The sequence below is a fragment of the Triturus cristatus genome, chromosome 7 (genome assembly GCF_964204655.1).
Source record: "Triturus cristatus chromosome 7, aTriCri1.1, whole genome shotgun sequence".
NCBI lineage: Eukaryota > Metazoa > Chordata > Amphibia > Caudata > Salamandridae > Triturus > Triturus cristatus.
In genome coordinates, this window is record NC_140590.1 from 275,622,921 (window position 1) to 275,767,099 (window position 144,179).

General features: G+C 46.5%; 1 protein-coding gene across 2 annotated transcripts; it reads right to left on the reverse strand.

Annotated features, from left to right (window-relative positions):
• Window positions 1-17,646: 17,646 nt before the first annotated feature.
• LOC146809403 (bifunctional polynucleotide phosphatase/kinase-like) lies at window positions 17,647-102,652 on the reverse strand. 2 transcript variants are annotated; one of them, XM_085616244.1, is made up of 17 exons: window positions 102,531-102,652; window positions 102,015-102,161; window positions 76,971-77,017; window positions 75,180-75,716; window positions 72,909-72,988; window positions 72,320-72,377; window positions 72,099-72,206; window positions 64,328-64,399; window positions 61,748-61,796; window positions 53,654-53,724; window positions 50,778-50,870; window positions 45,388-45,484; window positions 43,914-43,975; window positions 32,771-32,880; window positions 20,002-20,089; window positions 18,867-18,934; window positions 17,647-18,783 (listed from the first exon to the last, which is right to left on the reverse strand). In XM_085616244.1, exons 2-17 carry the CDS (start codon window positions 102,139-102,141, stop codon window positions 18,663-18,665), a joined length of 1,788 nt encoding a protein of 595 aa, XP_085472370.1. In that variant the 5' UTR covers window positions 102,142-102,161; window positions 102,531-102,652; the 3' UTR covers window positions 17,647-18,662. The 2 variants fall into 2 exon arrangements, with proteins under 2 accessions (XP_085472370.1, XP_085472371.1); XM_085616245.1 differs by having other exon boundaries at window positions 102,550-102,644.
• Window positions 102,653-144,179: the final 41,527 nt, after the last annotated feature.

Genomic DNA, 144,179 nt, shown 5'->3' on the forward strand with positions numbered 1-144,179 from the left:
CCTGACCACATCCATTACGATGGATGGAGTTGTGTGCTCTCGGTGGCCCCCTACGCGGGTGCTCCCCAATTTCAGCTGAGTTATGTTTCTGTTTTCTTATGGGATATGGCTTTGGCATGGTTGGGATGCTGAAGTGGGTGGTGGGTGGGTGGGTTGGTGTTGGGGACTGTTATACAGGCTAAGGTACTTGAGAAACATGGCTGAATCCCAGAACCACATTTGGATATATAAAACCGTGGTGCTGCTTTTATATAGGAGTTGTAGCGCAGACTGTGAACTATCTAATACCATGGATTTAACCTGCTGTTGATGAATGATGTGAAATCATGACCCAAACACTTAAACCTGGAATATCAGAGGTCTCAATAACCCTAAAAAAATCAGGTAGGTCTTTGCATATCTCGACAGACACCAGATTGATATCGCCCTCCTGCAGGAAACACACCTTAAACCTACCTCTAAAGTACATCTAGGGAACAGATGGGCGGAGATAACACGCTGTTCGTCATATTCATCATATTCTAGAGGGGTTATTATACTGGTTAAAAAGGGATTGCAATTCAATATAGACGCTACCATTGCAGGCGAAATTGGGCGTTCTGTTCTAATAACAGGAACGATACGGGGGCAGAGAATTGCTATACTTAATACATATGGTCCAAATATTGATGACCCTGACTTCTACCACAAGATATGGCGCACACTTAGTGAACTACCAGACATCCCGGTAATTTGGGGGGGCGACTTCAATATTGCGATGCATGACTAACTGGACAGGTCAGGTACGTCGGCTGAACCTCATAAAAGGGCCTTGAGTAAAGTGCGAGATATTATGGCTGATAGGCGTCTTACGGATATCTAGAGAACCCAACACCCTACATGTATGGAAGCCACACATGTATCAGCTGCACATGGTAGCTGGTCTCGTATTGACTATTGGTTGGGCTCGGACGAGATACTGCTATGGACGGAATCCATAAAACATCTCCCCAGAAATATTGTCGGACCACAACCCAGTTTTCCTATCCTTAGCTCTGCCATATTACACGCCACCTCCGTATAGCTGGAGGTTTAATGCCAAAGCTTTGCTGGATACTGTATATATGGATACTATAAGCAAAGCCATTAAGGAGTACTTTGACCTTAATGCACCCTCTATGGATGACCCTGGCTTACTATGGGAAGCCTTTAAGGCCACGATTCGGGGTATCTGCATAAGCACTACTGCGGGCATCCTCAAAGATATAAGACAGCAGCTTAGTATCCGAGAGAGCAAGCTACGGGCTCTGGAAAATGATTATGAGCGTACACATGATACGAAACTACTGGGAGACATTAGGACTGTACTGTCAGAATATCAAACCTATGCAGAGGATGAACTCAAATACATAGGTAAGCGCCAAGAAGCGAGAAAGTATGGTGAGAGTGGTAGGCCCGGCAGAAGCTTGGCAGCTAAAATATGTTCCGGCCGCACGCTTCAGACAGTCCAAGCGGTCAGGGATGCTACAGGGGAGCTGAAATATGATACGCAAGGTATACTAAAAGAATTCATGTGCACATATGAAGCACTATATGCTTCGCAACCTACGGCATCGCCTGAAGCGATAATGGATTATCTAGCTGATATCTCAATAGCATGGTTGTCGGATGCGCAGAGAGACTACTTGTCCATGCCTATTACAGAGGAAGAGGTTACGGAGGTCATTAAATCCCTGCCAAACAGGAAAGCACCGGGCCCAGATGGGTTCACGTGTGAATTTTATAAGGCATTTGTGGATCAGTTGGCACCTCACTTGGTAGAGATGTATGGAGATGCCCACAAAAAGCAGAGACTGCCGCCGACACTATGAGAGGCCATGATTATTGCTCTATTGAAACCGAACAAAGATCCTGTACACTGTGATTCGTATCAGCCACTGTCCCTAATTAACGTTGACACCAAGATATTGGTCAAGCTCATTGCCACTCGGTTGCAACCGCTAATGACCAATTTGATATTGCCGGACCAATCAGGGTTTTATCCCTTCCAGGTCTACAGCTCATAACACTAGGACACTTTTTGCGTTATCGCACTATCTAACTCCCACTACTAAAGCAGCTGCAGTACTTCTAGATGCTGCTAAAGCATTTGATTCTATTGAATGGCCCTATCTACAAACGACTCTACAGCGAATGGGGTTTCCTCCTATTTTTCTCCAAGGGATACAACTACTATACACGGCGCCAACGGCGCGTATAAGGGTTAACAAATACATATCTGAACCTATACGTATTACGAGAGGGATGAGGCAGGGATGCCCGCTATCGCCCCTGCTGTTTGCGATAGCGCTAGAGCCATTGGCTTGTAAAATTAGACAGAAACACCACTACTCGGCGCTTCAATTCCCGCAAAGACCCTTGCATATTTCGTTATATGCAGACGACATGATGTTATATGTGCGTGACCCAGAGAACCATTTGAATCCTTTACTGAGGGAATATATCAAGTTTGGGCAGCAATCAGGCCTCAAAATAAACTGGTCTAAGTCCCTGATCATACCGCTAACAGACACCACCAGCCCGTGCGCTCTGGAATACCCATTAGAGTGGCAATTGGAGCCTGTAAAATATTTGGGCGTCTGGTATCACCATGACCCAGACATTGTAATTCGTACAAATTATGGAAGAGCGGTTGGGGCATTGGAAGAAAAGATAGGGCGATGGATTCAATTGCCATTATCCTTGGCAGACCGACTAGCCATTATGAAGATGGTTATCCTACCTAAATTATTGTACCTATTTAATAATATTCTGATCCAGCCTCCGCCAGAAGTTTTTCGTAGGATTTCCACTATGGTCCTTCACTTGATCTGGGCGGGTAAACAAGCCCGGATCGAACTGCGCGCTCTCACACTGCCTTACTCGCAGGGAGGGTTTAGGGTTCCGGACTTTTTACTTTACTATCTATGTGCACAAGCGCAATATGCACATGTTTGGTATCATCCAATCCCATATCTCACGCATGCGGCGATTGAAGAAGGAGACGCACACCCGACTCCACTAAGGGCTATCATAACCCATCAGAGCCCCCCGCTGCACAACCGCGATATAAATACTATTGATACGACGAATAATGCTTGGCGAGCTATGGGTAGAAAGGCGTGTAAATTGCCATTGTATGCTGCGGCGCTGTCAATACACCATCACCCTGAGATATCTGTTACCCAGGAAGAAGTGGCCATGGGACTGCTCAGACAGGTCGGCTTTGATACCATGGGGGATTTATACGGAAATGGGTCCTTTAAACCACTTGCAGAGCTGTCATTTATAAGTAATCAAACGTTATTATTTCAATTTACATATCACCGGCCACAGGGAGCACTGAAGGCATAATATCCGACTCACCCTGCGGAGCCACCGCAACTGACCACTCTACAGTTACTGATCCCGACCCCCACTGCTAAGCGACTGGTATCCAGACTATATGCAACACTACAGGAAGACATAGCAGACAATACACATAAAGCGATGGGGAAATGGAGTAGTGACCTAGATGATCCGCTGACAGTGGAGGAATGGGCCATGGCTTGCTCTCTTACTGGTTTGTTGACACCGAATGGAAATTTGCATATGTTACACTATAAATACCTCCACCAGTCCTATTACACTCCAGCAAGGCTTCATAGGTATGGTCTTCGGGCAGACTCCAAATGTTGTCGCTGTAATGCGGAAGTTGCAGATTTCATACATCTGGCATGGTATTGTGACGCAGTGGCTGAGTACTGGGCAAGAGTGACACAGATGGTGGGGACAATGGTGGGCGCAAACATTGCATGCACTGTTCGTACATGTCTGCTGGGCCTGCTGCCTGAAATACGGGCAAATAAGCGTAAGTTCTGTGTGGTTGCGTTGCTCCTGGCTAAGCGGAGAATATCGTTATGCTGGGGCAGCAAGAGAGCTCCAAAGGTTAAGCAATGGATTCAAGACTTGACGTATTGCAAAGACACCTTGCAAACATATGAGGAAGAATTACCAATGGGTTCTAAACCTAGAGACTACTGGCAATATTTGGTTCAATACTTACAAACGTACCAGGTAGACTAACTATGATTAGCAGTTGCACTATACATGATGAGATTCCCAGTAACATGGTTAAATTATCAACAATGGATGACGGATGTTGTTGTACCATGGCCTGTCAGTTACTTACATGTTGATTCTGTATGTTTTCTATTGTTAAAACATGCCAATAAAAAATAAAAAAAAATCAAATTCTCAAATTCGCGCCACCTGGACTTCTGGCCAATTTGTTGACACCTTATGTGCCTGGTCGCCATCTTCGCTCCCTGGGGCAACACTTAGTGGTGATTCCCCGCGTGAAGCGTCTCCGGATTGGGTGGCGGTCTTTTCGCTGCCTTTTTACATACGCAGTATGGATAGCCTGCTGACCTTTCGCAAAGCCATCAAGACCTTCCTTTTTCCTGTGGTGTAATCCTGTCTTCTCCTGTTTTTCGTTTTCCTTTTTTTCTGCTTGAGCCCCTTTTTTGTTTCTTCCTCTACTGTTAGTGCCGGGACGCCTTTTTGCTGAGGCAGATGTGCGCTTTATAAATCCAGCTAACATAACATAACATAACATAACATAACATAAATCAGTTCTATGATCTGGTGTATCTCACCTCATTTTTTGTTTATGTACACAGTATCTTCCTTGTTACATTATAAGGAAATGCTGATAGATTCCAACTTGGTTTCTATAAACATAAATCAACTTTTTAAATCCCACAAGGCTCTGACATCTACCTAAATAAAAGGATCACATTTTATGCATACTATTGTCTGACCAGGCTATCCATAGTCGGTACCACCTTCTTTTGAAGAGGCTATGAGGCACTCCAATTAAGACCAGGTCCTTGTGCCAGAAGGCTGTGTCAGGTTAGATGCATGAGGTTCAAAGATGTGCTTCAAACGTGGGCTGCCAGCAGGATGCTAGGAGTTAAGCACATGTTGTATAGAAGCAGCCATGTATACTGGTACCTACTGTATTCCTGGCAATTTGTATCTGTCATGTGATTATGCCACTGAGAAGTGCCAGATTTATAGCATCTCTGATTTTCAGAACACTTGATGGACACTCCTGACTTGCAGTAATAAGATTAGAAGACAAGTTCCAGAGTTTAGCTTCCGGTACACAGTAGGCGTATCTGCCTAATCTCACTTTTGTTTGGGGAATCAGTCAGACAAGGTGCCACTATACATGGTACATGTCTTACTGCAGTAGAAATTGGAAGTTTTGGGAACAGAAAGATTGGTCCACTTCCATGTATTGCCTGGTATGATATTCACAGTGTTTTGATGGAGAATCATCTAGCTACTGGCCACCAGTATAGTGATTTTACTCCTGGTGAGTCCGAATGAGGAGCTCAAGAGCAGGTCACGCAAGCACCGTTTTGAACTCGTTGTAAGTTGCAAAGTAAGAAAAAAGGTTCTCCAAGGTGTAGGTTATTGGAAAACCTGTTTAACTTGAGCTATGAAAAAGAGTCCAGAGTCCATGATTACACACAGATTATTCACTTGAACTGAGCGGTTTGGTAATTGTTAAAGCTGCATGGTTGATGGGAGGGGTTTGATCCCTTTACAACCTGCAAGAGTTTCTGTGTTTGTCATGTTTACTTTAGGGTGTCAAGATATCCTCCTTTTTTGAGCCTTTCAAAGTATTGTCCATTGTGAAAGAAAGATTTGTGTTTATCTCCTGTCTCAATTCCAAGTTTGGAAGGCATATGAGGGAACAGAGTGAGTAAGTGAGTGTGCGTTTGTAAATAAACTTTTAAGTCACATTTAAGTCATATCATGAATGAAAGTCATGGTAAACTCTGGAGCTGCAATGTGAGTTCCTAAGGTTTGCCCCTCCAAGACCTCAGCAAACAGGTTGCGTCCACAAACGTTTGTAAAGCCAGGCATGGTGCCATACTGAGATAGAAATGTCTTGGTGGCCATTCAGATGAAGGCTGTATCTGGCTTGTGAGGTTGCAGAGTTCAGCCTTTATCTGAGAAGAGGTTGGCCAGGTAGATATTGCATTGTAGTGTTGTGTAACATTTATGGCCCCAATGTGTGGTGCTGAAACGCTTGCCTACACTGGTAACATGCTACATTGTGCAGGGTGTGCTGTTGGAAGTCTGTTATCTTTGTTTAGATCATAAGTGGGAAGCATCTCCATGTCGCGCATTATGACCATAGAGGTTGTCATGTTATGGGACACAGCACTTAGCAGTGTAGAGGATGAAGAGGCGGTAGGGACGACGGTGGCAGCATCTCACGACCCTGCTTGGCGCCATTACTGATCAAAGTTTCATCGCTGTGTTTATTTTAAATTTAGAAGTCTCTTGAGCTGAAACTCTTTTAAAAAATTTCGTCACCTGTTTTTGTATCTCACTTTAATGGTAGTGACCACATGAAGTTGTAATTTTACTGGCACGCTGTAATATTACCGTATTCTCGCACTCACTGAGGGGCTAGGTGCTTTAGTATTGTTCCAGAGCTTGAACTGTGCCTGCACGCCCGTTCTGACCCAGCAGCCAATCCCGGGTGCGGAGGGCGGGGCAGAGCCAGGCCCACACAGGAAGGCGAGCGGTTAGCGCTCTAGCTCTTCTACATTCGATGGCTATTTAGGCTGCGAGGTCGCCTCTAGCGCGCAGCGTTTGCGCGCAGTGTTTTGCGCCTACTCCTGCGCCTAAGATGAGCCGAAGACCAGCCCGTCTGCGCCCGTCCGCGACAGGTCGGGGCTAGGGGCAGGGGGCTATGGAGGATTATACATCCAGCTCAGAGATACCTCCTAGAGGCAGGATAACATACACCTCTCAGGTATTAATAGAGATTGGCACACATGTTCCTAGGGTATGCACACATGAGGTGGGAACCAACCTAGAGGGCCCGTTTGCCTGTCGGGGATGTCATGTGCAGTTTAATATTCCCACTGAAGTTAGGCAACACTTAGAGCACCCCCCGGACTTGGCGCTACTAGTACAACATATTACATCGACAAACAATCCTATGTGCAATTTACCATTGGGGAGTAAGAACTTGCTGTGTAACATTCGTTCATTAGCCAAACATGCCACTGAGGTATGGGACCTTATATCATCTGAGGAACCAGATTTATGTTTCCTAACAGAAACATGGCTCAAGCCTCACTCAATCCCGGCCATTACCTTGGGTATACCGATAGGCTACAAAATAACCAGGCTGGATCGCCCAAATAAAACAGGGGGGGGGGGGGTTAGCTATCGTATACAAACAAGAAATGAACGTCATTATTATCGAGGAACTTTGCACATCTCAGATAGAATTATTGATTTTTAAAATCAATTCAGCATCTAAGGAACACAGGAAGGGAGCTTTGGTGTACCGACCCCCTGGTCCATGCGAGAACTTTTCTGTTCTTCTCATTGAGGCTTTAGCTCCTCATGTGCAAGAGAAACCTGATTTTCTTCTTGTAGGGGACTTTAATGTCCACAGTGAGTTAGGAAACTGTACGGAGGCAAAAACCTTACTTACGGACTTAGACTTACTGGGACTAAAAAAGATCAATCATGGGCCCACTCATCAAGCAGGCCATACTTTGGACTTAGTCATGTCCAATTCGCCCTTGATCAAATGTATGCCACCTACTCAAGTGGACTGGACGGACCACTTCATCCTTAAATTTTACACCTTTGCTAACTACAAGCCCCGGGCTGGACAGATTGCGCTAGCCAGCACAAGGAGACCCTGGCACAAACTCACTTCGGAGAGTTTTAGGGAAAAATATAAGGAACCCATAGCTAATAACCCTGCAGATGATATCACAATTGAATTAAATATGTTTGAGGAAGCGGTTGCCGAGGCTATAAATGCTACCATTCCTCTGAGAGTGTTTAAACCTCGTGTAGCACATAAGCAAGAGGTCTGGTTTTCCGATGAATTAAGATCCCTTAAACTAAATACAAGAAAACTAGAAAAGATATGGAGATCATCGCGGAGGACTGAAGACAAGGAACACCATAGGATCTCACTTAAGACATATCACAAGGCCATTCGTGCTGCACGGAAAAACTATATTGCAGCACAATTATCAGCAGCTGGTAAAAACTCGAAAGTGCTATATCAAATCTTACAAACTTTCATCAAGCCAGCAGCCTGTGAAACGGCAGAAATAGCATCCCAAGAACTCTGCGACGAGATCTCACTATTCTTTACAAGGAAGATAGATGGGATCTATGACAAAATAATGCATTCCAACAGAACTGCCATAGCAGATAACATCCCTCCACTGACTACAGGAGTCCATTCTCACTCCGCCCTGTGCCTCACTGAATTCCCTCACATATCTATAGAGGAGGTAATTTCATTAATCATGCAAATAAAGAGTGGTTGTCCTTTGGATACCATCCCTGCACGTAACATGCCTATGTTGGCTAACGATCTAGGTCCGGGAATTCAGCGATTAGTCAATCTGTCCCTGAGTACAGGGGAGGTTCCCCTAGACTGGAAACGGGCGCTGGTAAGACCTTTGAGGAAAAACAATGCCATTCCCTGGACAGAACTGTCTAATTTGAGACCTATCTCTCTTCTTCCCTTTTTGGGTAAACTAATTGAGAAGTTTGTAAACCGCCACCTGTCTACTCACATCGAAAAAGCAGGGGGGCTGGATTCTTCCCAGTCAGGGTTTAGGCCTAGACACAGCACCGAGACCACCTTGCTGTCTGTCGCAGACGATCTATATATGTTCCAGGATAGGGGTTATTCCGTTATACTGGTGCTGTTGGATCTGTCTGCGGCGTTTGACACTGTGTCACACAACATCCTGACCTCCAGGCTAGCTGACATTGGCCTGGAAGATAAGGCGCTGGCTTGGCTGAGGAGTTTCCTAACAGATCGTACCCAAAGTGTCACCTTGGGTACATATCGGTCAGAGGAGCTGGGGATCTCTAAAGGGGTGCCACAGGGCTCTTGTTTGAGCCCCAAGCTTTTTAACATCTATGTGGCCCCCTTGGCCAACATCATGAGATCCCATGGGTTCATCCCGGTGTCATACGCGGATGATACCCAACTCCTCTTTCCATTTAAAACCCTCACTACAGAGATTAGGAACTCTTTTGCCCAGGGAATGAAAGCAGTGGCACACTGGATGGCGTCCAACTATTTGCAATGTAATGTTGCTAAAACAGAGGTGATGTTATTCGGTGAGGCCAAACTCCTGTGGACTCCGGACTGGTGGCCTCAAGATCTTGGGCCAGTCCCTGAGCCTAAACTGGTAGTGAAGGACTTGGGTGTCAGGCTGGACCAGGAGCTTTCCTTAAAACAACATGGTAATCAAGTGGTGGGCTCATGCTTTCACATCATTGGGCTGCTTCGGAAAGTGTTTCCTTTACTTCCAGACGCCACAAGAAAGACCTTGGTGCAAGCACTAGTTTTGAACACTGCTGCTCGCCTTGTACTAAACGCACCCCCTCGAACACCTTCCAAACCCCTGTTGGTTAAACTTCACTGGTTACCAGTGAAACAGAGGGTGAAGTTTAAAATATGCTGTATCATACAGAAATGCCTGACTGGGAGAGGCCCGGCCTACCTGGCCAACAAATTTACTCCGTATGTCCCCACACGCTCTCTCAGATCTAGTGAACAGGCCTTGCTATGCGTCCCCAGAGTTAGGAAAGCAAGACAGGGGTCCAGAGTTTTATCTGTGGCAGGTCCTATGTTGTGGAACAGCCTCACCATAGCTATCAGACTGTACAGAGAACATGTTCCTTTCAGAAAACAATTAAAAACCTTCCTTTTTCAGAATTAGGATACTACTTCAATGTTATAATGGTACACGGCTAGTGTCTGTTCTTTTGTTTACTGATGGTGCTAAAGGGCGCGGAGATACTCCTTAGGGAGTCGATTCCAGCGCGGTACAAACAGGCAAATAAATAAAATAAAATAAGAAGCGTGAGACAGGAACACAGTTTATAGCTTTCAGTAAGCTGGCAGATTCAAACAGCTCTACATATCTTTTTTGGTAATTCTTATGATTATAGACCACCAAGCTGGTTCCCCCACTGGGTTGTCTATCCTGAGCTTTTTTTTGGTTCTGACCAGGCATAGATTGCAGGGACAGATGATGGGGTGATCTGCTGGGATAGACTTTGTCAATATCATCCCATATACGATTGTCATTGTGAGATGTCAAGACGCGGCCCCAGTATGTAGCTAATTGGCACACTCAGTGGTGGACTAAATTAGAGTCCCTCATTGAACAGCAGTTTGTGGCAGTTTTTTTCAGTTATTCCATGTTAGTTCTGTTCTGAATGGTGGTTTTTATTGCGGTGGACTATACAGGACTGGTGATGGACCTAAGCCATAGAGGTTCCAGCTTATGTGAGTGTAGGACGGAAAAGTAGTATAAGGGAGTTATTATGCAGCAACTGAGTTTTATGGTATTCAGATAAGTGAGGGGCAGGAGGGTTACATATGAATTACATTGTTATATAATACCCACCCTGGATATAGGTCATTCCTACATACAGATCCTTCGCTGCTTGGCTGGACTCCAACCACCAGCATTCCTAGCCTAAGGAGAGGGTGGGGGCCCGGAGGACACGCTCTTATGCGCAGCAGCTGTCCCGCTGCGTGGGACAACACAGATCCATTGCAGCTCATCTGGACTCCAATCACCAGCTTTCCTTGCCTGAGGAGAGGGCTGGGCCAGAGAAAAAAAACAATCGCGAATGGGCTGAACAAGCAATTCCGCTGGTTCGTGAAACTTTTGCGTGCTCGCGGGGATTTTTTACCGTTTTGCCGGACTTTGCGTAGCACGACTACGCAAATACCGCCCACCCCTATAAAAGGGCCTGCAATGGCCGAACATCTTAACCTTATTCAATTGTGTGGTGGGAGCCATTATCGAGGAGATCACCACAGTGGAGAATGAACAAGGCCTAGTTACCAGTCCCCCTGCTGTGGGCTCTTTTGTTTCCCCCATTGACTCTCAACTAAGGAACATTACTAATTCATCAACTGATCCTATTCCTGAAACATCAAGTGCCCTTCTCTCCTATACCAACTTACTACTGACGGGGTTGTTCACCAGCAGAGGGATATTACTATCTCAGACCCTGGTGCCTTACCAAGAAGAAAGAGTAGCTTGAAGGCCACAAACTGGGCAAGGTTCCATCAAATAAAGCTGAGGCTGATAGCGATTCTTGTGTTTCATGCAATTCTCAACTGGGCTAAATATTAAAGAACACTGAACAACTTATCACAAAATCCTTTAAGGAATGTCACAATAGACTCTAGCATCAAAAGGGTTCGCAGTGGCCTTCCAGTTGCTTACTCCACCTCCTCCGTTAGTAATTTGCGGCCTAAATTCCAGTAGTTTCTGTTGCTCCGTTGCTACATGTACTCTTGATCTATGTTCCACATTGGCCTCCAAGCCGCCTTCTATGGAACTTCTTTTTGTATAGCAGAGCGATGGCCCAAATATCAAGGCTAAAGCCCCTATGCCTGGCTTCCCTAATGTGCAATCGTCTGGTCCCCCTGGTGTGCGATCATCCTTTGTTCTCACAAACCAGTCCGGAGAGTACCTTGTCTGGTGGCGAGCATAGCTTATGCAACAGGGCCTACATGTCTGACCATGATTCTAAACGTATAGAACTCTCTCCAGCAACGACAACGTTTGTTGTAGTTTTGACCAATGTCCCTAAACTCAAGGCTGGTTCTACTAAAGATTGTCACCGACTCAGAAATAAGGTCATTCATTGACTTCATGGTCAGTTGGGCTCCACACTGTACTGATTTAATCACATCAGCATGGTCAGAGGTGTGTCTAGGTTCGACAAAGTCCTTGGCTGGAGACTGCACAGTCAATAACTTCAACAACTCAATGTGTGCAAGGAACATTTTCAGGGCATTACACTTGTAGCGTAGCACCGATACTGGCGTCACCCCAGTATCATTGGATTTTTAAAAATAATTGTCTTTATTCTTCTACCGGAGGTCATTGTACAGCTGTTGCTTCTCATAACATTAATACCTGTGTTTCCCCAGCTCAACTCTGAAGCAGACTGTTCAAAAGTACCCAGTTTGAATTCTGTTGAACCTTTGAGCACCTTGAACGTCATTGATTGACTCTACCTCGACTGCAATTCCTGGGTCTCAGGAACTATCCCCTTTAGAAATCAGGACTCGTGCTAATGCTCCACATATGCTTGGTATTTTTTCTTGGAATATTACAGGCGTTGCGGGTCTTAGGTATGACCCTTTCTGGTTTTCCTTCCTAAGGAGTTTTCAAATCATCTGTCTACAGGAGTCCTGGGAAAATAACCATAGCTTTTTTCTCAATGGTTACAGCAGTTACTTTGTGCCGGCATGCAGTGGCGTAACAAAACTTGAAGGCCCCCCCCCCCCCCCGCAAAGTACATGGTCTCACTCAGGCAAGGGTATTGTGTAGCGGTGGCCCCCTACAGCTTAGGGCCCCCCTGCACCACAGGAGCTATGGGGGCCTTTGTTATGCCACTGCCTGCATGGAGTTCTCAATCTTGGTATGATGAAAAGACTGCCATGGCGTAGTTCAAACCAGAGCAGAAGTTTGGCTTTGGAGCCCGTGGCTTCTAGGGCCCTCCAGGACTAATGGACGGGGCCCTACCCTATCCTTGAGAAAAAATGGGAGGTTACCTATCTGGTGGCCATTGGCACTTACAGGAGCCCCAAGAAGGTCATCAATATAAACCACCTTAACCTCTATAATGACAGGGCGGATGTGACCATGCTGATGGTCACAGATGAGGATCAAGAAGCAGAGAGTGATCCGCTCCCTGAACTCCTCTCAAACATCCCTAAAAATGGGTTAGTGGATGGAGTGGTCTCGTCACTCCCCCCACTGCCCAACAGCAGACTGACTGCAGGCAAGTCCTAAATCAGTTTACTAAACTCTTCTCCTTGACCCCTAGTCAGACTAACTGGTGTGCCCATGATGTAGAAACTGGCGACAGCCTACCCGTCAAAAACAAAATCTACAGGCAGTCTGTTCATGTAAAGGAGAGCATCAAAGCTGAAGTAAGCAAGATGCTGGAATTGGTAGTCATTGAGCCATCTAAGAGGCACTGGACCACCCACGTGTTTTAGTCCCTAAACCTCACACACAAAGTGGAAAGAAAGAGATGAGGTTTTGTGTGGACTATAGGGGCCTCAATGCTGTGACCAAAAGAGATGCACATCCAATTCCTATGGCTGAAGAATTAATTGACAGGTTAGGGGCAGCCAAATATCTCAGTATGTTTGATGTCTGACCCCTGGAGCAAAAGAGAAATCAGCTTTCTGAATCCCAGATGGGTATTATCGGAGTACTGTGATGCCCTTTGGATTCAAGAATGCCGCTGCCACCTTCCAAAGGTTGGTGAATAAAGTCCTGGCTGGGTTGGAATCCTTAAGTGCAGCTTATCTTGATGATATTGCCGTCATTAGCTCTACTTGGCAGGATCACCTGATCCCCCTTGACAAGGTCGTTGAGGCTATGAGAAGTGCAGGCCTCACTATCAAGGTAAGCAAGTGCTAGATAAGGGCAGGGCACAGTTGAGTACTTGGGCCACCTTGTAAATGGAGGTCAAGTTCAGCCCTTACAACCCAAGAGCCTGACAATTCTGGACTGGGTAGCTCCAACAGCCCAAACCCAAGTCAAGTCATTCCTTGACTTCACTGGGTACTACAGGAGGTTGGTAAAGGCATATGGGTCCATTGTGCCCCCCCCCCCACAGAGCTGACCTCCAAAATGATTACCAAGAAAATTAACTGGACAGTGAGCTGTCAAAAGGCTTTTGACACTCTGAAGGAGGCAATGTGCTCAGCACCCTTTCTGAAAGCGCCAGATTGTACCAAGCAGCTCATAGTGCAGACAGATGGCTCTGAACATGGGATAGGAGCGGTCCTATCCCAGACCAATGATGAAGTCCATGACTAATCTGTTGCTTACATTAGCAGGAGATTACTCCCCAGAAAGCAGCGTTGGAGTTCCATTGAGAGGGAAGCCTTTGCTGTGGTTTGGTCCCTAAAGAAGCTGAGATCATACTTGGTTGGTTCACATTTCCTAGCTCACATTGAGCACAGGCCTCTCAGATGGCTCATGCAAATGAAACCCCTATAACTGATAAGGTGGTCAACAGTAGCGGCCCGTGGAGGGAGTTCTGTGAGGCGGGGCGGGGGAGGGTCAGGGTGGGGGGTAGTAAACACCGGAATATGGGTGAACAGAGGTAAGTAAACAAATAAAACAAACTTCGTTGTGTGCGTTGCATCGAAAAATGCGAAATGGGACACCTGGGTGCCATGCCAACAGGCACTGCATAAGGTATAGGTAAGCCACCCCTACTGTAGGCGTTACAGTCCTAAGGCAGGGTGCACTATATCCTAGGTGTGGGCATATCAGCATGAGCAGATATGCCCCTACAATATCTACGTCAATTCTTGGATATTTTAAGTGCAAAGAGAAACCATAGAGAGTACATGGGCTGGACACCCATCATTATGAGTTCCCCAGCACCATGTTGGTTTACCTGTACCCAGGGATGTTTGGTACCAAATACTTCGTCTTAATAAATCCACACTGAGCCAGTGTTGGATTTATTAATAAATGCACAAGGGGACACCTTAGAGGGTCCCCAGAAAACCTACTAAACACTGGTGTGGTCTCTGTCTAGTCTTAGCCAGCATGCCATGTGTCTGACATCATTGGGTGAGAGCCTGTGCTCTAGGAGGCCTGGAACAAAGCCTGCTTTGGGCGGAGGTACTTCACAACTACTCTGGCATGGCATTCCAAGGCGGGAAGCTTCACAGGCGATAGCGCCTTTAAAATGCAACCCATGAATCTCTAGATAGTGGAGGATGACAAACCACTTAGTTAAATCAGGAAGTGGGTCCGCATTGAGCCAGCACCACCCTTAAGGCGAGGCAGATGTGGAGCCCACTTTTTAGTTCCCTCCATCTTGTTTTGAGAGGGAATTAGTCAGTTTAAATCAGTGTTGTGCCCACTCCCCAAAGTACGTGTTCACATAGAGATTGTAGACACCCTAAAGGTAGGTAGCTCATAGCTCACTTCCTCTCTCCCCTTGTAACGCCCCTCTATTTAGTATTTAGGTGGCAGCCCAGGACCATGAACTTTAGATACGACAGACCTAAGAAGACAACAGACAAAGAAGAGCTGCTGATTCGAGGACAGAGTACCTGCTGCTATATTTTCGGTGTGAAACCCTGCCTGCTGCCTCAAGGACTTGACAATCATGGTGTGCTTTCTCACCCTGCTGCTGTGAGGCCTCCAAGAACCCCAAAGCACCTCCAGCCCTTTACTAATTGCCAGAGAACTCCCTTGGAGTAAAAGAACTACTCTCCCCTGTAGTCACCAGTCAGCGCACCTGCATAATCCAGTTTCCTGACTTCTTGCTCCCCGTGACTCCGACGCAGCATCCATGACAAATTTGCCCGCATCCTGATCATCCAGAGTGGTTTGAGCCACAGAGACCTACAAGTCATCAGGGGCTGCCGGCAAGATCTTACCGGCCATGTCCAACACGGCATGAGCATATCAGCCACATAGTGAACAGGCACTGAAGGAACTCAAGGCAAGGTTGGTAGATAAGAACATCTATTTCCTGAATGTCTCAATTCTCTTTGATTCCCTGTCCTGAGGGGTCATGGGAAATTAACTTGGGTTCACCTTGCCAGTGGAAACTTGAAGCACCAGCCTGTATGGAGTAGGATGTCGGGTCAGAAAATGCAGGAAGCCTAGTACCGGTCTATGGTGCCTGCTATACTCTCTGTTCATTGGATGGCACTGGATGACCCATCAATGTGTCAGTAAGTGATTCGTTCAATAGTAGGAAAGACCAGAGGCCTGCCCAGGGTGTAACACCTCTGTGAGTATATTAGTTTTTACCTCCACAGAGGGGAGACAAAGGTCCCAATTCGAAGCTCAATGTCTAATCACCACAGCAAAGGAAGCACTTTCCTCCATTGGTGGTCCACATGGGAAAATCAGCCCAGTATCAGGGGAAGTATCCAGCCTACTGGACTTTCGTACGTCTATGTAGAGATTGTCGTCATCATTATGATGGGGCAAGTCGTCCCCATCATCTCTATTGTCATCTCAGAAGGCTGGCTGACTCTGACCTGAATCTGGCTGTGTGGGGACTGGGTGCATCAAAGTGGATTGGAATGCGGCCTCAGTCAAGGCCTGGGCAAGTTTGGCTCGGATTCAGACACCAGAATCGCAGTTGAGGGAACCTAAAGAGTGCCAAAAATGCGCAGTGTGGCTTCCCAAATGGCCTCAAATTATTATGGCATTACTGTTGACTAGGGGAACAAGGGGTGCATTGGGATTAATTGTGGTATCAGCTCCTCAAAGGGTCGGGAGCGAGACTGAGTGCCATGCTCATGCCCCTGTGATTTGTCTGGATATAGAGAGTGGCGGGATGGGAATGAGTTTTCTTGTATTTCCTCTTCGATTTCGGTTTGCAATTACCCAAAGACTTCAAATGTGACAAGAACTGTCATGGGAACGACCATAAGAGTGTGTATCAGTCTGCGCTCTTCACTCCAAGTGGCACTTGCATGTTTTTTTCCGATGTTTGGTGATGGACAGCTTTGCTTCAAGTTCCTGGATCAACTTTGGTTCAGAATGGCGCATTCTTCACACAACTTGGAGTTGTATCTCAAGCCCATACACCAAAGGCATACCTCGTGCAGGTCTGTCCCAGACATTTGTTTGCATCGGTCCTAGCATGGTTTAAATCCTGAAGTTTTTGGAGGAGACATAGTTCCTTTGCAATCTGGTTGAAAATGTTTTGAAGGGAAAAATCTCATCAAACTGACAAGGAAAAAGAAAAACAGAGCTCCGGATCTACGTTCAAAGGCACAGAAAGAAAGGAACTGAAATCAGCGTGCAGGTGTGGGGCTTATACGTCTCCCTGTTTGTCATTGCTGACCAAAACAAAACGTAGCGCCGCACAACGTCACCAACTGTGTGCAAGAGCACTGTTATGTAAAAGCTTTGGGATCCAGTCTGGCGCCTGGTGATGTCTGCATGCCATCATCTACTGGTATGCTAGAACACGGTTACGTAACATTTCCGGATCCACTGTGCTCGGGATATACTAATGGTGATGAATCTGCGGTTAGAAGTATCCATCAGAAAATCCTTGCACTCTGAGAAGACAGGATGTAATTGCGTATAATCCATGCAAACCTAGAGTGCTTCTTCTCTTTAGTAACTTCAGTTGAGAATCGGATGGTGGAAAATTGACAGCCACTGACTCCAAGACAGCGGATTGCACAAGGGATCCATCTCAGAGTGATAGGAGAACAGCAAGGCAAAAACCAATTGACAGATGTAGAATTAGTAAGGGACAAAGGAAAGAAAAGTTAGGGAAGGAGGCAAGAGGGCCACCAGAAAGAAAGCAAGGAGAGATTACCAGCAAGTACCAAATACAGTGAGGAAATGAGGTAACGCACCTGATTTAAAAGAAGGCAAGGAGAAAAGAAGAAACTTAAGACAGATAAAAAGAGAGGAACTGGATGGGGGAGAGCTTAGATCAAATCTTTACAAAGACAAATGAAGAGGCAGCATGGCTGCATAAGAATCATCAGGCTGCAGAAAGCCATACTGGTAAAATGTCAAGTATTCTTTATTACACATGGGCAAAACATCCAAGTTGGCACCGCCCTGATAAGGGAAATGCAGTCACAACAGTTGGTGCATGGGCTCTACCTTGGGTATCTGACAAGCAGGACATTACATAATTCCTGATCACATCCACATGGTTGGAGTCTTACAACAAAGTGGAGAGTCAATGACAGAAAGACAGGAACTAAGTAATTGAGGCTGTGGGTCACATGGAAAAGATGTGATCCTTGAGCAACAGACCTGGGAGTGTGTATACTTGGGAATACTAGATCTCAGCCAACTGATCCCTTGCTCTCTCTCCCACTGGTTCTTACAGAGTGCATGCATACACAAGATACTTTTACTAAAAGAAAAAAACCTCTGCACATAGACATCAGGAGAAAGGGAAATTAGGGGTACTAGACATTAAGCAAGTAAAGTGCGATAATTAAAGAACCAGCTTTGTGGTACTATCCACGCCCCCATTTATGAGCATCAGGACAATGGCGAGAGACATGAGTTAAGAATGGGGGTGTATTAACACTGCACTACTTACCTTGTGTAGTGTTACTGCCCAAAACAATCAGCATCTTCCTGATACACAACCTTCAGTAGGTCAACACTGCTATCACCGTGCAACCACATTGCGTTCTTGCACATGGCAGTCTAACCCTAAGCTATGCTCTGCTGCAGCAGCTGCCCCCCATTGAAGGACTCACTCTTCTCCGAAGGGGCACAGTGTTATATCATGAAATGATGGAAGATGGATTGTATGGGTAAGAAAGGTACAGTTGGTAGTAAAGTTAGTTTGTGGAATTCATTTGTGGGTGCATGCAGTTCTTTTGTTAATCTGAGACCCTTTGCACAAGGTCTTCAAGAATCACGACGTTGGCTGACTTATACCCAAATAAAAAATATGGCATCATCTGTCAAGTTGAGCCCTACACCCCTGCCTCAGGGTTTGCTGCACGCTGCACTCTCCTCTCCTGTAGCACTGCTGCTCCAGCAACTTCAAGGGCATCATCCCTCCAAAAATAAGCAGTACTGGGCTTCAAGCTCCGGATCCTTGAAACTAGGCACAAAATTGATTTTCACGATCTCAGTGAAGCCCTCGTTCAAGGAAGGTGCCACATACTTGCTCCTGCAACAGCAAAGACAGGTTATTACACACTCAAGAAACTGACACTCCGTACTAGTTGTCACATGCACTCCCAGCCAACTCACTTGTAGATGTTGAAGACCATGTCATTGACATGTTGGTGCCCCTGCCCTGTGTACGTCATTTCCCGGAACTAGAACAAGAAATGACAGATTAGTCCATCAGAAACCAAGGTTTGCAGGAAGGTTCTTCTTTTTGTGGCATGAGGGAGTATGGGGTACACATTCTTGGGCAATGAGTTATTTGGTCTACAGCACAGATACACAGCACACATTCCAGTCAATGCAACTTAGATGAGGCTTGAATTTTAATCCTCACCTCTCTGCCTGTGCCCTTTTTCTCTTACTTTTCCTTTCCGCCTCTCACCTCCACAGCGGTCACAATTTCCTTTACATCAACTACTACTTGCTGCATACTAGCCCATTACTTTTCTCTAGCTCAAAACCCTCATTGTCCCTTACATCCCTCTCCTCGCAGTATTGCTTCTAACAATTTACTCCTTTTTCCAACAACCTCTTGCCCATTACAACCAACCCTTTACCTTGGTTTTTTCCTGGACCTTTACTCTTCTCACCTTACACAGCTCTCTCTAGGTCGCTTACTCCTCACTTCAAGCCCCACTCTCCTAATACTTCATTCCTGTTTCGTAGCCTGACATGTTATGTTGTGCAGATTTGTACAGCGCACCCAAGAGTATCCGTGCTGAACAATTGTGAGCCTAGCCAAACCTAGGGCCTAGTGGGACTACTCTAAAAGGCAGGTCTTCAGTACCCGGTGGAATTCAAGAAGTGAGTAGGGGACTCTTATATGTGGGGAGAGGGTATTCTACGTTTAGGAGCGATGTAGAAGTCTCGACCCCCAAACCGAGTTTTCTGTATGCGTGGGACGTATGCAAGTAGGAGTCTGGAAGAGCGGAAGTGTCATTGCCTTCAGCCTCCACTTTTGAATTGTCCATGATGTAGCTCATCATAACACAAAGTAGTGACTCTTCTAGCCTCACCCCTGTAAGATCGACTAGATTTCGATGAGCCCTGTGCATTCCGCAAGTGTTTCTAAGATCTACCTTCTGATCTCTACAACTCAGAGAGCCTTCTTCATATGTGAGCTTGGCCATTTTTTAACTCTGACTCCATGTGACTTCCTGTCATCATCACCACCTACCCGCACTACACTGTTTTTTAAGCTCGCCCCAATACTCACAGTGTTGTTGTGTTTTGCCATCTCTTTAGTTGCAGTGAACAAGAAACACCTGACGGGGACTCCAGCTTTCTTCGCAACCTCAACATATCTGAGGAGAGAGGGGAAAGATGAGAAAACTCAATTTATTTAAATGACTTGTGGGAATGTTACATTAACCGGAGTTTTGAAGGAGGTATAGCAGGGGTTAAAATCAGTACAAGTTACAGACATAATTAGTATTGTACTCCTAGTACAGCTCTGTCTTCTTCTAAATTGTCTTGTGCTTTTGTATCCCAACCTGCTTTCTTTACAACAGTGACTATTGTATCGAAGCACATAGAACCGTTAACCAAAAGACAACACATTCTTAATCATGAAAATTAGAGGATACGTCTTGGCATAGCTTAACCAAGCTAGGGATATTCTCTACAGCTATTGCTTACAAAAAAGTGCGAGAAGCATATCACAAGACCATTATGAACATCACATCTACACAGCTATACAGCCACTGGTGTAAACATATAAACACTGAAAAAACACCTGCAGAACCACAAACTAAATGCTATTCGAAGAAAATAAAAGGAGAGTGAAAGAGTCATTTTTATTTCTTCCTGAAGGGGCCAACACAATGTACCTTTGTTATACAAGGTAGCAGCAAGAAAGGCTGGGCTAACATTATTCTGCTTGCGTTTTGCTTTTTATGGAGGTCACATTTGCATTTGTCAGTTTTCTGGTTGTTGGTCTAAAGTTGCAGGGTTTCGAAGCATGTTTAGGTTAAATTTGATTATTTTATAAACTGTGGAGAATCAGGAAACATCTAAATCATATTTAATATTTTGGCAATGTTTGATTCTTTCACTGAGAGATAAAATGGCTGGTTTCATGAGAATATTCCCAATATATACCATCACATTTACCCACAGACAGAGAATGGGTGCAACCCTTTGAGACATCAGCCCCCTTTTTTAGCGAGTCAGTATTGATAGTAGGTGAATTGCCAAACACCCCACGCTTTAAACATTCAATGCAAGGTGCAGTGACAGGTATATGTGAAAAGAGTGCTGTCACCAAGCATCTTTGGTAGTGTTGAAAACATGGCACAAGACGTTTGGAAAGCATTAACACAGTGTCACTTGGAATGCTGCTGCAAAATGTTCTTACCAAATTCAACAAAGATTGGAGTGATACTGTTTGTATTTGCGGTGATTCAACTATATATATGAAAAAGTTGTGCGATGACCTGTTAAAATCGGTACCTGAGCTTAAGTGCTTCCCTGTAAGAGATCCTTGCCACTTCCTATATTGTATGCTGAAAGCATATTTATAATCTTCAGAGTTAATGAAGAAGGCTATCAACTTTGTAGTTAATTCTGGTGCACTGATTCGTTATGCACGGGAACTAAAATGCAAGTATATCTCATTTTTTGCTTTGTGTGACATCAAAGAAAGATTCATCCCAACGGTGTCATTTAGCCAGTGCTTCTCAGTCCTAGAGGCTGTGAAAGCTATTGTATTCATATGGTGACCGTTTACAGAATTTTTGCTTAGTGATGGTGCCAAAGGCAAAAACTTTGAGGACTGTCGGTCACATATTGATAGTGATGTGAAAAAAAGTACACTCTATTGCATTCTTAAATTTTTACAGGAAAACATGACTGCTGTAGTGGACATAATCAAAAAACTAGAGTCTGGAAACACCCTTGTCTACCAAGTGTTCAGAGTAATTGGTGTAGATGTGAAACATCTCCTTGAGAGAAGGCTGGCTGACACTTTTAGTGACTTTGGCACTGCAACATGTTCCATGTTAGAATGATTGCCACTTGGTAAGCAAAGAAAACTTGAGGAGCAATTCAGGAAATTTATATTTACAAAGCATGAGTAATGGCTTTCAATGATGCATAGAATGTCCCATCACCAACCATAAGGGAAAGTATTTTCTAAGACAACCTGTCCTAGACAAAGCCTGCACTACCAAGAAAACTCTGTCACAAGTGTGTTTAGTATCATTTGGTGTAAGAAACAAATCTCAGAAAACTTCATCAAGTAAACAAACTCAACACTCCATGATAAACTGATACACATTCACATAAACATGAAAACAAGGTTTCAAACCAACGTAGTTCATTGCTTCTTTTATTCAAAAGCGTGTTTCGTTGATCAATGTTGAACTTCACATTGCATGCATGTAGTAAAAACTTGAAGATTATTGTTCCCAATGCATTTCGGGTGTGTCATACACCCTTCGTCAGGGGAAATCTACAACGAGCATATATACACTAAATTAGTAAAGCAAACTACTTCATTGAATTGTGTGGTGACCGGCCTCTCATTTGCTGGAAGAAACAGAAACATTGGCAATGTATACATGTAGGGCCACATGCATCAACGAGAAAACTGCTCGCAAACGGGCAGATTAGCAGAATCTGCCCCTTTGCGACCGGTATTTTTGCATTTGGGATGCATCATCCCAAATGCAAAAATCGCTATTTAAGGAATCTCTAAATAGCGATTCCTTAAATTGCAATTGCATTTAAGGAATCCCAATTTGAGATTCCTTAAATGCAATGCATGAAAGTTTAAAAATTTGCGATTTCGCTAATAGGGGGAGCAAATTACCATGAAGTTGAACTTCATGGTAATTTGCAAAAACTTTGAAAAATGCACTAAAGTGCTTTTTTCTAAGTTCTATTTGACACACACACATGCCCTTGGGGCATGTGTGTGTGCAAGATGTATTCATATGCAGATTTCAGGGGTGCAACAGGGTGTCTTTTTGACGCCCTGGCACCCTTGAAATAGCATGAGCAATTTGCGATTCTCTAATTGAGATTAGCAAATTGAGAAAGTCCTCCCTTTCATTCCTATGGGCCTCTAGGCCCATAGGAATCAATGGGGAGGTATTCCTTAATTGCGACTCGCAATTTGCGAGTAGCAATTAAGGAATGTTTAGAAATCGCTATTTTGTAAGCGATTTCTACATGCATAGCCTTTTGCTATTCCTTATTAGCGAATCCTTATTTTTCGCTATTAAGGAATCGCAAATGGCATTGTTGATGCATGTGCCAGATAGTTTCTTGCACAAAAACAACTTGATAATTGATGTCACAGTAAATGCAAAGCTGTAGCCTGACAAACATACCCAGTAGTAGCAACCAAAAATCGCAAAAGTCAAACAAAGATCAGTGAAAGGAGGATATAAAGGGAAGTGAATAAAAGAGTGACCGTTCTGCCCAGGCCAGTGAACAAGGTAACAATTAATTGAGTGGGTATAGGAGCAATGTGCACCATTCCTGTGTGAATAACACAAAAGTCCACTCTTAGTGTAGATACCTTTTATCGCTCACGAGTTCAACCGATTCTCTGTTTGCTACTGCTGCTAATCCAATAGACTTGGCGGGGTTGGCACGTGGGATATCTGTAAATTATGACACTAAGAGTCAGGATAATCCAACTGGGATTGTGTAAAAAGGACTATAGGTGGTCTACCAAAGGACTCTAGGCTTACCTATCTGTACTTAAGTCGGATATCAAGACGAGTATTATTCTATATGCAGAAAAACGCCCAAAATTGTCCTGTTAAAAAGATGTAAAAAAACCTTGCTTTAATTCTACAATGGGATTCCAAATTACCCTAGTTCTTCACCACCGGTGTGATTCACAACCATGCATCTCACCTTGTTACTTTTACAACGGCTAGGACATGGAAATGGAAATATTCGTGAGCTACATGTCCTCACTGCGCCAAAAAATACATAGGGGTAGAGATAAGTACAACCAAGATTAAAAACAGGGGTAAATACCCCCGCTATGCGAGTCTATATAGGTGGCTCTGAACTTACTTGATAAACGGATGAAGGCGGCATACAGTATAATCTTGATATGCGAACAATTATCCCTCAGATCTTTCCCGCTTATAAACTTTCCGTCGCTTTTGTGTTCACGCTAGAATTGCTAAGCACCAAGATAGGACTAATGTGTGTGTTGAGCTGAGTTCTTTGAAGTCAGGTTCTGTTGTTGTTGTTTGTTGCAACCGAATACAATTAAAAAATATAATTGCTTAACACTCATATTGGCACGAGGGGCATTCTCTACGTGAATCATTGGTTTGACAATCAGATGTATTACTCTGAACTGTTTGACATTCATAAGGGATGAAAACCAGGGATGTTTTAAGTGAGCCATTCGTTTTACGTAACCAGACGAATAGCCTCTATAAGTGTATAACCATTTGTATAATTGTTTCAACATAATTGTCATTCAGCATCAGCACTAACATATGTATATACAAAAGAATGTTTTCACTAATTGGGAAGTAGAGCAGGCTCTGACAGTATTTAAGATACACATCATTCCCGGTGTTTGTTAAGATAATATGTGTGTAATACAGCAATATTGTCCATTTAGCACAAGTTACAGTAATTACTGTCACTTGAGCTTTATGATTCATTTGTGTAATCTGATTTTCTGATTCTTGCCTTCACTTTTCTCACTTTATTCACATTCATTTACTCTGTGTGACCTTTCTGCTTACGAATGTTAAATGTACACACAAATCAATATGGCCACCGCGCATGTCAGCTCAACACACACATTAGTCCTATCTTGATGCTTAGCAATTCTAGCGTGAACACGAAAGCGACGGAAAGTTTATAAGCGGGAAAGAACTGAGGGATAATTGTTCGCATATCAAGATTACACTGTATGCCGCCTTCATCCATTTATCAAGTAAGTTCAGAGCCGCCTATATAGACTCGCATAGCGGGGGGTATTAACCCTTGTTTTTAATCTTGGTCGCACTTAACTCTACCTCTATGTATTTTTTGGCGCAGTGAGGACGTGTAGCTCACGAATATTTCCATTTCCATGTCCTAGCCGTTGTAGAAGAAACAAGGTGAGATGCATGGTTTTGAATCACACCGGTGGTGAAGAACTAGGGTAATTTGGAATCCCATTGAAGAATTAAAGCAAGGTTTTTTGTAAAATTTTTACATCTTTTTAACGGGACAATTTTGGTCGTTTTTCTGCATATAGAATAATACTTGTCTTGATATTCGACTTAAGTACAGATAGGTAAGCCTAGAGTCCTTTGGTAGACCACCTATAGTCCTTTTTACACAATCCTAGTTGGATTATCCTGACTCTTAGTGTCATAATTTACAGATATCCCACGTGCCAACCGCACTAAATCTATTGGATTAGCAGCAGTAGCAAACAGAGAATCGGTTGAACTCGTGAGCGATAAAAGGTATCTACACTAAGAGTGGACTTTTGTGTTATTCACACAGGAATGGTGCACATTGGTCCTATACCCACTCAATTAATTGTTACCTTGTTCACTGGCATGGGCAGAACGGTCACTCTTTTATTCACTTCCCTTTACATCCTCCTTTCACTGATCTTTGTTTGACTTTTGCGATTTTTGGTTGCTACAACTGGGTATGTTTGTCAGGCTACAACTTTGCATTTACTGTGACATCACTTATCAAGTTGTTTTTGTGCAAGAAACTATATGTATACATTGCCAATGCTTCTGTTTCTCCCGGCAAATGAGAGGCCGGTCACCAAACAATTCAATGAAGTAGTTTGATTTACTAATTTAGTATATATATGCTTGTTGTAGATTTTCCCTGACGAAGGGTGTATGACACACCCGAAATGCATTGGGAACAATAATCTTCGAGTTTTTACTACATGCATGCAATGTGAAGTTCAACATTGATCAACGAAACACGCTTTTGAATAAAAGAAGCAATGAACTACGTTGGATTGAAACCTTGTTTTCATGTTTAAGTGAATGTATATTAGTTTATCATCGAGTGTTGAGTTTGATTACTTGATGAAGTTTTCTGAGAGTTGTTTCTTACACCAAATTATACTAAACACACTTGTGACAGAGTTTTCTTGGCAGTGCAGGCTTTGTCTAGGACAGGTTGTCTTAGAAAATACTTTTCTTTTTGAACCAGTGGTTTGGTAGAACCACTACAAAGGCAGCACAGCCACACAGACTAACTAACACAACCTTTCTTTAAATAGGATTACTTGGATTGACAGGAGTGCATCACAGCTGAAAGATTTTTACATTTACATCACCAACCATGGCATTTGAAGTCATTGAAGCCTCACTGTGGTACTCTACACAAGTTCTAGAGCTCTTCAAAAGTACTGCTTCAGTTTTTTACCTCTTCAATAACTCTAAGTACATATGCGCCCAGTTCAATGCATTTGTTACAGAATGAGTCCCAGAGAATCACAATATTCAGTGTACCAGTATTGGTATGGAAAGCTATATAGGTGGCCAGAGTTGTGTACTGGCTGTTTTGGTGTTGCCCGTCTCAAGTGGCATGGTTGAGAGGGACTTTGCACAGATAAAAGTTTCCCTGGAAAGGAAAGAGTGATCGTGCATGACCAAAGACTCACTGAAGAAGTATTGTATGGTGTAGTACAATAAGTTTGATTTGCAAAACTGTATTTGGACCTCACATACACTGTAAGTACACGGTCTATATGCCATGCACTAACAGTGCAGAAAGCAAGCAATAATAAAAGTAAAACATTCCATAAAAACTGAAAAAAACACTGTTTCTGTTGTCTTTTATGACAAGGAAATGTGTAATCACCGATAACCACCTTTTTTTAAGGTATTGAAATCACTGGGAAAAAAACACCAGAATTTACCAAAAATAGAAACTGAAATCAGAAAAGCCTACTTATGAGCAAAGAACCCCACAAAGTAAGTAGCATTTGAAAAATACATACATACCCCAGCACGCAATCTGGGTTACAGCCACCATGTCTGAGGATCAGTAAACCTTAAAGAATCCAAGATTAAGTATAAGAGCCCAAATGGCATGGAGATAATGTTGCACCAAGTCAAAAAATAAGGGCTTGGGGGAAAACCAGGGATGAACCTTTCAAGTTTCATATCAGAACCTGAAAGGACTTTTGGTTATAAAGAGGGATGGATTTGGAAAACCGCCCACGTGGCCAGATGTAAGAAAGGGTTTGTCCCATTTTGTGTTTGCGAGGAAATGTGTTAGTACATATGGACTGTGGTTTCTTAACATAGGAGACTGGACATTGACTTCATGCTCATGTACCTGCTTACTTAAAATGTGGGAGATTGATGAAAAACAGCAGAAAGCTTCCAGGACAAAGAAAGACACACAATAGTGGTAGTGGAGTTCATAACTTTTTAATCAGTGGCTCTGCCTTGAGTGTCTGCCTGGGTGGTGAAGTCCTAAGATTAATAGGAGTCTTAGGGGTTTAATCGCCTGGGATAGGAAGACAGTATGTGAAATCAGGAAACTTGTTATGGATCAAATCTTAAGCCACTGTATATCAGGCTGTACACTGGAAGTAAAGAAAAAGACAGAATTGATGGACGGAATGTTATGTTATGTTATGTTATGTTAATGGGTTTTATAGAGCATGACAGCTGCCTCAGCTAAGAGGCGTCCCGGCGCTAAGCAACAAAAGAGCCGAACACAAATAACACTGAAGGCCTACAAGTAGGGGAACAAAAATGTCTTAATGGCTTTTCTAAAATGAAAGTAGTTGGTGAGCCCACGAATACAAGCCGGCAAAGAGTTCAACAGAATAGCAGCTCTATTGCAAAAAGAGCGCCCACCAGCTCTGACTCTTCTCACCCGGGGAACCACCACCAAACATTGTCCCATAGATCGAAGTGATCGTGTAGGAGTGTAAGGTAGAAGAAGGTCAGACAGAATTTGTGGAGATGTCAATTTCAGAATTTTAAAGGCGATACACAATGCCTTAAACTCAATTCGCCTGGCCACAGGCAGCCAGTGAAGGCTGCGAATTGCACTGGTCACTGAACAAGTTCTGCGCAGGCCCAAAAGCGATCTTACGGCCGCATTCTGGACTCTCTGTAGCCTCTGAACTTTGGATTTATTTGCTCCCAGATACAGCGCGCAGGCATAGTCCAGCCAGAACAAATCAAAACATTCACCCCCAGTCTAGAGATCTGGGTTAAATCCATCATTATTTTGCTCACCATGCCACCCCAGTTTAGACCTGCCCATATGCAAATCAGTCTTGACCCTGTGCCTTAATGGGAACAGTCCAGCCAGGTCCTCCCTGGACCGGAAACAAGCATCCTAGGACCGGTTTCAGGGTTTCACCCCTCTTCAGCCAGGATAGCTTGATTCCAGTGACACAGTAAGCCCGGGACCCACATCTGCGCATACCCGGCGCACTTAGGACAAGAAAGCAAAAGACGGACAATTGATGGACGGAATGCAGAACAAATCAAAAAATTCACCCCCAGTCAAGAGATCTGGGTTAAATCCATCATTCTTTTGCTCACCATCCCACCCCAGTTTGATCTGGCCATATGCAAATCAGTCTTGACCCTAAGCCTCATGGGAACAGTCCAGCCCGAACTGCCAAACCAGGTCCTCCCTGAACCGGAAACAAGCATCCTAGGACCGGTTTCGGGGTTTCACCCCTCTTCAGCCAGGATAGCTTGATTCCAGACGCACAGTGAGCCCGGGACTTACGTCTGGGCATACCTGGCGCACTTAGGGCGAGAAAGCAAAAGACACACAATTGATTGACGGAATGCAGAACAAATCAAAACATTCACCCCCAGTCAAGAGATCTGGGTTAAATCCATAATTCTTTTACTCACCATGCCACCCTAGTTAAGACCTGGCCATATGCAAATCAGTCTTGACCCTGTGCCTCATGGGAACAGTCCAGCCCGAGCTGCCAAGCCAGGCCCTCCCTGGACCGAAAACAAGCATCCTAGGACCAGTTTCGGGGTTTCACCCCTCTTCAGCCAGGATAGCTTGATTCCAGTGGCACAGTGAGCCCGGGACCCACGTCTGGGCATACCCGACGCACTTAGGGCGAGAAAGCAAAAAACACACAATTGATGGACGGAATGCAGAACAAATCAAAACATTCACCCCCAGTCAAGAGATCTCGGTTAAATCCATAATTTGTTTGCTCACCATGCCACCCTAGTTAAGACCTGGCCATATGCAAATCAGTCTTGACCCTGTGCCTCATGGGAACAGTCCAGCCCGAGCTGACAAGCCAGGTCCTCCCTGGACCGAAAACAAGCATCCTAGGACCGGTTTCGGGGTTTCACCCCTCTTCTGCCAGGATAGCTTGATTCCAGTGGCACAGTGAGCCCGGGACCCACGTCTGGGCATACCCGGCGCACTTAGGGCGAGAAAGCAAAAGACACACAATTGATGGACGGAATGCAGAACAAATCAAAACATTCACCCCCAGTCAAGAGATCTGGGTTAAATCCATAATTCTTTTGCTCACCATGCCACCCCAGTTTAGACCTGGCCATATGCAAATCAGTCTTGTCCCTGTGCCTCATGGGAACAGTCCAGCCCGAACTGCCAAGCCAGGTCCTCCCTGGACCAGAAACAAGCATCCTAGGACCGGAACTAAAGACACATTGCCATGACTTTAATGAACTTTAGCAAATCTTTTTCCAACCTTCTGAGAGAAGCAGAGCATTCCAAATAGTAGGACAATTCTAGATGGAGAGATCTGCTACCCAATCTTATACATTTTATAAGGCAGATAGCCAGTAGGTTAGCAGGCAGAGACATATGAAATCGATCCTTTGCTGGACTGCAAGACAACTTAGATTCCTTCAAGCCTTAGATATGAGATCAAATTTGCTAATCTGCCAAACCAGTCACACTGCTGCATTGTGCATTCACTGCAATGTAACCATACTTGATACAGATAAGCCTAAATCTATAGGGTCACAGACAGGCCTAGAAAAATCTACTAGCCCACTTGCTATGGCTAGTCAGATTGTATCAGACTGAGCTATTTTAGTGCCTACTGGCCCACTCTTGAGAGAGAGCTCAAGCAGTCAAAGAACAGGTGTTCTGCTCATTCAGAAAGTGAATGAGGAGTAAAGATACCTTTGAATCTTGTTTTTATCTTTTCGCATTTGCTGCACAAAATGCGCAACGACAGAGGTCAAAAGTCAGCTTAGGTCTTCTAACAAATTGCTGCTTATTTTATGCTGAAGATTAATGTTTACCTTTTCTTTCTCTGACTGCAAAGATAGAGGATGTTGTAAGTGTCAATTGTGCTGGACACATCACTTTTTTAAATTACTTGTAAATAAACAGTACAAATATTTTGAAATATATTTCAGTACTTAGAAACATCACTTGCCTGTAATTCTGAAATGAGATGGAAACAAAGATTTTAATAGGATCAAAACAAATCAGAATACTTTACTTGTTGATGTGCAAATGATACATATTTACTGAAACCCACTTTCCAAACATTATTGTTTGTACGCTAAATAGTTTTACTAGTAAAACTGCATGTGAGTGGGAAACTTTGTAGCCATTTCAACAAAAGTGTTTGTCTGTAAATGACAGAACACCACCACATCATGCTTTAGTAATATATTTATTAAAAGTACTAGTTTTTAAACATGAACTGAGAAACATTCCTGCTCCTGCCTTGATGACAATGCTATTAGGGAACTAAGAGGCAAGTCAGGGGTCATGTGTACCCTACACGTGGGCTAGATTTTTATAATACATGGATCAAAAGTTTAGTTGGTTAAATTCAACAAAAGACTGTTTTGTATAGCAGATATGCTAAATTCGCATATTTGAAGGTGCTCTCGTATGTAATAATGAAGAAAAAGGTGACTATGAAATAAAATATTTGTCTAGGATCATACAATTTGAAACAAGTTTATGGGTAAAGTGTATTACAGTTAGGTTGAGTAGATTATTCAAGGTATTATACCTACAGGTCTGGTAATATTTGTCTGATTATTTGAGGTCCGGTGGTACTCAAGCTTTGATATCATGCACAAAGATCTCCTGGAAAAGAAGACAGAGCATGTCTTAGGATGTGGTGCTTGAGTTACAAATTGTGTTGGTTTGTGCTTTGTGTTAGCTTGCAGTCTAATGCTACTCCTAGGGATTTAGGGAGGGGTGGGAGCACACTGCTTCCCCTCCGAGGACAGTTCGCCTCGTAGCATTATGGTAAATGCAGTTCTTAATACATGCTTACTTGAGATTTTACTGGAGTGTTCCACCAAAGTTGGTGCAGGTTAGTGCTGTACACCTCTAGGGATTTAGGTTTAGTTGCAGTGGGGAAAGAGGGTCAGAGAGACTGGCCCAATCCCACTTTATTTCTTCTCAAGATTAGAATTTCTCATTTACAGGCGTCCAAGCTTTAGTAAGCTATGGACCGTCCAGTGCCAAACCTGTTTTGGTCATTCATAAAAGCAGTGCTTAGAGTCAGAGGCTTGCTGGTTGAGATGGATGATAATAAGAAAATGCTGTAGTCAAAAGATTAAGCAAGTCTTGAGAAAAGGCTCACATGAAGTCTGAAAAATAGGAGGTAACAAATTAGACTCATGTGGGACCCCCCATGATTTATTCTGACACGTCAATCAATAGGAGGGCAGAAGCTTGTGGCAGTTGTGGGCTTGGGTCAAAAGATAATGGGCATAAGGTTATGGGGAAAAAGAGTCAGGCCAGGAGGTGATAGATGGATACCAGGAAAGTCTGGAAGAAAGATCAAACATGGTGGATCGTGATAGGAGGATGTCGACAGAATGCTCCCTCCTTCGGCCTGCATACAGCTAGACCTTGGACTACTACCTCATGCACCCAGGCTCAATTGAATACCTTTTTTCTTTTTTTTTGTTTACAGAGTTTTATACAGTGCGAACTTGACCCAGTATCGGGTATCAGAGCGCTTTACATAGCATCAGTTGTGTTACATGCGGACACATTCATTTTTGTTAGGCACGGGGAGATTACGTTATTTGCCCAGAATCACAGGATGTTCAGCGTCATTGCCGAGACTCGACCCCGGTTCCCCAGATTCGAGGTCGACCGCCCTAGCCGTTAGGCCAACTCTTCTCCACCTTTAATAGTAATACTCATCTTTCATACAACTCTTTCATGCACCCTGGGTAGGTAGACTAGCTTTGCTATTCAACGCAGCATAGAGTAAGGACTTAGACTGTACATGCACCCAGACCAGACAGAAAATCCTTAATGCTCCACCCAACATTTGGTGGGGATGACCGTAGACAACTCCTAAAGCACCCAGGATCAGAACTATACCTTTATTATTGGAACTCGAAGGGCAGGAGACCATGGACAGGTGGCTCCCTTAAAGTACACAGAGTAGGTACTATACCCTTCGTAATATACACAGCATAAGGAAGAGACTATGGATAGGTCCTTCATGCACCCAGAGCAGGTATGATACTCTTACTATTTCACGCAACATATGGGGGAGACCACGGTCAGTTAAATCATGCACTAGAGTACGTGAAATACCTCTGTTAGTCCACCCAGCCCAGAGTGGAGGACTCCTTAATGCTCCCTAGCTAGGTGTAGTATCTTTTCTAGTTGACCCAGCAAAGGGCTTTACACTGCTCCTCCATTCACCTGGAATAGATTTAATGCCTATGTTAGTCCACCCAGCTTAGTGGGAGCCACTGAAAGGCTCCACATTTACTCATACTGCAGTGAATACCCTTATTAGCATATCCAGCATAAGGGAGAAGAAGGCTTTGCTATTGCACCCAGCTCAAATGGGAGGTGATTGACTGCTCTCCATCAGCACCAGTCATAGGTGGGATACCCAGAGCTGAAAGTATCACTTATTTCGAGAAGATCTGAAAACCTTCTGCCCGTGGAGAACATCCCACCAATAGCCTAAGAAGGAGAAGTGCTCAAGAAGCCCCTGGAGCTCATCTCAAAGATACATTTTCTCTCAAAGAATGAGAAAGCACGCTCACCTGCGGCGAGACTCCACATCAGGGTTGGTGTTGTCGATGAAGACGCTCTTACCACTCTTCAGGGATTGCTCACACATTGCCACACATTTTTGCCAGGATCCGACAGTGTCCTTTGAAAGAAAGAAAAGCAGATGTATAGGGATAAGGCGCAACATCTGCAAAACTGGAGAATGATCTATAATAAATGCAATTGAGGTAATAAAGAAAAGGACAGAAATAGTAAACAAGGAAAGAGAGATCGCCTGGAGTCACTGGAGTTCACAATATGTTCTCTGAACGGCGTGTCCCTGCTGCACCAGCCTGGCATACGACAGACTCTGCCCATACACCGATAGCCTTGCCATAGCAAAAGCCTCTCAGGAATAAAAACCTGTCAAAGCCATTTCTTCCACATGTGCATGTCCCAGCCCAATTTCGTCCACCCTTAACTACATGCAGTGGTAGGCATTCGTTTTCTGTGGGCTTAAAATCAGCATAATTCCTGGCTTCATAATGTATACTAAGGAGTTAAACTCAAAGTAGAAAGCCAACATTGTGTCATCGGCAGGGTCTGCAGGGCCAGACCACAAATAGCACAGCTCCAGCCATCAGAACACCTGATTTCTCCAGGGTATTCTTGGTGCATTAAGGTACACAGAGCACCTCTCCAATCCCTACTAATCAGGTCCAACAGCAAAGGTACTCTTAGTAGACGCCCCTCTGTTCCTGCAACAATCATCAACACGGCAGAGAACTGGAAGCTGCTGTTGAGGCAGCCTCCCAGAGCAGTGAGAATAGAGCCACAGGACACAGAACGAGCAGTCACTCTGATGGGGAGAAGTGGTGGATAAAGGCAGAACTGTCTGCACTGGCTTGAAACTCCCCTCTGGTTTCATACACCGATTGTAAAATAGGGGCAAATGCACACTTTGGGCCTGATTCACAAACTACACTTGGTAGTACAAAACGTACTACACAATGCAATTCACACACTACACTTGGTAGTACAAAACGTACTACACAATGCAATCAACAAACTACACTTGCTAGTACAAAACGTACTACACAATTCAATTCACAAACTACACTTGGTAGTAAAAATGTACTAAACAATGCAATCAACAAACTACACTTGGTAGTACGAAACGTACTACACAATGCAATTCACACACTACACTTGGTAGTACAAAACGTACTACACAATGCAATTCACAAACTACACTTGGTAGTACAAAACGTACTACACAATTCAATTCACACACTACACTTGGTAGTACAAAACGTACTACACAATGTAATCAACAAACTACACTTGCTAGTACAAAACGTACTACACAATGCAATTCACAAACTACACTTGGTAGTAAAAATGTACTAAACAATGCAATCAACAAACTACACTTGGTAGTACAAAACGTACTACACAATGCAATTCACAAACTACACTTGGTAGTACAAAATGTACTACACAATGCAATTCACACACTACACTTGGTAGTAGAAAATGTACTACACAATGCAATCAACAAACTACACTTGGTAGTACAAAACGTACTACACAATGCAATTCACACACTACACTTGGTAGAATAAAATGTACTACACAATGCAATTCACACACTACACTTGGTAGTACAAAACGTACTACACAATGCAATTCACACACTACACTTGGTAGTACAAAACGTACTACACAATGCAATTCACACACTACACTTGGTAGTACAAAACGTACTACACAATGTAATCAACAAACTACACTTGCTAGTACAAAACGTACTACACAATTCAATTCACAAACTACACTTGGTAGTAAAAATGTACTAAACAATGCAATCAACAAACTACACTTGGTAATACGAAACGTACTACACAATGCAATTCACACACTACACTTGGTAGTACAAAACGTACTACACAATGAAATTCACAAACTACACTTGGTAGTACAAAACGTACTACACAATTCAATTCACACACTACACTTGGTAGTACAAAACGTACTACACAATGTAATCAACAAACTACACTTGCTAGTACAAAACGTACTACACAATGCAATTCACAAACTACACTTGGTAGTAAAAATGTACTAAACAATGCAATCAACAAACTACACTTGGTAGTACAAAACGTACTACACAATGCAATTCACAAACTACACTTGGTAGAACAAAATGTACTACACAATGCAATTCACACACTACACTTGGTAGTACAAAACGTACTACACAATGCAATTCACACACTACACTTGGTAGTACAAAACATACTACAAAATGCAATTCACAAACTACACTTGGTAGTACAAAACGTACTACAAAATGCAATTCACAAACTACACTTGGTAGTACAAAATGTAATACACAATGCAATCAACAAACTACACTTGGTAGTACAAAACGTACTACACAATGCAATCAACAAACTACACTTGGTAGTACAAAACGTACTACACAATGCAATTCACACACTACACTTGGTAGTACAAAACGTACTACACAATGCAATTCACAAACTACACTTGGTAGTACAAAACGTACTACACAATGCAATTCACAAACTACACTTGGTAGTAACAAACGTACTACACAATGCAATTCACACACTACACTCGGTAGTACAAAACATACTACACAATGCAATCAACAAACTATGTGCAGAGTTTTACGACTCTGCATTCCCTAAACTTATGTGTGCAGAGTTCTCCGCCCTGACTGCTGAGTCTCAGGGTGCAGAAAACTCTGCACACATAAGTATAGGGAGTGCGTAGTCATAACATTTCAAAAGTAGTTTGTGAATTTCGAGAAGATAGTAAATTTACTACCAAGTGTAAAGTTACCTGCATGCTTCAAGCCTGCTCTAGAACTATGAACTCTGGTATGGAACATTTTAACATTTGTATTTCATTAGATCATTATACTATATTATTTGTATGTTTAATCATTTCAACAAGGGGTGATATGAGTCACTTAATCACTCTAAATATTTACTTTCTGAATAGAATTGCTGTCCTACTACAAGTATAGCAATATGTGTAAATATTTGAGGAATGATGCTTTAACACATGTGAATTTGGGTTGGAGGTGTAGTTCCCGGGCTCCTGTGGTAAAAGAATGCAATGGGAACGTGGTACCACGCACCAGCAATATCAAGTTATTTGATTGGATTTTAAAAGTGCTCATACGGTAACTGTACCTCAGCACCCACTGAAAAAGCTGATCAAATAATCAGCAAAGAGCAATCGATTAATCATACAGCACAAACTGTGCCATGAAAAGATATAGAAAAAAAATTTGGTAACGTGGAAAACTACCAGAAAAGGCTTCTGAAAGCAGGCTGATGCTAGCGAAGGAAGATGCACAGGCGAAGAAACGAAGAAAAGCAACACGTTCCAAAGACTGGTGACTAGCAGAGAAGGGGATCAACATAGCAAGGGACGTGAAAACACAGATGAGAAGCAGCAGAGTAGGGATAGGGCAGAAACAGAAGTGTATAAGAGAGAGTACAAGGGGGTGAAGGGGTGGACCATGAAGGCTAAAGACTAGACAGAGAACAGAAGCAGGTGCAGCTCTCCCACTTGGGTTATTAGCATGGAAATAGCTCAGCTGGGATATTGATTAATGTTCCATTAATGGTGAATCCACTGGAATGAAAAAAGATCCAATTGTCCCTTGAAAGTACTTCGGTGCCTGGTGATTTACTTTCAGGAGTCTCTATTTCTATGATCGCTAAGTGAGTTTTTAAAATATTTTAATCAGGATTGGAAACTTTTATGGAAGTATTACACTTAAAATGTATATAACGAAAATATTGCAAAACGCATCATGGTTGCCATTTCTACATTAAGCTTTGTAAGTGATATTTGTTAATAAAGTAAAATGTATATATTTTAAAAGCATAACATTAATATAGATAAAAATAAAAAAGCAATAAAATAAACAAGCATTTGCAAGGCAATAGGTCTTGCATTTTGAGATTTTGAGCTATTGCCATTGTAAATGACAATGTCTTTTATTTATGCGTTTTGAAAACCGGCAAGCGGTACCTAAACACACACTTTGTGCTTATAGTAGTTGCTTATCAACAGCAAGGCTGGCAGTAAAAGAGGCGCAGTTACTGCCAGCCTTGCTTCTCATAAGCAACGACTATAAGTACAAATACAATTAGTCGCTTTGAAATGTGACAAAATAATTATTATATTAATTACAGATTAGGTTGTCCTCTATGTGGAGTTGATGAATGGAAATTTATAGAAGGTCTAATATGAATGAGATGTGGTAGGTGCAGTACAGCAAGCTGCGCCTAGATGTCCCTAGTGGGCAAGGCACCAGCACTGCTTGTCTAGGTGCAGTAGCACAAGCTGTGCCTAGAGGTCCCTAGTGAGCATCATAAACTTTGAAGTTATGGTAAATCTACCCAACCCATAATGCATTGCATGCAAGACAGTACCACGAGTACATTCAAATACCTATGTTCATGTATACAATTAGTAACTTTGAAATGTGATCAAATAATTATTATATTAATTCCAGATTAGGTTGTACTCTATGTGGAGCTGATGAAGAGAAATTTATAGAAGGTCTAATATAATGTGAGATGTGCTAGTGAGTAAAGTAATCACTGCCAATATAATTCAGGACTGAGTGTCCTGTCTGAAGGCCTTTAAGAAAGAAGTGCCTTAGGGGAGGAGCCTAGCGCTTGACCAAGATGGCCGCGTGAGCTTTGAGCTCCCGAGACCCTCGTGCCCTCCGTCGTCTATCCTGTACATAATCCTGTTTGTATGCATGGCACCGTGTAGATGATTGGTCAGGGAGGCGATCGATGCCACCCGAGGTCGAATCGCCCACCGGGAACCGGAGTTATGCATGGCGGAAGATTGAGGCCCATCTCCGAGGGATGCCAGGGGCTCGTGTTGGCAGGATGCCCGACCTCTAATTGAACAACAGCGGCCAGGCGAGGTGTGAACTGCCGGACGGAGGTCCCTATCCTTTCACTTTCACTTTCTCGCCCTTTGTCTGCCCAGCCCAGGGAGTGCTCGCGTCTGCTTTATCATCATTTGGACGCTCTGCATGCCACACTGGCGACCCATCGTAAGACGGAGCACTCCTGCTCTCTCTCGCTGAGAGAGGGCAGTCCTGTTTGACCCGACTTGCTCGAGCCCACCATGTCGGGCAAAGCAGAGGTGGATCGGCCGAAGCCCAAGGCCACCAGGCGGGGAGCCTACACTCAAGCCAATAACATGGACCGCTATGCCCAGCAGAAGGGGTCACCGGGTGCACCGAGCCAGTCCCCGGATACACAGAAGACTGCTTCGCCCTTGGCCCCGGAGCTCTCACTGCAGGATGTCATGGGTGCACTTGACGGGCTGCAGACTTCGATTGGGAGACAGTTTGATGCCCTGGCGCACAAAGTGGATACCATCTTGGTGGATGTTATCTGATCCGCGCGGATTTGGGCAAAACAAATGAACGGGTCAAATCCCTGGACATCAAGACCACGGGCCTCGCCGATGATGTCTCGGACCTGCAGACCGAGGTCCGTAAGTTGCGGACCGAGCATGATCTCGCAGCCCGTCGGCTGGAGGACTTCGAGAGCCGGGCCAGGCGCAACAACGTGCGCGTTATCGGGGTCCCGGAGTCCTCGGACGAGATTTCAGTGGACCTGCTCATGGAGGACTTGGTGCTCAATCATCTGCAGCCTAAGGGTCTAGGGAAGTTCTTCGCAGTTGAGCGGGCCCATAGAGTGCCTGGTGGGCGGCCCAAGGTGGGAGCCACACCGAGGCAGATCGTCGCCCGGCTCTTTCATTTTCGAGACCGGGACGCTATCCTGCAGGCCTCGAGGGTAACGGGCCCGGTCCCCTTCCAGAACGTGTCTGTGAATTTCTATCCTGACTTCACCCAGCAGGTACAGAGGCAGTGGCAGGGCTTCCTGGGGGTGAAGAGGAGGCTTCGGGAGAGGGATCTGAAATACGCCATGCTCTTCCCTGCCAGACTACGTGTGGTGTTTGAAGACCGAACATTCTTCTTTGAGTCACCTGCCATGGCGGATGAATGGCTGGACGCTCTGCCTTGATGACGCACGGAAGAGGACACTGCCGTAGACGGGGACAGTGGCCGGGATGAACAAGGTTGATGTATTCGGAACCGGACTGACTCGGACTGACTTTAGATAATGACTTTCAGTAAACACGGAGGTTGTGGGAGGACGAGGGGAGCTCTTTCCTCCCTCAGGGTACTTTTTGTAGATTTTGGGTTTGGTAGGGCGACAGGCACACTGCAAGTTGGGGGGGCTTTGTAAGCTGCAGCAGGGGTGCAGGGTGGGGGGGGGTTTCGGGATTTTGGGGTTGTTGTTGGGGGGTTTGTTTCAGCAAGGCATAGTGATTATTTCCAGGACTGTTCCATGGGGGCTCTTCGGGTGTGGGGTGGGCCTCTTTACGCTTGGGGATGGGGGGTAGGGGTTTAAGTGTTATAAGCTGGAATGTGAATGGTTTGGGGGATCGCATTAAGCGTGGGATTGTTTTGCAATTCTTGAAACGGTCATTGCCGGATGTCGCCCTGCTGCAGGAGACGCATCTTATAGGTAATACGTGCTATGCCCTGAATAGGAAGGGTTATAAATTCATAGCTCATTCGGGATTCTCCTCTGGGTCCAGGGGTGTGGGCATCCTAGTCAGAGCCTCGCTACCATTTGAGGTGGACTCCACCATTGTTGATGATAGGGGGAGGTTTGTGGCGGTGGCGGGGCGGTGGGAAGGAAGAACTTTGGTTTTAGTTTCGGTTTATGTCCCGCCGGCCCTGCAGGCCTCCACTTTCACAGATCTGGGTAGGGCCCTGCTGGATCTCCCGGGGGGTATGCTTGTAGTGGGAGGTGATTTCAACGCTGTTGGCTCCGGCCTGCTGGATAGATACCCGCCCAGAGACACGGGGGGGGCTCAGAAGTGGCTTCCAGACTTTCTAGATACGCTTGGCCTGATAGACTGCTGGAGGCTCCGGCACCCCACACAGAGCCAATACACTTTCCACTCCGGGGCGCATGGTAGCCTTTCTAGGATTGACTACCTACTCACTCTGGCTGCGCATGCCTCATTGGTGTCTGAGGCCAGGCACATGGCGCGTGGTATATCTGACCATTCGCCGGTGTGGGTCAGGCTGGATCTGGGTCGAGAGGGAGGGGGAAGGGTGGCCCCTATCAACCCTTGGTATTTCCGAGACCCCAAGATGCGCAGCGCGCTGGTAAAGACAGTAGATAATTTTTTCAAGGACAATCAGGGATCCGTGGACTCGGCAGTGTCGCTGTGGGAAGCATTGAAGACCGTGCTGAGAGGGGAAGCCCTCTCCCTTGTAGTGGCTGCCAAGCGGCGGAGAGATGGCGAGGTTTTGCAGGTTGAGGAGGAGATCGCGGCTTTGGAGGGAGCGCTGGAGGAGGAGGTTACAGAGGCCTCACTGCATGAGCTGTGCTTGAAGCAATCCGAGTATAAGGACCTGGTGACGAATGCCGCTAAGATCCTCGGTAGGGAACAGCAGGGCCGTCTGTATGATGTTGGTGACAAGGCCGGGAAACTCCTGGCTTGGCTGGACAAAAAAGAACGGGTCAATAGAGTAGTGCCGGAGTTGACGGGAGAGGGGGGAGAGGTGATTGTGGAACCTGAGAGGATTGTGCAGTGTTTCTCGGACTATTTCCGTATGGTTTATGCCTCAGTGTCGGACAGGCCGCCCGAGGACTCGCGTGACCTCCTGCGTGATATTGCATTGCCCTGTCTCTCTGATATAGATAGGGACGATCTAGATGGTGACATAACGGTCGATGAGGTGGCGGGGGCTATCCGCGCGTTGAACTCGGGCAAGGCCTCGGGTCCGAACGGCTTGCCGGTCGACCTGTACAAGCTATTTCCGGATAGGGTTGCCCCTCACCTGCGCGCCATGTTCGTGGAGGCGCGGGGGAGTGGGGCCCCCCCGTTGGATCAGCGACTGGCGACGATTGTGGTTATACACAAAGAGGGCAAACCCCGAGATAAGTGCGCCTCATATAGGCCTATCTCACTCCTTAACGCAGAGCCGAAAATTCTGGCTAAAATCCTGGCGGCCCGGTTGATTAGGGTACTCGGTGACTTGGTCCATCCGGATCAATCCGGATCTATCCCGCACAGTAACACAGCGTTAAATCTTCGGCGCCTTCATGGTGTAATCGCCAGGGCGGGCACGCTGCGTGAACCAGCCATTGTGGCGTCTCTCGATGCCACGATGGCCTTTGACACGGTGGAATGGGCATATTTGTGGGCCGTGTTGACCAAGTTCGGCTTTGGTCACGGTTTTGTGAGCTGGGTGAGGTTGCTGTATGAGGGCCCTCTCGCGAGTGTGGTGGTAAATGGCCGGGCGTCGACTCCGTTTCAGCTTGGGAGGGGTACTCGGCAAGGTTGTCCCCTGTCGCCATTGTTGTTTGCCCTCGCCCTTGAGCCGCTGGCTGCGTGGATACGCTGGCACCCGGATATACGGGGACTTAGATGGTCGCCTGAGCACGAGGACCGTATATCGCTCTATGCTGATGACATCCTGTTGTATCTTGCTTCACCCAAGAAATCACTTATAGTGGTCTGTGACGTACTCACATCTTTCGGTAGGAACTCGGGTCTCGTTATCAACTGGAGTAAATCGTATCTATATGTTCTTAGTGGCGAGGTTCCACCGATCCCTCGAACTTGTTCGATCCAGGTTGCTCAGCAGGGCTTCGTGTATCTGGGGATCTTTATCTCCATGGATTCTGCCGTGCGATATGAGAGGAACCTGCTCCCCCCCCTAGCGCGCCTGAGGCGGGATGTGGAGGGCTGGTGGAGGCTGCCGCTCTCCCTCGTTGGGCGTGCGGCCCTGTTCAAAATGATGTCTCTTCCCCGGTTCCTTTACGCACTGCAGAATACTTTGGATTGGGTACCGGCCAACTACTTTCGGGAGGTCGAAGGCCTCCAACGAGCGTTGCTGTGGGACGGGCGGCCGCGAATAGCTATTGCAAAGTTGACGCTCCCATGGTACGACGGGGGTATTGCGCTTCCAGACATCCGACGGTACTATTGGGCCACCCAGCTGAGTGCGATTAATCATGGGTTTTATGGCCCGGCCCTCAGCCCTGGGTATGCCATGGACAGGTGGTTGCTGCGTGGTGGTAACTATTACAGGGCGTTGTATTCGCGGTCCCTGGACTCGTCCCTCACGGGGCCCACCGGTGTGGCGGTGCGTGTGTGGAAGATGGCAACTGACTCGCTGGGCTGGAAGGATAGGCTCACCCTCGCTACCCCGCTGTTTGAATCTGAGAGATTGGGTAGGCTTTGGCACACAAAAGGCTTTGACAAATGGGACTTGATCGGCATCTCCAGGGTCGGAGATGTCCTGATTAAGGGGAGGGTGAAGTCCTTTGAAGAGTTGCAGAAGGAGTATGAGCTGGGGCCATCTGAGATTTTCCGCTATATCCAGGTGCGTCACGCCCTCCGATAAGTCCTCATAGAGGGTGAGAAGGTGCCTGAGTCCTCTCCTTTGGAGGACCGGGTCCTTGATGGTCATATGCCTGAGAGCACGATCTCGCTCATCTATAAGAAACTGATCAACGTCCGAGCGGATATGCTTCTGGGGTTGAGGGACCAGTGGTCTAGGGATGGCCTCGAGCTGGATGACGAGGATTGGCAGTCTGCTGTTTCCTCTCCTAAGGAGGTTGCGATCCCGTCGCGTCTGAGGCTGGTGCAGCTTAAAATACTGCATCGAGTGTACGTGACGGGGCCAAGGCTGGTTCACATGGGATTCTCGGAGGACGGCCTATGCAGGAGGGGATGTGGTATGGTGGGTACTTTCCTGCATATCATTTGGGAATGTGGTGTCATCACGGAATTCTGGCGGAGAGTCCATGCAGTAATGGGGGAGGTGACGGGCATTGCTATGCAGCCGGAAGCGCGGTGTTGTCTCCTGAATGTCTGGGGGCCCACTGATCACAATGCGGCGCAGACCCAATGGGTGACTCTGGGTAACATGGTCGCTAAGAGAGATATAGCGCGATTGTGGGGATCCGTGGGCCCCCCCACATTGACCGCGTGGAAAGAAAATATGGACTGGAGTATGCTAAGGGAGAAGACGGTATATTGCGCTAGAGGCCGCCCTCGGAAGTGGCACGCCATCTGGGGGCGGTGGAACCAATACAGGGGGGGAATTTGTCTTGCCCCTGATCTGGATCCCCCCGAGGAACAGCTTTCCTCCTAACCTTCTTTCCAGCTCAGTATGGTTAATGGACTTCTTTGGCCTCTGCTGTCCCCCTTCTTCCTCTTTTCACGGTACTGTAAATGGTAGACGATTGGGGTCCTGCCTCCCCTGGGGGGGCTATCACCATGGGCATTCAGTGTTCTTGCCTTGCTGGGGGTTGTTGTGTGTTTTGTGTTTATTTAAAAAATGGAATCTTTGCACTCCTCCTTCACTGTACTGTGGACGCGTCACTGTTCCTCTTTACCGAAGCTGCCGAACCTCCGGGTTGTCGGCTGAATAGCTGTGTCCAGACTTTTGAAAATAAAGGTTTTTTAAAAAAAAACAAAAAAAAAAAAAAAAAAAAGAAAGAAGTGCCTTGAGGCTGTCATTAAAACCTAGGAGTAACAACACATTTAACAGGGGGCGTCCTCATGGAAGGTTACAACAGGAGACAAGGCGGTACTAACGCGGGACTACAATGGCCTAATGACCAATGAAAAGCCACCATTTACAAAGGACAGGAGCCATTTAAAAATATGAGTAGGGCGTATGTGGAGCTCTATCCACATATCCTGAATACAGCATGACTCAAGACAGCGCAAGCGCTGCCTATGCGAGACCTAAACACGTATTGGAATTTCAAGCTTTGCGCATGCATTCCAATCTATATAAGGCAAATTATACTTTGCATGCAGTTACTTCTTTGGCCCTTGGTCCTTGTCCGCAATCCGACCACTAGATGGCAGGAGCATGCAAAGCACATTTCTCCCGATGCGACAAATGTAACAAAACTCATTGCGTGTACTGGTTGTTTATTCTTTCAGTAACCTTGTCTTTTGATGTACGCCTGTCGCTTTCCACCTGTTCCCCAGCGATCGTCACCCTACGCCCCCTCCACCCCGCCCTTAAACCCCTCACCCCCCCGCCCTTAAACCCCCCGTGCATACCCGGTTGGCAGAGACGTAGCCGTTCGGCACCATATGTTCCTTAGTGAATGTGGACTTCCCGGCTGTAAAAACAAAATGGAGAAAAGTCAGAGCACTTTGTGGTAATAGGGGGTGACACTGGCGGGTGAAGAGTCGTGCGCCCTGCTACTGCACTGCAGGGGATGGGGCACCTGAGGTCGGGGTGGCACCTTGCTACTGACCTTCGAGATTGGGACGACACCCGGTTACTGCACTGTGGGAGAGGAGGTGTCGCCGCCCTGCTCCCACTGAGGCTAGAGCGTCGTGGATAGGAGTGACCCTGCGGGTGTAGTAGTGCTAGGCCTGGACTGAGGTCGATGGCACCCTGCTAAAGTACAGGGGGAATGGGGTGGCTGCCTACTACTGCACAGAGGAGGCACCGCCCTACTACACAGGAGCTGGCACCCTGCGGTGGAGTCAGGGGTGGTGAGGGAGCTGGCACACTGCTGTGGAGACGGGTGGTGAGAAGGCTGGCGCCCTGCTAAGTGTGGAGACGGGTGGTGAGGGAGTTGGCACCGTGTTTTGGAGTCTGGAGTGGTGAGGGAGCTGGCACCCTGCTGTGGAGTCAGGGGTGGTGAGGGAGCTGGCACCCTACTGTGGAGTCAGGGGTGGTGAGGGGGCTGGCACCCTGCTTTGGAGACAGGGGTGGTGAGAAGGCGGGCACCCTGCTAGCTGTGGAGACGGGGGTGGTGGGGGAGCTGGCGCCCTGCTAGCTGTGGAGACGGGGGTGGTGGGGGAGCTGGCACCCTGCTGTGGAGACGGGTGGTGAGAAGGCTGGCGCCCTGCTAAGTGTGGAGACGAGTGGTGAGGGAGTTGGCACTGTGTTTTGGAGTCTGGGGTGGTGAGGGAGCTGGCACCGTGTTTTGGAGTCTGGAGTGGTGAGGGAGCTGGCACCCTGCTGTTGAGTCAGGGGTGGTGAGGGAGCTGGCACCCTGCTGTGGAGTCAGGGGTGGTGAGGGGGCTGGCACCCTGCTGTGGAGTCAGGGGTGGTGAGGGGGCTGGCACCCTGCTGTGGAGTCAGGGGTGGTGAGGGAGCGGGCGCCCTGCAAACTGTGGAGACGGGTGGTGAGGGAACTGGCACCGTGCTGTGGAGTCTGGGGTGGTGAGGGAGCTGGCACCCTGCTGTGGAGTCAGGGGTGGTGAGGGAGCTGGTGCCCTGCTGTGAAAGCAGGGGTGGTGAGAGAGCTGGCACCCTGCTGTGAAGTCAGGGGTGGTGAGGGAGCTGGCATAGCTCCCTGCTGTGGAGTCAGGGGTGGTGAGGGAGCTGGCATCCTGCTGGTTTTGGAGACCGGGGTGGTGAGAGCCCAAATAGGCCCAGATTTCATTCAGAAGGCAGGCTGCAGAGATGCTCAGATCTGACCGCACCACAGACACTACAGGTCCCCGCGCGGTCACTGCTTGGCGCTGGCAGAGCAGAGGTAACAACACTGAGCTAATGCAGGCGGCTCCCCCTTACCTGCAGGTAAACCAACGGTGACCACCACCTCCTGGGAGCGAGAGACCAGCTGGGCAGTCGGAGGGTCGTAGAGGGGAGCTGCTGGGTCCAGCTTCCGCTAACCGTAGAGAGGGCAGAGGATACACGTTAGAAAATAGTCATCTTTCTAAAACTAATTTAACAAAGCCATTAAAGAGCAGGCAATCCTTAACCCAAGTGCGAGGCCTTCCCTTGGGGCAGTCAGTGGTTACAGGGCAGTATCCTGCCTGGGGGCTGCTGTTTACCATTGGTGTTCTAGGGCCTGAAAGCGAATGCAATCCAGTTACATAGACAAGTTACCCTTTGGGCATTATGTAGCAAGGGCGGGCAGTCAAGGGAGAGGCGGAGGAGGGTAGAAACAGCGACAACCAGAAGATGCTGCCACAGCTGGAGCCCAAAACAAACCCAAGTATTACTAATGCTTCTAGGAGCTAACATTGTCATAACACTGATCTCAAGGCCTATGTTACTTACTTAGACATTCAGAAACAATATACTCTCTAGTCTTTTGCAAAAGCTTCTCTCACAAACAGGGAGTGGGGAAATGGGTTAAGGTGGTCATCTACTACCACATTCTGGTCCAGGGTCATCCTAGGGAACAACACTGGGCAAAATATCGGAAAGGGCCAATGCAGCAGCCCACCTAAGGCATCTTCAACACAAGGGCGCACCAGATGTCCATCTACTAAAGCGCCTTGGTGGCCGCCTACAAAGCCCCACAGCGGAACCCATGCCGACAGTATTAAGAGCAAAGTGGATCCCGGCCTTCAATTACGGCCACATGGCCGTCCCTGGAGCCCTTGACAACTTCCTTAACAGATTCCCAGATCAAGGCCTACAAGACCACACTACTCGCTCCCCGGCAGGCCACCAGCTCTAGATTGCGGCTGGAACTGGGCCTCTGTAGGCCAGACCGTAGTCAAAAAGAAAGATCTCCCTTTGATCTATAAATATCAATCGTCATTCAAACATACAGATTTCACATTAACAGGATGAGATATGGCATCAATGAAGTAAACCAATTACTTGATAGCAAATTTATTTCAAATTAATCGAAAAATGTCACAAAATATAAAATGTTGTACACATACATAAAAAAGGGAAACAATTTACCAAATGTTAAAACAAGAATTAAAACTTTCTTGAAATTCATACACAGAGAATGAAATGAATCATCATCAATATACATACAAGACAAAAAATTGGGAAAAAGAAAGAGAACAGGACAAATAATCCAACTCAGACAAAGGAAATCGTTAACTCACAGATAAATCAGTTCTGACCACAATACAGTTCAATCACAATATATATGGCACAAAACCATTGTCATTACAGATTTTGAACGATTTCCTTATATTAGAGCATCAATTAATCCGTTCGAGACTTTCCCGGTTTTCAAAAAATCTCCTGTCTTATTTTTCTGAAGAATGAACGTAGATCTTTCTCTAACTGAAATCTATCTATGGTGGTGGATGGAACAAAGCTAAAACCCTTACTAAGGATACTCATCTCCATATCACTTAGAGATTTGTCTGACAGGTTGATTACTGGTGCTCGGTCTGTCGCCAGTACCGTTGACTCCTTGTGCGCATGTACTCCTGTTGCTGTGGAGGGCCCCTGTTCATTTGACCCCTCCCCGAGTTCCCATTGAAGCGCTGTGCTCTCCTCGGGCGCGAGTCTAAAAAAGGTATATAATCTCTTGTATTTACCCTATTTGTGGGCTCTTCTCTCATTCCATTGTCATCCTCACTGCTAGATCCAGAGGTCTCTGAGAAAGTAACTTGTTTTCTCCCACCTCTGTTGTAAATTTGTCTTTGTGGGGGTCTTTCCCAGTTACTTTCATTTCTGAGTTGAAAGTAATTTTCTCTCAGAAAAGGATAAATCTTTTCCTCGGAGAAACGATCCACATCTTTTCTTAGTTTATTAGTTTTTTTATTGAGCAGATAATCTCTATATCCATCTACATCTCTATTTATATCATCTAGTTTTTTCTTTGCTTCCTCAAGAGCGGGACAACTTTTTAGTTCAATCTCTAACTTGTCTATTGCCTCTTTTTCTATAACGATCAACTCTTGGGCAGTCTCAATAATGAGGAGCATCCGATCACAGCTGCATCTGTTGGATATCATGGCCCATGTTTCAAGGAATTTTTTATTCTCTATGAAAAGGCCTGGTTCATTGCGAACCTGTAACCCAATTGGGATTGTGCCCGATTTTACGTATTCGATCAGAAATTCGGCATGAGCTTCTGTTCGTATAAGCTTCTTGCAGGACAGGGGACCTTTTAAAATACTATCTTAGGGTCACACGGGCCCCCGAGTCCTCGCTCAAGTACCATCTGAGGGCAATTCTCGTAGAAGTAGGTTCCCCGTGGCAGCTACAGCTGGCAAAAGCAATAAGTTAATTGAAATTCAGGCCTGAAAGTCTGCTCATGCAAGACATCCCACTATCAGTTTGGAAAAAATCTGTGAACAAGAGAACCCTTCTAGCATCCTTTGAACAAAACATGGGGAGTCTTCGACATAACCCATTGACAGAGGCACTGGATGAATCATACAGCCCAGGAAAGGCACAGTCATATTTTCAATGACCTCTCTCTGTCCAGGCCTGCACAAAAATCCTCTATATAAGCTAATCGCCTTGACTATTGCCTACCTCAACCTGGCTTGGGTTAACCACGAGGAGGCAATACCCTGCAGGCTTTGTAAATACTGCAACGAATCCTGGCTGCCCTTACTGTGCTGCTGCCCCAAACTGGCAGGAACGGCATTGCCTGCTCCTGCCCCTGTTACGCTGAAAGGTATTAACCTCTGCAGAGAGGCATCAGATGTGCTTCAGCAAAAACTACCCTCAAACTCTGGATAGACTAGGGAAATTTACTAGCACCATCCGAAACGTACTCACTGGAGCCGCCACCATGTACGCCCCAACCGCACAGACCCGCATCCTCCAAATAGGCCATAGATACGTCCCCGCCTGGTGAAGCCATGGGAAGCGTGCCAACTGGACACAGACCCGGAGCCACCACCCTCCAAGGAAACATATAAACCTGTGAGTTGGGACCCTTCACCAGTCGAAATGTAATCATCCCACGCTGATCTGAAGGCCGTTTGGAGTATTCCAGACAGGAGGAATATTAACAAACACGCTACAAGCACTCCGCCCTTACAACGTCGCGGAGACGCGTCGTGAGTAGCCCTAGAAGTTGCATCAAGAAGCCCACAGCGGACACAGACCATCCCACGCTCCACTATCACAAGAGATCGATAGTGGCGTCAGATGCCCGCAACCACCACCTGCAGGGACCGCAACAGCAGGAGGTTCCAGGAGTCTCCTAACAAGCACCCAGCACTTTAAAACTTGAAATCCTAACACCTTTCGAACATTGTGTTCTAAAGATCATGATAATCGCAACCAGTTCGTATTTTAACTGTTTTAACACTAGGGGAACCAATTTATCAGCACTTCTGCTTAAATAATAAATACTATTTTTATGTAACGGTTCCTGGCAAGCTTCCTAGGACCGGTTTCTGGCATTTCAGCCGTCTTCAGCCAGGCTTGCTTGAATCCAGTGGCAAAGTGAGCAAGCGACTCACGTCTGAGCATACCCTGCCAACTTATGGCGAACAAAGCGGTACAAATGGGGGTGGTGATGGACGGAGCATCAGAACCAATCAAACACTCACACCCAGTCAACAGATCTGGGTTTGATCCATCACTGGCTGAAGACGGCTGAAATGCCAGAAACCGGTCCTAGGAAGCTTGTTTCCGGTCCAGGGAAGGCATGGCTTGGCAGTTCGGGCTGGACTGTTCCCATGAGGCACAGGGTCAGACTGATTTGCATATGGCCATGTCTGAACTGGGGTGACAGAGTGGGCTAAAGAACGGTGATGGATCAAACCCAGATCTGTTGACTGGATGTGAGTGTTTGATTGGTTCTGATGCTCCGTCCATCACCACCCCCTTTTGTACAGACAAGCGTAGCACATACATCCCTCTGATGGTCAAAGCAGGAAGCAGGGCCAACCAGAGGACCTGCTATGTTCACAAACTTGACAACTCCTCCAGTCGTCTAGCTGTGCATCTTCCTAGGGAAGTCCAGATTTCACAGGCTTTTGGACATTAATCCACTGACATGCCAGCTGGAACTGGTCTCCAGTGAGATGTGGTTTGGGTTCAGACATAAGTATCTGTTACTGTTGCCACAGGAGATGCCAACAGCACAGGGAAGTGAATGGGGGCAGGAGGCGGTTCACTCAAGCCTGGGCAAACCTACTCTGCATAAAGGAATGGGGCTGGTGCCTCTCCGACCCACCAGGTACAACAGGTTTTGGGGAGGAAAACAGGACCTCACCATTCAGAGCATTCCCTGAATCACACCCTTCAGACTAAGATTCACCCTTCATACATGTTCTGCACATGAGGAGGGGAGGGAAGTTCAACTAAAGAAATCTGGGAGACCTTTTATTGGGGAGAGGCGGTAGGAATTCTCCCTACAGGGATACCGTTAAAAAGTCTTTGCACCTGGACTGTAATTTGCTGCTATAATTGCCAGTCACTGCATGAGTGGAGGAGGCAGTAGCTACCCTAACTCAAAACAAAGCTACTTGTTTGGTTTTCCCCAGACTCCTGCAGTCATCAGTGCAAAGCTCTGACAAACAAAACCAAGAAAGAATCGGCACCTCCAGCAGGCTCCAGGAGCCACCAAAGGAAAATAAACAGAGTTAATGAGAAAAAGGCCACTAGACAGGATGTCCCACCTTTAACAATCTACCCAGGGGATATCCACCCTATTACCCTGTAGCAGAATGTTAGTTAGAGAAGTAGGGGACTGTGTTCTTGTTTGGAAAAGCCAGTCTCCCTCACATCTGTCACTCTCCTCCCTGTCTATCTCAATTCACAGTCTCGATTCATTCCTCCCTCCTCTAACTCTCCCTTGCTTGCTATTCTCTTTCTTGCATATGTCACTCTCTCTATCTCTCTTTAGTCTCTTTCCATCTCCAAGGTCTAACTCTCGGCCTACAGTCTCACTCTCTCTTAAAACGGTGCTCCAGTGGTCTCCATGGCAGTGGTCTCTCGATGCCCTGGCACAGCCTTAGGAGTAAGTGCCTCCATTCTTTTCTGACAGATTCTACACCGAGCAATGCCACTCTGCCCCCTGATGGCCAGTCTCAGGAAGGACATACTGGCCCTAATGGTGCAGGACACTTGTGCTCATTCTGTCTCTCTCCTTGACTTATCTCTACCTTTCCCAGTACCACCAAACTCGGTTATCACATTATTGCTTTTGTCCATCAGCCTGGATTCAGATGTCTGGTCAAACAGTTGTAGATGACTTGGTAACCTGGGACTGAGACTGATAGCTTACTTACAGGGTCAAAAGTGGGAAGATGGAACTCCGCTTTTTTCCATCCAAGGAAAAACTCCTCCGGAGTGGCGAATTTCAAGCCGATATTCAAGGCAAACTAGATGAAAGGAATGGAAGAAGGCTTAGAAAGACAGACATTGAGGTCAAGTCCGTATACAGCAAGCGGAAAAATAATCCTCCACCAACATAGGACATTTTAAAGCAACCTTCACTCACACAGCAATTTCAGGACCCCTACAAAGTAAAGTATATGAGCTCCTCCACGCACAGATGAAAATGTAAAACATCCTTCACTCACACAGGAATGTGTACAGGATGCCCCACTCACCCAGGAATTTGAAAAGGATCCCTCACTCACATAGGAATTTGTAAAGCGTGCCACACTCACACATGATTTGTAAAGCATCCTTCACTCCCACAGGAATTTGTAAGTGATCCCTCACTGACACAGGATTTGTAAAGCATTCATTCACTTGTACAGGAATTTGTAAAGCATTCCTCACTCACACAGGAAATTGTAAAGCATACTTCACTCACACAGAAAGTTGTAAAGCATCCTTCACACATACAGTAAGTTTTAAAGCATCCACTACTCACTAGGTAGCCACACGCCATCACTCCCAAGGAAAGATATAAATTATTCTCTGGTCACAAAAGGCACTGGAAACAACCCGTGGTTCGTGCAACCCGTTTTGAACTACCTTTGCTCTTAAAAGACGGTGTAATGTTTTTCTCCTCGACGTGATGATGTAAAATGGCCCAACGTACACATAAACCTGTAAACTATCCCTCGGTGACACTGGAACCTGCAAAGTGTGTGTCTCACTCATATAGGAAGCTAAAAAGTATTAACTGTGCACATTGGAAATTGCTCCTCACACATGAACCTGTAAACTATCCCTCAGTGACACTGGAACCTGCAAAGTGTGTGTCTCACTCATATAGGAAGCTAAAAAGTATTAACTGTGCACATTGGGAATTGCTCCTTACACATGAACCTGTAAACTATCCCTCGATGACACTGGAATTTGTAAAGTGTGTGTGTGTCACTCATAAAGGAAGATATAAAGTAAGTTGCAAGTTTTCGCTCGCTTACTCATAAAGCTGTAAAGTATCTCTCAGTGGCACAAGACACTGTAAAGTTCACACATGTGCTGGTGTCACTCACAAAATAAAGTGTTAGGTTCTACTACTTTCAAACAATAGCTGAAAAGGAATTGCTCACAAGAAGCTTTAAAAATTGCTTACACACACACACACATTTTAAACTTTTATCTCTCACACAGAGAAGGGTGTAAACTACTACAGTCCCACACAAGCCACTGATAAATATTTTTGACTAACAGAGGAATCTGAACAGTGCCGCTTGCTCATACATGAAGCTGTGAAATATCCCTCAATCACACAAACTACAATCTATCACCCAATCACAAAGGAAGGAGTAAAATACAGGAATCACATTAGGGGGCTAGAATTTGGTATACCCCTGCTCCATAATGTATATGTCCCTTATGTGTCTTGGACCACAGGAACACTTACAATCACCAGTGGCAACTGTACAGACACCACCACGGAAATTGATGTGGAGATCTGGATCAAGTAAGAATAATAATCATTTTGCAGCTGCAGATTCAACATGGAATGTAGGTGGGTCTACGAGCAGAAACTACACTTGGTTAAAGAAGCATTATGGAATTTATTAAGTTATCACTTTTGCGAAGGGGTACTTAAAAAACAAGTACCTCACCATAAAGGTAGGGATATCCTTTATGGAGAAATGAGAAGAACACAACATGTACTCTTGTTGCTGTAATCATGAATACATAATGGTATATTACGGCTATAAAGGGATGGGGAAGTTGAGCTGTTCAGGAAGAGGGTTGATAAGATGTAAGTCCTGGGGTCTTGCAAAAGAAGGTGAAACAGGAAGCCAGACAGATGTAACTGGGCACAGGCTGAACGTTTCACTGCTGAAGGAGATGTTCTTTTTCAGGCATAGCTTTTCATGCACGGTGGGATCTCCAAGTTGAGACAGTATTCATTCCTAGTGCTCAAGGGGCCTCCAATATTCAGGACTTTATCTTTGAGGTTTTGTTAAAATAAATGCAGTAACTGCAATGATATTACTAGAAGAGAGAATCAGTAAAACAAACTGTCTGAAGCTCGCTCGTGAATCCCACCATCCCTCCGCGAACCCTCTCCTGAACTGCGGACATTGCACCTTCATCAGATCGTAAACTTTATGGGACCCCCAAACTTAAGACCTGGAGGGCCTGTCACCACCCTGACTGTCCATCCCTGCAGTGTTAAACAGGAGATACTTACCTTGCAGCAACTGACCTGTTTACATACCTTTCGACCAATAATAAGGCCAAACATAAAGCATTAGGGCTTTGCCAAAACTGAGTGGGCACTGAACACACAGACAGGCCAATGAACACAGCACTGTATCTCTCCCTGCCCTGGGCCCAGCCGAGTATCTCTCTGTACTCTGGACACAGCCCCTATATCCGGCACCTGTATCTCACCGTACTCTGGACACAGCCCCTATATCTCTCTGTATCCGGCACCTGTATCTCACCGTTCTCCGGACATAGCCCCTGTAGTTCTCTGGACATGGCACCTCAATCTTTCTGAACTCTGGACACAGCACACGGATCTCCCCGTAACCTAAACACAAGCCCCTGTATCTCTCCTTAACTTGGACCCAAACACTGTATTCCCTTCAGAACCTGGACACAGCCCCTAAATCTCACCACATTTGGAGAAGGAACGGAATCAATCTTCATATACCCAGACTATCCATGAGCTTTCGCACGCTTCTGAAAATATCCACCAATGCAAGGTATGGTTTCTCCACACCGCTTGATTGGCTCTTACCAGTCGGTCACTGCAGGAGAAATCCTTTTTCTTCTGGCCGGGGGCCCAGTTGGCTGGGCGTCCAGCAGCATCTGGAAAACAGAAATTGAGAAAATGAAACATATTCAATGGAAATAAGTGTGGAACCACAAAGTGAAATGCATAAAGCATGAGAGCAAACATCAAAAGATCGCAAATAGGAGTGAACATGACTGTAGGAAGCTGGCTCTCTATATACTATACCAACATGATGTAAAGTGTGCAGAGAGTCCAGTGGATCCCCAGAGGTTTTGCTGAGGCTAAAGTAGATAATACTAATGCTCTCTTTTGTGGTAGTGTGGGCGAGCAGATAGGCTTATCAGAGGATAGTGTTAAGCATTTGTTGTTCACACAGTGGCAATAAATGAGAAACCACTCAATTAATAAATCCCAGACCAATTTATAGAAATAATATTTAGTTTTTTATTTTGTATAACCCCAGAATTTCATCATAGGTAAAAATGTTTTTGCAATAGAAATACATTTCACTTTAAAAAATGGACACAGTGCAATTTTCAGACTTTGCAATGTTAACCTATGGGAGGAAGAAAACATTCAGCATACATAGAGATAACATTGACTTACAAGACCAGCCTTCGGAAGTTGAGGTAAGTATTGGGAAAGGTTTGGTTCAGCGGCAACAGTGCACCACCAGCAGCACAGGGGCACCCGGTTGCATGGTGCAAGTTCAAGGTCGGGTGCCCAATACAAATCAATGGGGATTAGGGCAATCGTTCAGAGGCTGATTACAGGTGAGAAGCAGCGGCTTTGGGGGGTCAGTCTTCAGGCGTTGAAACAGCTTACCGGAGCAGGTCGCGGCGGGGGAGGGTCTCGCTGCCCAGGCTGCAGTTGATGTTGAAGAGTCCAGAAGAGGTCAGATCACAGTGGACTCAGGCTCTGGAATGCTGGGGAATCTTGATGGAACCATTGGGCCACTTGGACTCGGGCTGGAGGCTTCGGGTGCAGAGGTGGAACCAGGGGCAGGCTTTGCGGTTCTTTACGTCACAGGGTCTTTAATTTGAAGATGGTCGCTTGGTGAACAGGTCCACTTTTCTCAGTAGTCTTGATCTTTGTTGAAGTCAGTTCAGTCCTCCCAGGTTTTTGGAGGGCGCCGGGCTGCAGGATGAGTCACCTTTTGGTGCAGGATCGACGAGGGCTGAAGACAGGAAATTAGGGCTGGGGCCAAGTTAGTTGGTCTCTGCAGCCTTCTCTGCTGGTGCGACTCTGTGGTGCCTGGCTCTTCCTAGGTCATTAAGAACTGAAGTTCAGGGGGGTCACTTAAATACTACCTTTATGGGGCATTTAAAGGGAGTGCTGTGTAGTAGCCAATTGACTACTTACCTTAAGGGCAACTACGCCCTCTAAATGCTCACCCAATGTAGGGGATGGGCATATCCCTGATTAGAGGAGTCCCACCATCTTCAAAGTGGTGGGCACTGAAAAGTGTACTTCACCTCGCTTACAGCACCTGAGGGGGCAATCCTCCAATTCCTTCTATGTTTACCCACCTGTCCTTCCGACAAATAGGAGGTGAGGACAGGAAGGGGGCCCGCTTCTTTTAATAGAAGAGGCTGGGGTTGCATTAAAAAGGCGGCAAGGCCTTTGAAGCTCCCAGCAACGGATGGCTCTTACTGACCAGGGCAAGGCATGAACACCTCCACCCAGGAAAGGCATTGTTCTCGGTCTCAGAGTGCGCAGGCACTTTCCCCATGAGGTCAGAACACTGTCTGGTGGTAGCAGGCTGGCACAGGCCAGACTGTGACCACACTAAGGATTGGTGGGTTTCAGAGAACCGAACTCTCTACGGGGTCCTGTGTGTGCACTTTTTGATAAACCTGACACTGGAATCAGTGCAGGTTTATTATGCTGAGATGTTTGGTACCAACCCATATTTCAGTGAAGCCACCAAGGAGCTGGGAAACTCGTAATGACGAGTGTCCAGCCCATGTACTTACTATGGCTTCCCTGGTCACTTACACTATCCAGGAATTGACAAGTATATTGCAGGGGAATATCTGCTCATGCAGATATGCCCTCACAGGAGATCTAGTGCACCCTGCCTTAGGGCTAAGGCCTGTTAGAGGGGTGTCTTACCTATATCTCATTCAGTGTCTATGGGCATGGCACACAGGGATGTGTGCCATGTCGACTCTTCAGTTTTGTCTGCATCAAGTCACGCAGGCTGCAGTGGCAGTGTGCATGTGCTTGGTGAGGGGTCCCTTATGGTAGCACAATTTGTGCTGCAGCCCTATAAGACCCTCTTTAACCGCAAGGTATGTGAGACCAGGTATACCTTATACGTGGGACTTATATGTGAGCTAAAGGGGTGCCAATTGTGGAAATAAAAGGTACAGTTTAGGGAAGGAGATTCCTACATGACCCCACCCCTCCCCCCCCCCAAACAAAAGAGGATAAGACTCATCTTCCCCCAGAGAGTCTTCATCATCTAAGTGGAAAAAGCTGGAAAGTCCATCTGCATTGGCATGGGCAGTTCCAGGTCTGTGTTCCTCTTCAAAGTCTATTCCCTGTAGGGATATGGACTACCGTAGCAGTTTGGGATTTTCAACTTTCATTTGCATTAGCCATCTAAGAAGCCTGTGGTGAGTTTGAACAAGGAAGTGAAAGCCACACATGTGTGGCCTCAACTTCTTCAGGGACCAAACCTCAGGAAAGGCCGCCCTCTCAATGGCACTCCAATGCTGTTTCGTGAGGAGTAGCCTTCTACTAATGAATGTCACTGGCTGGTCTTCACCGTGGTCATTTATTTGGGATAGGACCGCTCCTATCCCATGTTGAGAGGCGTCAGTCTGCAGAATGAATTGCTTGGCATTATCTGGAGCTCTCAGAACAGGTGCAGAGCATGTTGCTTCCTTTCTAGTTTCAAAAGCTTTTTGACAGCTCTCTGTCCAGATCACCTTTTTGGGCATTCTTTTGGAGGTCAGTTCTCTGAGGGGTGCCACAATGGTGCTATAATCTCTCACAAACCTCCAATAGTACCTAGTCAAGCCAAGGAAGGCCAAGACTTGAGTCTGGATAGTTGGAGCCACCCAGTCTAGAATGGTCTGGATCGTGGGCTGTAAAGGTAGAACTTGGCCTCCACTAACAAGGTGACCCAAGTATACCTTTCCCTGTCCTATCTGCACTTGCTTGTCTTGGTAGTGAAGCCCGCACTTCTCAGACCCTCTAGTCTCTAGCATTTTCCCAAGGAGAATCAGGTGACCTGCAATGTGGAGGTAAAGAGAGCAATATCATCTAGATCTACAGCACGAAAGGATTCCAATCCAGCAAGGACTTTGTTCACCAACCTTTGAGAAGTGGCAGGCGTATTTTTCAAACCAAAGGGCATCACAGTGAACTGATAATGCCTATCTGGGGTTAAAAATGCAGATGTTTATTTTGCTCCTGGGGTTCAGACCTATCTGCCAGTACCCTGATGTGAGATCAAAGGTACTCAGATTCTTGGCAGCTCCCAACCTGTCAATAAGTTCATCTGTCCCTGGAATTGGGTGTGCGCTGGTTTGGTGACAGCATTGAGACCCCTATAGTTCACCCATTACCTAATGTGTTTTCCTCCCACCCTGGGTATGAGGTTTGGGTACTAAGACAACTTGGCTGGCACAGGGGCTCTCAGATGGCTCTATGACTACAGATTCCAGCATCATGCTTACTTCAGCTTTGATGCTCTCTTTCACATGATCAGACTGCCTGTACATTTTATTCTTGACAGGTAGGCTTTCACCTGTGTCCAAATCATGGTTACACCAGGTAGCCTGCACAGGGGCCAAATAGAAGCGCTCAGCAAACTGATTTAGGACTTGCCTGAAATCAGTCTGCTGGTGGGAAGTGAGGGTGTCTGATAAGACCACTTCTTTCACTGACCCATCTTTGTAGGACAGGAGGCCGGGGAGAGGTTCCCTCTCTGCTTCCTGGTGCTCATTTGTAACCATGAGCATGGTCATATCTGCCCTGTCATAGTAGGGGTTAAGGGTTGACGTGGATGACTCTCTTGGGGTTCCTTTCAGAGCCAAGGTCCACCAGATAGGTGACATCTCCTTTTCTTTCTAGGATAGGGTAGGGTCCACTCCACTTGTCTTGGAGAGCCCTAGGAGCCACTGGCTCCAAAACCCACACCTTCTGCCCTAGCTGGAACTCAACCATAGCAGCCTTTTGGTCATACCGTTGCTTATAGAGCGCTAATCTGGCCTCAAGCTTTTTACTTGCTTTCTCCATATATTCTGCGATCCTGGAGCGGAGGCCAAGCACATAGTCCACTATATCTTGCTTCGGCTCAACAAGAGGTTTCTTCCATCTCTCCTTCACAAGGCACAGTGGTCCCCAGACAGGATGACCAAATACAATGTCAAATGGGGAGGACCCCACTCCCTTCTGGGCCACTTGCCTGTAGGCAAGAAGCAGGCTTGGAAGACATACATCTCCTTTTGTGTTTTTCAGGAGTCCACCAATCATGCCTTTCATGGTCTTGTTAAATCTTTCAACAAGGCCAGTACACGGTGGGTGGTAGGGGATAGTGAACCTGTGGGTCACTCCACACACCTTCCACATGTGTTTCATGCTAATTCTGGCACCAATGTCTATCAAGGCTTTCATCATAACCCCATTAATAACAGGATGCTGTCTGTATGTTTTGCATGTTAGTGGGCCAGACAGCTAAGGTGGCTATGTCCACATTCCCTACTAGAGTCTACTCAGGCTTTTTGGCCTCTTTCTTGTGGTCTCCCTCCACCAGTGGTAGTCTTGGTCATCAGTGGTCAGCCTTCTTACCCAACTCTTGAGGAGAAAGTGGACCTAGGTCTACCAGGAATTAATGTAGCCTTTCTTGGTAACAATTACTTAAAAGATGCTACTTCATTTTCAAATTATAAAGCCCATTCAAAGTCATGCACAATATTACCTTCTAACCAACCTCCTAGTGACTTCACTGAGTAGTCTACAAAATCCATCCAGGTCTGGCTCTAGGTTTTTCAAGCCTCCCTGAATCTGATCCTTTACGCCTCAGTGGGGAATATAAAGCCCTTAATTAGGGCACCCTTCATGAGGTCACAGGAGTCAGCCTTGTTCTCATTGAGTGGCAGGAGTCTATCTCTGCACTTTCCTGAGAAGATTTCCCACAGGATAGCACTCCACAGCTTCTGTGGACCTGTCTGCCAAGACAGGCCCTCTCATAAGCAATGAAACACAAGGTGATATCATCACCCTCAAAGAGTTTCAGGACAATCCCTTTGGGGATTTTAGGGTCAAAAGAATCTACTCTCTCCCTATTTATGAATGTGCTGCCACCAGAGATGGGTCGTAGGCCAATCTCTTTTCTCTTTCTTTCTATAGCTAGGAGTCGGGCTTCTAAAGCTGCCCTCCTGGCTAGTCGTTTGTGAGCAAGTTCCTCATCTGAGCCAGCTAAATACTGCATTTAGGGGCATTTAAAGGGAGTGCCAGGCAGTAGCCAATGGGCTACCTACCTTAAGGGTGACTATGCCCTCTAAATGCTCATCCCATGTCGGGGCTGAGCACATCCCTGATCCTGATTAGAGGAGTCCCACCATCTGCAAGATGGTGGGCACGGAAAAGTGTACTTCACCTCGCCTCCAGCACCTAAGGGGTTGAGTTGGTAGAGGGGGGTACACCTCCTATTCTTTATATGTTTTCCCGCATGTCCTCCTGCAAAAAAAGGGGGTGAGGACAGGAAGGGGGGCCTGCCCCCTCTAAGAGGAGAGGCTGGGGTCACATTTCAAAGGAAGCAAGACCTTTTAAGCTCCCTGCCACGGATGGCTCTTCCTGACATGGGGAAGGGATGAAGACCTCCACCAAGGAAAGAGATTGTTCTCGGCCTCAGAGTGCGCATGCACTCTTCCCATGAGGTCAGAACACTCGTGGTAGAAGGCTGGCTCATTAATGTTTGGTAGGTTTCAGGGAGCCCTCTAAGGGGTCCTCTGTGTGCATTGTTTAATAAATCTGACACTGGAATCAGTGCAGGTTTATTATGCTGAGATGTTTGGTACAAAACATTCATATGCAGCCATCATAACGTGTGTCCAGACCATGTACTTACTATGGCTTCCCTGGTCACTTATAATATCCAAGAATTGACAAGGATAAGGCAGTGGCATATCTGCTCATGCAGATATGCCCTCACAGGAGATACACTGCACCTGTGCCTTGGGGCTAAGGCCTGCTAGAGGGGTGTTTTATCTATATCTCATGCAGTGTCTATGGGCTTGGCACACAGAGATGTGTGCCATGTTGACTCTTCAGGTTTGTCTGCACCAAGACACGCATGCTGCAGTGACAGTGTGCATGTGCTTGGTGACGGAGACCCTTAGAGTGGCACAATTAATTGCTGCAGCCCTTAGGGGCCCTCTTTAACCACAAGGTCCTTGGTATCAGGGGTACAGTTTGCGAGGGACTTATATGTGAGGTAAAGGGGTACCAATTGTGGAAACAAAAGGTACAGTTTAGGTAAGGAGAACTGGCACAAAAGACCTGGTTGGCGGGGACCCTGTGCACTTCCTTTCGAACCTACATCATTTTCCAGGCAGGAACTGGGGGCTAACAATGTCCAAAAGAGGCCCTTTCCTACAATACCCAAGAGGAAGCCTGGCTTGGACAAACTCCAGAGACCATAAACCAAAAAGTGAGTGCCATAAGCTGAGGAGGAACTACAAAGTAAATGCAACAGAGAGCAAGCCAGAAAAAAGTGACACGGAATAGACAGCAAGTGCTGCATTATGCCAGCAATGTGCAAACCCAACGAGGGAGCAACGAAGAGCTTAACAGAGTCCGTTAGCCCGAAAGTATGAGTCTTGAACACCTACAAGAGGCAGGTTACACAGGAGGTCCTAAAGTACAGAGTGCTAGTGATCTCTGAAGAGAGGAGTCTTCACTTTCTTTCTGAGTTGCAAGAGTGTAGGAGCAGTTCTTAGGTTAGTGGGAATTTGCTCGAGATCCTGAGAGCTTAGATGGAGAAGGATCAAAAAAAGGGAATTAAGAGGGAACGCAGCGTCTGTGTGGGCACTCCGCAGATATAGTCAAACAAAGCAGTATTAGCCCAGAACAGACAACCAGCAAACGTCACTGTCCACTGGTCTGGTTGACAACAACTAGCTTTTTCAAAATACTTTTGTGTAATATAGATAGTACAGACAAAATAGGAACTTGTTTCTTTATGGGTGCTGGCGTACTCTTAAAAAACGAGAACGACTTGCAGCTGTAGAAAAACTTGCTGAATACACTTGTTGAACCCGAGGGGGAGACAGAGATTGCAGTCCAGTGGTTTGGACAAGAGGCAGATTGAGGGGTGGGGGACTGTACTGATTGTCACTGTACCAAGTGTGTGTCAATGGGTTCAATGGGGTGGGGTGAGCCTGAGATTTCATGTTTCTTGGAGTCTGTTTTTCAGACACAACCAAAGTAATTCAATAAAGATATATTAAAAACACGAGAGGAAAGATCTTCTAAAAGGATAGTAGCGATCATATCTCCGGAGCAACACAAAGTCAGTAATCTGAACCAACCATGTTCTTCATCATCGGGGTTCACATGGGCAAGAAAGAGGAGCAGAAAGCAACAATACGCAACTAACCTTTAGCTTATCTGCTCTTGCCCTCATTCCTCCCGCCGGAGTCTGTCCCTGCCCGCTTAGAGACGAATGGTGTGGCCACATTATACGTATTGCCCTATGGGATGCTCATGCGTCTGCACGGTGAGGTGCACTCTCGGTCCCACCACCCTACAGGAGCATCCAGAAGAAACTGATGGTATCAGACAAATACACCACAGTCTTTACAACTGGTGTGTCTGCACTCACAACAGCACCCAAATATGCCAAAAATAAATGAAAATATAATATTAAAAATATTAACATGCTTAGATGGAGAAGCAATGGAGTGTGGTAATTACTTACATGGGCATTAGAAGATGCGAGTATTTGGTTGAGATTCTAATAAGGGGTTTGTGCGGTTGAGGTCTGGGGGTAAGTGGAAGGCAGATGAGAGAGCGGCTAACGCATGCTAGACCGTGTCCATTCATCCACTAGGGCGCTCTCAACCAACAGGGTTTGCTTACCTCCAACGTACACACTTCCCTCCACGTCCACTTTAATTCCTGCATTGGCCTGTGAAAAAGAGAAAAACAATTTTAAAAAACTTGCATACTGCCTTCTATCCACAGACATCCAAGGGCTTATCGAACACCAATCACACAGCGTGTGTTCAGAGTATGCCATGGTTGGCAGTGTTAAAAGAGGCAGAGTTTGAGAAGGATCAGGATCGGGGAGATATGGTGTGGCAGTGGATGTCAACATTTGGAGAAATGGGAAAAAGAGGATTCCTCCGTTCACTAACAAACTACAAAACTGGTTAGGTCTGGCTTATGGAGCATCAAGTAACTACTCATGAGACTTTAGGTCGAAACATAAGCTATACACCCTTAGCATGTCCACTAGAGAGTCCCTGGCTGAGGGTAGTTTCCACTTCTAGTAGTTCATCTCTTGTTGTTCAGTAAAAAGGCTGTGCAGCAACAAAGATGATCTCGAATGCCATTGCGATGTAAAAACGCCGGGCTCTGACGCACGTGCCAAAGCTGGTGTGTAATGGTGACAGAAGGTATTGAGCAGTGGCTCCCGATATCATTTAAGATGGGGGGGGGGGGGGTCCGAGGTAGCACGAGAGAGCACAAGGGGGGGGGGAGGGGGAGCGCAGCCGATTAATAAATCGAAACTTAAAACTTACCTCATGATACCTCGCCTCTTGCTGCATCTCTGCTCTGCTGTGCCCAGCAGTTCCTGGGGCCGCATCACAGACTCCCCATCCAATATCCGTGCTGCTCTCCATAATGAGAGCAGCGCCGGGATTGGCCTGAGCGGGCTGACAAGAAGCTCGCTCAGGCACAGGAAGTCTGTGCTGTTTCTCCAACCCACTGTCTATTATAGCTGGGTTTGAGAAAGCAAAGAGCCAGCAGCTAAAAAATGAAAATACAGTAAGATATTGTTTTATTTTTCAGCTGCTGGATCTGAACCAGTGGGGCGAAGCTCCTCCGCCATTGCGGATGAGCCGCCGCTGGTATTGAGTTGTTGTAGACAGTAGGGAGATCTTTTGTGTCCACCAGTGACCTCACTGGTCGTAAGCATACCAATATTTCTAAGTGCACGGGGAAATAAGCATACACTTGTCAAGTGCAGACAAAACAGTTATCTGGGCAAGCGTCAAACCCATTCCACTGACATTTTGCAACTCCAACAAGGCACAAAAACGAAACGTTAGCGGTAATCAATGGATACCGATGGCAATCTAATGAATCCTTCAAATCGGATTGCTTCAGTATTGTTTTTAGGTCTCATCTGCCAGACGGCGCAAGCTATGTGGTTACAAAGGCTTAAGGTAAACTCACTTTAGGCTTAAACCTGCCCATTGCTTACCACTGGTTGGCTTTATTGTGCATCTCATTTGCATACTTGATATTTGATGGCTTGCCGTCCTCTTCTTTTGTTTGTCACTCCCATGGTGCGCAGCCTCTTTACAAGCGTTTTGATTGGCTGTCTTTTATCATTCTGCTGCCCACATTTAGGATCTAATTTTCATTTTTATTCAGCACTCCAAGAGTCCACGTGCTGCCTAGTTCTTGCACTCATGTACTACTTCCTTCCATAAAACTACCCACACCTCCCCATCCTTTTTTGCTCCCCAACTCTGCCAGCTTCTCTGAGAAAGCACAGCAATGGGTGGATGAAGAGCAGACTTTAAGGGTTGTGTTTGTTTTATCTCCCACATGCTGTATGTAAGCACAAGGTAGCACACAAGGATTCCATGGTACTGGTGAAGTGCCATCTGCTGCACTCCCTCAGCTGGTGTCTGGTGAAGAAGGTGTACTTAGCACAAGACTTCTCCTGGAGGCCCATGAATATGTTTCCTGGGCTGCAACCGAGGGAGGGCCAATGGCTGAATCCTGTAGAACATAAATTAGGTCTTGGCAAGCTATGCCTTCACATTCTGACATTTCGTTTTTCTTTTCAAATTCTGATTAGAGTTTGATGAGTCAAAAGTATTTGAACAGAAAAACTGTGCCATTTATAAAGATTGAAAACACTGAATTCAATGTACAGTTTTGAAATACCTTAGGATATTTGCCTGAAGATATTTGTTTGCTTTTCCTCGAGTTCTTTGATTTTTGTTTTTTTTAAACTTATTTTAAAGAATATTTTAAAGACAAGCCTTGGCGAAGCCAAAAGCTCGGCCCTCGCTTTATAAAGGCCAGACCTATTTGCTTTACCTTGGTTTGTTTAAAATGAAGTACGGTTGTGCGCAACATGGGTCTTTAGCAAATACTTATATCATATTATATACGAATGCAGAAGAGTTCAAACTGTGAAAAAAAGATTCATTTGTTACTAAATGGTCAGCCTGGCTGATTCAATGATGTTTATTTCAGGCTTTCTTTATGTGGCAGTGTGTGCTGCTGAGGTACATGCGTGAGCACCGAGCCCTGAGAGGCATAGTTAGCATTTCCCTGAAATAATGGCCACACCAGTGCAGAAGGTTACATGCAGAACATGAAGGGAAGAGGAAGGCTGGTTACTTTTGTTCTGGGGATGCAGGGCTCTGTGCCTGATATCAATACAAGCTGATGTCCTGAAAGCAATCTACAAACCTTGTCGCACAAGTGATGCCACATGCCCAGCGCCGGCTTCCGGTAGATTCCCATTCCAGTGGCCACCAGCACCTGCAGGCAGAGAAGGAGTGAGAAATCACTGCCGAGTGATGGTTTGACAGAGCACAGTCAGCCATTGGTAACAGGGCTGTGCTGACCTAAGGGCAGGACAGCAGCAGCCAAGACACACACACACCAAATCAGACAAAGACACATGCCACAATGCCGCCTTTTCCCAATCCTACACCAGCCTTGCAGGCCAAGGCCACACCAACATGCATCAGTAGTACAAGAAATAGAAAAGCCAATAGGCTAATGCACATTAAGAGCATTTGTGAATGTCTGGGTTTGCATAAATTGGCACAAGGCATTAACTTACTCAAAGGCTGGACTGTACATTTAAACCTGTTCTGACACCTATATGGCAGTAGTAATTTTAGAAGTATAGATTAATAGGCATAGCATACTTTGTGAGGGTGGTGGTTTGTATTAGCGTGTGATTCTCTAAACCCCTCCTTTTTCCAGCCACTCCCCCTTCTCCCTCACACATTAAGTACAGAAATGCACACCTATGTGTGAGTGGGAAAGACACAAGACAGGACTGTCGGTTTGTGAATAGCACAATACTTCAGTAGTACAACTTACATACTACAAAATATAGTTTATGAATAGGTCTCTGTGTGAGTCCGAAGAGTGCTCAATGATGAGAGCAATGTTAGTGGTAAAGTTTGCATAAAGAGTGTGATTTGTGTGAGTGCTAACTAGCCTTGCCCAGGGCCTGGGCATACTTGTATGAAGCAGGAGACCTGGTCTGCATGCATCAGATATAACTGCAAACAAACCTCTCTAGCAGAAATAAAACCGAGTCTGATGTACTGTAATAATCACTGTTCAATGTCACAACGAAACATGTTGAGGGATGGTCGTTCGATCAGCGGGCTAGGTTAATGCATGTGAATGTCTAGGGTACAGACATATGCTGCTAGTTTAGTTTCTTGGGAAACTGGGGGGTGGTGAAGAAAGAGGAGAGAAAGGCAGGAGACAAAGTGGAAGCTTTCTAGAGAATGAGCTTCATAGGAAGAAGCCTCGAGAATACATAAAAACAAAGCAGCTCTCGAACCATCTCAGTGAAAAGGAAAATAAAAAATGAAATAATGATATGGAAAAGGGAGGGCAAAGGCAGCAGGTGTGAAACTGCACTTAAAATATTGTCATTTCGACACACTTCTATGCAGAATGTTATAAACAAAAGGAAAACAAAACGAGGTACAACACAGTTGCCAAAGTGGCCAACCTCTTAAGTGTGTTCAGTCACTTCTCACACTGAAGAGTCTAGGGTAGTGGATGGAAGCTTTCTATCCTACGCAAGTCCCACCACTACGCCTGCATTTGCTCTCAGTTCTCAGGTCAACATTCACATCATCCTTTCTACTCCCCTGCTGTCCTGGTTCATTTACACAGGTCACTGCGCCCACCTCATTGCTCACCTAAGAATATACCCGATATCACTTGAAAACTCACCCCGCTTACATCCACTGGTTCAGCTTCAGCTACAAAGATCACCACCACACCACGTGAGTTGTTACTTCTCTATTGCATATCATCTACTGCCAGCATGCTGCAAGTCCTGCCTCGTCCCCTGCTTCCTGTGTTCTGCCCCCTCGCTTCCCTGACCGGAACTGGTGTCCGGTGACCTGTCCTGCCCTCTGCCCTCCTCCGAGGTCCTAGTGCCCTAGTGCCCCATCTCTCAGGACACTACATCTCCCCCCTTTGTCACAAAGACGTTACGACAGTAGCATTAGTTAGTAATCAGAAATGGGACAGTTTCTTTGGTAGAGTCTGTTGCAAGATGTGAAGGTGTCGATGGATGTGCCTCGTGACTGAGATGCTGCCTAGAGCGGCATCTCACATTTCTTCTATTAGTCTCTTTGGTCTCACAATGTCTCTCCTCGGCCTCGTCACAAGTCCTTGGCCTTCCTTTGGCCTGGTGGCTTCTGCCGCACCTGCTCCGTTGCACTCCCTTTTTGTTGTCTCTTCGATGCCTGTCACTTGCTCTTCGTCCTTTTCTTCTTTTAGGCCTTTGAAATGTGAGCTGTTCCTTGTTATTCGTCTGCTGTCTGATTCTGCTGTTATCATTGTTCCTTTCACTTGTGTTATCGTCAACGGGTCTTGGGCGAATGGACTGTCCGACTTCCGTTGTTGTCTCTGTCATACTATTACAGTATCTCCTTCATTGAGGTGTGATTTGGTGGCATGTCTTCTTCCGTCAGCATATTCTTTCATTTTCCTCTTGGCCGCCTCATCTTTTGCTGCCATGCTCTCGTGCCCTGGCACGGTCAGTCCTTCTACCTGCGGCAGCCTCATTCTGCTTGTCCTCCCTAGTACTAGCTCCGCTGGGCATTTCCCTGTAGACCCATGAGGCGTGTTTCTGTAGTCTCTCAGTATTTGGCATAGTGCTTGGCCTAGGGAAATCTGTGACAGCTTCGCCCTCTGAACTGCCTTCTTGATATTTCCCATGAACCTTTCGACCATGCCATTTGCTTGCAGCCATAGTGGTGTTATCTTTCTGTGCTCTATTCCGAGGTAGGCCATGAACCTTCGAAATTCCTCTCCTGAGAACGGAGGACCATTATCTGTTTTCAATGTCTCTGGCGAGCCCCATGCTGCGAATATGTCGTCCAGAACAGGTAACGTTGCGGCTGCTGACGTTGAGGAGACTGATCTCACAATGGGGAATCTTGAGTATTCATTTATGATGACCAGTAGGTAAGTTCCCGCGTCTAGAGGTCCATAGAAATCGGCAGCCATTGTTGTCCATACAGCCCTTGGCAGTTCCAACATGTGTAATGGTTCTTGTCTTGCAGGCGGACCTGTCGTTTGACAGAGGTGACAGGCCGCAATCGTATCTTCGACTAGACGGTCTAACCCAGGGAACCACACTTTTTCTCTCAACAGCTTCTTTGTCGCCACAATGCCCCTGTGTGACTCGTGTGCAATGCTGACCACTTGTCGGCGTAGTGAGCTCGGAATGACAATCCTGGTGCCCCGCATTACAATTCCACTATTTGTCTCCGAGAGTTCTCCGCTTATTTTCTGTAGAGCCAGCATCTCCTCCTTGTTTACTCCTCCCTTCCATGTGCAGTTGTTGTTTACATGTCTCCACCTTTGCTGTCTCATCGTTTCTCTGGCCGCTCGGAGAGTGTCATCTTTTTCCGTTTCTCTCTCTATTTCTGTTAAAGTTACTGGTGCAGGCGTGCTTTGCTTTAACACGAAGTTTAAGTATTCTTCTACCATTGAGGCCTTGTTTTCAGCATGCGGTAGTGGATGCCGTGACATGTAGTCTGCTGGATTATGTTCTTTCCCAGGTTTGTGGACAATTTTGAAATCGTAATCCATTAGTCTGATGCCCCAGCGCTCGATGCGGGGCGGCATCTTTGTCGCTGGGTTGCCGTAAATTGTTACTAGTGCTTGGTGGTCTGTGATGATGGTGAACGGCTTCCCGTACACAAACATGTGGTAATGCTCGCATGCCCATACCACCGCCAAGCTTTCTTTCTCCGGCTGGGAGTACGCTTTCTCAATGTCTGTCAAGCTTTTGCTGGCATATGAGACAATCTTCCTTGGTGACTCCTTTCCTGGCAAGTGTTGTGCTAATATCGCTCCTAGCCCCACTGGGCTGGTATCAACCGTCAGCTCGGTGCATAGCAGAGGGTCGAAGTATGCGAGGTGCTCCACAGTCATCACGGCCTTCCTGATCTCTTCGAACGATTCATTGCATTGTTGAGACGAGACAAATTTCTGGCCTTGTTTCATTAGTTCTCTCAGCGGCGTGCTCACCGTGGCAAAGTCTTGTGTGTATTTGGCACAGTAGCTTGCCAGGCCTAGGAATGATCTTATTTCTGCCACATCTCACGGTGGCTTTGTGTTCTTCAGCGTCTCCACTTTGCTGGGATCAGGCCTCATCCCTTTTTTCGAGAATATATGCCCGAAGAATACCAGTTCTGTTCTCCCTAGCTCGCACTTTTCTCCATTCAGTGTTAGTCCGGCCTGCTTTAGTTGTTTGCACACTTGCCTTAGGCCGCTATCGTGTTCTTCGTCCGATTTCCCAAACACTAGGATGTCGTCACTGTGGTTGAAACTGTTATGCACCGGTCGTCTCACCTGTCTTATTGTCTCCTGAAATATTTCGGCTGCTGACGAGATACCAAAACTGAGCCTTTTGTATCTGAATAGTCCTAGGTGTGTGGAGAATGTCGTTATGTACCTATACTGTGGGTCCAGCTCTAGTTGGTGATACCCTTTGCACAGATCTAGCTTTGAGAATCGGCACACCCCTGTCAGTCTGCTGATCATGTCGTTCAGATGGGGTCCTGGATGACGTTCCCTCGATATTACAGTGTTCGGTATTCTCATGTCTACACAGATCCGTATTTTGGATGTGTTCTTCTTCGGGACGTCTACAATTGGTGATACCCATGGTGTTGGCCCGTCTGCAGGCTCAATTATGTCTTGCTGCAGCAGGTTGTTTATTTCTTCTTCCACCTGTGGTTGTAAATGAATCGGCACTCTCCTGTGATGCTGTGCCACTGGTCTTACAGCTTCGTTTATGTGTAGGGTAATCGGTTTGTCTTTAAGTTTTCCCAGTCCCTGCTGTATTTCTTGATATTCTTGCAGTATGTTCTCTTTTTCTGTCATGTGATATGTCATAGCCAGCAGCCCCATGACTCGTGCTGTGACGTTGCTTAGCAGGCACGGTGCTGGGATGTCCCCTTTCAGCACGTGTATCTCTTCTTGACATGTCATATCCTGATATGTCAGAGTTTCAGTGAACTTGCCCATGTTTTCGACGGGTGTCTTTGATCCCCACGTGAACACATCTACTTTTGATGGCAATAATGTTGGCTTTATTCTCATCTTCATGTATTCTGAGATGCACATTATGTTGCATGTTGCGCCACAGTCTAACACAAATTTTGTTCTGTGGCGCCCGACGTCAATGTCTACTGTGGCCGTCTTTTTTATTTGCTGTTTCTCCACCAGCTGGATGTGTTCCTGCTGTCTTACTTCTTTTGGTGTGTCGGACATGAGGTATAGCCGTGCTTCCCTCCCGGCCGTCGTCTGTTCATCCGACTCTTCGGACGAGCCTCTCTCTGCTGTCTCCATGTGTCGGGCATGTCTTGTGCCTGTCGTCCTTGGTCTGGCTGTTCGTCCCCTCTCGTTCCTGAATTGCCGGCCCATGCAGGTGCTTGCGAAATGGTTGTTCCTGTTGCATTTTCTGCATTTCTGGCCCATTGCTGGGCAGGTGCCAACGTGTGGGAAATCAAAGTCTGTAGCATGTGACCGCTTGTTTCCTGGGATGTTGTTGCTCCCTGTTGTCCTTCCTTTTGAAATTTTCCATCATCCGATGTGCCATCGCTGTTCCTTTTTCTTTGCCTATTTGTATTTGTTTGGCATGTTCCGTGGCCCGTGCTTCTGTGCGGGCCATCGTCAGTATTTTCTCAAGTGTTGTTGGCTCTTTTAGAATGCGTGCTCTGAACACTACTGACAGACATCCTACGATGAGACGCGATCGTATTGCTTCTTCATTGTCAAATTTATCGAATTCGCAGTATGTCACGAACTTCCGCAATCTTGTCGCGAAGTCATCCATGCTCTCTTCTAGTTGTTGGCATGCTGTGTGGAACGTGTACCTTTCAAAATCGATGTTGCATTGGGGGTCGAATTTCTCCGTGAGACACGCTTTCGCGTCTTGTAATCCGCCGTTTTTTCACTCGGAGTGTCATCATTAAGTCTTCTATCTCGTCTCCCGCAAGGTTGACCAGCAAATCTAGTTGTTTGGTCTCTACGACGTCCGTTGCGCGCATGTAGCGTTCAAACTGTCATAGCCATCGCTCCCATCTGATGCCTGCTTGCGGTTCCGATATATTAAATGGCAGTGGCCTGCGGAACACAGCTTGTGTGCTTCTTGCCTCTTCGTCACCCATATCCTTCCTTTATTATATTTTATTTTGTTTATTTCTTTCCTTTCCTCTTTTTCCTTGTTCCTCTAGTGCTATTTTCTTTCTTTGGCACCTTTTTCTTTTGTTTCTCCTTTAATTTGGACCTTTTCTAGTCTCTTTTCCTTTTTGCCTGACCTTAAAATGGCCTCCCGGCCTTCCTGTGCTGCTATTGGCCCAATTTGCCTGACTCCAAGATGGCCGCCGCACTCTCGCACGATTTCGCGCTGTCCGGGACTTTGCCTAACCCTTTAAAATGGCCGCCGTCTATCTTGGACGCTTATTGGCCCAATTCGCCTGACTTTAAAACGGCCGCCTCCTCTCGCGAGAGTTCGTTGAAACTCACGCGCGGGAGGGATTTCAATCTTTTCTCGGCTTCCTCGTCAATTTCAGTTTCTTGCTGCTCTTACTTGCGTTAGCAGCGCCGGGGTGGGCTCCCGCAACGATGTTTTTTTTTCTGCTGGGCACTTCGGACCAGGGTGGGCTCCTGGCTCCGACTTTACTTCCGCGACCGGGTGGGCTCCGACAGTCACCGCGACGCGTGGATTTCGATCCCGCCTCGTCGCCAGTTGTCGCGTCGCTTCAGCTACAAAGATCACCACCACACCACGTGAGTTGTTACTTCTTTATTGCATATCATCTACAGCCAGCATGCTGCACGTCCTGCCTCGTCCCCTGCTTCCTGTGTTCTGCCCCCTCGCTTCCCTGACCGGAACTGGTGTCCGGTGACCTGTCCTGCCCTCTGCCCTCCTCCGAGGTCCTAGTGCCCTAGTGCCCTATCTCTCAGGACACTACAATCCCCTCATCTCTGATCACCTTAATAGGTACCGTAGTCCCTCTGAACAGATAGGGCCTTCTTTCCTCCAGTCTCACCTGACGCCAATGTTCACCTGCACAGGTACCCCAGTGCCTCATACTCCCACCTGCACATTTACACCCCTCTTTCTTTTAGCGTCATCCGGCTCACCTCCAGAGATAATCCACGCCCCGCCAATGTTCACCTGTACAGGTACCCCGGTGTCTCATACTCCCACCTCCACAGACAATCCACGCCCCGCCAATGTTCACCTGTACAGGTACCCTGGTGCCTCATACTTCCAACTACACGAGTACACCCCTCTTTATTTCAGCCTCATCTGGCCCACCTCAAGAGGCAATCCACCCCCACCAATGTTCGCCTGTGCAGGTACCCCAATGCCTCATACTCCGACCTGCACAAGTACACCCCTGTTTATTTCAGCCTCATCTGGCCCACCTCAAGAGGCAATCCACCCTCCACCAATGTTCGCCTGTGCAGGTACCCCAATGCCTCATACTCCGACCTCCACAAGTACACCCCTCTTTATTTCAGCCTCATCTGGCCCACCTCCACAGATAATCCCCGCCCCACCAATGTTCACCTGCACAGGTACCCCGGTGCCTCCTACTCCCACCTCCACAGATAATCCACGCCCGCCAATGTTCACCTGTACAGCTACCCCGGTGTCTCATACTCCCACCTCCACAGATAATCCACGCCTGCCAATGTTCACCTGTACAGCTACCCCGGTGCCTCCTACTCACACCTCCACAGATAATCCACGCCCGCCAATGTTCACCTGTACAGCTACCCCGGTGTCTCATACTCCCACCTCCACAGATAATTCACGCCCGCCAATGTTCACCTGTACAGGTACCCCAGTGCCTCATACTTCCAACTACACGAGTACACCCCTCTTTATTTCAGCCTCATCTGGCCCACCTCCACAGATAATCCACGCCCCACCAATGTTCACCTGCACAGGTAGTGCCAGCTGTTCGATTATGGCTTCCGCCTTGGCTTTGAACACTTCCGGCTTCAGTTTGCCACGACTGATCCCCAGCTGGTTGGTGATAAAGACAATCTGCAAAGAGCAACAGAAAAAAGGATAAAATCAACTTAAAGGGCTAAAAAGAGTGAGGTGCAGGAGGAGGGAGGCATTAGAGGCTAGAAATTGCATTAGAGGATAGAAATTACCTTGTAGCCTTCACTTAAAAGCTGCTTTAATTTTTGGGGAATCTCTGGGTATAAAATTCTGTAGACAAAGACAGACATATTAGTGTAAAACACCATGAAGGTTTATTTCCAGGACCAATACGCTACCCTAACAATGGAAAGTTCTAAATGTGTAAATGCAGCACTCCCTGCTGTTCCAGTACTAAGGCCCAAACATAGCTCTGCCCGTGTGTCTCAATCCAAGCCTACAGCACCCTAGGCACTGCCAGCACAGGGTGGTGGGACACAAATCACCTACTGTACATCAATCCTGATCTGCAGCAGTGGCTGCTCTTCCAACATTGTGTCCCATGCAGAATTCACAAGGTGAACCTGTGGTGTCTATGCTGTTCCATACAGAGAACTCCATCCTGACCTGCAGAAGGCTCTATTCTCCAAGCATTGAAACACATACACAGCTCCACCAATGTACCTCAATATGGACTTCAAGCACCCTCAGCTATTCTAATACTGAAAGCTCTGGCAACAGCACCTCCAGCCCACTCTGCTTTTCTAATGGATTATTCCAAGTGACACAAAGTGAACCCGTGCCTGCGAGGAACCAACTCACCTCCAGTCATCGGGACCAACAGAAAAGACCTTTCCAGACTTCGTGGTGATGATCGTACCGTCGATGTCAAAGCCGGCGATCTGGAAGATAGGCAAGGTTCTGATCAGGGTCTCAAGAAACCCTCTGATGACCACGGATCAAATATTGCCAGCAAGAGAGAGCCCCCCAAAATAACATCTACAATTAGATTGGCCTGTCACATTTCTAAAATACTGAGTATTGAAGGAGCTTATAAAGTGCACTGACACCAGAGAAGGCTTTGTGATGCTGCAGGCTGAGCATTCCTCCTGGACCCACAGATAGAGCTAACAAAATAAATGGCTCTTTGGTGCTCTCCTGAAAGTTTTCATTTTTTACTTTTTTGAGATCGAGAGGTAGTATATCCACCAAAGTGTGTCCCAGTACTCTAAGTGATCTCCCCACAGCTCAGTTTCAGCAGTGGAAGCAGTCTTTGCTTGTCGCCATCTTGAAAGCAACAGTGGTGCACTGTGGGTTCTCAGCAACATCCCCTCCTATGAAGGCCTGAGTTCAACAGTAGCCTTTGTCTGGAAATGGCACTGAATACACTCCATGTGGAGAAGCACACCTACATGCTTGTGTGCAATTGGGGCTAAAGGACCACAGAACGGAAGCAAATACGGAGCCTGTCCACAATGATCAGGTGCCACCTGCAAACTGAAGTGGGGTGCCTCTTAGTCGCTCCACGGGCAGGAGCGAGCCAAGGCGGGGAGTCCTTCAGCGGTTTCACCATGGAGAGGGGCGGCACTTATGACATCATCTGGAGGCGCCTCAGTGCTGCACGATATAAGGTATCCCAAGGTCAGGGGTCGGCCTCTTTTCCCTCCACCGCGCACCCCCCAACATGCCCCAGCAAACAACTCCTGGAGGAAGGAGGAATTGATTGAATTTCTTGCAGTAGAATAAGGGGGGTACCCAAAATTTGGACTGATTTACTGAACGTACACATTGGAGGGGTGTTGTTTGGTGCGGGCACTGGGCAGGCAGGAGGGGGGACTGGCCTGCTGGTGGCCCTGAACCTTCTTGTCCTACCCCGGGGTTGCCTGAAGTTGAAAGTTTTTTTGTTTTTTTACCTGGTGACAGGGACGGAGCGCTATGCGGTGCCCTGATGTCTGTGGAGCTGCTGGTATTGCCCATCCCTCGGAGGGATGGAGGGAAAGTTGCCACTAAGTTATGCCCCGAATGCCCGTGGTTGAGGGCGTGGCCAATGGATATGGAAAAGGGGCCTGCTGGCACTTTTGCATTCCAAAGTGTTGAACTGTAATGGGTAGAGACAACTACCCATTACCCTTTGAGCTGGTTTGCTGAACTTACGATCTGCATTTTCATAACAATGTCTTTGGCTGATCTTTGGCTTGTTGACTTATAATAATAATGTATGCTCAACTAGAATTATCATTCCTCACTGATGCAATGTGACTATGTGAATAAAAGGCTACGCCCTTGGTTAAACCACACTAATTGCATTTGTCTATCTGTTAAGAGTCTTTTCAGTGGGGGAGGGCAGCGAGTTGCACGGGTGGGGGCCCTATGCATCAGGGAGGTCAAACAAGAGCTTGGAGGGTGTTGTATGAGAAACAGAATGTCTAACCACAAGGGTCAATTTAATTTTAAGAATTGTTGCATATTTATGTGGGATTTTATATCATTTTGTAAACTGAAATTTAATAAAAATGAAAAGTTTATTTAGGTGAGCAAAGTAGACCTACTTTAACAGCGGACCGGTGCAGGGTGGAACTGATGTAAGAAGGATGGTTTGAAAAAGTGCAGACCATCTCAGACAAGAACAGAAGTAAACAAGAAAGAAAAGAATATTGAACATTTGAGGAAACCCCTATGCATGACAAAGCCAATGGGTGACAACTCCATGCCCAGCTGTCTTCTCAGGAAGTGAGCCATACGGCTCACAGTGATAGACATGATGACAATGTTGAGGCACTATGTAATGGCATGCACAAGTGGGTTCTATGTATAGTGAGTGCTGAGCTCTACAAATCTTATATAACTAAAGAAACATAGGTTATTCTACAATAGGTGTATCAGTGCACAGAACAATATCTCAAACGAAGGGCGAAACTACTGTCTGCGACAGGTCTACATTTTGTGCTGCACAATATTTCATACAGGAAGAGAAGTGTGGAAGACTGACTGCAATAGGTGTAGGTGTCAGTTCTCCACAGAGCACCTTATGCAAGGTTTGTGTGTCATAGATGTATGTGTGTGTACATGAGTGCGCTGGGAAACATCTCGTACCTTGGAGCTGGCCTGCACCCCTTTCTTGTTGAAGACTAGCAGCTTGCCATGTTCCTCCCAGGAGTCTCTGGGGCAGGTATCTCCTCTGTGGACCTCTGTAGAACCAGCCCGCGGAACGGCTGTGCTGTTTGCCTGATGGGCATGGGCTGCGGTCTCTTGGAGGTGGTTCAGCTTGCGATTGGCCTCCTCTTCAGAGTCTGAGCCTGACCCATGTTCCATGGGGCTCTCCCCCTTGGGCCTTTTGCTGCTGGGCTCTGCCTGTGCCGCCCTGTTGCTGGAGCTCTTCTTCGAGATTTCAGGGCGATGTGCACAGAGGAAGTCCTTGACGGTTCTCTTTGGTACTGTGTCTCTGGGCCGGGCTGAGACATCAGCCTTGGTCTCAGAAGCTGAGGGGGGTCGGCTGGGCTTGGAGCCAGTGAAGCGAATAGTATGGGGATAGAGGCCGTTCACCAAGCATAAGGTCTCCCCTTCCTTTATCGTAGTGCTCTCCCCCTTCTTCAGCTCCAACTCCTCTACTGAAGTTGGTTTATCCCCAAGCTGCAAAGACGCAAAAAGTGTATATGATATTTATTGGATGAATTACTCCATTTGAGGGACCTTACAACTCCCCTCCCACAAAATTATTAGAAGAAATGGTGCAAAACAACCACTCAACCGCCCACCCTGGCAGCACCACATTTACCACTAAGCACCAGCGCAGGTAAGTCAGTGCCAACTGGCCATCCCACAAAATATTACGCACAACAGTATGGCAAAGCCACATAGGCTTTCATAGAGGGAAGACAGCAACAGTTTACCAGCATGGAATATCAGACGGCGCGCTCTGGAGGTTTTTGTTCTTAGTTAAAAGCTGCCTATAAGTGGCCAAAGGGCGAGGGCCTCAGGCTACAGCCGGCTAAAGGGTGAGAGCCTTGGACTACACATGACCAAAGAGTGAGGGCCTCGGCCTACAGGCAACCAGAGGGTGAGGGTCTCGGTCTACAGACAGTCAAAGGGTGAGTGCCTTGGCCAACAGTCAGCCAAAGAGCGAGTGCCTCAGCCTACAGGTAGGCAAAGGGTGTAATTTTCAATCGACCGGTGGCCAAAGGGCGAGGCCCTCACTCTAGCAGTAGCCAAAGTGCGAAGGCCTCAGCCTACTGGCAGCCAAAAGGCGAGGGTCTCAACCCATATGTGGGCAAAGGATAAGGGAATCATTCTAAAGGCATTAATTGGCAGAGGACTGCAGACTACAGGTGGCCAAGTGGTGAGGTGATATCTCAGGCTGTAGTAGGCCAAAGGGTGAGGGCCTCAGGCTACAGGTAGCTAAAAGGTGAGGACCTCATTCTGAAGGCGACCAAAGTGTGAGGGCCACCACCTATAAGTGGCGATTGTGAAGGCTTCAGACTATAGGAAACCAAGGGGTAAGGGACTCAACCTACAGCTGGGTAGATAGAGGGGGTGGTTGGTCCAGGGGTGACCTTGGAGAAAGCCAGAGATTTACAACTTACCTATGGCTCAATGAAATTGGGGGAAGCCTACATGTTGGCCAATGTTGGGAGGGGGTCCCGGTGAGAATGTGGGCAAAGGTTAGAGGTCTCAGCCTACAATCATCTAAAGGTGAGAGGAGGCCCAGCCTACAGTCAGCCAGAAAAGGGGCAGAGAAGTAGCTGTCAGCTCGTGGTCAAAAGGGAGTGTTCTTGCCTGCAGGCATGCAAAATGGAAAGCAGACTACAGAGTACTGGGGTTTAGTGGGAAGAGATCACAGCAAAGAAACTAAGGCAGAGGGGAAATGGGACAAAGTCTCAGCCTCACCTGCGTGATGCGGACCGTCTGATGCTGCCAGTCGGCCAAAAGCTCCACTACAATGACAGAAATAGGACAACAGCACATTAGTACAGCAGACAACACCGTTTAACTAGACAAAGCTGGTAAAGAAACGAAAAATCACTTTTCACAGCAGACCACACCATTCATTCACCCACATCTCATGATACCAGCAGGAGACAACACCCTCACTCACAGCTTAGTTATTGCCCCAAATGCAATTCATCCATATCACTGTGCCACCACATCAAAGTTCAGCAAGCAGGAGGTGATGGTAGTGGGGCACACCAATGAAGGCCATCCAAAAGCAGCTCACGTCAACGTGTAATCCAACACCCCACAAACTTCAATCAGACTGAGATAGCAACGTAATGTAATACACCACAGTGAACAAACTACAGTTCACGTTCTACTGTACAAAATAAAGAGAAACTCTCTTGGAGCTAATAGGATTTACCAGATATCATTCATTTACACTCAAATCTTTTTTAAAAACATACACTTGTTCAAAGATCTCGCATACCCCCAAGTATGGGCCCCAAGGAACAATTACAAGCACATTCATAAACAACTATAAGAGTTTATAAAAATATGATTTTATTAAAAAGAATTACTTCTTGAAACATATAAAAATAAACACAATGATGTGATAATAAATTTTCGCAATTAAAAAATACAATACACAAGAGACAGTAAAACATGTGAAGAACATTCAAATCATCATATAATGGTTATTTCCAGTGAATCAATCAATTTCAAAAAGATCCATCCATGGATATTGTGATTGGATATGGAAAGTTCCGAGAATATAACCAAAAAGCCGCAAGAACATAAGTCCTTATGAACATAAATGTTCATAAGAACATTTACTATTTACTGGTGATTAAAATATGGCAGTTAAAATGATAAACTGCACAAGATACGACTGCTATCAGTTTTACAGTTTTTATACACCAGATTGTTAGAACACAGGACGGCCAATGTACTTTTATGTTCTCCGCTAGCTTTAGAAGAGCCTGTATAGACAGTTTGTTTATATTTGCGTATGGTGGGTGTAATTTAGAAAGAATAATGGTCCAGAATATAGTAAAGACGTCACCCACTTACTACAACTTGGGTTCCACTGTCACTCTCAAGAAGCACTCGAGTGGCACCCCTTGTTACAATCAAAAACTTAAACTCTCTTAACTTTAAGAATCTCTTCTTTTAATAAATCACAAAGAGAATATATATGGGACTGTGATGCATAGTGTTCAAGGGAACTACTACTTGAGTCTAAAGATTTTAACATCGGCAGTGACCACTTCCACAATATCCGTTGTCTGCATTTATGATGAACACATAATAGGGAGATACACTAATCAGTAGCCGAAAGAAAATATCACCAGCCATAACTGAACAGCTGTCGAAGTTGGCTATTTAATTATGCAACTGGAAACCGACTATGCAATTCTTGTGCTCAACCATGAAAAAGTGGATCGGAGCGCAAACAAAATGTTAAAGACAGTTGTTTAATTACAGCTGATTAATGTATTTCCCAATGTGGGTGCTGTTCTAATTATCTAAAAAGATGTCAGTATCCCACCCCAGGGGTAAAATCTCGCCTCCAAAAGCATCTTTACTGCTATCCCTAGCAATCTGAATGGCAAACTGCAGAAAATTAAAAAACATGGAGCAAATTTTAGGACATCCTGCTTCCTCATCCCTACTTCTCATCCATCATTTCCACTTCTCATCCATCACCCCTGCTTCTAATCCCTGTTTCACATCTATCATTCCTACTGCTTATCAAAAATCCCTACTTTGCAAGACGCAGTGGTAGTATCCCTTGATGCAGCCATGGCGTTTGACACAATTGAATGGTCCTATATGTTTCAGTTTTAAAGAAATTGGGATTTGTCCCGGGCTTATTGAAATGGATTCAGCTTTATATAAGGCTACACTGGCCCAAATAGTAGTTAACAATCGTAAGTCCCCAATATTTCTGCTAGGGAGGGGCACCAGGCAAGGTTGCCATCTCTCCCCGCTGCTTTTTGCCCTCATGCTGGAGCCACTGGCGATGCGGATACGGAAAGACCCCATCATAAGCAAGTGAGCTGAGGACTGGGAAGACCGTATTTCTTTATGTGCCGATGACATATTGTTGTATGTGACCTCCCCCGTTCCTTCCCTGAATAGAGCGATGGACATTTTTATCGTATTTGGGAGATATTCTGGATATATTATAACATTCAAAATCCACCCCGAGCACACATAAGTAAAATCAGGAGTCCATGAAGTATCAAGTAAGTCCAGTAGTTTTCAAGCCAATGTCCCAATTTTTATTCTGTCTTTCCAATTCTCAAATGAAAGTAGGTAACTTTTCTAGACACAGCTAGATCTTCAGTTCACAGCCAACACGTGTTTCGTCGTGCCATCTAATGCACACATGACTTCTTCAGGGCTGATATAAACGATTCTTATTTGTTTGTACGCGATAAGTCAATCAAATAAAGTCATAAATCTTGCTATTATCTTCAGATTCCTGTATTCAATATTCAACAAGTAATATGACCCAAAAAGGCTTGTCCAAATACTAAATTGTGCACGAATAAGTCATAAATGAGATAATTCAACAAGCAACTTCTCCAACACTCATTTAGGGCACGAGTGTGGGGGACACAAGAGAATCACAAGTCCTTAACCTGAAAGGAAAGCCATATTCCCAATCTCCGAATTTTTCTACGTTGTATAGTATCTATATTAAAATGATTATGATGTAAATACTGTTCTAAAGTTCTAAGTCCAACACGAGTAATTCACGCAAACAGAAATCACGAGTTTGTGACCTCCACGGAGTACCGCGTCTCGGTAATCCTATTGACCCAACCCAATGGGATTTCTAAAGTTGGAGACTTATGGAGGGGAGGAGGGATAGTCACTTTTGCCCAACTGCAAACTGAGTACGACTTTGCAAATACTGAGTACTTTAGGTTCCTTCAGATCAGGCACGCACTACAAGCTGGTATAGCGAACAGCGAGACGCCGCCAAAGTCCTCCCTGTTAAAAGACAGGGTTCTGGACATATATATGCCGGGAAAGTCCATTTCACTGACTTAAAAGAAACTAATCAATAATATGTCTGACTCCCTCCTCAGGCTCCGAGTCAGGTGAGAGCACGATGTGCCGGAATTGAAGGATGAGGAATGGATTGAAGCATTTACCTATCCCAAGGAGGCTGCTATCTCCTCTAGGATTAGACTTGTACAATTGAAAATACTTCACAGAACGTACCTTGCCGGCCCGGCACTGGTAAGGATGGGCTATAGATCTGAGCCAGAATGCATGAGGGGATGTGGGCAGGAGAGAACTTTCGTACATACACTTTGGGAATGTAGGGGTATACAGAAGTATTGGTCTGCAGTGACGTAGTGCATGGAGGAAGTGATGGGTTACAAGATTGAGTATAGTATAAAGTTGTGTATCCTGAATATATGGGGCCCTACAGACCTAAACAGCACAGAAAGGATACGGGTGACACTTGGTATGATAATTGCTAAATGGAACATTGCTAAATTGTGGAGGGCGCTGGAAACACCGACACTTACAGCGTGGGAGAAGGACATGGATTGGTGCATGTGGACAGAGAGGACAGTGTACGAATCTAGAGGGTGTCCTAAGAAATGGTCGCAGATTTGGGAAAAATGGAACGGATATAGGGGAGGCATATGTGAGCCCCAACAGATTATCCAGAGGCAAGATTAGGGGTAGTTTAATTGTAATTTGGGTCTAGCTAATATTGTCATGACATTGAAATGTCTCAAGGTCTGTGGTACAATTTCAAACCCGTAATCTAACCTCGGTTGCCAATGTTTGTAAAGTGTGTACATTGTATAAGCTTGTCTTTAATAAAAATAATTAAAAAAAAGAATCGCTACTTCTCATTCATCATCCCTAAATCTCATCCCTGCTTCTCAGTCATCCTTACTTCTCATCCCTGTTTCTCATCCTTCATCCGTGTCACCCATACTTCTCATCTCTGCTTCTCATCCATCATTCTTACATCTCATCCATCTATTTACTTGTCACCCATAATCCCTATTTCTCACCATACTCCCTACTTCTCATCCATATTTCTCATCCATCATGAGATGGGAAGTAGAGTTGAGAAGTAGGGCCGAGGAGTGAGAAATTAAGGATGTTCTAAAATGGATGCTGGACATCTGAATATTTTGGCGAAAAGGCCACATTACCCTGCTCTCAGATCCCTAAACTGGTATCTGTTGAAACAAGATCCTGCTTAAAACACTGTGCACTGTAAATAAATCCATTCATAGTCAAGCACCAGGCCTCCTAATTAAGCTTCTTCAGTTCTACCATCCTTCACAGAATTTGGAATTCTCCTTTGACAACCTCCTGGCTGCACATCCCTAAGCTTCTAAGATTTGTGGGCAAATATCTCCACTTTCAGGGTACCTTTTTATTGAACAAATTTCTTCAACTACTGAGATTGTAAAATGACTTCCTTAAACTGAGAAGATGACAAAAGACTCCTAATTCGCCTGGCCTCTGCAGACGTGGACCGCCTTTCCACTGCTTGATCCACTGTAGAGCATCTACATTGAAAGCCAGTAAGACGCCCAAGTCTTGAATATGATTGTTCATCCTTGACGCTGAATGTTTTTTCATCAAAACGAGACACATTTGACTCACACTGCAGGATTCAATTTTGGACAGTGTCGATTCTGCCTCACTCACACTTTACCCTGCTGCGTTATTCCAATGTCTCATTCCCTTCACCCGACATCTGAGGCAGTAATTTTCAATTTGAGTGCTTTACAAAAACTCTAAATAAATACATAATTTTGAAAGATTCGAAGCCCTGCAACTGGGCTTCCAGAAAAGCAGTCCAAACCCCTTCGACATGCCAGACCAGGAGTCACTCTCAAGTCCAAAGATAGAGTATTCAGGGTACAATGAACGCCTTTAGAGCATCCACTTCAGGTTGCACAGGGCTACAAGATGGTGGCCAGAGAAGCATAGTTGAAGACAGAGGCCAATTAATGGCCCACCTGATGACACTAGGTAAAAGTTTCTCAGAGGACAACAAATGCTGCTGTAGGTTAGCTCATATAAATGCATTTCTAAATTTTATGGGCCCATATCTGCAAACTAGCTGTCTGCTGTCAAGATTTCAGTTGGCGGGGCACCAAACGGGCTGTAGGCACCCACCACTAGACCACAGCGCTACACCAGCTGAAACAGAGAAACATAATGAAGCATCAGAAGCCAAAATATCTTTATATATGAACATATCCGGAACGTAGGGTGATGACCCAATTCTACTGGTTCTGTAATCAGGCCAAAAAGGTTCAGCCAATGGCCCATAATGCTAAATCTGGGATCAGCAGAAAAATCTTGAGTTGGCAAACACCATGCTCATCTATGAGGGGTACACTGCGGATACACTTCCGTACCACTAGAACCTTGGTAGATTGTCTATCAAGAAGGTCCATGGCACACCTCCAGTGGGCTTACAGTCACCCAACATATGGCAACAAACTGCAGCTTGCATATTACTGTACTACCGCCAAGCACATTACAACAAATGTGGTTCACATATTACTGTATTTCACATTACATTTCTCAATTACACCTCACACAGTTCATACCACACCTTATATAGCTCAACCTGCATCCACATGCTTCTATACCACCTCCAATACAGCCCAGGAAACTGCAGCTCACATGCTGCTGTACCACACCCGACATAGCTCAACAAGTGCAGTTCATGTATTACTGTAACACACCCATTGCAAATCAAGACTCAGCAGGAGAGCTATAGCTACAACACATCCATGAGTTCAACAAATCGCTATACTACACGCCACCCTATGATGGTCTACCAGTTGCAAATAGCATATTACTTTTCCACGACCAACAGAGTTCACTGAACCAAACTGCTTGAATATCCCTGTCCCAAACTCTGAGGCACATTATACAAAACTCAAACTTTACTCTGCTCCTTTACTGGAGTACATTTGAAAAGACTTCACTCATAATTCTGTTTCACCATGCATTTTCTGTTCTAACGCTATGTCTCCTGTGTCTCAGCATGAGCACTGCTAAGCACTACCTGGCAGATATCAAAGACTGGCCCTGCCACGTGCAGATCAGAGCTGGTGCTTATACGTCTGCTCTCTGGCTCTGCTATGATCTTACAAACAACTCCCCAGCAGTGAGTCCTAAACACTCCTGAGAATACTTCTGTCTACCTCCTTGCACTACATTCTGCAAAAGCCTTTAGCAAACTATATATACAAATAAGCTGCTAGCGCTGTTCATCTGTGGTAGGAAGAGGCATGATCTTGCACAGCAGCTCCTATATGGCACGTTGTGTTATGTGTATTTGTATTGCACACAACTCACCCGGGAGAGTATCCTGGCGCTGAAGCAGGAGCTATTTGGGCTGGGAGAAGAGCCAGGTCTTCAGTTTCTTGCAGAATTCAGAAACTGAGGTGGAGACTCTGATGTGCAGGGGTAGGTCATTCCAGGCTTAGGAGTGAAGTAGAAGGCACAACCGCTGGATCTTGTTCTGCTTATGCAGGGGACTTGGGCAAGTAAGAGTCCAGCTGAGTAGAGGAGTCTGGAGGGTTTGTGGACGTTTATTTGGTTGTTGGGGTGCATGTGGCCAAGGCTGTGTAACGTTCTGTGTGTGTGAGAAGTATGAAGAGTGCTTGTTTGTGGATTGGGAGCCAGTGGAGCTCTTTGAGGTGTGGGGTGATATGAGTGAGAGGTTGAGGGTGAGCTTGGTCTCTGAATTTGTCATGGTCTGGAGTCTGCTGGTCAGTTGAGTGTTGATTCCAGCATGGAGTGTATTGCCATAGTACAGCTTGCTGGTGACGAGGCTTGGGTGATGGTTCTACGAGTGTTGGTGGGGAGCCATTTAAAAATCTTGAGTGTGTAGAAGCAGGAGACGGAGACTGTGTTTACTTGGTCAGTCATGTAGAGTTGGTTGTCGATCACTATTTTGTTTTTTTTTGCGTGGGTTGCTGGGAGGGGTGTGGGTCCAGGTTCGGTGGAGCACCAGATAGAGTCTCAGAGTGAAGAGTCTGCCGGAGATTATTGCTTCCGTCTTGTCTTTGTGGAGCTTGATGCAGCTGGTTTTCATCCATCTGGCAACTTCAGTCATGTAGTCAGAGAAATGAGTCTGGGGGTTTGGCATCTTGTAGAGGGAGAGTATGAGCTGTTGTCGTCAGCTTATGAAATGATATGGATTCCACAGGCGTGGAGGATGCTTGAGAGTGGGGTCCTGTAGGAGTTTGAGTGCTGAGGGACTATCCTTGTGGAACTCCGCAGAGGAGGGTGGCGGCGTTCGAGGTGAAGAGGAGGGTGGCGGCATCCGAGGTGAAGAGGAGGGTGGCGGCGTCCGAGGTGAAGAGGCCAGGATGACTGACTGGGTGCAGCCTGCCAGGAAGCAGCAAATCCAGCGCAGTGCGGGACCTTGGATGCCAGCTTCGTTGGATAAGGATGGGGTGTGAGACGGTGTTGGAGACTGCAGAAAGATCGAGTAGGGTAAGGGCCCCGATGTCACCTCTGTCCATGATTCTCGGGCTACCGTCCATGGCAGCGTCCCTTCCTCCCCAGAGCTGCAAGCTTAGCACTAGTTTACAGTCCTTGCTTGTATATTTTAACAAGTTTATATTGAACAGCTACATATGGAAACACACACTATATCATTGCTGTAAACAACTACCAACATCTGTAAACACTTCTCATGTTAAAATCTCAGGGAAGGGAGCGCTATAAACCTACAATAAATGCCATCTGTTAGACCTGTCAGCCCTTTGGGTGGTCCCTCCTCATCATTATTTATTTTGTCCCACTTTTGCCTCAAACCCTGTTAAGATTTTTCCTTTTTGGGAACCACCAGACTTTTTAGTGTTGATGCAGTGTCAGGGAGCCATTTTCCCTACCCCTGGAACTTCTGTCTGAGGGCCTGAGATACAAAATGGTGGCCACCCATTGTCACCTGTGACATCACTGGAACCTACTAGTACCTTCCAGAACATTCTAGAACCCTGTGACAGTGTGAGGCAGGTTTGGAATGTTGGGAAGCCAGCTCAGAGTTGGCAGTTGGAATTGGCAGTTGGCACCTGACTAGTGAAGGGAGAGGACAGAGATTCAGAAGGAGGAAGGAGTGAGGCAGCAGGGGTGGAAACCAGTGCTTGGAGTGGGGTTCAGAAACCCACCCTTGATGCTAGTCCCTACTGACCAAGCCCAGCCTAGTGCCCTGTGTGGGATAAAGACCAGAAAATCATCTTAAGGACCTGAACAGCCGGAACAGGCCTTAAAGGAGAAGAACAGCAAGTTCCTGACCTGTTTGGTGGAATCCTCCTGGAGACCCAACGTCGAGAAGCCTGGAGACCTGGAGCCCGAGGTGGAGAAGCGGCGCTGACAGAAGGCAGACGTCGTACCCGGAGCTGCTAGAGGTCGAGTGAGGGCGCCGACGGAGGTCGTGGAGAGACACCGGAGGTCAAGTAGAAGTCACCTGAGGTGAGGCGTCGACGGGGGAGTGAAGTCCGCCCTCCGGAGTCGCCGGAAGCTGAAGTGAAGCGCGCAGGAGGTCGGGAGTGGAGATCGCATTCCGGAGTCGCCTGAGGTCGAGGTGAAGCGCGCAGGAGGTTGGGAGTGGAGATCGCACTCCGGAGTCGCCTGATGTCGAGGCGAAGCGCGCAGGAGGTCGGGAGTGGAGATCGCACTCCGGAGTCGCCGGAACCCGAAGTGGAGCCGACGGAGGTCGGGAGTGGAGGTCGCACTCCGGAGTCGCCCAGAAGCGGGGAGACCGTGACCCTGTGACGCCGGAACCCGACATCGAGCCGAGGCCGCCCAGCGTCATCGATCCGGAGCCGCCTCACGGCATCGACCCGGCGTCAGGTAAAGCGGATCGACCCGACATCGAACTGAGGCCGCCCAGCGACATCGAACCGGAACCGGCCGACGGCATCGACACGGCGTCAAGCGGAACCGATCGACTCGTCATCGAACCGGAGCCGCCCATCGACGTCGACCCGGCGCCGAGTGGAGCCGAACACCGAGAAAAGGGCAGTAAGTGGTAGAAAGGGCATCTGAGGCCCTGTGGAGCCCTAAAAGACCATTCTAGGGGCTAGTGGGGTGTTAAGACAATTCTAGGTGCTAGGGGGGGTGAACTGAGACTGGTGCAGGGACCTGTGTGAGGGACTGTGTAGTTGGTGAGCCAGAACCTTAGAGTACCCTCATTTTACCTCAACTTAGGCCCCAGCCTTGACCACTCTAGGTGGGACGTCCCCAGGCCACCCCAGTGACCACAAGCTGTACTTGGGCATGGTAAAATCAATCTACCTCATAAATGTGATCTGATTTGCAATTGTTTGACTGCTTATATTATTTATTGAAGGAGTGTTATTTATTGTCTGACTGTATTTATTCCTGCCTGGTATTTATTGTCTGACAGTATTTATTTGCCCTATGTATTTATCGCACCTCTATTTATTCCTTGTGTATTTATGACCTAAACCTATTTATTGCACCTGTAAAGTGTTATTATTTAATTGACCTGCTATTTCTGAAGAAAATCCTTTTGTATTGTATTTGTGACATAACCCTGCAACTAAGAGAAAATTAAGATAAACACAAAGAGATTCTTTCATAATTTTTACGGTGTAGTGTCGTTTTTGGAACGGATGAACGCATGGTTATTGTGAGGGTGTGACGTACGCTTAGCACGGTGCCTGACCCCCGACCGCTCGAGCCAAGCTACCCCTTATGCTGGAAAGGCCGGGTGACTGCTAACCCGGTTGCCCGGTTTTCTAACACCGTCATTCACTGTAAATGTTTAGAATAAATATATTGTCAATTGATAGATTACTCAAACATGCTGCTGTTGTTAAAACTCACTACAAACTGCTTTAAATTGAGCACTCTAACTTAATCAAGCTAAATAAGCTACAGTCTCCTAACTGGCTTGACACGTTTTAAATCCTCTCTCAAATCACCTTGAAGTATCGCCCTCTGCCCTACTTTCTTACCAATACTGAGATCAGGACCAGGCATGTCAGCGGATTGAAGTGCATGTTGGTGAATTTTCACTAAAATAAGCCCAAAGATAATTAAGCTCAAGAAATTACCACCTCTATTAAACAGGGATCAGACGCAAGTCTATAAAGTATTGCTGATGCAAAAGCTGTTTCATAACACAGACTGGATGCCCAGTTCATGGGGCTATTTAAGGGGGGGAGAGGTCAGGATCTACACTAGACACAGTTCAAGGGAGAGTCTAATTAGCAATTCAACTTGTTTCAAGTCAATGCAGTGGGCTTGGTGTTGAACTGAAGTAGGCACCTATAGCAAGATCCCCATGGGGTACCACCAGCCAACTGTGCATAAGCTGTCTGGTTGGTAGAGGATCCTATGAAAGTGGAGACACTCACTGGGCCATAAGCTTTGCCACTCGAGACATGGAAGCAGGACTGTGGGTGAGGAGACAACCACAGTTTAAATTAAATAAAATGAACTTCTGAATGTAAAGGGCTAGAGAGAACGCTCAAGTGCTTCCATAAAAAGCAGAACTGGTGGAGTCAAGGGGGCATTACTCCACATCTGGGCCACAGAGGAAAAGCTCTTTGTCCCTCTTTGAAAGCTCCTGTGTTCCTAGTTGGGAATGGATCCTTTCTTTACATAAGGCAGTGCAGCTCCTTCCTCTCCAAGTTGTAGTAGAAGGTTTCTAGAGAATGCATAGTGCTGGTCCAAATGCTTCCAGGTGGACAGCGGATGTAATGCCCTGGTAAGATGTCTTCCTGGACCAGTGCTAGCTTCCTAGAATACCAGCCGTAGCATGGCTACTGGCTGAAAAAGGAATGTATAAAACTGTGTTTTAGGGTACTGGAAGAAAGCCAGGGTCAACCTAAAGATGAATTTTCTTAGACTTTTTCAGCACTGCCAATCAGACATGAGTGTACCACCCTGTGTATTTACAGAGGAGCGGAATGCAAGGAAGCAACTGCTATAAGCTAGTCAAGCGTTTGGTGCATTCCTTCTGATCGATACATGGCATGCAAAGCCATTGGATAGCATTGACCCTCATATGCACTTAAACCATGCTACGCATATCACACTGCTCAAAACACGCCCTGGAATGGAAATGGAGTACGGACCTTAGTTATGGTGTGTAGTGCAAATTTTAGAGGAGAGAGTGCAGCTCATCCGTGCAGGTGGCGGTGGGTGGTGCTCAAGCCGCGGTTATGCGGATCTCCGCTCGTGTCTGTACCTCGAAGGGTGTTATACTGTGTGTATCTCTTCTTGTAAATAACTTCAGGCCTCAGTCTCACCTGCTAGCGTGGCAGTTCTTCTCTGAGTCTGACTCTTACTGAAAACAGTGGCTGCCTGCAAGACGGGGTTCTCACTCTCTTTCCTCTCCTTTCTTTTATTTGCACCCCTGTGAAATGAATCCAAAAAAGAAAATCACTTTTGCTGGAAATCAATGTCGTATTTTTCTGGCATTTATTTCCAAAGGGCAGCATCGTGAATAAAAGTTTAAAAATATGAAAAATGAATAACTAAATAATGTAAGACAGAGTGGTAGCAAACTGGCCAGATTTATTGTATTCACACCCAAACACATTAGCGCCACTTTTACAGAGTTTGCCAGTGAAGCGCTATTTTTGTTGTCTTGGCTTTGTTTTCCCTGGGCTTGGAACTAGTTCACCAATCCTGGAGGTACTGCAATGTGAGGATTGAAAAACAAAATTTGTACTGCTGCTCTGTATCTAGGGATGTTGTCTTTTTTTACCATACTGCTTACGTTTTGTAAGGATATAAGCAATGGCCATTGAAATAGGTCCATTCAGGGCCCTGTAGTCATGTCCTTAACTTTTCAGACAAAAGCACTCACTGATTTCTGAACAGTGAGTGTAAAAGCGTTAAGGTAACCATGTTGTTCCTGCTTACATTTCACATGGTTTGTGAAATTTTGCATCCCCTTTGCTTTTTCCAGGATGCTGTCACTTTTTTTTGTTGTAAATATAGGCCACATATTGCTCTTGCCCAGTGTGTAATTTCAATTGAGCCGCATCCAGGTGTTTATAGCTGGCAACAATTGGGTTGTAGTTGAAGGCAGTCTGAGTTTTTCTCAGTGGGGCAGAATGGTGTTCAGTGTGGGGGAGAGGATGTGGCACAATGGCCAGAGCTGCTGAATTTGGAACTGGGGAACCAGTTTCAGCCTTCATGACCAGTCCATCAGACCACTCTACTGAGAGAGCACTATCTCATGCTAGACCTTATATTAGAAGCCCCGGTGTCGTAGCACCAGCAGGGGGACCGTAGCATGACAAGTGTAGGTTAACTTTCAAGGCTTGTCCACCACTATTCATACTGAAGTTCACCTCCAGTCTTGAGGGCAGGCCTATGAAGCAGCACACCCTAGAACAACAGTGACCCTGTCACTGAGATCACAGGACCCTTGAGAAGGGCCAGCTCTAGGGTGGTGACCGCACCAGGTGCTGACTTTAGGCGGAGGCATCATTTTTGCAAGTATATTATGGTTTTAAAAGCGCTTGCTGCCTCCTTCCTGGCCTCCAGTAATTTTCGGTAACAATAAAAATGTCATGATGACTCTGGTGATTAATGTTCTAAGTAGAGAGATCGGAATTTTGTCTAATGGAAAATTTGACTCATGGAAAGGTAGCTCAGAGGGTTAATGTATCTGCTGCAAAGAACATGTACCATGCAGATCACAAAGTGCACATAATGTAAATAGGCCAGTGGGCTACTGCTTTTGTCAGAGAGATCCTTTTGTTACTTGCAGTTTATAAGTTAAAATCCTAACATAGAACAGTGAGCTATTAACTGTCATCTACTCCGCAGCAACACAAGTCACATTTTTTATTAACTTTTGATACGTTTGAGCTACAAACAATGTATTCGTTTAAATGGTCAGATCATGCTGCAGATCTTGCATTATGAGGCAAATATGGCAGAGCCATTATTATTTTGAAAACATTTGCAAACTAGGATTTTTAGCCATTCATGTTTGAACTGCTGTTGTGGAAAAGGGAGATGTGCTGATGACAGAAACTCCATGGCTCGGAGACAAATGGCTTGTGCTTTTTATCGTATTTGGGGACATTCTGTGATTAGAAGTATATCCCACTTTGTGACTACATTTTACTGTCAATAACTCATTATAACCTTAAATAATCATGTGTATCCATTGGTTGATTAAACTGGGCAGTCAAACCAAATACAAAAAATAGGGATGTTTGCGCATTCTGGCCACACCTCTGGCTCCACCCACTGATCCAATCCTTGGGTTATTCCCGCCCTCTGATTCTCCACACACAGTTCCCCTACTTTTGTTCCCCCTCTTCGACCACTGATATATCATGTTGCCGGATAGTGGGAACACCACACCAGTATAAAGTACCATACCTATGATATTATAAATTCCAATAAACTGTTGACTAGCAGGTAGCCCACTGTACAACCTGATTAATGAGTCATTATCACACTGTTGTTAACAAGCATAGGGGTCTCTGTCTGCAGAGGCACGGCTGGGCGCTCACTGTCTACACAGATTTGGGTGGTAGAAGAATAAATTGGTTATATTTAAATTCATGTTTCATGCTCGACATTTCATTTTTTAGTGTTCTCTGTAGGAATGTCTGTGATTTATGACTGGATATCCTGGTGCTCTATAAGGTAATCATTTACTATGCTTTAAAAGTGAATACAATCTAATGTGTAATGATCAATGTGTTGAAAAATGCTTTGTTTTGGACTTCCTTTCTCCCAAATTTTCTTGGGGTGGAGAAGTTCAACCCCCCAAACTCCCCCTAGTAGTGGTTGCTCACTGCGCTTGCTCGCTACACACCATGTGGGGGCTGGTCTCACTTTTACTTTGTTCCCTCTGGTTCACTACTTGTGTCTATTTTTGGTGCTCTCTGAAAGAATGTCTATGGGTACGTATGACTGGGTGGGTAACCTGATGTTCTTTAAGGTCATCATCTACTATTTACTGTGCTTTGAAAGTTGATACAATTTGAATATGTAATGAAAAATGTGCTGTAAAATTCACTATCATGAGACCTGGCAGCCATCTGTAATTTGAAATGTGAAGACGACACAAGGAGTGAATCTGTGGCGCTATCATTTTTCAGACCGACCATTTACTTCTGTCACTCCCATAAGAGTACAGGAAGGGGGGCGGGGGCTATATTTGGCTGCCCTTTATTGGGCATTTATGTGCTATTGAACTGAGACATTTAATTGGAATAGCTTGTAGGAGCACCTCCCCCCGATGTCCATGCCTGGGTGGGAGGCTCAACTACGGTGTCATTGTCACACGACTCCACCATGGTGGAGAGCTGCCTGGCAGAAACGCATCCACCTGTTAAATCTGGTTAAACCGCCAGGCACGCCCTGAAAGGAGGGGGAAGCCGGACTCGGGGCGGAGGAGGTCCATGAGGTAAGTCGTGAGGGGGTGACACCATGAGTTACCCGCACCGGGTGACACAAACCCAAGTGACGCCAATGCTTGCCACTTCAAGGGCGCAGGAAAATAGGACTGCACTCCTAAGCTAGAATCAGCCACCAGCAACTCTCAGCCTCCATGTAGCTGGTAGGGTGACCAACCGTCCGTAAATTTCACGGACCGTCCGTAAATTGGACCTCACGTCCGTTGTCCGTGAGGATCCCTTTTACGGACGCCTTTTGTCCGTAATTTTAGGCCTTGCAGGGAACAGAGGTGTTCCCTGTGAGGGGCCTCAGCTCCTTGATGGGGACGCCTCACACTCATCTTTGAAGCACAAGAGCAGCCCCACCCCGCCCATTGTCATTCTGTCTGCGGCTGATTGCCACATCCAGAATGACACTGAACCATTCTGGGCTGTGAAAGCATGTGGTGGTCTCCTCCAGTCTCGGGCTAGGGCAGGGCATTCATTCTCTTAGGGTTAGATGGACGACATTTGAATTTAAGACTCCTCTTAGGCGGTGTTATGGAGCGTGACACTGAACACTAGTCTAAATAACCTACAGCAGTACAAGGCTGACTTGAAATTTCATAACGTGGAACCCCATTTTGATTCTCACACAAATCTAGGTGTGAGCTGAGCATTTAGTAAACACCAGTGACACAGGGTACAGCATTTTATGGGTGGCATGTTGCACTTCATTCAGTATTGACGTTTTGACCCCCAGAATAAGGAATAACTGTTTACCTGTGAATATTTTTCCCCGATTGCAAGGGCAGAAACTCAGATTTCGCACTTTTCTGTGTATGATTTGAGCCAGGATTTGACTGGGGAAAATCAGGCAGGCAAATAAATACCTGAGGGGTGCACAATCCATGCCTTACTCAAATTCCCACATCTCCTGCAGGTGGCGGACGAATTGGGATTAGCTCTTGTTTTTAATGGGGCCCTACTGCACTTAAGGGGACCACAGTACACAAACTGTAGGATTCCCATTACTTACCGTGACCCAGACTCTTTTCCTTACAAGGCATTCTTCCATGACACTATTGCTACAGGAGGAGAAGATACACCAAGCAGGCAAACAAAAATAATATGTAGAAGAGCAGAACCACGATTGCAGTGTACAAAGTAAAAAAGTAAAAAAGAAGATCTTATAGTCCGTTCACGGTCCCATCGTTTCAGAGCTGAAGCATTGTTAATATTATATACAACTAAGCCATAGTTGCTGCTTCTTTATTTATTTATGCAACTAACATCCATTGACAAAGCCAATAGTCATGGCTTGTTGTAGGTCTAATCTTACTGGATGCAATGATAGAAACTGCAAAATACCAGTCGGGAGGCACACTATGCTCAGCACATATTTTTAACTTAGGTGTCTTAAGCCAAGCCCTTAATTACAACAGACACACCCCTTGGAGAGACCACCAGTTTTTTCATCGCAAGTAAAGCCCTGGAAACAACACCATGTCACAGTCACCTCACGTCTTGGCACTGTGCATCATGCATGACTCATGACTTCCAAGTTTTCAGATTGCCTATGTGCAGGTGCATAGTCAACCCTCCCACACCCCAGCCCTAGCTTTAGGAACTACAGCGAGGGTGAAGTTCTTGATGGGCCTCTTCTGTCTGCAACTGGATGGGTGGGTGGATGGATGGGTTGGTGGGTGTATGGGTGAAGTGTGGCTGGAAGGATGGGTGTCTAAGTGAAAGGGGACTAGAGAGAGAAAGGGAGGATGGATGGATGGAAGGATGGATGAGTAAAAGCATGAATGAATGATTGGCAGAATAGATGGGCAAATGAGTGTGTTGATGAGTGAAAAGAAGAATGTAAAGATGGATGAGTGAAAGAATGCATAATGAGTGAAAGGGAGGGTGGAGACCAGGAAAGGGTGGACGGATGAGTGACTGGGTGGATGGATGAGTAAGTAAAAGAATGGCTGGATGGGTAAAAGGTTGGGTGGATGAGTGGATGGGTGGAAGACTGGATGGATGAGTGAAAGGATATCTTGGGCAAAAGGGTAAATGGTTGGATGGATGAGTAGATGGATGGATGGGAGGAAGTGAAAGGATGGATTGGGTAAAAGGGTGGATGGATGGATGGATGGATGTATGGATGGATGGATGGATGATGGATGGATGAGTGAAAGGGTGGAAGAAGGGATGGATGAGTGAAATGATGTATGGAAAGATAGATTATGGATAGGTTTGCAAATGATTGAAAAGGTTTGGATATGGATGGGCACACAGATGGAAGGACAGAATGAATGGTGAAAGACGTAGTGATGGATGAAAGAATTATTGGATCACAGAATGTAAATTATCATATAAATACCACAAAAAGACCTGCACAGTTGCGCAAAGCTGCACACATACTAAATAAACGTGAAGTGCGCGATTGTCTCAACCTAATATAAACTTATTTTGACTTGAACTTAAGTGGTTGTCTATTTTCTTACTTTTATACTATCGCGCAAGTTGCTCTGATGTGTCTGTAAAATGTACATTTTTTCACAAAGTTTTGTCCTGAATTTTGACCCTCTGTCCTGAATTTTTAAACTTACCGTCCTGAATTTGCACCCATGGCAGTTGGTCACCCTAGTAGCTGGTGTGAGGGAGCAGTGGTTACCATCTACTAAGGGTGTGGGTATAATTTGACGGCTGTATATTATAAGCAATTTCAAATGGTGCTCCTCATTATACATTGACGCCAGTGATTTTAGCTAATTATATATACGTGTTGCACTGTATTTGTGTTCCATCCAACTGCAATCTACCAACACTCCTCCAGAAATTAGATCTTCAGTTTACTCCACCAGACCATACTGGACTTTTCAGGTCAGATAAGTTTGCACTGCAAGAGCTGGGCATTATGTGGTTACTAATCAAACTGAGAGAAAAAAAGTGAAGGGCGCAATTCTTGAGAATCGCAGACACTGAAATGACTCTGGCCTGCATCCCTGTCCATAGTTTACTCATTAGAACACAGGCTGTTTCCCTGGTTCAGGTCCTCTCAATTTAACAAGTGTTCCTTGGCTTTTTCAGATGCATGGTTACTTTCAGAACGTTGAATGCTCTCAATAAGTGCTCACTCTGCCACTCCAGACAGAGATGCACCTAATGCCAATCAGCGCTGGTGATGCCGCTACTGCAACAGTGCCATAGGTCTCAACCTGCACCTCACTGATAGGGCCAAGCCCAGCCTGGAGCTGCTAGTGCTTCCATTCAGAAAGGATGTGGCCTTGGAGTTCAGGCTCCGCTGCTCCTAGAGGTGCAGGATCATGGCTGATTTGAGATCTGTAGCAGCACAGTGAGCAAAACAAAATGATGGATTGGAATGTGGCCCAGAATACTTACAAGCGGCTGAGATTCATTCAAGCATTCCACTCATCACGTTTGTATTTCTATCCAACTGCGGCACACTGAGATAGTTACAAGCATGATGGGTAACAATTCAATCAATTACAAAAATTAAATAAGGTATGAGTGACGAATGAGATTTGTTTTCCTCTCTTTGCCTATTATGTAGTCCTTTCAGTGCAATGTTGGAAATTTTGAAGTTAATCTGTTTCTAATGAAGATATGGTTAGACTCTCTATAGGGCATTGTTTGAGTTTTAGTGAAAGAGAAAATAGAATACAAAAATTTTTTTTTTAATTATGTGATTAAAACATGCATATGTATGTTATTTTTTCGCATTTTTGCTCTTTTCTAATGTTCATATTATGTTTTCTGTTTAGGGATTATTGACAAAATTATTCTGTGGAGGACTTTATTTCTGTCAGTCCTGAAGAAGGTGGCCTTTATCATTACACACCACCGAAACGCGTCGACGCATAGATTGTGGGTGGAATTTGTTGCGGAACTGAACCCCAATTAGGGTGCATTGTCACCAGATTGTTTCTGTTCACTGTAATTACAAATCCACACATTCAAGACATAACTCTGATGTCTGCTGTTGTTCCTCCTATTACGAAATTATATGTATGTCTTATTGTCCCTTTTTATTTGTTTTGAGGGTTATATTTCTTAACTATGTGTGTCTTTTGACATAATGTGCATATACATTTTTTTATCTTATTGTCATAAGTGAGGTTTGTCTTTTTGTCACTTGCTTTTGACTATTCTATTTTTATGCATTGTGATCATGTGATAGCTCTTTTTAATTTGTTAATAAATTTCAATCAATGCTTTTTTTATCAATGAAAGAGTCTCTTTACTGATAATTTTCCAACATTACACGGTAGGCGGTCCCAACCTTATCTGATAGTGTGTAAGTGGATGACTGATAATAGGTTTGTTTGTGTATCATAAGTCTTTATCCTAGCACAAAGAGAAAATTCGTTTTAACCTAACAATTCAATCAGCACTTGTTTCAGTCAGAAACTGGGGAGGATAAAGGATGATGGAAAGCAGGAAGTGGAACTACTAACAGGGGATCCTATGCACCGACCCCCTTGCGAACAGGGTTATGATTGAGTCAATTAATACAAATACACCTTTCCATCTGATTGATACAACAACGTTGTGTCCCAGGTTTACATATAAAGGATATTAGCTAAAAATGTTGGTGTTGATTCACAATGGGAAAGAGCGTACTCTTTGATGCAACCAATTAACAGAAAACATCCCAGGCCAATTCCAATATTCTTTCTATAGTCTTGATTAGTGATTAATGATAAAAACAAAACAGGCAATGCGTTTCGTTCCTTCTGGCTGTGGAACTTCTTCAGGACTGTAAACAGAATCAATACAGCATGATTTCTATTCCAAAATATGATTAAGAACATTGAATACACAAAGGGTCACCATTCTTTCCTGCAAGGGAAAAAGACGTATGAATGTGCGAGGAGTTTAAGCACATTTGTGTATCGGTAGCCAGTGGAGCTCCCGGAGGTGTGGTGTGATGGGAGTTCTGTGTGGGAGGTTCAGGATGAGTCTGGCTGCAGAGTTCTGAATGGTTTGTAGTCTTCTACAGTAGTTTACAGAATTATTTCCGAGTAACTTTATAGTAATTCTGGTCATGTTCGCCACTGCTTTAGATTGGCTGACTCACCCTGAAAACATTTGCTGATAAAGAGAGATCTCGATTTTCAAATGCGTGCCAATGACTCAAGTGGGGGCTCACTCTGGGCACCTGAATGATGAGGTGCTTACAAGATCACTAAACTTCACCTTATTGTAGGCGACGTGACTACTGCACCTAAAAACGTCATTCAACTGCAGCTCGCATGTAACTCAAGAGTGCCCAAACAAGTTTCACAGCCTGAAGCTTACACGTCTCTATAGAACCAGAAGCAAAGTGTATCTAATGTCCACACCCAACAATGATCACTTACCCTCAGTGCACACATTCCTGTACCACACCCAACAACATGCATCCGACAACAGCGTATATAACACTGTACTACCCAAACATTGAACCACAGCATATATAATAGTGCATCAATGTCCAGCAGCAATCATTCCACTATAACATACACACTACTATACAACACCACAACAACACCACACTACATCAACCCAAGCCACGCTCACCAGTCAATGCATCCAAGGGATTGCGGCATAACTCCCATAAACAAAGTGAATCCCCCAAATACAGCTCAACCTACAGTCCCATACACAATGTATTTCAACCAAATGCAGCTCTTAGACAAAAGGACCATGACATCCAACAAGGATCAACCACCTGACTTCAGGTCTGATGAGAAATGAATCCAGCACACCCAATAAATAACCATGAAAGCTCTCATAAGTCTCCCACCGCCCGGGCTGTGCAAGATGATGGGCCATCTAGCTCTTAGCCGACAAAGTTCTTAATGTTTTGTTCTCTGAAGCATTCCCCAAATAACCTCCCAAATCCAGGTTGTGATTTAGACAGTGCTCTACAGATCTTTCCCTATTTTCTCTTTTGATCTGTTTTTCTTGCTGTTGAAACCCAACATGTCATCTTCCACTAACATCTCAAAATCGTGGTTCGCGATTTAGTCATCTCAAAACCGTGCTTCTGCAATGCCGTTTGAGCAGGATTTTCGCCAAACATCAATTACCTCATTCAAAGCAGTCCTAAACTTTTGTGTGAGACTGGTTCACTGCACAGGCAGACATGACCACACCACACCCATTCTTTGCCGCCAGCCACCATTCCAGCCACAATTACTGAAAATGAGGTGCCACGAACATAGAGACATACAAGAAAATATACTTGCATACCAAACAGATCTATTCAATATATCTTGTAGTGCATGGGTCTGAGAAATCACAGAACCCTTCTCCATTCACCTCACAACTTCGGAGCAGCCACAGCATAGAAACAATCTTTCTCTGGTGTCGCCACTGCAACCTGGAATTCATGAACTCCTCAACCTTATAACACTGACCCACGCTCAATCTTCCGTAAGCAAATTATGTCTCTCCTTTTCACACTAAAAATCCCTTACCTCCCTTTACTTCTACCCGCCCCTGAACACTAATACCCCTTTCCTTTTATCTCTGCCTGCCCATGAAACCTCAAAACCCCTTACATCCCTTGACCTTTACCTCCCTAAACCCTAAAAAACCGAAATCATGCTCTCCAAAGACCTCTGGACTTTAAAACAAGTGTGAATTATTTCATGATTTTAATATGAAGAAATAAATAAATACAATCATATCTCACCCCCAACTCCTGCCACTCTTTCCTGCACTTATACAGACAACTTCCAGATAACACCATTTTTGCTGAAGCGTTCAGCAAATTCATTTGCTCCAGCATCTTCTATGAATAGATGCTAGCCACACTTGGTGATTTCAACATGTGGTTCAGAAGCATGGCTTCACCTTGAGCCCTAATCTCCAACATGGAAGCACAGTGGTTACACCAGCCCACCAAGAGGCTACAAAATCAGCATGGCATACTATCAGTGACCTCTTCTACTGCCATGGTATAGAAAATAGCCTATGGGTCACACCCATTTCCACAGAGTGACCACCAACCAATCCCATCTTCCATCGCCACTCCATCCCCGAACCAATCATTGTGGGTCAATGTCTGCTGGACGTGTGCCAGACAGAAGATACATAATCCTGCCTTGGTTAAAGCCCTTTGACCACTATAGTGCGCAATAACTTCAGCAGCCAAACAACTGCAGTCTCATTTCTCATCCTTGAAGAACCTCATCTCTGAGAGGAAATCAGGATCTGATTAAAGCTCAGCAGTAACAAACAGGCACCTCCAGGGCAAAAAGAGGAACAGAACACAGCCTGTCAGCAAACAATGCTTCCAATGCTGCTGAGACTCTGTAGGAAACAATGCAGAAAGCTAAGAAGAGTTGCTATATTACCCATCGCACCTATGCCCCAAGCCCTTTGAAAGAAATATTCATCATCATCTCAGAATCCCAAAACCATTCACGCTCCAAAGAAACAGTTTTCTCTTAACACCTGTGACTCTTAGGGGAAAAGTCCAGGGCCTCAAGGTACACCGGCTGCTGTTACGGTTTCCATTATAAACTAATGGGGTAACCCGATCACTGTCCATGGACCTGGGTATCGTATGATATAGAACAGTTGGTCCTAGGACTCATTTAGCCGTGCATCAAGTAAAAAAACATTTATAATTCAAAAATATTTTGCAAGCAGAAATATATTCAGAAAATAGTAATTAATACAATTATGCACCTTACGAGAAAGAAAATAGATACCCGCTGTATTTAAGAAAGACGGTCTATTTTATTCATAGTACCAATCCTGAAGGTAAAGACATTACCAAACGTGTATTTTATTTATTTATTCGTCAAGAGGTTGCTCCAAGAAAAATGAGGTGAAAAAAGGGGTGCTCTTGTGTGTAGTAAAGCTGAGAAAAGGCATAGAATGAGAATGGTTCATGAAAAGTTACAATGGTTTTGCATATACAACTGGTTGTAACATTAGCACCAGTTGATTGTGGCCTGTCCAAAAAAACATAATTTTTCATTAATTAAAAATAATTCACAAGGAATGTTGCAGAGAAATATCATCTGTTCAAAGGATGGGATGGTGTTGTCATATGGTACAGGCCCTTGGTAAAGGGTAGATGTCGACGTTTCAACCCGACTTATGGCGAAGGGGGTTTTTTCAACCTCCGCTTGCGGGTCTTCCTCAGGACATGGGTGAAGGAGGGGCAACCTATTGCAGGCGCCTGGCATTGAAAGGCCCTGATGACAGCTCCCAGGGACAGGTAGTCCGCATCACTTTTGCGGTAAGGGAGGGGTGGTGCAGGATGATCAAATCAGCCTGGAGAATTATCCGGTAAATGGTGAATCAATCACACTATTTACTCTTTCCGTGAGTCGGCGAGAAGAATCTCAAGCGACCATCCGTCACAGATACGGCATGAAAGCCATATTATAAATGTTTTTTTACTTGCTGCGCGGCTAAATAAGTCCTAGGACCAACTGTTCTATATCATACGCTATTATTGTTTCATCAGTCCATTGTCCAAAACCTCCATGCCCACCATAGCCCTCCATCCGAGAATTCCCACAGGTCACCTTTACCCACTCATTTTGCCTTTAAGGTTCCAAGATATTGCTCTGTACCAAACATCTAAGGCAATTAATTAACCTTGACCACCCATCCTATTCATGAAAATCTGAACTGCACAGCTGCGGCAGCACCAGAGAGAACCACTCTGAAAGCATTTTCTGATATTGAGTCTTTCTGAAGGACCTCATTTCTACTACATCAAACGTGTCCTGAAGAAACGAGAATCTATGTCAATGATGCCAGTTATTACGATCCACCAGCTAGGCACGCTCCGTTGACAAAAGGACTGACAACCATCAGCTGATAGGGTTAATCAAAAACAGTAACTTCCTCACTGCTGCCCAAGCTGTCTGCCATCTGTGCCACACTTTGGAATGAGCTCTCACCAGAACCTGGGATGACCTAAAAACCTCAAGCAGAGAGAAAGTGACTAACTTTACGTTTTCCCTGAGCAAGATTCCAGATTTGGACAAAGTATACCATCCCACTTCATTCGCCGATTCTCTCACTGGACTGGACCTCGCTTCCCTCTCAGTAAAACTTCAAATCATCCATCCCTCAACATTGCCCCATCTGCCTCACCTCTTCCCACGTCTCTCTCTACACTGTACTAGCCCACCTCCACTGTCGAGGCCTGTGTTCGAATAACAAAGGAGGCCAATGTCAGATTGTCTTGACAATACTACACTTGGCCAACTACCAGTGCTTGCATGCTCGGATCTTGCTTCTTAATAAATAACGTCAGCGGAACCAAGGACCATCTAGCAAGACAGAAATCCTGACGCATTATTACTGGTCTCCCCCTCAAACACCCCCTTATCACCCTTGGCCAAAAGTGCAGACTTATCACATCTCCCAAGCCATTTGGGATTTAGACATGGACTTAACAACTTCTTTGCACCTTCTCTGACTCAAAAATTGAATTGTTCCTTCCTGGGATTCCAGCCTCGAAAGCAAGCCATCCCAAACTTTACTCATACCCAATGGGTCTACTTCTACTCACTACACTGTAGTAAATTCTGTGCAAACTCCAACAGATTTATAATACAGCTTGAAAGCTCGATTTGAATCTCGACCTTTGGATCACATCTCTCAGACCTTGAAACAATTCGCTCGCTGCCAGTGGCTCAAAAGATCTTATTTGAAGCCTGCTGAATTGCACACAAAGAAATTCATGGAAGAGGGCCATTACACAATAAAGTTGTGAAGCTCTAATCCCAGACTACGCAATACCTAAAGACAGCTCTGGAATGAGATGCCTCGATAATACAAATGTCGTCTAGGAGGTACCTCCTTCTCGGTCCAGCCCGCATGAAAACTTCAAAATCCCTCTTGATGCACAACTGAAAAATACTCGACTAAGTCTCCTTCAAAACGGCCCTAAAGACTGGAATGTTCATTTCCTCCAATACTTGAGGCACTCGGTTTTCATTCACTCCACCTGTGAAAATGTCATGACCACCTCTTCTTCGAAGGAGCTCTAAAAACATGGCTCCTCCCCTACTCTGGCACTTGGGCCACTCGGTCCTTAACACCAAACTACAGCATGGAGAGGGCTTTCGGTCTCAAATGTGATCACGGGGAGAACTTGCCAAGATACATATGAAATGAGTGAAACTGGCAACAATCTTTTACCCAACTGAGTGGCAAATGCTCGCCCTGCCTCAGCAAAAAGCCAGCCACTAAAAGATTGGCGTGTGGTGACGCAGGCCTCCCTTGCTCAATTACAGTTAAGGTTTTATCAATCTGAAAAACGAATAATGGAAAATTTGGCGTTTTCCACTTCACGGCGAGTGTGGCTGCTTTTTGTTTCTCAACTTTTCAAGCAAATCTCTAGCCTTCATATTTGTAAATGTCCTACTTCACCTATCAGTAATTGAAGACATACTTGTTCCAATAGTGATGCTACTGAAGGGACTTTGAGCATTGTGCCACACTGCATCCGAGTTCCAAACCTACTACAACGCTTGAAGTGAGGTGGCAGGTAAATCTGTTTAGGTTGTGCTGTTGGGGTGGGGGGGGGGGGGGGGACTCGCCATACCTTGCCTTCTTGAGCAGTTGGAATCCTTGATGCTGGTCTCGGGGCCCCGGCCAAGCACCACAGCCTTGCCATCAGGAAGCAGTATAGGGTCGTGGACCCCATCCTGGCTCAGTAGAAAACACTCCATCGACACCAACTCTGTCAAACCTAGGGCAATAAATAGTGGTTAGTCTCAGTCTAGCGCCTCCAAAGAAGGGTAAACATATGCAAATCTTGAGTTCTAATAGTGAATATATATCATGTTGTCACTGCCCTGAGTCCCTGCATCTTACGACTGTCCGTCCGGGGGACCGACAGAACTGAAGATCAAGAATCCGTCAGTGTCCACGGCACTGCGGCAGCTCTATCCGCCCCATGGCATACTTCGAGGCGCTAGAGCATCAGGTGCAGCAAACCAGGCAGGGAAGGACAGTCTCATCACACTCACGCTATGAGCGCTTTGAAGTGGCAGCGAAGCGGAACAAGCACTTCATTTCTCACACCGGTACAACACTCCACGAAGGAGCAGAGACCTACCTCTTCACCCCGCACCTACCGGCAGCCAACTGACCTTGGCACGCACTGGTCGGAACAGCCGCCTTCTCGTTCCGCCCTGCCCCACCCTCTATTCAACCCTGCAGTAAAAGCTACTTCCTTCCCTTCATGCGTGGACTTCACGGAGCTGTGTAAACTGATTTGCATACCACGTGAGGTGTAGCCCTTGTTTGCCCAGTGCTTCCTCATTTTATTTAAAGCGCCCTATGACCCTCTGGGCAAAGCAGGCGCTAAGTAAATAACCCTAACACAGAGAAACAATTGGAAAGCGGCCAATTGTCATATAGCCTGGGTCCTCTGAGAGACGGCAGAGGTAGTCAAGAGTGAATCGAATGTACGAGGCTCGTATCTCTTCGGAATATCGCCGTCTCACAGGCGCCATCTGGCGGAATAGCGCTCCTTTATTATTTACTAAAACGCCTTTTTATGATGTCATTTTTTAAGTCTTTGTTATATTTGAACTATAATCCTCAACAGAAGCGGATATGCATTCCTCCAACTTAAAGAACAATATGCAGATGAAAATGATTTAAAAACAGATTCTAGAGATGCAAACACACATGCTTCAATGCTGCACAGAGTATCACGGCCTGGGGGTATATTGATTGATACGAGTGTATCCTGCATATATGGCGAGGATATGTTCACTCATAACTATAGGATATTACATATGTTCAAGTCTTCTGCAGTATAGATCTCATTCTGTGACCAAAACGTAGTGAAAAAAATGCTTTCAAAGAATATTCTACAAAATCCGAAGAGTTTTGGATGCAGATCAACATTGTCTTGCTACAAAACAAATACCGAAAAATAGAGTTCTAGGATTCCTAAGAGCAGGGCATATAACAATGATGGATAGAAAGACAGAGCGCAATGACACCAAAAAGGACCTCTTGGGGCTAGGTGGGTAAAAGATAAAAAGAGGAGAGAAATTACGAAGAATTAGAAAAGTGGAAGATCTTTAAAGCCTTTCGAAAGGCAACATGAGCACTGGTCAGATGGAGGGAGAGCGGGGGAGTATTCCAAGTTTTGGCACAAGACAGGCCCGGCTCCGGGAATTTTTATTTGGGTGGGCCAAGGGCGCATTCGGGTGGGCCACTGCGGGCCCAATTTGTCGCTTCTGGAGGTAGCCTACAAGCCCTAGATTACACCATATGTACTTGCAAACAGGCAGCATGATACAACAGATTGCTTCTGTGTGTACACTGCGCATGTGGAGAGTTATTTGAAAGTAAGAGCAATGTCTGGACCTAACTGCAAACCCTCGAATTCCAGCTGGCCAGGCAGTAAGAGCAATGTCTGGACCTAACTGCAAACCCTCGAATTCCAGCCGGCCAGGCAGGAAGAGCAATGTCTGGACCTAACTGCAAACCCTCGAATTCCAGCCGGCCAGGCAGGAAGAGCAATGTCTGGACCTAACTGCAAACCCTCGAATTCCAGCCGGCCAGGCAGTAAGAGCAATGCCTGGACCTAACTGCAAACCCTCGAATTCCAGCTGGCCAGGCAGTAAGAGCAATGTCTGGACCTAACTGCAAACCCTCGAATTCCAGCTGGCCAGGCAGTAAGAGCAATGTCGGGACCTAACTGCAAACCCTCGAATTCCAGCTGGCCAGGCAGTACGAGCAATGTCTGGACCTAACTGCAAATTCTCGAATTCCAGCTGGCCAGGAAGTAAGAACAATGTCTGGACCTAACTGCAAACCCTCGAATTCCAGCTGGCCAGGCAGGAAGAGCAATGTCTGGACCTAACTGCAAACCCTCGAATTCCAGCTGGCCAGGCAGTAAGAGCAATGTCGGGACCTAACTGCAAACCCTTGAATTCCAGCCGGCCAGGCAGGAAGAGCAATGTCTGGACCTAACTGCAAACCCTCGAATTCCAGCCGGCCAGGCAGGAAGAGCAATGTCTGGACCTAACTGCAAACCCTCGAATTCCAGCTGGCCAGGCAGTAAGAGCAATGTCTGGACCTAACTGCAAACCCTCGAATTCCAGCTGGCCAGGCAGTAAGAGCAATGTCGGGACCTAACTGCAAACCCTCGAATTCCAGCTGGCCAGGCAGTACGAGCAATGTCTGGACCTAACTGCAAATTCTCGAATTCCAGCTGGCCAGGAAGTAAGAACAATGTCTGGACCTAACTGCAAACCCTCGAATTCCAGCTGGCCAGACAGGAAGAGCAATGTCTGGACCTAACTGCAAACCCTCGAATTCCAGCTGGCCAGGCAGTAAGAGCAATGTCGGGACCTAACTGCAAACCCTCGAATTCCAGCTGGCCAGGCAGTACGAGCAATGTCTGGACCTAACTGCAAATTCTCGAATTCCAGCTGGCCAGGAAGTAAGAACAATGTCTGGACCTAACTGCAAACCCTCGAATTCCAGCTGGCCAGGCAGGAAGAGCAATGTCTGGACCTAACTGCAAACCCTCGAATTCCAGCTGGCCAGGCAGGAAGAGCAATGTCTGGACCTAACTGCAAACCCTCGAATTCCAGCCGGCCAGGCAGGAAGAGCAATGTCTGGACCTAACTGCAAACCCTCGAATTCCAGCCGGCCAGGCAGGAAGAGCAATGTCTGGACCTAACTGCAAACCCTCAAATTCCAGCCGGCCAGGCAGGAAGAGCAATGTCTGGACCTAACTGCAAACCCTCGAATTCCAGCTGGCCAGGCAGGAAGAGCAATGTCTGGACCTAACTGCAAACCCTCGAATTCCAGCTGGCCAGGCAGGAAGAGCAATGTCTGGACCTAACTGCAAACCCTCGAATTCCAGCCGGCCAGGCAGGAAGAGCAATGTCTGGACCTAACTGCAAACCCTCGAATTCCAGCCGGCCAGGCAGGAAGAGCAATGTCTGGACCTAACTGCAAACCCTCGAATTCCAGCTGGCCAGGCAGGAAGAGCAATGTCTGGACCTAACTGCAAACCCTCGAATTCCAGCCGGCCAGGCAGGAAGAGCAATGTCTGGACCTAACTGCAAACCCTCGAATTCCAGCTGGCCAGGCAGGAAGAGCAATGTCTGGACCTAACTGCAAACCCTCGAATTCCAGCTGGCCAGGCAGGAAGAGCAATGTCTGGACCTAACTGCAAACCCTCGAATTCCAGCTGGCCAGGCAGTAAGAGCAATGTCTGGACCTAACTGCAAACCCTCGAATTCCATCGCCCCGGCTTCAACACAAGTACTTGAATGCTAAGCCTATTATAAAGCATTCAAGATTAAGGAAGTCCCTATTACTACATGAAAGCGTTGACACCATTGCACTAGAAAGGCTGGCTATTTACTCGTTGCAATTTGCCCAACACTTATTTCTCTGCACAAATGCAACTTTAAATATTTTATTTTCTTGTAATTTTTTTGCAAAGTACTTTCATGGATAACAAATCTTGAAAAACAGTAACATATCTGAAAAAAGAGAAAGGAGGATTTTTGAAAACTGCCAGCAGTTTTCACACCAATCATTTCAAAACTAGCAGTTCCAGTCATAGAGGTAACCTTCTATTGTTCTTTGAAAACTCCCTTAAAAAATCATCCATACATAGGTTTGCCGTGAGCTCTTTCTCATGTGCTAAAATTGTCAAATTCTGTTTCCGATCATGATTCGTTGTGCGTTGGAAAGGTGTGAGTACGTGGGATAGGGTTGAAAAGGAGCTCTCACAGGCTGCGGTTGAAACCCGTATAACCAGCGCAGATGCATACATTTCATGAAGTGCTGGGAAAGCTTCAGCATAATCGCGTACCAGTTCACAAATGGTGGCAACAGCTGCACCACCTGTGACCTTTTTTTCTAACAATGGTTTTGCAACAGTTAGTTCTGCTGCAAGAGTAGCTTTGATTACATTAGTTACGTCAAGGAGGGGTTCACACTTGTTCATATCAAGAAAATGAGGTGATGAGGGAACCAAGATAGAAATGGCTTCGATAGGTTCAATGTTCTTCTGGGAGAATCTGGTATCCATTTCAGCTATTGCTCTGTCCAGAATGTTCAAGATGGGCTGCCTGAGCACTTGCTGATGAGAAAGTTCTCGGCTTGTTGCCAGGGTCTTTGAACCAAGCCAAACAGATGGCTCAACTGCCTCGGCTATTCCTGTTAATTTGTTGTCCCACCCACCCCTAGAGATGGGCTCATATATCTAGCAAGGCCTACTTCAGGGCCCTCCTGTATCTCTCCTCAGTCTTACAAGGCCCAGTAAAACACATTATTTTCCAAATCTCTTTCTAATCGTTAACACTCTCAAAAAGTGTTTCGTTCCCCATGTAAGGTCCCTTTGCTGGGAAGAGGAGGTTTCTAAGGTGGGAGTATCAGGCAAGTAACACTACTCAGCCTCCCTCGTTGCCAGCCTTCAGAGAGAATCTCTCTTCATTAATACCTCCAACGGACCCCGGACTCTGCAGCACACTCCCTTCCAGGCCTGATTATCAATTGTCTACCATCCCTCTACCGTGCACCTTATCTCACAGCTGACATTGGGCCCCAGCCCCATATCAGCCACCACCCGGCTTCATTATCTTTATTCCCACTAAAAAAACATTAGCAAAATCACCTTCAAACTCAAAACCCTGAATATAATAGTAAATATAATTAGCACACACTTTGAAATATGTTACACAGTGGCCCTAATGACCCAACTGCTAATTAAATAAGCAAAAACAGAAAGGCCATTACAGGGTCCATTTTAGCGCTGGTGCGAAAGTATTTATTGGCGTCCCACCACTGACCTCTTTCTCGGTAGACACCTTTACTACCACCATCCAATAGTGCACTTCATCTCTCCGTAGCCACTTTCACTCATGACCTCCTCCTCAGACTCCCTCCCTACCACCCTCCACCAGTGCCCCTCATCATTCCAAAGCCCCTCCCCATGACCTCCTCCTCAGACTCCCTCACGAATACCCTCCACCAGTTCCCCTCATCGCTCCATAGCCCTCCCCCCATTGACCTCCTCCTCTGATTCCCTCACTGCCACCGTCCACCAGGGCCCCTCATCGCTCCAAATCACCTCCCCCTCATGACCTCATCGGATTCCCTCATTGCACCCTCCACCCATACTCCCCCACTACCACCCTCCACCAGTGCCCCTCATCTCTTCGTATCCCCTCCACATGACCTCCTCCTCACACTCCCTCCCTACCACCATCCACCAGTGCACCTCATCACTCCAAAGCCCCCCATGACCTCCTCCTCAGACTCGCTCACAAATACCCTCCACCAGTGCCCCTCATCTCTCCGTAGCTCCTCCCCATGACCTCCCCCTCATGACCTCCTCCTCATATTCCCTCATTGCCATCCTCCAACACTGCCCTTCATCTCTCAGTAGCCTCTTCCCCTCATGACCTCCTCCTCAAGACTCCCGCCCTACCACCTTCCACCAGTGCACCTCATCGCTCCAAAGCCCCTCCCCCGCATGACCTCCTCCTCAGACTCCCTCACAAATACCCTCCACCAGTGCCCCTAATTGCTCCATATCCCCTCCCCCATGACCACCTCCTCAGACTCCCTCACAAATACCCTCCACCAGTGCCCCTCATCGCTCCATAGCCCTCCCCCATTGACCTCCTCCTCTGATTCCCTCACTGCCACCGTCCACCAGTGCCCCTCATCGCTCCAAAGCACCTCCCCCTCATGACCTCATCGGATTCCCTCATTGCCACCCTCCTCCCATACTACCTCACTACCACCCTCCACCAGTGCCCCTCATCTCTTCGTAGCCCCTCCACATTACCTCCTCCTCAGACTCCCTCCCTACCACCCTCCACCAGTGCCTCTCATCACTCCAACGCCTCTACCCCATGACCTCCTCCACAGACTCCCTCACAAACAACCTCCACCAGTGCCCCTCATCTCTCCGTATCTCCAACCCCCATGACCTCCTCCTCGGATTACTTCATTGCCACCCTCCACCAGTGCCCCTCATCGCTCCATAGCCCCTCCCCCATGATGTCCCCCTCGGATTCCCTCATTGCCACCCTCCAACAGTGCCCATCATCTGTCCGTAGCCCCTCTCTCATATGCATTTTATTTGTTGTATAGCGCTACTCGTAGTGTAGGGTGTCACAGTACTGTACATCACGCACACATTATGCAGAGACAATGAATCATACAAGTAGATAAATCAGCCTATAAGGAATGTCACATAAACTAATGAGGATTACCAGGTGTAGCAATCCCATGTCATCCATGCTGCTGGGCAATATGTTTTAAGAGGGTTGGGTCTGGAGAAGCGCGCACACACAGTATTTAAAGAATACCCCAGTGGTTGGCTTTACTGATTAGAATGTATAGCTGCCCAAACTCTTTATTGCAACATTAGAATAATGAAAGACTGGGAAAATTCGAACTAACTAGCAATAAAAAAAAAAAAATTAATTATACCATTCTGGTTTGTATGCAGGTCTTTGATGACAGTCCATAGGTCACTGTCCTATGTTAGGATTGTAACTTCTAAACTGCAAGTAATCAAAGGATCTCTGTGACAAAGGCAGTAACCCACTGAGCTATCCACGTTAACTACAGTTTATCTGCATTTAAAAACCACAAACAGACAAAAGATTGCTCTCCAGTAGGATCATTAATCCCCAGAGTTATCTGGACATTTAGTTGTCGTGCATCCTTGGCAGAACCAGTCATGATAATGATACAAACGATTTAAACAAACGATTTAAATGAAATATACACGGCACACAAAGTATGTGTCTTGCTCGCAGATTAAAACAAGCATTGGCATAGCCAATAGGTCTCGCCTTTGGGACCTTATAAGTGTTTAGCCATGCAACAGTTGCATAGATAAATACTTATAAGGTCTCAAAAGCGAGACCTATTGGCTATGCCAAGCGGCTGTGCGGCCGCGAAAGTGATCGCGATCAAACATCAAAGTGGCCGTGCGGACGCGAAAGTGAAAGTACTCACGTCAAGCGCGGCCGCGCACATGCACTGTAGGTCTAGGCTGGCCTGGTAGCACTTTTTGGAGCCCTCTCAAAAAGTCTCGCCAGACCAGCGCATGCGCTGGGTCAGGCGAGACCTAAAAAACGCAACAATAGCCACACATTCTCTTACCTGCTCCTTAGGAACTCTGTCACAGCCTGATCTGATAAACAGCTCAAGGGGTCAGGAAGGTCAGGAAAATGAATCGGCAAAAACAAACTCCTCTTCACCAGCTGAAAAGAATGAAATATCCACGCAGCAGGACGGTACACAAATCCAGTGCCAACGAAAGGATTTGTACCCTTCGCCATGCCCCTATTGTACCTGCACGAGTGGGCGGGGACACAGCCCACCTTTCTAATAGGAGATGTGTGATTGGGGTGCGAGCCCAGCCCAAACACGCAACTCCTAAAGAAAGAAGAAAAATAACGTTCAGAGAACGGTTTAAATTGCAGTGGCCATTTTCTGTTGGCCTTGCTGATGTCACGGCCAGGGCCAAGGTTTATGTTTGGGTGGGCCAGGCTCATGTTTGGGTGGGCCTGGCCCACCCGGCCCACCCGCTAGAACCGGGTCTGCCACAAGCATTGGCAAAATCAATAGGTCTTATCTACAACAGCGATTCGCTTTGGCAATGTTTTGGAGTCATGTTGTACACCAGTGCGTCTGAGTTGCAGCGTGGCTAAAACTGATAAAAAAACAAGTAAATTAATGCTGGCCACGTCATAGCGCTTTAAAAAAATATATTTTTGTCCCTTCGTGTTGCACCCACAGAAACAACTCTCTAGTAATGGTATTATTAAACTAAACAATTTTTCTAGGAGCACATTTATATGTTAAATTTGCAACGTAAAGGCCTATAGCACAGATGGGGAGAAAGAGGCACAGAAATACAACAAGGATAGTTTGGCATTTTAAGAGACAAGAATTGGAGAAAATTGCCATTTACTGCCTCTGAAGATAACACCCTATCATCGCAAAGCAGGTTACCACTTGCTCTGAAAAAGCTGGGTAAGAAGGTATATCTGGAAATGATATAACATAGCTTCCTAATTGGTCGTTGTCTATGTAAACCGCAATAACAACACAATCCGTTCTAAACCCCTCAGTGAGGGCACTTGTCCCATAAATGTACTTGTACGAGGCAAAAGGCTTCGGGGAGAACTTGGTTGAACTTGAGATTGATGTGTGGCCTATTTAGGACTCAGAAGACAATCATAATATGATCTTCAACCTTATAATCATTACCAGAGGTAATGTGCTAAGGCAGTTAAAAAGTTTAAAGAAACCTGAACAATATAAGCGGAGCATCTTCACGTTATCGGACTTGACGCAGACCTCGAAACTCGAAACATGTAACGTGTAGTACATGGAGCCGTCAGTCACTTGATAAAATGATTTGTATAAGGCGACGACTGGAGCCCTGGAGCCCTGCTTACATGCACCGATTTGCCAACTCTACCACGAAGGCTTCGCGTAGGAAAGTGTGTCCAGTGAAAATACATTTCAAATATGTGATCCCAGGGCAGGATCTCCATGCCGTTGCGGTTTATCCTTCTAAGCCAGCCTCTTCTGTAATGGAGGAAAGGCTTGGGTTTGGTTCAGCCTTCCAAGTCAGTCTTATTTGCAATAGAGGACTCTGGCACAGGTCCATTTTTAGATCGAGCCTGAGACAGCGCGCATGCGTTGCTCTGCGAGACATGCTGTATCTCATCTATGGGCATTGATCACACCTCTGGCTTCCCATTGGATCCTTTGTATGCTTTTAAAAATTCCCTTCCTATCAGTGGTTAATTGTATTGTTTGTCCCGTCTTTCGGTGGGTGGTTCCCCTCCCTGGCAACTGGCCTGTTACGTGTAGTATTTCTCTTCGGTTTGATTTCATTACGTCGTTGGACTTCTTTTTCAGTTTAAAAAAATTGTGAACAGCTCTTCAAGTACGTTCGTGCGTTGACGAAGGAACGCCAGCAGCAGCAGTAATGCCCTCTATATGAAGCACCTGAAACCACCGCATGTTTTGAGTTAAGTAGCTTGAACCTAAGGTGATCATTTATCTTTTTTTTTTTTTTTACAAACAGACCCTTGTACGTTATTTATAATATAAAAGATAGCATTTGCTTTGAGAGCGTGGCTGTGAGGCAGACATTTAAATCGTCATTTTCTCCTACCATGTAAAGCGCGTATGTACTTAGTATGTGTTTTGCAACTTTACATAGAGCAAACTTAGCCCGAGAGCATTAAAAGCATTTTACACGTGAAGCCGAACTTTTACACTTGAAAGTATATTTTTCTCTTTTTATGGCACAGGGGCATTTAGTAATTAGCCCAGTATCACAGGAAGTTGACCCGGCACTTGGATTTGACCTTCGCCTGCCATAAAAACAAACAAGCATTTGCAATGCAATAGGTCTAGCATTCACTCGAGTTTGAGTTATTGGCATTGTAAATGACAATGCCTTTTATTGGGTTTTAAAACATAAATAAAAGGTATTGTCATTTACAATACTTATAGCTTAAACTCTTGCAAATGCGAGACATATGACATTGCAATAAAGGGCCTTCTCGACCGCTTGTTAGATTATAATTATAAGAGGAAGAGACCGGCCTGCCACGTCTTCCAAAGTAGTGATTAATAGTGCAATGAAGAAGATGTGTAAGTATTGTAGATTACACAGACACAAAGTGTGAAGTGAGAGTTACATATGATCCAAGCTATAAACACTAACAAAGCGCTCCATCATCTTTCGCTCTGTGATTACACTGTCGCGGCTCAGGAGGAAGAGCGGGAGGAGGGGGATATTTCCTGCCCTCTCCGTGATTTGAGTGTGCACTGTGGCATTGTGTAATGTCATTGCTATCTTTGGCTTAATAAAAGCCCTCCAGATGTAGTAGGGCCCTGGCTTCACCACCTGGTGCAGGACGGGCTGTGCTCCAGGCATGGAGGTAGGGAGTGAGGGAGGGATGGTCTCGGCTGCAGCTCTGGGCTCATACAGTGCCACTGATATTACTAGTGAGAGAGAGGCGCTGAGGTGGTGGTATTGGTATTCGTGGTGGTGGTATTGGTGGTGGTATTGGTGGTGGTGGTACTGGTGGTGGCGGTATTGGCAATATTGGTATTGATGGAGGTGGTAGTGGTGGTATTGGTGGTACTAGTATTGGTGGTGGTGGCATTGGTGGTGGTGGTATTGGTGGTAGTGGGGATATTAGTATTGGTGGTGGTTTTGTTGCTATTGGTGGTGGTGGTATTGGTGGTATTTGTGGTGGTATTGGTGGTGGTATTAGTATTGGTGGTGGTATTGGTGGTGGTGGTACTGGTATTGGTGGTGGTGGTGGTGGTGGTATTGGTGGTGGTTTGGCGGCTTCAGATCTACGATCCCTGACCTGTATCACCCTACAATATTAAAATCTATCACTGACCAGGTTCGCCCATAAAAATGAACAAGCTGTGTTTTATGGGGAGAAAGGGCTCCGTGGTGGACCGCGAGCATAAATATTCCAAGGTGAAGAGCGTGGTCTGCCTTAGCATCATGTAACCTGTTTAACTGACAAGCTTGCTATCAAAATTATGGATGGGTAACACAAATTATATTTTTACTTACACACGTGTGCAATCGATTGCATCAATATACCAACTTCCATTTGAAACATTCAGCGTTGTTTCTCGCACACACTGAGCTCTCCCCATGTGCTGCAAACATGCCGTGCAATTTAAACATGAATTGGGGTGCCGTGCTGATGAACGGAAATGCGCCAACGTGCGTGAAGAGCTGGTTATGATTAAAAACAAGGAAACAGAAAAAGAAGTCCAACGACATAATGAAGACCGAATTTCAGACAAGAAATGTCAGATTATAAAATGCAGAAAAATGCAAATAGTGCAGTAAGTCACCTGAGAACTGTGTACCATCTCCGCATCAGCGCAGCACTACCTCCACATCAGTGCACCCCAACCAGCGCAGCCGCACCTCAGGACCAGCGCAAACCCCACATCAGCAGCAACTTAGCAACATTGCACCACTGCATTAGCATCAGCTCAGCACCACCTCAGCATCCATTCAGCATCACTTCAGCACAGCACCAACTCAGCATTACTCAACACCACCTGAGCACCACCTACGCACCAGCACAGTACCACCACCACCTCAGCATGACTCAGCACCACCGCAGCATAAGCATAGCACCATCTCAGCATCAGTGCAACACCACCGCAGCACCACCTGAGCATCAGCGCAGTATCACTTCAGCACCAGTCAGCTTCGCTCAGCACTACTACAGAAGCACCACCTGAGCATCACTCAGCAGGACCGGATACCACCACAACACCAGCACAGCACCACCTACGCATAACTCAGCCCAAGTGTAGCACCACCTCAGCACCAGCACAGCATCACACCGCACCAGCGCAGAACCACTTTAGCACCACCGCTGCATCAGTGAAGCGCCACCTCAGCACCAGTGCAGCATCACCTTAGCACCAACTCGGCATCACTCAACACTACCTACACACCAGCACAGCACCACCACCTCAGCATCACAACACCACCTCAGCACCACCTACACACCAGCACAGCACCACCACCTCAGCATCACTCAGCACCAGCACAGCACCACTTTAGCACAATCGTAGCATAAGCAAAGCACTACCCCGGAAACAGTGCAACACCTCTGCAGCACCACCTGAGCATCAGCTCAGTACCACTTCAGCACCAGTCAGCTTTCCTCAGCACCACTACATCAGCACCACCTGTGCATCACTCAGCAGGACCTGATACCACCACAACACCACCTACGCATCACTCAGCCCAAGTGCAGCACCACCTCAGCACCACATAGCACCAGAGCAGCACCACTTTAGCACCACCATTGCATCAGCACAAAGCCAACTCACCACCAGTGAATCAATGCAACACTACCTCAGCACAGCACAGCACCACCTGCACATAAGTGCTCCACCACCAGTGCAGGCCTATCTCAGCAGCGATTCAGCACCACTTCAACATCAGCGCAGCACCACCTCAGCATCAGCTCAGCGCAGCACCAACTCAGCATCAGCTCAGCACTCCCTGAGCACCAGCGCAGCACCACCACCTTAGCATTACTCAGCACACCACCTCAGCATCACTCAGCACACCTCATCATCACTCAACACCACCTTAGCATGTCCTCCGTACCAGCCCACCACAACCCCAGCATCACTCAGCACCACGTAAGTATCATTCAGCATCACCTCCGCACTAGCACACCACCACCTCAACATCATCTCAGTCCACCCTTGGAATCTGGCATCTGTGGATTCTCCCCCCGTGTCCGTATGCTGGTCATGTTGTAATTCAGGTACTTTTTCGCAACCTCCACCTTATTGTTATTTATGTCCACCACCCCCCACCCCCGCCATATAAAAAAAAACTATAACAAGCAAGCATTAGAACAGCAAGAAGAAGTTGCCAACATTGCAAGGACAGAAAAACTAGAAGACATAGTATATGTCAATTCTGTTTTTTAATAGGGTTGTTCATTAGTACATGATGTCTACTTTGTTATATATAAAGTAAAAAAATGCTTATCACTTTATTGTAAATTTTCAACATGCTGCACAGCAGCCACACTGCTCCACAACATAGCTTAACCCTTTTACCGCAGCAGAAATTTTGCTGCGGTGCGGCACCTTTGATGAGTAGGCGGGGTCGCGTCGGCCAACGGACGTGCGCAGCACTATGGAGGTAGTGCGCGTGACGGCCATTGGCCGCCAGAAGCACGCAACGGATTAAAGAAATTGGCGAAGTCAATAGCTCTGACTAAACACTTTATAAGGTCCCAAAGGCGAGACCTATTGGCTATGCCAATGCTTGTTAATGTCTGGACTCCGCTTCATTCCGAGCCTTTGACATCTAGAGCTCCAAACACCCAAAGGCAAACTCTACATATGGGGAACCTTCCTGCTCAGTTAACAGTAGCTATAACTGCTTTAAGAACAAGCATTGGCAATGCCAATTGATCTTTCTTACTTTTGCACACAATTGAGAGCGACTGGCAATGCCAATGCTCCTTTAGTTTATAGCAAGCAGTCTGTCAGGATCGATGTATCTTCCACATGTCTGCTGCTGTTTTTCAAGTGGCCAGTGGGTGGCACTGAAACGCAGCAAACATGCTGTTTAAGCGTGGCTCTGGTTGCAATCCTGCGTACAGTGTCGGAAGAATTACAGACCTACAGACGGCTAAACCAACAAGCATTGGCAAAGCCAATAGGTGCATTATTTTCTTACTAGTAATAATCACAAAAATAATAATCTCAAAATGATCTAAAGATAAATCATATGCAAGGCATTTCATTTCCCAATTTTTGCTTAGTCCTAAGGTACTCATATCTAGTTTATTTGAGAATAAAAGAGATGTATTAATATCCTGTTCATAAATACATTCTTTCATTTTATCAGATAATTATAACTAATTTCATAGCTTGTGAATAATATGAAATTAGTTATAATTATATGATGAAATGCAAGAATGTATTTATGAACAACATGTTAATATACATCATTTAGTTATTTATAGTAAGAAAAGAATGCACCTTTCTGTCTTGCGGAATATCACTTGTGACAAAATGTACTTGAAACACAATAGAAAAATGCATATGAATTGCTTTAATTCTAATGCACAAGTTGACAGTATAATATGGTCCCCGGGGCGTGTGGGGGGGATTCAGCCCCCCCACACAGGTTATTTTTATTTTAAAAGCCCCAGGGGGTGGCGGTCCCCAGGGGGGGGCAGTGTGCCCCCTGCAATAACAATTAAGTAGAGCCCCTGGGGTGGTGGTCCCCGGGGCGGCCTTAGAGCCCCCAACATTAAACTAAGAAGCCCCGGGGGTAGCGGTCCCCGTGGGCTGCGGGGTTGGCAGTGAGCCCCCCCCCCCCCCGCAATTGTGTTTGAAAATCCCACCCGGGGGCTAAATATTAATGAAGAGCGGGAACCCGCACTTCGTTTTTTTTTAAATTTCGGCCGAAATTCGCACTAGGTGCACGAATCTCGTCGATTTAAAAAAAAAAATACTTTTTGGGCCCTGGGGGTCCTTGAGGGACCCCCTGAGCAGGCCTAAGGGGTCAGGGTGTTTCTACCCTGGTTTGGAGTGTTGACAGCCGATTAGCATAAAGCTCATGCTCGGGAGGATCCGCGGCCCTAGATTTATATGTGTTTTTTACTTTTGATTTTCTCAGCAACTACTGAACGGATTTACACCATTTAACAAGAAAGGGTTCCTTCTGAACCAAGAACTACCTCTTTGCCAAATTTGGTGTAATACGGTTCAGCAGTTCGGGCTGTAGCCGTATCTAAAGTTTCCTAAGGAAAATTGCATGGGGAAAACAAGTTTTGGGACCCCCTTTTTTCTCATCCCCCGCTTGACGAATCACCCCGAAACTTTCAAGATAGGAGCGGACCGGAGCGCCCCACAAGTTTTGAAAATTTCGCGAAGATTCGTCAGTCGGCGCCAAAGTTATTGGGAATAGAATGTTGTGAATTTACTACATCTATACTTACCTATTTGCACTTACCTCCGCAATATTTAGCTCCTTGATATTTTTTATGCGATATTCCATCCACACGCTATTTTTGTCATCAACATTCTATCAGACAACCGGGGGGACATAAGCTGTTTCCATAGCTCGGTGATGGACTTGCGTACGATGGCTACGCTGACTTAGGTCGTGTTAAGCAAGGCCTCTTTTCAATCATAAGGTCGACAAGGTTTTTCCGATGCGAAAGGAACAAGCATTTCAGATCTTGGATGCATCATCCTCACAGGAACGTTTCTGTGTGGATGTCTTCTTGCATTTGTCTGCGTCAATCTTAATCAGGACAAGACTTCTTAGGACTCCGTTTCTATCACAGATGTGAAGTTCCACTGACTGCTATTCAGTGGCGACCCTTGACCCTCCAGGTAGGTCGCTCCCCCTCCGCACAGCTCCGCCTGTGTGTCCCTGCCCCAGCTGCGGAAGTTCGAGGCCCTCCTCCACCCGCAGGCTACCACCTGCGCCTCATCCCTGGTGGCCAGTGGTAAGCCGAAAGTTTGTTCATCTTCCGCCTTATTGTTTTACTGTATTGCCTGTATTTTTATTGTTGTGCTTGTGACTGCTGCTGTCTGTCTTCCCCCACTGCCTGTACGTGGTCCTTGCCCGTTTTCTTTCCTTCTGTACCCCTCGCTGCCCCCGTGTGTCTCTGCCCGGTTTTCCCTTCTGTTCCCCTCGCTGCCCCCGTGTCTCTCTGCCTGGTTTTCCCTTCTGTTCCCCTTGCTGCCCCCGTGCCTTTCTGCACGGTTTTTGCCTTCTAATTCTTAACTGCCCCTGTATTTCTGTGCCCTTTTTGCCTTCTGTGACACTCGTTTTTTCACTGATTTTGTGCCCTTTTTGCCTTCTATGCCACTCGTTTTTTCACTGATTTTGTGCCCTTTTTGCCTTCTGTGTCACTCGTTTTTCCACTGATTTTGTGCCCTTTTTGCATTCTGTTCCACTCGTTTTTCCCTCGTTTTTTGTGCCTTTTTCCTTCTGTTCCCTCCGTCGTCCCTCACCACTCCCCGACTGTGTCCCCTGCGACCCTGCCCCCCTGACTGCCCATTCGCTGCCCACACCTTCCGCCTCCCAGTTGCTCCTCCCTCCCACCTCCCCATATATGCCAGCCGCTGTGCGGCCGCGCCTAAGGCAAGCCCGTCTGCGCCAGTCCGCGCATGGACCGCGCCCAGCGCCAGAACCCCTGACCCCCGCTCCCGCCACGACGACCGCCGCCGCTACGATGCCAGCGCGCTCCACGCCCTCAACCCCAGACGGATCCACACTTGCTTCAAGGCCGCCCCGAAACGCACACATGATCCCTTCAACTGCCGGAACTGCAGCTACACCAGCCTCAAAACCGACGAACCACCCGCCAAGAAAGACTGCACCCACCTGTGATGCATACTACTGAACACCCGTTCCGCGCGCAAACACGCCGTCGAGCTCTGGGACTTGCTCGACACAAAATCCCCGGATGTCGCCTTCCTGACAGAGGCCTGGTGGAACGACTCCTCCGCACCCGACATCGCCATAGCCATCCCTGATGTCTACAAGATCACCCGCAGAGACCGCACCAATGGAGTCGGAGGAGGAATCACCATTGACCACAAGAACAGCATCAGGGTCTCGACTAGCACCGACGACGCAATCAGCACCGCCGAACACATGCACTTCCAGATCCACACAGACCCCAACTCCACCCTCAGAGGCACCCTCGTCTACCGACCCCCCGGTCCCTACCCCCGGTTCAGCGACTCTATCGCCGACTTCATCAGCACGCCCTGACCTCCACTGACTACATCCTCCTCGGAGACCTGAACTTTCACCTTGAGAACAACAACGACAACAACTCCACAACCCTGATCGATAACCTCACACTAAAGCAACTCGTCACAACGCCCACCCTCTCCGCCGGCCACACGCTCGACCCAGTCTTCTCCTCAAACCCGCATGTCTCCGTCAGCCACACCACCAAACTCCTCTGGACCGACCACTGCTGCATCCACTTCACCTTCCAGAAACCCACCACACACCACTGCACCCAACAGATCCCCCGCCGCTGCTGGAGCAAAATCACCGAAGACCAACTACATGCAAACCTCGCTCTCAGCCCACCCACCGAACTCTCCAACACCGACGATGCTGCCCACAGCCTCAGACGCTGGATCGAAGACTGCGCCAACACCCTCGCCACGCTGAAGAAACCCCCCCCCACAGAGACACCAGCAAGGGGGCCAGCTGGTTCACCCCAGAACTCCTAGCCTCCAAGCAAGCCTGCCGGAAACTAGAGAAGAAATGGCACAGCGAACAAACTCCGGACAACCGCGGAGCACACCAGGACGCCATCCGCAACCACCCCCACTTCATCAGGGGCGCAAAGAGAACCTTGTTTAAAACCGCCTCGACAACAACACACAGAATAGCAAGGAGCCCTTCAACATTGTGAAGGAACTCTCCATCACCAACGACATCCCGCCGTCACAAGCCCTGTGCGACTCCCTCGCCACCTTCTTCCACCGCAAGATAGCAGACATCCACGACAGCTTTAACACCCAGACAGATCCAACAGACAGCAACACAACAGACCCTCCGCACACCATCGACCACGACCTCCTGCTAGCCTGGGTCAGCGTGAGCATCGATGACACCATCAAGACCATGAGCACAATCCACTCCGGCTCTCCGTCAGATCCCTTCCCGCACCACGTCTTCAACAAAGCAAGCAGCTCCATCGCACCCCACCTGTGCAACGTCATCAATCTCTCACGCGAGGCCGTGACCTTCCCAGAGAGCTGAAAACACGCCGAGATCAACGCCCTACTGAAAAAACCCAAGGCTGACCCAAGAGACCTCAAGAACTTCCGGCCCATCTCTCTGCTCCCCTTCCCAGCCAAGGTCATCGAGAAAATCGTCAACAGACAGCTAACCAGATACCTCGAAGAAAACAGAATCCTGGACCCTTCCCAGTCAGGGTTCCGCAGCAACCACAGCACCGAGACTGCCCTCATCGCCGCCACCGACGACATCAGGACCCTGATGGACAACGGCGAGATCGCAGCACTCATCCTCCTAGACCTCTCCGCCGCCTTCGACACTGTCTGCCACCGCACACTATGTGCACGCCTCCAAGCCGCAGAGATCCGAGACAAGGCTCTGGAATGGACCACCTCCTTCCTCTCCGGTAGAACCCAGAGCGTCTGCCTCCCCCCATTCCGGTCCGAAGCCTCCGAGATCATCTGTGGCGTACCCCAGGGATCCTTCCTCAGCCCGACACTGTTCAACATTTACATGGCCCCGCTCTCACACGTCGCCCGACAGCACGACCTCAATATAATCTCCTATGCCGACGACACTCAACTGATCCTCTCCCTCACCAAGGACCCTATCACCGCCAAAGCCAACCTCCACGAAGGAATGAAGGCCGTCGCCGACTGGATGAAGACCAGCCGCCTGAAGCTGAACTCGGACAAGACGGAGGTCCTCATCCTCGGCTCCAACCCTTCAGCCTGGGACGACTCCTGGTGGCCGATGGCACTGGGAGCAGCCCCGACACCCACCGACCACGCACGCAACCTGGGAATCATCCTCGACTCAACGCTCTCAATGACCAAGCAGGTCAACGCCGTCTCCTCCTGCTTCAACACCCTCCACATGCTCCGCAAGATCTACAGATGGATCCCGACAGATACAAGAAAGACAGTCACCCAGGCCCTCGTCAGCAGCAGACTCGACTACGGAAACGCCCTCTACACAGGAGCCCCGACCAAGCTCATCAAACGACTACAACACATCCAAAACGCCTCGGCACGACTGATCCTCGATGTACCACGCCACGGCCACATCACCCCCCCACCTGAGGGACCTGCAATGACGCCCCGTCAGCAAGAGGATATCCTTCAAGCTCCTCACCCATGCACACAAGGCACTCCACAAGACCGGCCCAGCCTACCTCAACAAACGGCTCTCCTTCTACATCCCCAACCGCCAGCTACGCTCCACCGACCTCTCATTCGCCACCGTCCCATGCATCCGAAGAACAACCACCGGCGGGAGATCCTTCTCCCACCTCGCCGCCAAGACATGGAACACCCTCCCACTGAGCCTATGACAGACCCAAGACCTGCTGACCTTCAGGAGGATACTCAAGACCTGGCTGTTTGACCAGTAGCGGCCCCCCAGCTCCCAGCGCCTTGAGACCCTTGCGGATATGTAGTGCGCTCTACAAATGATTGATTGTTATGATGGGCTGGCTTGTAAGTGATGCACGCTGTTTTATATCCAGAAGGAGTTCAAGTGGAAGCGAATTGAGGGGCAGTAAGACAGGTGAGATGTGCTCAAATCTTTTAGTATTTGTGATGACACGAGTCGCTGCATGCCGAATCAGTTTTTAGGAGTCTTATCTTATCTCCCTTCATAGTTCTCAAGTTACTGTGCCCCCTTCTAATCAATAAACACCCACAGATGGCTCTCTCCTTGACCTGTGTGAGCCTGCCTCAGCTAATTACCCTCATCCTGCCAAGACCCATGGCAGCAAATACAGAACTGTCCATGCCCTCCTATCTGAACTCTCAGAATGAATCCTTGCCATCCTCCAAAAAGAGGAAAGACTAAACCAACTGAAAACCTACATAGGGTAATCTAAACTCCACAGACCTCTATAGGAAAAGCTGAACCCCAACAAAACAACTACTACTTTTCTCCCCGAAAAAGAACCTGCTACCAATCCAGGTATGGCTCAAGAATTTGGACGCTCTAAACTGTTCTCTAAAACTGTCCAACACCGTTAAGTCCTTAGGTATCACCCTGGACAGAAACATGTCATTGAAAGCCCACATCAACAACTCAGCCAAAGGAGCACTCCTCATACTAAAACACCTCAAGAAAATCCAACCTTTCATTCCCCCTGAAGATTTTAAGACGGTAGTGCAATCACTAGTCCTCTCAAAACTGGATTATGGTAATGTCACCTTCACAGGAACTCCGAAAACTCACCCGGCCCCCTTAAGTTCAGTTCTCAACATGGCAGCCCAGCTAATAACAGGTTGCAATCGGTTTGAGCACATCATACCGGCCCTCAAGAGCCTCAATTGGCTCCCAATCGAAGGAAGATGTTTCTACAAGACTACTTGCATCACCCACAAAGCCCTTCACACACATAACCCCAACTATCTGGAGAACAAACTTTCAAAAGCTGGTAGAGCCAGATCTCTAAGGAGCTCTAACGCACTTCTCATACCTCCCAAACTGAAAAAGAAATCCTCCCAGGCCCGTTCTTTCTCTGGAAATACTCCCCCAATATGGAACTCACTCCCTAGTGGCCTGCGCTGTAACCCCTCATTTTCCAGTTTCAAACAGGACCTTAAACACCTACTGCTCAACAAGTACTTTAACACACACCCTAACTGAGCTATGTCCTCCCAAAGCTCACACCCACTCTGCCTTGACCAGTTATAGCGGCTAAATTAGTGTTTCAGTGGTCCACTATTTCTTGTACGTTTTTTAGCTCAAGTGGTTCCTATGTATGCATACTGCAACTACCGCTGCATGTACTTAAATCTAATGATCTCGCATTATATGTAAAGCGCTCTGATACCTTCGGGTCTAGCTAGCGCTATGAAAAACTTATAAAAATAAATAAATAAAATAAATTGGAAAGCTCCTCTTCTTTCATGCCACAAGGCAAAGAGATCAGAATTCCATGCCATCCATGGCACTCCATCTCTAGAAATAACAAAGATCCAACTAAGAGAGAGCTCAAAGCACACTATAAGGTAATAATCCACTCACTCATGAACTGATTCCTGGAGGATCCAGGTTATAGAAGTTAAAGAATGTGCAGGCCTCGCCAACTAGAAAAAAAGCACACCCAAACCATCTCATCCAAGTTTGAAATGCATGCTACATACCTGCAGACCTGCTGTGAAACACTGCACAGAGACTGCGGAGTCTATTGACACTTATGACATTGACAAGGATAAATGCCTTTTCCGCCCCTCCGATCGGTATACTGGCTGCCTCTCAACTTCACCATCAAATGATGAGACCGTTCGAGGCGATGCAGTGGAGGGATCTTAGTTACTCACAGAAACTCAATCTAACCCAAATGTTTCAGATGCTTTTTTGGGAGAATTCCAACTCCACTAGGACGTCACTAGAGATTCTCAGGTAATACAACAGAGCGCCTGTCTAAGTAACAACAACCTGACACAGGTCTGTACAAGCCGGACTCTTGACTAAACCTTGGCCAACACAATGGACGAATCAAAAAGATCAGCAGTCGCATCCTCCGTTGCTAAATGACAGCAATCAATCCCTTGCTGACCCATGTGGACTGAATTAGAACATGGAATCCAGCATGTGTAAAGGCAACAAGTGAAGATTCTCTACAAACAAGCCAACTGGCACCCCTCTCTGTGTTCATCATGTTCTATTGTCACTGTAGTCTGTATGTCAAATGCTGTAAGAACACAGTCACCCGAAGTATCTCGGTCGGAGAAGTAGCACAACAAGAGTATTCTTGATCTTCCAGATTCTGCTATGGTCACCAGGTCAGTTCTCACCCTGCACAACCTAAAGCCAAAAATCAGAGAAGAGGACAGAGTTGGCTGGAACATGTACTCTTGGCTGAACGGACAACATCCTCTCTTGCACACAGAAGGATACAACAAAGACAATTAAAGTACTTCTGCTTCTCTAGCAGCTTTGTTGGATTACCTCATAGGGTTGCAATTTCTGCTCGACATAGCCTGGAAATAGAGACAGAAGTATAAGAAGGCTGGACGTGCTAGGGGGCTGCCTGTCCTTCACATGTGTATAAAGCGGCTTAAAGTGCACAGAGGGGGAGAGATTTCATGCTTGCTAAACTGCAGTGAGGCTCCAATTCAACCTGATCTGGGTACTTTGAACCTCTAGTGCGTGTGTTTTCATTTGGGATGCTGTGTCTACTATGCTGCACATTACTAGAAGGTGCTGATTTACAGTCCAGAGGCCTTTGCATCAGTTAAACTCAATGCTCAACCAACCTGCTGGATTCAGATTTTGAGCACATACCGCAGAGGGAATAGAGGCAAAGTCTCACGAGAAACCAGGATTGAACCCAAGGCAAAGTTCCTGACGGCCTGAAAATAGAATAGGTTACCAAACTCCTAAAACATGCAATGGCACAGCCAAAAGGTCTCTCCTACAAGAGAGCTATTGGCTTTGACAATCTTTGTTTTAGTCATGTTGTAGAGCAGCTGTGTAGAATGACAAAGTAAAGAAAAAAGTGCAATGATGCGGTCAGAGCTGGCCAGGTCATGCCAATAGTTTTTTTACTTTCAGGCATGCTGCACAGCAGTTGCGCTGCTGAACAACAAGGCTAAAAAAACCCTTGACAAAGCCAATAGTCCTATTGGTTTTGCCAACGTTTTTTATTTGTTTTTTTCTCAGACTTGGAGAAATTAAGTGATTTGTCCCGAATCACAGGATGCTGAGCCGACCCCAAGTTGGCAGCTCTGGCCATAATGCTACATCTTCTTTGGACCCGCAACCCCAGCGGAAAAAGTTTGCATGAAAATATAAAATTAAAAAAAATGATAAATAGAAAAACAAAGCCTGAAGTATTACAAAGCGTTCTCTGCAGGGAGGATGACACAGATCAAGTTTCAATTGTTTATTTATAAAATAACTGATAACGGCGTACCACAACAAAGACAACAATAATTTAGTCGATGAATCATTATTTTAAAAGAAAACAACGGCTATGGTGCGTGTTGCTTAATCAATTATTTTGAGCATATTCGAGATATGCAAAAATATAATGTTCCCGATACAGAAAAATATAAGAATAGAAGATAAGATAGGAAAAGAAAGCCGAGTTGTGTTGTGAATAAAATGGGCAGCAGCTCATCGGTTATGTCTGAACATTGCACATCCGTGCTCCACAACCATGGTATACATTACATAGGGGTATAACATGAATACTTATTCTGTAAGTAAGGGACATACAAATGAAGAATTTGAACTGTTGGTTACACAACATGAATACATATATAAATCGGGGGGCGTGGCCAAGCCGCGGGCTGAGATGGCCGCGCGGTGTTGAAGCTCCGTAGCCGACTCAGCGCTAAACCTGTCTTTCCCGACCCCCTGATGCGGGCGATGGCTGCCCGGACCCGGCGCTGACTCCCCTGTTCCCCGGCAGCGACCCGGAGTGGCGATCTGGCCCCGACTGCGCCCGGAGTGACCGACGAACGCCAGGGCCGAGCAGACCTGATGCCCAAGATGGCGGCCTGACTCGACGGCCGGGGAGGTTGGTGCGGCGGCGGCTGCCGGTTGTGATGCGGGGGGCCGGAGGGGAACCGGGGGGGGGGTTCTGAGCGCTGGGGCGCGGGCTGGTGTGGGTCTGCTTCGCCCCCTTCACCGCCGCTGGCCAGGTGCGGTCCGGGCGTTGGGCCGTTGCTCGGCGCCGCGGTCGCGGCCTCGCTCGCGGGCCCCACTCGGGATCCCCGGGCTGTTTCGGTCTGAGGGTCTGGGGGGGCGACGGAACGGCTGGCTGGCAGTGGGGGTGGGCTGGAGGGGATCCGAGCTGACCCTAGCACCCGGGCCGCCTCTGCCCCCCCTTCCCTGGGACCTTGTTCGGCGGCCCCTGGGGTTTACGGCCTGCGCCATCCGGTCTCCCGCTCCCCGGCCCTGGGTCGCCTGGCGACATCTGCTGGCGCCCCTCCGGCCGCCCGCTCTGCTTGGTCCGGGGCCCTGAGCCCCAAGGCAACGCTCCCTGGTCTTGGGCGTGGAGAAACCGCCCTGTAGCGGGGCGGCCGGTGCTGGTGCCTGGGTCTGGTGTGCCGCGTGGCCGGAGACTGCGGGGGATCGCTACATCGCCCACGCTGCGGGCCAAAGAAGTGACGGAGCCGTTCCTCCCCCTGAGCCTTCATCGCAGCGCCTTGAAGCTGCCTTCTGGCCCCCTGCCCGCGACTCGCAGTCTGGCCGTGTGGGGGCATGGGACGGAAGGACCCCAAGCAAAAGACTCTGCCCTTTGAAAGGCTCCCCGATCCGCCGGCGGACCGTCGCCCGGACATGCCGGACCCTGCTGGGGGCCAGTCCTCAGGCCCGGCGGCCGTTGCTCCATCCCCTGACTGGCTGCAAGAGATGCGTGCGGGATTCAGGGCCCTCGATGGACGCTTTGATGCCCTGAACAAAACGCTAGAAACGATGGGGGCGAAGATTCAGGCCCACGATCAGCGTTTGGTGGAGGCTGAGGCTCGAATATCAGCGGTGGAAGATGGCGCAGTGCAGGACACCAAGCGCCTAGATCGGCTGGAGCGCATTCTAAAGGACGTGGCCATCAAGAACGAGGACTTGGAAGCGCGCAGTCGGCGCAATAACGTTCGAATCACTGGGGTTCCGGAGTCCACGGCTACCGGCAGGCTGGATGTTTTTGTTGAGCAACTGTTGTCAGACATTTTTGGGAGAGACTCCTTCACACCAGGCTTTGTAGTCGAGAGGGCGCACCGCTCCCTGGGGCCACGACCTAACCCGGGGCTCCCGCCTCGCCCTCTGATCGCCCGGATCATGAACTTCCGAGACCGGGACACGGCCCTGCGGCTGGCCAGGGAGAAGGGCGGGATCACCTGGCAGGGCTCGAGACTCTCGTTCTACCCAGACTTTACCGTCATGGTACAGGAGGCCAGGCGTAAATATGTTGGGGCGAAAGCGGCGCTCCACAACCTAGGCCTCAAATATGGTATGCTGTATCCGGCCCGGCTGAGGGTTGACATCGATGGCCGACCGCGGATTTTTGACAATCCTACTGCGGTACAGGAGTTCTGCCGAACATATAAACCACGCAGGGGCCCTACGGGGGGCGATGAAGATGGACACTCTCCTCCGCGCAGTGGTTCTGCGATTAGCCAAGACCTGTTTTCCGGCTCTGGGCCTGGCTGAGGCAGTGCCCGCATCCCAGCTTTAGACTGCGTTTTCTGACTGTTTGCACTGGGGAAGTTAGAGACACTTTGTTATGCCCTTGATTTTTCTGTGGTGCTGGGTCGGCGGCGGGTCGTAGCCATTCCCCTTTGGTTGACACCGCCGGGAGCACTTTTGGCTTAAAATGCTTATTTTTTGTCTAATTGTATATCATTGGTATTGTTATTTGGAACTTTGTTTTTTTTCCACAGGTTGGGGTTTGCCTCACGTTTGCGTGATGTGGCTGGGTGGCGGGTGGGGGGATGGGATGGGGAGTTTTGATATTCTTGACATGGCTGGTAAGATTGTAACTTTGCGGATACACGGAGACGCTGCTGATTTCCTGCTCTTGTTGCTAGTGGTATGGCAGCGACGGTACACATAGGCTTACACAAAGCCCCCCTTGGCCTATCTCTCATGTCTTGGAACGTCAGAGGCCTGAACAATCAACGAAAATGCAGGCAGGTACTGCACTATCTGAATCGACACAGGGTTGACATTGCCTTTCTGCAAGAAACGCATTTACACACCTCTGTTCCTGCGCGCTTTGCAGCTTCCTGGGGCGCCCATAGATACTTCTCCAATTTTAGCAATTATGCCCGAGGCACCGCGGTGCTGATTCACAAGAGAGTCCCGTTTCACTGCCAGCTGTTCCGGGGGGATCCGGAGGGACGCTACTGCATAGTACGGGGGGTGTTAATGGGTCATGCGGTCATCCTGGTATGTGTGTACGCCCCTAATACTGATTCCCCGGATTTTTTTCATGCGCTGGCTGCCCAACTTGCGACGCTTGAACCAGCGGGCCTCATGCTTGGCGGCGACTTTAACTTATTGCTCGATGCTGGCTTGGATAGCACGTCTGGGGCTGCTCCTTCCAAGCCTAGGGCACGGCGCGCACTTTTGGACCTTTGTCACCAGTTCTCCCTTGTCGACATTTGGCGCAGGTGCAACCCGAACACCACTGACTACACACATTTCTCGGGGCAACACAACACTTGGACCAGAATTGACTATTGGCTGCTGTCCCCGGGCCTGTCCCCATGGTTTCGTGGGCTACTTACACTCCCTAGAACGTACTCAGACCACTCCCCTGTGTCCCTTTGCTTGGATGTTCCGCGCCCTGAGGGTTTTGAGCGACAGTGGCGATTCCCTGGCAGAGCACTGCTGGACGACTTATTTGTCCACGAGATTTCCGAGGCGATAGAAGACTACTTCGCGCTTAATGCGGGATCTGTAGACTCTCAACCCCGGGTTGCTGCCTGGCACGGGGGAGGCATTGGTGCAGCGCACTTTGGCCAAGTTTCATCTTACTAAGATCGGAGACCTCTACCCTGGGGGCCACATATTTTCTGTCTCGGAGGAGGAGCGCTTCAGTGAGGCCACGTTCATGGATGAATTTGCCCTGCGCCGGCTTTATTGTGCTGCTCGTTCAGACATTGCGGGATTCCCTCTCGAGCCCGAGTCTTTCGACCCCCTAACGCTCCTCATTGATAAAGACTCTGGCGCCCATTTGGTTTCTAAGCTTTATAAGGCTTGCGCAGCGCTGGTTCCATGTGAGGATGGCCGATTGAGGGCAGCTTGGGAGGCAAATTTGGGTAGGCCGATTACAGATGACCAATGGACCGCTTGTTGCAAAGTCACTAACGCGATATCACTCAATAGTCGACATAAACTCCTCTATTATAAATTTCTTCGCCGCTGCTACATGACCCCTGACAGGCTCCACGCCATTGACCCCGCGCGCCCACACACATGCTGGAAATGCGCTGCACCACACGCTGACTTTGCGCACCTGTCCTGGACATGCCCCAGACTGCAATCATACTGGACGCAGATACATGAGATTCTTGGCGTTATGTTGGGGCTCACGCTGGTTCCCACTCCGGAGGTCGCTTTATTGGGCTACACAGTCAATTTCCCAAAGAATGTCCGCAGGCTTGCCTCCCTGGGCCTGCTACTCGCCAAGCGGGAGGTGGCAAAACATTGGGGCGGTAGAACGGCCCCCACGGCCGGGACATGGCTCACGTCTATGGCTTATTGCAGCACAAACAGCGAGATCTACGCCAGTCTCCTCCCTACAGTGGCGCGTCCCAAAGATATTTGGGGCCCCTACAAGACCTATATCTCTTCCCTCCCGAGCTCTTCCCCACCGCGTGCCAATTCCGGAATAGTGCCCACGGGAGTAGGGTAGTTCTGGTATTCCTCCCTGTTGGATGTTGGGGGGCTGCACTCTCTCGGGGCGGGTTACATTGGGGGATTTGGGCCGAAGATGGTGATGTCCGCTGAACATGCTTGGTGTGTCCTGACTGCGTCCTTTCCCTTTAGTGGGCACGGGCTGATGAGACTGATGGGCTCTAGATGGAGGTTTTTCTATGGACCGCTGCCCTGATGTCGAACTGCTTTTTGTATACGAGGGGGGAATGTAAAGTTGTATCTCCGCACTTGCTCTTCACTGTCTGCACAGCCGATATTTTCACAATGTTATGTTTTTCAAAACTAAATAAAGCTTTAAAAAAAAACAAAAAAAAAAAACATATATAAATCAATCAATCCATTTGTAGAGCGCACTACTTACCCGTGAGGGTCTCAAGGCGCTGGAGGGGGGGGGGGGGGTGTTGCTACTGCTCTAACAGCCAGGTCTTGAGGAGTCTCCTGAAGGCCAGCAGGTCCTGGGTCTGTCGTAGGTGGTTGGGGAGGGTGTTCCAGGTTTTGGCAGCGAGGTGGGAGCATGATCTGCCGCCGGCGGTCGCTCGGCGGATGCGGGGGACGGTGGCGAGATCAGCGGAGCGAAGCTGGCGGTTCGGGGTGTAGAAGGTGAGTCGTTCATTGAGTTACTCTGGTCCGGTGTTGTGAAGAGCTTTGTGAGCGTGGGTGAGGGGCTTGAAGGTGATCCTCTTGTTGACGGGGAGCCAGTGCAGGTCTTTCAGGTGGGCGGAGAGGTGGCTGTGGTGGGGGATGTCGAGGATGAGGCATGCAGAGGCGTTCTGTATGCGTTGTAGTCGTTTCTGGAGTTTGGCTGAGGTTCCTGCGTAGAGGGCGTTGTCGTAGTCCAGTCTGCTGCTGACGAGGGCCTGGGTAACTGTCTTTCTGGTACCGGTGGGGATCCATCTGTAGATCTTGCGGAGCATGCGGAGGGTGTTGACGCAGGAGGAGACGGCGTTCACTTGCTGGGTCATTGACAACGCGGAGTCCAGGATGACACCCAGGTTGCGTGCGTGGTTAGTGGGCGTCGGAGCAGCTCCAAGTGCAGTCGGCCACCATGAGTCGTCCCAGGTGGAGGGGGTGGATCCGATGATGAGGACCTCCATCTTGTCCGAGTTGAGTTTCAGGCGGCTGTTCGTCATCCAACCGGCGATGGCCTTCAATCCTTCGTGGAGGTTGGATTTGGCGGTGGTGGGGGCCTTGGTGTGGGAGTGGATGAGCTGGATGTCGTCGGCGTATGAGACGATGTTGAGGTCGTGTGATCTGGTGATGTTGGCGAGCGGTGCCATGTAGCTGTTGAAGAGTGTCGGGCTGAGGGACGATCCCTGGGATGCGCCGCAGATGATCTTGGTGTCTTCAGAGCGGAAAGGGGGGAGGCGGACACTTTGGGCTCTGCCGGTGAGGAAGGAGGTGGTCCAGTCCAGTGCTTTGTCGCGGATCCCTGCGTTGTGGAGGCATGTGCGGAGGGTGTGGTGGCAGACAGTGTCAAAGGCGGCCAAGAGGTCCAGGAGGATGAGGGCCGCGGTTTTTCCATTGTCCGTCATGGCTCTGATGTCGTTGGTGGCGGCGATGAGCGCTGTTACGGTGCTGTGGTTGCTGCGAAATCCGGATTGGGATGGGTCCAGGATGTTGTTCTTTTCGAGGAAGAAGGTCATTTGCCTGTTGACGATCTTCTCGATGACTTTCGCCGGAGACGGGTCGGAAGTTCTTGAGGTCCTTGGGGTCAGCTTTGGGTTTCTTGAGTAGGGTGTTGAACTCTGCGTGCTTCCGGCTCTCTGGGAGGGTCGCAGTCTCGAAAGAGCTGCTGATGAGCTTGCGGAGATGGGGTGCGATGGTGGAGCTTGATTTGTTGAAGTTGTGGTGCGGGCAGGGGTCAGATGGAGAACCGGAGTAGATGGTGTTCATGATTTTGATGGTGTCTTCGCCGTTGACGTGGGTCCAGGAGAGCAGGGGGTCGGTGTGGCTGGGGGGCGGTGAGTCTGAGGTGTCTGAGGTCTCTGTGTCTGTCGGGGGGCCTGGTTGCTGAAGCTGTCGTGGATGTCTGCAATCTTGCGGTGGAAGAAGGTGGCTAGGAAGTCGCAGAGGTCGTTTGATGGCGGGATGTCGTTGGAGTTAGAGCTGGGGTTGGAGAGTTCCTTCACGATGTTGAAGAGATCTTTGCTGTTATGGGCGTTGTTGTCTATGCGTTCTTTGAAAGAGGTCATTTTGGCAGTTCAGATGAGTTAGTGGTGTCTGCAGATGGCGCTCTTGTAGGCTGTGTTGCTCTCCGGTTTCTGTTCGTGGTGCCACTTCTTTTTGAGCCTGCGGCAGGCCTGCTTGGATGCTTGGAGGTCGGCGGTGAACCAGATGGCTTTTCTGCCAGTGCGTCTATTCGAGGGTTTTTTGATCGGGGCGAGCGTGTTGGCGCAGTCGTCGATCCATTGCCTGCGGTTGAGGGCGGCGGAGTCTGTGTCGGTAATGTCTGTTGGTGGGTTTTGGGTGAGGGTGGCGACTAGTTGGTCTTCGGTGACTTTGCTCCAGCTGCGGTGGGGGGCCAGTTGTGTGTAATGGTGCGTGGTGGGCTTCTTGAAGGAGAAGTGGACGCCGTGGTGGTCGGTCCAGTGGTGTTCAGTGGTGTGGCTGAAGGTGACGTGGTTGCTGGCTGAGAAGATGGGGTCGAGCGTGTGTCCGGCGGAGTGGGTGGGAGTCGTGACGAGCTGTTTGAGTCCGAGGTTGGCGAGCAGGGTGGTGGAGTTGCTGTTCTTGTTGTTCTCGAGGTGGAAGTTCAGGTCTCCGAGGAGGATGTAGTTCGTGGATGCAAGGGCGTGCGTGCTGACGAAGTCGGCGATGGAGTCGCTGAACTGCGGTCAGGCCTGGAGGACTGTAGATGACGGTTCCTCTGAGGGTGGTGTTGGGGTCGGTGTGGATCTGAAAGTGCATGTGTTCGGCGGGGATAGGTGTGTCATCAGTGCTGGTCGAGATTCTGAGGGTGTTCCTGTGGACGATGGCGATTCCTCCTCCTGTTCCATTGGTGCAGTCCCTTGGGGTGATCTTGTAGACGTCCGGGATGGCTATGGCGATGTCGGGTGCCGAGGAGGGGTTCATCCAGGTCTCCGTCAGGAAGGCGACGTCCGGGAAGGTGGATTTGAGAGGGTCCCAGAGTTCAATTGCGTGTTTGCGGGCGGAGCAGGTGTTGAGCAGGAGGCATCGGAGGCTGTTGTGGCCTACACCGGTGGGTGTGGTGGTGGTTTGTAGGCTGGTATAGTTGCAGTTCCGGCAGGAGAACAGTCCATGGGTGTGCTTCAGGGTGGCCCAGACGCAGGTGTGTAATCGGCCGGCGTTGAGTGCGTGAAGGGTGCTGGCATCGTAGCGGCGTCGGGTGTCGTGGCGTTCGCGGGGGCCAGCGGTTCTGGCACTGGGCGCAATCCAGGCGCCAACGGGCGCCGACGGTCTTGCCTTAGGCGTGCCCTTGGCATGCCAGCGGCGCGCCCACTGCGCGCGGCCGCCATATTAAGGGGTGGGGGGAGGGTACCAAATTCAGTGAATTCTTTCTCTAAATTAAAGAGTCTTATAAAAACATCAAAGAACAAATCTAACTGTCCTGAAGTTTAACAACTTGTTTTAGAGTTCATTAGACAAAGACAAGCCCCTGGGCAAATGGAAGTGTTGCATAAACACAAAATAGCAGGAAAGGAATTCAGAACGCCTAAGAATATTATATTTATAAATATTTATTTTACGATTAGTCCCTGCACTACTTCAGCAACGGTTGCTACTAGAAATCCTTACAATAATTTGTCTTATGTCTTCAAGGCGCTATCGGAAGTACTTTAACAACTATAGGTAAGCAAGAAGCAGCCACTGCTGTATGCTTTTTCGGAACTTAAAAGGTGTCATTCTGTTAATTAAATAGGAAGTAGGGCTGGCAGAAAATCAATGTGAAATTTTAAGACTAAACAAGGATTTCATGTAGGCTTCATGAACATATTTATATCTTGATTAGAGAAGACGTGTGGCACATATGTAATACCATAAAAAGAGTCAAGCCTTGAGAAAAGCACAAAGCAGCTTATAACAGCAAGTCGTGTGGAACCCAGGAAGGTCCTGCGCGACAAATGGGAATTATGCTTTTTTTTTTACAGCTTTTTTCATTGTGTTTCAGAGTCAACAATTACAGTACAGGTAAACAATACAGCCATCTTCCATCACGTGACATAAGGCATTGCCGATTAAGCACACATCGATGTCCATTACACTATTGGAATTATATCCCAATATCCTTCCATCCTATCACTATAAATAGCAGTGCACTCATCCTAACAGTCTCTCATTCCACTAATGGGGATTACGCTTACAGCTTCCGGTCAGGTTGGCTAGCTACAAAAATGGGGCAAGCAAACACATGAACTCTTATCGAGAACTGTAAAATGCAACTAAATGAAAAAAAAGTACTTCCGAAATTGTGAGCAGAGGAAAGACACTAATTAAAAAGAAGCTATCAGTACTTGGTCAGTGCCCAAAGGAAGGGAGAAACAAATGAAGTGAAAGTGAAACCAGTGCTCCAGCGGAAAAGGGTAAATTTACATATCCTCCCTATGTCACAGACTCGTCACCACACTAGCTCATTCATACACACATTCATTGTGTAATTCCTTTACATTATATACATTATATACATCTGCACCTATAGAATCCTAACTTTAACATCAAGGCACTCCACCACTTGGTCGATGGACCAATTAGTTGGACTGGCTGATGGTGATTTAGAACCAGCTAAAACACATTTAAAGCTTCGGAACTTTTCAATACCTTATTAAAGAATCACAAACTCATTTCTTATTAATCAAATTTAGTTTATCTAATTAAGTCACTTTGTGTTGGAATATTCAGGATTACAGTTCACCAATCTCTCTTTTGAACGATTTCCAGTCTTTGATCTCTAACATAAATTGACATAACATATATATTTACCTAAATTTGGACATTGGCGACCACCTCCAGAAGAACCTGTCAACCCACAGCAATAAGCAAATACCTTCAGATGGAATTGTCCTCTTATCATCAAAGAAAACACCAGGTAAGTCCAGGAAATCTCCCTCAGCACGACGCAGTCCCCACGATTTAGCCAAGGGACCAGGCGATCGCACCAACGAACCAACAATCCAGCAAATCGACTTTACACCAACACCCTAACAGCAATAAGGATATTGATGAAGATATACTTCTAAACCCCCCCTTTTATACTCTTTTTCTCCTTACTATTAGGACAATGTGCAACAATTTAGGGGTGGAAAGTGTTCTGATTGGCTAAACCCTCCGAAAATTGTAAGTCTATTCAATATTCCCAGGTTTGCCTGTTTCCCATGAGACCTGGCATGACATCTTCCCAATTGTATTCTTTTCGTAGTTTCACAGGCGAAAGTTCTGAAGTAACAATATGTAAACCTTCTTATACAGGTCGTTCATTGTCCCCTCAGTCATTCACACCAGCCTGGGTCTTTGCAGTCAACCACGTTCCTATCCTTGACAAGGAACATTTTGTTTCTCATCGGAGGTTGCTTGGAGATCTTCAGAGCCATCCGAGTCTGCGCAGTAGACATCGCGCTCACATGACGGTGGCCACTTCCGAACTCCATTTTGTATACTGCGTCCTAGTAGGCCCGAATGCCAACTTAAGCAAAAACAAACATAGCAGTAATTAATATATGGAAATGAAGATTCTAATGTTAAAACCCACACTAATCCCAATATATATTAGTATTTTCCTAGCGTGGAGCAACATTTAAAGCAATAATACTCACCATTCTGCAGCACTGGAAGCACAAACCATCACAAAAGCAACATGAATCATGTAATTCTCTATTTCAACACATCCTATAGTTAGTTTGCGTACCATAGTTAATCATTTAATTATTAGCCATGCAATTTGCATTTTAGTCCCACATGTATCTTGTGTTTATTAAGGTGCAAGGGTTGATTAATTATACCACTTCACACAATTAGTACAAGTTAATATTTAGAATGATTACGTAAATAATATTTCATGCAAAAATAGAGAAGGTATACACATTTTTCTTTACCTGCTCCATCAATCCCCCCCTTTGGTGATTTTTAACATCACCACAAATCCCACTAAATGTAAAAAAAAAAAAATCCCCAGAAATGATTACTCAGTTCCCTTACACTTGGTTACGTTACATCATAGTATTTCCCATCTCATGTTCTCTTGTTTTCTTGTACATGTTCTCTTTCCATTCTTCTAGTTCTATATCTCCTACTTCTCTTTATCTTATTTCCTTCTCCTGTCTTTTCGCAACTTCTCTTTTTATTCTATTTTGTCATTTTCTTCTTTTTATACATACACATCCTAATCTTAAGATCAGTATTAGTATTACCACACAAGTCACTGATATTAGTATTATACCTACAAATGAACTACCTAATTTTGTTAATAAACCCTTTATAGTAGAAAAACCATTTCCAAGCTTCTCCCAAACACTTTCAACCTCCAATGGAACAATTTCCTCATGCAAATCTGTTATATTCTTAATGTATTTCTTTAAATTTGTACTCTCGTCAGGAATATAGATACAGCAATGTTGTACCTTCAGCATTCCACAGACTCCTCCCTCTTTGGCTAATATAATATCAAGGGCAAGTCGATTTTGCATAATCATGGCTCTCATGGCAATCATTTCGGTATTTACCATTAAGAAACCTCCAACGGTGCTTGTCGATAAGCGATCCACAACTGTAGACAATTTTCTAATTTTATGTGCATTCAGAGATATTCCAACAGCTCGTATCAGTGCTCCAAAGTTATCCCTACAGTTTCTGACCAACTCTCCCTCCTCCTACGTGTTAGTTGTCTACCTATTTCGTGCAAACCGTCCTCTCCCCTTCCCACATGAAATATTTTTGAGAAGACCAGGCCTAGGTAGCATGTACCATACCAGTGGTCCGGTAACCTTTAAAAAGCCCTGTTGCCATAGATGTAATATATTCCAGGGAATACCGGATCATTTCCTCCTTTAAATCCCCATCCTCCCATGATCTTATATACATCATGGCATTCACTGGCACCTACAAAATAATTATCATAAACAGTGTTATCTCTACTGATGCACAATTTCCCTCTCTGAGGCCAATCCAAAGCCATTGCAGGATTTGTTTCTCCCTTTAAATGGTTTTCCCTTTCAGCATCCCAAAATGTTGTTTCCATCTTTTCCCCAGACACCTTTCTTTGCATCTTAATTCTCCTCTCTTCTACCAAGTCCAAGAAAGTCTTCTTTTCTTTTCTCAGACTACAAGTAAGATTGTTCTTAAACACTTCTTCTAAAGTTAATTCTCTAGTTTCTAAAGTTCTACCAGGAATCACCTTATTTAGTTCAAGAACTACAGGTACCTGCGAGAAAACATTATCTGTATAATAATATTCTAATTTCCCTGTTTTATAGAACAAGCTCGCTAATACACTACAGGTTATTCCATATGTCAAAGGAAGATGATGATAGGTGACACCCTCTGACACCGATGCAGGTAACTGCATACAAACATAGCAATCTCTAACTTCCATAGTCTTTACATATTCATACAGTAACTTTGAAAAAACATTATTAGAAAAATCAGTTATAGATCTATCCTTATGGAAATCTTTTCTATCTACCAGTTTAGTCGCATGAGTATCATAAACCTCTTCTCTATTAGTCTTGTTCTCAGTGTGGTTTTCTACGAATGTCACTTTAAACAAAATTGTTATTGCTAATATGATCCATAGAAGCATTAGTAATAATGTAAAACAACAACACACTTTGCACCATCTTCGGAGAAACCCACATGTAGGTTTTCTACATTCTGTGTTTGCCATTTCAGAAATGATCAGTGTCTTTTGACTTAGCCTCTTTTATTCACAAATTAATTTTTGTCTAAACCCAAGGCTTTTAAGTGCCTACTTGGTTCTTTCGGTTTACGTGTCTTGTCCAGTATTTTTAATTCTCTGCATCTTTCTTCGTCACTTCAATCCGGGCATTGATCGTCTTTGTCTCGGTTTTCACAATCTCGGTTCAGAACTTCCTGATCATCCGTCTCCTCTCTGATATCAGATAAGATAATTATCAGGGTTTCTGAATCTTCTTCTTCTTCAACCACTTCCGGTACAGTCACTCCTAGACTTCCTTGGCTGTCTGCTTCCTCTTGTATATCAGGAAGTGCCACATACGTCCACTTCGGTGACTTGTACTTCTGGTTGGGTTTCTTGATTCTCTTCTCTCTTTTCAAGTGTGCCTGATCAGTGTCTTCTGATTTCTCTTGACTGGACACTTCATTCACTTGTTCAGCGTTAGGAGATCTTACTCTCGTCAGTCGGTATCTCAATCTCTGAAGTTTATTAGGCCAAATTTCCTCTTTCGATGGTCTTTTCAACCTGTTCCCCTTCTCACCTCGCTCTGTTTTCCAAGCTCTTTTCCTCAAGATTCGTCCTCCTTGGCCTTCTCCTTCTTTCTTCAGATTCTGTATCGGTTTGACTTTTACTTTCTTTGGAATTTATTCTCAAGACCTCAGGTTCACTATCTACGGTTTTCCCTCCTCGTGTTTCTTCCACGCAATCTTCCTACTGACTAACTGTCCCTTCCTCTACCTGGATGTGTGTTGTCCCTACCCCTCCTCGGGGGTCTTCCGCAATAATCTTACCCTCACTCTCTGTATCTAATTCCTCACCTTCTATTTCTACAATTTCAGGCGGAATTTCTCGTGCTTGCACTTGGTGCTTCTTTATCAAGAATTTCTTGTTCAGTTTCTTCAATAATCTCTTTTATCCTTTCTTGTATTCCCACATGTTCAGTCTCTGATTCGGAGCTAGTGTCGGAAATTTCCAGTCGTCTCCTTAGTGGTATGTTCTCCGGCTCCGCAACTTGGCTCAACTCCACTTCTCCCGCTCTTGAGTTTTGTCTTGTTCTTGTTTCTACTGATTCTAACTCAGAACTGGTATCAGACTCTTCCAAATACTCTTCCTCAGGTCTATTTATGGGACTAGGGATTCGAAGAGTACGACTAGCATGAATCCAATTCTTTACTCTGGCACACTTCACAGCAGTCGGCGTGGTCAGAATCACTTGATGTGGTTTCCCCCAGCGTGGGACCAGACAATTTCTCCTTCTATGCACTTTGATCCGCACCAAGTCTCCAGGACTCAAATCATGAGCTAGCTTCTTTTGAAGGGTGGTTGCATCCGGTCCAACCTGATGAAACACAGAATGAACGGAATCAGCCAAGCCCTTGCAATAATCCAAAACGAAGTCATCAGATAAAGGCAGTAGTTTGTTGACAGGAATGAAAACATGTCTCATTGCTCTACCCATAACAATTTAATGGGAGCTCAGGCCAGTGTTCCTATCAGGAATCGACCTAATAGTCATGAGGCAAGACATCCGGCCATTTTAGACCTGTGGCCAATCTGTTTTTAATGGTGCCATTCATTTGTTCCACTACTCCAGAAGCCTCTGGGCGATAGGCACAATGTAGTTTCTGTTGTTCATTCAATGCTTGACATATATATATAATTTCGTTCTGAAAATGCTTTCCTCGATCTGATTCAATCGTTACTGGGAAACCAAATCTAGGAATGAACTCTCTCAATAGGAGTTTCGCTACAGTAACTCCATCACTCCTTCTAGTCGGGTAAGCTTCCACCCAACCTGAAAACAGGCAGACAACTACTAGGACATATCTTAGTCGATTACACAGGGGCATTTTAATGAAATCAATCTGCATTCTAGTGAAAGGACCTCCCTCCCATCCTATTGTTCCCAAACTCACCGCTGTTTTCCTTTCTGGATTGTATTGTTGACATATAAGGCATCTTTGACACAGGCTCTCAGCTACAAGCCGGAACTTGGCGTTACACCAGGTGTGCCTGAAAACTCTAATCATGGCATCCCTACCTACATGTGCCTGTCCATGGTACATCCGTGCCATGGTAGAGATCATGCTATCCGGCATTACTGGTCTTCCATCCCGATAAACCCAAACCTTATCTACCTCGCTTGGTGCACATTCTGATTTTATCCACTGTTTCTTTTCCTCCTCTCCTGCCTCTCCCTGTAACTGCCTCACCTCATCCCAGGTATTCACAGTGTTAGTAAAAAGCAAGGGACAGGAGTTCATTTCCTTTTCCCGATTCCGATTCAAAGAGTTTTGGTTTTGCGCACAATACTGCGCTATGCCATTCGCAAATTTGTTGCCCGCAGACACATAGTCTGTACCCTTCGAGTGGGCTGCGCATTTTACAATTGCGATTTGCTTAGGCAGCTGTATCGCCTCAAGCAATTTTCCAACTACTTCTGCATTCCTGATCGGAGTTCCACTCGACGTCAAGAACCCTCTTTGAGATCAAATCTGTCCAAAATCATGCACCACTCCAAATCCATACTGACTATCGGTAACCACGGTGACTCGCACATTCTTTCCCAACTTACACGCTCTGGTCAATGCAAACAATTCCGCAACCTGAGCTGATTTTACTCCTTTCAGGCAAGACGCTTCCAACACAGCCGCTACAGTACATACTGCATACGCAGCACTCAGAATTCCTTCTTCTGTTCTCAGACATGACCCATCCACAAACATCACATAGTCACTTTCTTTCAGAGGCACATCCTTTATGTCCGGACGTGGCTTAGTGCAAAAATCAAGCACTTCCAAACAATCATGATCCACGTCATCCTTCACTTCCACATTCACAGCATCAGGTAGCAATGTTGACGGATTTACATTAAGGCACCTCACAAGGCTCACATTTGTAGCACCCAGAATGACCTTCTCATATTTAGTTAGACGACTATGCGTCATAAACTGTGTTCGGCTTCTTGTCAAAAGGATTGCAACATCATGGGGAACAAACACTCTCACAGAATATCCCATCACAATTCCTTCACTCTGCTCCAAACTCTTACAGGCAGCAGCCACTGCTTTCAAACAACCAGGCAAAGCTACAGGATGTAGTACAGCTGAAAAGTATGCAACCGGTCGTCTTCATTTTCCATGCCTCTGTACTAACACAGAGAGTGCACATCCATCTCGCTCACTGCAATAAAACTCGAATTATTTTTCGTAATCAGGCATTCCAAGAGCTGGTGCTTCACACAAGCTGTCTCTCAGTCGTCTAAAAGTCTTCATCTCCTCTTTATTCAGTTCAAGGGGGTCTTTCACATCACTTTTTGTCAAGCGTACCAGAGGTTTCGCAATCAGTGAAAAGTTGCTGATCCACTGGCGACAATATCCCACCATTCCAAGAAACATTCTCACTTCTCTCTGAGTCATGGGTGCTCTCATTCCTTTTATTATCCTGATCCTGTCTGTAGTCACTTTCCTCAGACCTTTCTCAATCTTATGACCTAAGTATTGTACCTCCTTCTTACAAAATTGTAATTTCGATGGGAATACCTTAAGTCCTCCATCCACCAAATGGTTCAACAACGCAACTGTGTCCACCACACATGCCTCTCGCGACTTCGATGCCACCAATAGGTCATCGGTGTATTGCACGAACACTGAACTTTCGAGCATTTCAAATCTTCTAAGGACTTCTTGAGAATCTGATTAAATATCGATGGACTTTCTGTATACCCCTGTGGGATACGGCACCATGCCAAAGTACGTTTGCCGAACTGAAACGCAAAAATTTGTTGGCTATTGGGGTGCAATGGGATAGAAAAGAAAGCATGACACAGGTTGACTGTGTACCACTCTGCATCATGGGGAATCTGATATAGGATTACCGAAGGGTTCGGTACAATGGGACAGCAGGGTACAACAATTGTATTCACCTTTCTCAAATCTTGCACTATCCTGAAAGTTCCGTTAGGCTTCTTTAAACCCATGATTGGTGAATTACATGGACTACTCATTATTTCTTTCAAAATTCCCTGTTCAATCATCTTGTCTATTATAGGCGTCACTCCTGCAATTATTTCTGGTATCAATTTATACTGGGGAATATTCGGGTAGCTTACTCCTTCTTTTACTGTTATTTTCACAGGATCTACTTTTTTCATCAATCCCATATCTTCTCCCGTGAAATCCCATACCTCGGGTTTCACTGTCTTCTTCAATTCCTGAGGCAATTGCTCCGGATCAAATACAACAAATGTCTCAGTAGTTTCAAGTTCCGAATTTGCCATTGTCATTCTATACAGTACATCTTCATCAGGAGTTTGAAAAGCTATGCCATCAGGGGTACAGAAGATAGTGCAATTCATTTTACACAACAAATCCCTCCCTAACAAATTCACAGGACTAGTATCGCACACGACAAATCGATGCATGTCGGTGAATTTCCCTATTTTAACTTTAACAGGATCAGTAAGATAAGTCTTTATCTGTCTATTTGAGACTCCTACTACTTGGATTGTGTCACCAGAGAGAGGAAGATTTTTAACGTCAGCTGATCTAACAGGGGAACGAGTAGCACCAGTATCTACCAGGAAAGTAATTTTTTCATAATTTACCTTTCCATCCACAAAGGATCCTGTGTGGTCTTCCTCTAGAGCTGCGCCAAGTACACACTCCTCTTCCTCTCCTAGGCACCGTCAATAACTCTCTTCTGACTCACTCTCATCACGCTGCAGCCAATACTGCGAAACAGCACTAGCGCGCGGTAGCTTTGTTACCTGTTCCTCGGTGTAGTATCCTGGCTCATTACTGTATCTCTGAGGAAAAGTTGGCTTTGGCACCTGACACTTTTGGGTAACAACCTGCTGCTGTCGCGGCGGTTGACAACTCACCTCATTCTGCACCTGTGGATTCAATGAAGCATTATCACCATTAGCACTCAGGGGCAATTTACATTCGGATTTCCAATGCCCTAATTTTCCGCAATTATGACATGGCCATTTCTTTTTTGCTTCCTCTAAGCTGATTTGTCCCTTTCCTTTTCCAATATTAGGCTTTTGTCTAACTTGGCCCATGCCATTAGCCTGCTCAATCAACTGGGCTTCTTGCCTCTCCGCTACCTTAACTTGTGCCCACATTGCCTTCTCTTTCAGTTTGCATTGTTTTGCTTCGATTTCATCACTAAAATATTTTGCATGGCGTAACACTTTATCTATCTTTTTATTTTGCCAATCCACAGTATGCTGTTTGATCATTTCGCTTACCTCAGGTCTTAATCCATAAACAAATCGATATACAAAATGACTCAAATTCTTCTCACTCAACTTCTCATCACCACTGTATTGCTTAAAAGCTAATAGTAACCTTTCATAATAGGCATGAACAGATTCTTTAACCTCCTGGTGAGCTCTATCAATTTTTACCCAATTGGTTTCCTTTGGCGGCACTTTATTTTTCAAAAAAGTAATTACCTATTCATATTTTCTCATTACTTCCGGATCAGGGGCTCCCGTCTTAGGATCCCTAGGGTACTCTTGAGTTGGCCAACCTATTGTAATCTGACATTCTGCCAGTACAATTATATCAAAAAGACCATTCAAATCTATCCACAACACTTTTGATAATTTAACAAACCTTTCTACCTGTCGGTACCACTCAACTGGTTTTTCTCTTAACCTCGGGAAATCATTGGTAAATGACAAAATGTCCAGGGAACATGTACATAACCCCCTCCTGGGATCTCCCTCATGGGACATTCAGTTACTACTGGCTCCTTTTCTCTTACCGGACATGCCGAAAAGGTCTCATCTGTCGTATCCTCTCTCTTTCGAAACCACCTACTTTTCCATCTGTCTACATCACCCCATTTCCTTAACAAGGCAATCAGTTCTTTAATTTGAGTCAATCTCCCTGCAGTATTCAGATTTTCAATATCTTTCTCAGAAAAATCCACTCTATATGGTTTCTGTAATGATCTTATTTTCTCAAAGTCTATGCCCATTTCACCTGCTGTTTCTTCAAGTTTCTCATACAAACTCCTCGCTCTCCAAGTTATACTTTTGCAGAGAAACATTAGCTCCTCGTCCTGATATGCTTTTAATTTTTCAGTTGGAATGGTCCCTACTATTAATTCAATAAAAGTTACTTTCAATTTTGCCACATCTAAAGGTTGAGGTTCTGTATCTTTGCGCTGTAAACTTCTTAACCAATCGCTTAATTCCTCAGAAGTGGGTCCTACAGGGATTGTCTCGCTTTTTATTCTATCCGTATTTCTCTCTGGGGTTTCTGGTGTCGATTCTGTTGTCATCAGCGTCTTACTTGCTGGACTTTGATTTATAGTCAGATTTTTAGGAGTACTTAAACCTGATGTTCCTGCCATTTCCCCCCATGCATTTTCTCCCGATCCACTTCTTTCTGTCTCGATTTGTTTATTACTATTGTAGGGAACTGTTAAACAATGCTCACTATCTTTCTGTTTATCAACGACAGGCATCACTGGCCCTAGTGTTACAGGTACAGTTACTGATTCCATATTTTTAGTTAATTCTCTAATTTTCTCAGTTAATTCCAGAGTAGTTCTAGCTAGTTCAGCCAAATTATAATTTCCAGTCCGAACAGGTTGTGCCATTTCAGAGTCTCTAAATGGAATATTTTTCCCTAAATCAGGTGGTGTTTGCTCAAATTTTTTATTTAGCAGGGTTTCTTTTACCGGCGCACTTGGCGTCCTCCGATTCATTCACAGCATACTAATAACCTTCTGACCCTTTATTGTTTCTCCTTTCTGCCACTTGTCTCTTCAGTATTTCTCAAAGGAAACATACCATCAGTCATGTTTGCATTCCGCCATCTCCCCATTCTGTCATAATGACTTTCCTGCCCACACTGTCTACCAAACATGTAATTATACCTTCTTCCACTCCGATGTCGTTCCCTTTCATACATCTCTTCTTCCCACTCCGTCAAAGCCTCGAACTGAGTAGGTCTAGGTCTCGGTTCTAACTTCATCATTCTTTCTCTCAAGTTCCTTAATACAGCTAAACTAAATGAACCACTTTCTGGAAATGCTAGGACTCAATCTTCTTTTGTATACTTTGCCCAATTCTCTAGCCAAATACATGTATGGTACCCATATTTCGCTACCATAAAAGATGCAGGCGATTTTGGTGGAGGAAGTATCTGTCC

Coding starts and splice junctions, on each gene's coding strand:
- LOC146809403 (XM_085616244.1), bottom strand. CDS start 102,141: ATGGAGTGTTTTCTACTGAGCCAGGATGGGGTCCACGACCCTATACTG. Junction 72,378..72,908: donor GTTGGTCCCGATGACTGGAG/GTGAGTTGGTTC, acceptor CTTTGTCTACAG/AATTTTATACCCAGAGATTC. Junction 20,090..32,770: donor GATGTGGAGTCTCGCCGCAG/GTGAGCGTGCTT, acceptor CTCTCTCCTCAG/ATATGTTGAGGTTGCGAAGA.